The sequence below is a fragment of the Tachyglossus aculeatus genome, chromosome X1 (assembly GCF_015852505.1).
Source record: "Tachyglossus aculeatus isolate mTacAcu1 chromosome X1, mTacAcu1.pri, whole genome shotgun sequence".
Lineage (NCBI taxonomy): Eukaryota > Metazoa > Chordata > Mammalia > Monotremata > Tachyglossidae > Tachyglossus > Tachyglossus aculeatus.
This window is the reverse complement of record NC_052101.1, coordinates 18721582-18859623: the sequence shown is the minus strand read 5'-3', so window position 1 is coordinate 18859623 and position 138042 is coordinate 18721582. Positions and strand designations below refer to the sequence as shown.

At 47.9% G+C, this 138042-nt stretch overlaps 1 protein-coding gene across 1 annotated transcript; it reads left to right on the top strand.

The window, feature by feature from the left end:
• Positions 1 to 33052: 33052 nt before the first annotated feature.
• TRAM2 (translocation associated membrane protein 2) lies at positions 33053 to 135540 on the top strand. The gene is made up of 11 exons (XM_038740207.1): positions 33053 to 33202; positions 89194 to 89257; positions 108512 to 108621; positions 110604 to 110720; positions 123676 to 123734; positions 126360 to 126444; positions 128333 to 128403; positions 128574 to 128678; positions 129764 to 129907; positions 130731 to 130903; positions 132555 to 135540. Exons 1-11 carry the CDS (start codon positions 33083 to 33085, stop codon positions 132626 to 132628), a joined length of 1122 nt encoding a protein of 373 aa, XP_038596135.1. The 5' UTR covers positions 33053 to 33082; the 3' UTR covers positions 132629 to 135540.
• Positions 135541 to 138042: the final 2502 nt, after the last annotated feature.

Here is a 138042-nt window from a genome sequence, read left to right as displayed (position 1 = left end):
CCTGATTACCTTGTATCCCCTCAGCACTTAGAACAGCACTTGGCACATAGAAAATGTTTAACAAATGCCATCATGTTTTTTTTCAGCATTTAGTATAGTGCTTGGCACATAGTAAGCACTTAACAAATACCATAATTATTATTAGTATTACAATACAACAGAATTAGTGGACACGTTCCCTGCCCATAATGATCTTGCAGTCTAGGGAATAAAATACAGTAGTCGTTTGGCAAATAGGGATTTTTTGTTTGCAGGTTTCTTGGATCCATAGTCACAGGTGTGTTCACTGTGGGCAACAAATTTGTCTAACAACTCTGTTATATTGTAGTAATAATAATAATGACGGCATTTATTAAGCGCTTCCTATGTGCAAAGCACTGTTCTAAGCGCTGGGGAGGTTACAAGGTGATCAGGTTGTCCCACGGGAGGCTCACAGTCTTCATCCCCATTTTACAGATGAGGGAACTGAGACACAGAGAAGTGAAGTGACTTGCCCAAAGTCACACAGCTGGCAATTGGCAGAGTGGGGGTTTGAACCCATGACCTTTGATTCCAAAGCCTGTGCTCTTTCCCCTGAGCCATGCTGCTTCTCTACTCATCCAAGTACTTAGTACAGTGCTCTGCACATAGTTAGTGCTCAGTAAGTACAGTTGAGTGGCTGATTTGAGTGGCAGCAGTGGGCCCTGTCCCTATTTCCTGCTGCCGCCGGTCATTAGTAGCCACATCCTGGCTTCTTTAGTAGCTGGTTAGCAGCCCCAACCTCTCCACCCCCAGGAAAGCCCAGACAGCCAAATGTTGTTGAATAAACTTTCACCCTTGGGCGCAGATGGCTTTCATGGTTTCACCTCATTCATTCATTCAGTCCATCAATCGATGGTATTTATTGAGCGCTCACTATGTGCAGAGCACTATACTAATCGTTTGGGAGAGTACAATACCCCATTCGCAGGGGTTTCTCCAACCCATCACCTTGTATACTAAAGGACTATTGAACGTACATATATAATAATTTTGGTATTTGTTAAGCGCTTACTATGTGCAAGTATTCTAAGTATTGCTGTGGTCCTTCATATTTGAAGACCCCATTGATGATGCAGTTCAGCCATGGGTTCATGTGTGAACGTACATATAGAATAATTTTGGTATTTGTTAAGCGCTTACTATGTGCAAAGCACTAGTCCTCTGGTATTCCAAGTATTGCTGTGGTCCTTCATATTTGAAGACCCATTGATGATGCAGTTCAGCCGTGGGTTCATGTGTGAACGTGCATATATAATAATTTTGGTATTTGTTAAGCGCTTAGTATGTGCAAAGCACTAGTCCTCTGGTATTCTAACTATTGCTGTGGTCCTTCATATTTGAAGACCCCATTGATGATGCAGTTCAGCCATGGGTTCATGTGTGAACATACTTATATAATAATTTTGGTATTTGTTAAGCGCTTACTATGTGCAAAGCACTAGTCCTCTGGTATTCTAAGTATTGCTGTGGTCCTTCATATTTGAAGACCCCATTGTTGATGCAGTTCAGCCATGGGTTCATGTGTGAATGTACATGTATAATAATTTTGGTATTTGTTAAGCGCTTACTATGTGCAAAGCACTAGTCCTCTGGTATTCTGAGTATTGCTGCGGTCCTTCATATTTGAAGACCCCATTGATGATGCAGTTCAGCCATGGGTTCATGTGTGAACATACTTATATAATAATTTTGGTATTTGTTAAGCGCTTACTATGAGCAAAGCACTAGTCCTCTGGTATTCTAAGTATTGCTGTGGTCCTTCATATTTGACGACCTCATTGATGATGCAGTTCAGCCATGGGTTCATGTGTGAACGTACATGTATAATAATTTTGGTATTTGTTAAGCGCTTACTATGTGCAAAGCACTAGTCCTCTGGTATTCTAAATATTGCTGTGGTCCTTCATATTTGAAGACCCCATTGATGATGCAGTTCAGCCATGGGTTCATGTGTGAACGTACATGTATAATAATTTTGGTATTTGTTAAGCGCTTACTATGTGCAAAGCACTAGTCCTCTGGTATTCTAAGTATTGCTGTGGTCCTTCATATTTGAAGACCCCATTGCTGATGCAGTTCAGCCATGGGTTCATGTGTGAGCGTATATATATATAATAATTTTGGTATTTGTTAAGCGCTTACTATGAGCAAAGCACTAGTCCTCTGGTATTCTAAGTATTGCTGTGGTCCTTCATATTTGAAGACCCCATTGATGATGCAGTTCAGCCATGGGTTCATGGGTGATTATGATGAATGATACTCTTGGAATCAAAGCCTTCCCACCGCTCCCACAATTTGGACTACCTAGAGGATGTTGGAAACCTTAAAACACGCGCTTTTTATCGGCTTTTAGCCTGGGTGTTTCAGGATCACCTCCGTGATCTGATAACGGTTCCCTTCAACCGGTGGTATTTACGGAGACTCACTATGGGCGGAGCAGTGTACTAAGTCTTTCAGCCTTTCGATGGTATTTATTGAGCATTTACTGTGTGAAGAGCACTATACTGAGCGCTTGGGAGACTTCAATGCGGCAGAGTTGGTAGACATGTCCTCCGCCCACAAGGAGCTGACCGTCTAGAGGAGGAGCTTGGGAGAGCACGATACATTTAATACATTTAAATCCATGAGGATGTAAATTCTTCATAGGCGCTAGATGACTTCCTACTCTCCTCGCTGTTTATCCAAGAGGGATCCTTTCAATCCCCCAGCCTCTGGGAACAATGTTTTCATTCACCTAGATTCCCCATCGCTGTGGCAGGGAGGAGTTAGAATCTGACCTCTCTCTCAGAAAAGGCCTTTTTAAAGAGAAATCTGGCTCATGTTTAAGCAGGTAGGGAAGTAGATGGAAAAAAAAGCCTTTCAAAATACCACTCTCTCAGAATCGGCAGACTGTGTATGTCTCAGGAAAGCGGGATCCCGGTTCTAGGAAAACTTTGGTTGCTCGTCCTGGTGGTTTTCTGTTATTTAAAGTTGTCTGTGAAAAACTCAACAGAATTGTCTCCCCCTCCCCTGCCTTCCCCTCAATGAATGTAGAAACAGAGGGAATGGCTTCTTCTTTCTATTGAAATCAACACCACACTGCCTAATTTAGGGAGGGAGATAATAAGAATGGGGAGGAGACAGCTGGAGTGGAGGGAGGGAGGAAATAGAGATGGGGAACAAGCTTATTTTTTTTCTTTCAAACAAGAGAACATTGTATTTCCCCCGGCCTGATGGTAATGTCGGGCACTGTGTTCTGTCTCTTGAAATGACAGTGGTAAATGGGAGAGTCTTTCATACATGACGCTCCGTTGGAATTTACAGTTTATCAAGTCCGCTCGGAAGGTTCAGCAGGTCAAATTCTGACATTCCACCGCAATCGTTGGGAAAGCAGTTGTTTCCTGAGTGGAGTCAGAAGCTCCATCTTAGGCAGACTCTTTTCACAGTCCAGATGAGTAACTCGCATTTTTAGATTTCTTTTCCCCCTTTCCTACTTGGAGCAACCCCCTGTCATTCTTCAAAAGGCCAGTACTTAAATTTGCGGTGGCTTTTTTTTTTAATGGCAATATATTTTTGCGTCTTCATTTTTAAGGGGGCTTAGGTGCAGGTAGTTACGCTACCCCAGACCTAAAGTTGTCTAGATTTTAAAATAAAATCTTACAATAACCCTGGGCTTTAGAACTTCGGTTCTCCTGCAGCTTGACCCAGGACTCGGTCTTCGTGCTGGGGAGGTCTTTTATTAGCCAATTTCAGGTCAGAACAGGGATTCCATCTCTGCTCTGTTTGTCACTCAAGGTACTTTAAAAACGGGTCCGTAGCTCTCAAATTAATACCAGCTCCGAGGCCAGGCCCTGCCGTAACCAAATCATCTCCGCCAAGATAGTGCCCTTCCCCATCGGAGATGCCTGGAGTTTTTTGACTCTGCTTAAGAGTCTGAAGTTTTCTAGAGCCAAATACCACTCCCAGGGCCCTCGGATAAGGGCTATCAGAAAGGTCTTCTAATCCATGCCCCTGTTTCTGTGAAGAATTACAGCTCAATAATTCCAGACCACCAGAAAGGAGTCCACCTCCTTTAGTTATGTTGCTTAAGGATAATCCTTTCACTAAATCCTTCAAGGGCAAGCCTAGGGCATTTTCCAGGGCAGGGTATATGAGGTGTCCTTGACCTTTTTTAGCTGTTGCTTTTTCGCCTTAATGGTTTAGGACACCTCACTGATAATAATAATAATAATAATGGCATTTATTAAGCTCTTACTATGTGCAAAGCACCGTTCTAAGCACTGGGGAGGTTACAAGGTGATCAGGTTGTCGCACAGGGGACTCACATTTTACAGATGAGGGAATTGAGGCCCAGAGAAGTGAAGTGACCTGCCCAGAGTCACACAGCAGACAAGTGGCGGAGACGGGATTAGAACCCATGACCTCTGACTCCCAAGCCCAGCTCTCTCCACTGAGCCACGCTGCTGTTGTCGTAGGAGAGCAGTGAGTTGAGGTGGGAGGGGGTTAGGGTAGTGTTTAGTGCTTAGTACAGTGTTTTGCAGTCAATAAGCTCTGAATAGATATTATTATTATTATTAATAATAGTAACAATAATAATAATCTTGTGCTATGTGACCACATTAAGAGGGAACTGAGACTACAGAGTTACTTCTGATGTAACAGCACATCATTTATAATAATAATTAATACTTATGACATATGCTAAGTGCTTACTATGTGCCAAGCACTGTTCTAAGCACTGAAAATGATGGTATTTGTCAAGTGCTTACTATGTGCCAAGCACTGTTCTAAGCACTGGGATAATAATAATAATACTAATTTTGGTATTTGTTAAGTGTTTACTATGTGCAAAACACTGTTCTAAGAGCTGGGGAGGATACAAGGTAATCAGGCTGTTCCATGTGGGGCTCACAATCTTAATCCCCATTTTACAGATGGGGTAACTGAGGCCTAGAGAAGTTAAGTGACTTGCCCAAAGTCACACAGCTGACAAGTGAGAGCCCGGGCTTTGGAGTCAGAGGTCATGGGTTCAAATCCCGGCTCCGCCAACTGTCAGCTGGGTGACTTTGGGCAAGCCACTTCACTTCTCTGGGCTTCAGTTACCTCATCTGTAATATGGGGATTAAAACTGTGAGCCCCCCATGGGACAACCTGATCACCTTGTAACCTCCCCAGCGCTTAGAACAGTGCTTTGCACATAGTAAGCACTTAACAAATACCATCATTATTGTTATTAAGTGGCGGGGCCGGGATTAGAACCCACGACCTCTGACTCCCTCTGACACATCCCCAGAAACCCACCTCACGGTATCCATACCCAGATCAACATGAGCGTTTTTGTTCAGGGGAGCTCCAAACCTCCACCCTTGGACTCCATTACATGGGTTCAATCAATCTATGCTGAAGTAGACCGTAAGGCTCATTGTGGACAGGGACTGTCTACCAACTTTGCTTTGCACATAGTAAGCGCTTAATAAATGCCATTTTAAAAAAACTCTGCTGTACTGCACTCTCCCAGGTGCTCAGTACAGTGTTCCACATGCAGTGAGCACTCAGTAAATATCAGTGATTGAACTAAGGGCTGAGGAGAGTGCCGCAGTAAGGGGTGGGAGTCAGACTCCTTTGTCCTCACAGAGTTTACAATCTAACGGGGGAGACAGATAAAATATTTCACGCTAGTACAAGAAAGAGAATGGAAAGATGACTATGTGGATGCTTAACGTCTAATATGTCAGTCGCAGAAAGGTGGTCAATTACAGCCCCTTTCTCCTTCCAAACTTCTCAGACTCAGAGAGCTTGGAAATGTTCGAGAGAGGGAGAGAGTGCGTGTATATGTGTGGAGAGAACGAAAGAGGATATATACGTAAAAATATATACATACAAATATGTATGCTTTATATACACATATATGTACAAATGTATATACATATATAATATATATATATGCAAAGGTATCATTTTTAGTGTTAAATATTGAGAAAATAAAGCTAACAGCAGCAATGAAAACATCACCTTCCGGTTATTTGGTGTTACTCTGAAAACTGCGAGTTTAAATCACTTACAATGAGACGATAGTTGATGGTTTTTTTCTGTTGCAAGATGTAATTCCTGGGAACAACACAAGTCCATCGATTGTTGTTGTAGTGTTTCTTTTTGAACTATCTCATTGAAAGGTTTCTGCAGGAATCCAGTTCCCGCACACCCTAACGAACAAGTGCGTGAACTTGGGTGTGTTGGTGACCCTTGAAGTCTCCATATGGGCCTCCGTGGGGAGGTTTCCATTCTCTTCCTCAGCCATATCCAAGGGATTATTATTATTATTATTATTGTTATATTGAAGTGCTTACAATGTGTCAAGCACTGTTCCAAGTGCTGGGGTAATTAATTGCAAGACAATCAGGTTGGATAATAATAGTAATAATAATGATGACATTTGTTAAGCGCTTACTATGGGCAAAGCACTGTCCCACTTGGGGCTGACAGTCGAAGTAGGAGGGTGAACAGCTATTGGATCCCCATTTTAGAGATGAGGAAACTGAGGCACAGAGAAGTTAAGTGACTTGCCCAAGGCACCCAGCAACCAACCGGCAGAGCCAGGATGAGAACCCAGGTCTTCTGACTCTCAGGCCAAGGCTGTTTCCACTAGGCCACACTGCTTCTCTAGCTTTTTGCAACTGACCCATTTGTCTGTTTCCTGATTGAGGTGGACCTCAGGATATAGCCACCCCATAATACGTGCCACCGTAGGTTAAGATAGTAAATATTGGGTGATACCTTACCCTGGGTAACAACCACTCTGGGGATACAGTTATTATTTTTTTGTGATATTTGTTAAGCACTTACTATGCGCCAGTCACTGTTCTTAGCACTGGGGTAAATACAAACTGATCAGGTTGCATCCAGTCCGTGTCCCACACGGGTCTCACAGTCTTAATCCCCAATTTACAGTGGAGGTAACGAGGCCCAGAGAAGTGAAGTGACTGGCCCACGGTCGCATAGCAGACACATGGCAGAGCTGGGACTAGAACCCAGGTCCTTCTGACTCCCAGGACCACTGCTTCTCACTGCTTGATCCCACTGGTAATAATAATAATAATAATAATAATAATAATAATAATAATAATAATGGTATTTGGTAAGTGCTTACTATGTGCAAGGTATTGTTCAAAGCGCAGGGGTAGATATAAGGTGATGAGGTTGTCCCACCTGGGGCTCACAGTCTTAATTACCATTTTACAGATGGGTAACTGAGGCCCAGAGAAGTTAAGCGACTTGCCCAAAGTCACACAACTGACAAGTGGTGGAGCCGGGATTTGAACCCGTGACCTCTGATGCCAAAGCCCAAGCTCTTTCCACTGCGCCACACTGCTTCTCAATGGTTTGCACACAGCAAGCGCTCAATAAATCTGATCGATTGACTGATTCAAAACAATGAGTGTCAGCCCTCCTCCACTTTCTCATACCCCGGCATTACAAGCTGCCCATTCGGCTCTGGCACTCTGAAGGGTAGCTTTTAGCCAAGGTGGGCTAAGACTGCGTTTATTCATTCATTCAATCGTATTTATTGAGCGCTTACTGCATGCAGAGCACTGTACTAAGCACTCATTTAGTGCAGGGAAGTCTAGAGGCTCAGGGGTGGGGGCTGGAGGAAAGCTAAACTAGTGGGTTCTGAATTCACTTCTCTCGGCCAAGGGGACTTTGGATGGAAACTGTGAAAGGTAAACTTTCATATTCAATCGTACTTACTGAGCGCTTACTGTGCTCAGAACACTGTACTAAGCCCTTGGGAGACTACAGTACATTAAACAGACGGATTAGAGAAGCAGCGTGGCTCAGTGGAAAGAGCCCGGGCTTTGGAGTCAGATGTCATGGGTTCAAATCCTGCCTCCACCACTTGTCAGCTGGGTGACTTTGGGCAAGTCACTTCACTTCTCTGAGGCTCAGTTACCTTATCTGTAAAATGGGGATGAAGACTGTGAGCCCCCTGTGGGACAACCTCATCACCTTGTAACCTCTCCAGTGCTTAGAACAGTGATTTGCACATAGTAAGTGCTTAATAAATGTCATTATTATTATTATTATTATTATTATTATTATTATTATTATTATTATTATTATTATTATTATCACTATTATTCCCTGCCCAAAAGGAGCTTACGGTCTAGAGAGCTGTAAACTAGACTAAATCTGCACCAATCCACAAACACTAGCAATTACAGCCTCTACAGAGGCTACCCTATGGGAGAGGGGTGGTGTCTGCTTTGACAGTCTTGTGCCTATCAATCAATCGTATTTATTGAGCGCTTACTGTGTGCAGAGCACTGTACTAAGCGCTTGGGATCCCAGGGCTTTGCACAGTGCTTGTCATATAGTGAGTGCTTAACAAACACCACTATTATTATTATTCATTCAATCGCATTAATTTACTGTGTGTAGATCACTGTACTAAGCACTTGGAAGAGTACAATATTACAATAAACAGACACATTCCCTGCCTATAATGAGGTTACTACTACTACTAATAATACTACTACTAATAAACACCGTATCTATCTTGCTGGGGAAAAATTCAATTTTCAAACATTGCTGGGATAACATTAATGCCCACAGGGCTTAGAAGTAGAGCATTGTACGAAGCACTTGGAAGAGTACAATATTACAATAAACAGACACATTACCTGCCTGGAATGAGGTTACTACTACTACTACTACTACTACTAATACTACTACTAATAAAAACCGTATCTATCTTGCTAGGGAAAAATTCAATTTTCAAACATTGCTGGGATAACATTAATGCCCACAGGGCTTAGAAGTAGAGCATTGTACTAAGCATTTGGAAGAGTACAATATTACAATAAACAGACACATTCCCTGCCTAGAATGAGGTTACTACTACTACTAATAATACTACCACTAATAAAAACCGTATCTATCTTGCTGGGGAAAAATTCAATTTTCAAACATTGCTGGGATAACATTAGTGCCCACAGGGCTTAGAAGTAGAGCATTGTACTAAGCACTTGGAAGAGTACAATATTACAATAAACAGACACATTCCCTGCCTAGAATGAGGTTACTACTACTAATAATAATACTACCACTAATAAAAACCGTATCTATCTTGCTGGGGAAAAATTCAATTTTCAAACATTGCTGGGATAACATTAATGCCCACAGGGCTTAGAAGTAGAGCATTGTACTAAGCACTTGGAAGAGTACAATATTACAATAAATAGACACAATCCCTGCCTAGAATGAGGTTACTACTACTACTACTACTACTACTACTACTACTACTACTACTAAAATACTTATCTACCTTGCTGGGGAAAAATTCAATTTTCAAACATTGCTGGGATAACATTAATGCCCACAGGGCTTAGAGGTAGTAGCTCTGGAGTTGAGGAGTAGCAGTATAATAATAATAACATTAATAATGGCATTTATTTAGCGCTTACTATGTGCAAAGCACTAAGTAAAGCTTGTGTATTGGCCAAGCTCTGCTCTGGGGCCAGTGGGAAACAGGATACCTGGCTTCTAGTAATAATAATATTAATAATAATTGTGGTATTAAGCATTTACTTAATAAGAGAAGCAGTGTGGCTCAGTGGAAAGAGCACGGGCTTCGGAGTCAGAGGTCATGAGTTCAAATCCCAGCTCCGCCAATTGTCAGCTGTGTGACTTTGGGCAAGTCGCTTCACTTCTCTGGGCCTCAGTTACCTCATCTGTAAAATGGGGACTTCTAGACTGTGAGCCCGTTGTTGGGTAGGGACCGTCTCTATATGTTGCCAACTTGTACTTCCCAAGCGCTTAGTACAGTGTTCTGCACACTGTAAGCACTCAATAAATACGATTGAATGAATGAATGACTGTGAGCCCCCCGTGGGACAACCTTGTCACCTTGTAACCTCCCCAGCGTTTAGAACAGTGCTTTGCACATAGTAAGCGCTTAATAAATGCCATCATTATTTACTGTGTGCCAAGCACTGTACTAAGCACAGGGGTGGATGTCAGATATGTCCCACATGGGGCTCACAGTCAGAAGGAGGACAGGTATCGAATCCCCATTTGGCAGCTTCATTCACTCAGTCATATTTATTGAGCACTTACCGTGTGCAGAGCACTGTACTAAGTGCTTGGGAGAGTACAACACAGTAATAAACAGACAGTCCCCACCCAGAATGAGCATACAGCCTAGAGGAGGGGAGACAGACAATACAAATAAATGACAGATATGTACATAAGTGCTATGGGGCTGCAATAAATACGATTGAATGAATAAATGGGATGAGGGAACATAGGCACAGAGAAGTGAAGTGACTTGCCTTAGGTCACACAGCAGGTAAGTGGCGGAGCAGGATTAGAAGCCAGGTCTTCTGATTCCCAGGCCCGTGCTCTTTCCACTTGGCCACACTGCTTCAAGATTGTATTTATTAGTAATAATAATAATAATGGCATTTATTAAGCGCTTACTATGTGCAAAGCAATGTTCTGAGCGCTGGTAATAATGGCATTTATTAAGCGCTTATTATGTGCAAAGGACTGTTCTAAGTGCTGGTAATAATGGCATTTATTAAATGCTTACTATGTGCAAAGCACTGTTCTAAGTGCTGGGGAGGTTACAAGGTGATCAGGTTGTCTCAAGGGGGGCTCACAGTCTTAGTCCCAAGGTGAGGGAACTGAGGCACAGAGAAGTGAAGTGACTTGTCCAAAGTCACACAGCTGACAATTGGCGGAGCAGGGATTTGAACCCATGACCTCTGACACTAAAGCTGGGGCTCTTTCCACTGAGCAACGCTGCTACCAGAGGCTAGTCTCAGCTCTGCCTGCAGTGGCTGCGTTGCCAATGCTGGAGGGTTCCTGATTGAATCAATCAATCAATCAATTGTATTTATTGAGCGCTTACTGTGTGCAGAGCACTGTACTAAGCGCTTGGGAAGTACAAGTTGGCAACACATAGAGACAGTCCAGGGGGTTCTATGAGATCTGGGTAGACCCTTTAGGAACTCTGCAAATAGCTGGCTAACTTTTTTTTCAAATGGTATTTGTTAAGCACTAACTATGGGCCAGGCACTGTACTAAGCGCGGGGGTGGATCCAAGCAAATCGGGTTGGACACAGTCCCTGTCCCACGTGGGGCTCACAGTCTTCACCCCCATTTCACAGATGAGGGACTGAGGCACAGAGAAGTGAAGTGACTCGGGCAAGGCCACACAGAGAGCCAGGATTAGAACCCAGGTCAATCAATCAATCAATCGCATTTATTGAGCGCTTACTGTGGGCAGAGCACTGTACTAAGCGCTTGGGAAGTACAAGTTGGCAACATAGAGAGACAGTCCCTACCCAACAGTGGGCTCACAGTCTAAAAGGGGGAGACGGAGAACAAAACCAAACATACTAACAAAATAAAATAAATAGAATAGATATGTACAAGTAAAATAAATAAATAAATAGAGTAATAAATATGTACAAACATATATACATATATACAGGTGCTGTGGGGAAGGGAAGGAGGTAAGATGGGGGGGATGGAGAATAGATATGTGCAAGTAAAATAAATAGAGTAATAAATATGTACAAAATATGTACAAAATAAATATGTACAAAATAAATATGTACAAAATAAATAGGTCCAGGCCCGTGCTCCACCCATTAGGCCTTGCTGTTGATCCTCTGAATCCCAGGCCCATGTTCTTGCCATTAGTCTATGCTGCTTCTCAATTCCATGCCTCATCCTGGACAAACTACTTCACTCCTGTGAGTTTTCTGTCCCCAGGATTTCAAGCAGGAGAATAACATTCACCTCTGCCCACTGAAGGAGGAGATGATGAGTTCTAATAAGGCGGTTTCCTTCACGCTTTGAGAAATACAGAGATAGGCACTAAACTGTCCAGGGACAAGGCTCGGTTCTAAAAGAAAACAGATTCCGGCCAACTGAAAATGTTACAAGAACATATTCTGAACACGAATTGGAATCAATCAATCAATCAATCGTATTTATTGAGCGCTTACTGTGTGCAGAGCACTGTACTAAGTGCTTTGGAAGTCCAAGTTGGCAACATATAGAAACGGTCCCTACCCAACAGTGGGCTCAGAGTCTAGAAGGGGGAGACAGAGAACAAAACCAAACATATTAACAAAATAAAATAAATAGAATAGATATGTACAAGTAAAATAAATAAATAAATAGGGTAATAAATATGTACAAAATATGTACAAAATAAATAGGTCCAGGCCCGTGCTCCACTCACTAGGCCTTGCTGTTGGTCCTCTGAATCCCAGGCCCATGTTCTTGCCATTAGTCTATGCTGCTTCTCAATTCCATGTCTCATCCTGGACAAATTACTTCACTCCTGTGAGTTTTCTGTCCCCAGGATTTCAAACAGGAGGATAACATTCACCTCTGCCCACTGAAGGAGGAGATAATGAGTTTTAATAAGGCGGTTTCCTTCACGCTTTGAGAAATACAGAGATAGGCACTAAATTGTCCAGGGACAAGGCTCGGTTCTAAAAGAAAACAGACTCTGGCCAAGTGAAAATGTTACAAGTACTAATTCTGAACACGAATCGGAATCAATCAATCAACCAATCATATCTATTGAGCGCTTACCGTGTGCAGAGCACTGTACTAAGCGCTTGGGAAGTACAAATTGGCAACATATAGAGACAGTCCCTACCCAACAGTGGGCTCACGGTACCGCAAATTGAAAATGAACTACTATTGACATCTTCCTTCTAACAAGATATAATCAAAATCTTATAACTATTTGTCCATATCTATTCCATTTATTTTATATTGTTAATATGTTTTGTTTTGTTCTCTGTCTCCCCCTTCTAGACCGTGAGCCCACTGTCGGGTAGGGACTGTCTCTATATGTTGCCAACTCGTACTTCCCAAGCGCTTAGTACAGTGCTCTGCACACAGTAAGCGCTCAATAAATATGATTGATTGATTGATTGATTAATGACATCTAATTATAGGTTACTGGCATCAGATCAATTGTCTCTATGACCTTATTGAGCGTGGCCAGGGAGGGTAGCAATTTACCCGGTTAAAGATTTAGAATTTAGTTGTAGAATCTCTCTACAAAGCTGGGTGACGTACGGAGAGGATGTATTTGCTTCATTTTTAGGGATCTGCACTAGAAAATACTGTTTCCTACCACAATCTCCCTCCCTTCTCAGGCCTCTCAAACAATAGCGCCCTGGAAAAATGCCGTGAAAAATGAAGTTGAGGCTGCTGGGAAGATATGAACGATTCGCGATCATTTCAGGCTCCTTCCAGATGCTTGGCCGACGGCACTTTCTGTAGTCGTGGAAGAAAGCGGGATATTGGAGAGAGGTTGGGTTCAATCAATCAATCAATCAATCAATCAATCGTATTTATTGAGTGCTTACTGTGTGCAGAGCACTGTACTAAGCGCTTGGGAAGTACAAGTTGGCAACATATAGAGACAGTCCCTACCCAACACTGGAGGGAGAGTCAGTCTGGAGGTCTTGATCCTTGGCTGGAATGTCTCTATATGTTGCCAACTTGTACTTCCCAAGCGCTTAGTACAGTGCTCTGCACACAGTAAGCGCTCAATAAATACGATTGATTGATTGATTCCCAACGCTGAGGGACACTCGGCCCAAACTTTGGTTCAGGAGCAGTAATGCTCATTCGTCTCGCCCTCCCTCTGGGTGTCGACGCTGCCAGTTTTCTGGAATCTCACTCCGCCAGGAGCAGCCCAGCATTTGAGAAGCAGCGTGGCTCAGTGGAAAGAGCCCGGGCTTGGAAGTCAGAGGTCACGGGTTCGAATCCCGGCTCTGCCTCTTGTCAGCTGTGTGACTTCGGGCAAGTCACATCACTTCTCTGAGCCTCAGTTACCTCATCTGGGAAATGGGAATGAAGACTGTGAGCCCCACGTGGGACAACCTGATTACCTTGTATCCCCCCCAGCACTTAAAACAGTGCTTCGCACATAGTAAGCGCTTAACAAATGCCATCATTATTATTATTATTATTTGTTAGGCTTGCAGACTCCATTTATTCACTCATTCTTTCAGTCGTATTTATTGAGAGCTTACTGTGTGCAGAGCAACGTATTAAGCGCATGCAAGAGTACAATAAACAGACATATTCCTCACCCACAACAAGCAGAAGAATTCATTCATTCATTCATTCAATCATATTTATTGAGCACTTACTGTGTGCAGAGCACTGTACTAAGCGCTTGGGAAGTACAGGTTGGCAACATATAGAGACAGTCCCTACCCAACAGTGGGCTCACAGTCTAGAAGGGGGAGACAGAGAACAAAACAAAACATAGTAACAGAATAAAATAAATAGAATAAATGATAATAAATGATATTATATATTATATAAAATATATTTATATATTATATACAATACATATTATATATAATATTACATGTTATATATGATATATCATATAAAATAATATAAAATAATAAATGAATAAAAATAAATAAATAGAAGCAGTGTGGCCTAGTGGATAGAGCACAGACCCGGGAGTCAGAAGGACCAGGGTTCTAATCCTGGCTCTGCCACTTGTCTGCTGTGTGATCGCTTAACTTCTCTGTGCCTCACCTCCTAAAATTGGGATTAATGATAATAATAATGGTGGTATTTGTTAAGCGCTTACTATGTGGAAAATGGGAATTAACACTGTGAGCCCCATGTGGGACAACCTGATCACCTTGTATCCCCCCAGAGTTTAGAACAGTGCTTGGCACATAGTAAGAGCTTAACAAATGCTATTATTACTATTATTATTATTATTATCATGTGCCAATCAATCAATCAATCATATTTATTGAGCACTTACTGTGTGGAGAGCACTGTACTAAGCACTTGGGAAGTACAAGTTGGCAACATATAGAGACAGTCCCTACCCAACAGTGGGCTCACAGTCTAAAAGGCCAAGCACTGTTCTAATCACTGGGGTAGATTCAAGGTAATCGGGTTGTCCCACTTGGGGCTCACAGTCTTCACCCCCATTTTACAGATGAGGTAACTGAGGCACAGAGAAGTTAAGTGGATTGCCCAAGGTCACACAGCAGACAAGTGGCAGAGGTGGGATTAAGACCGTGAGCCCCATGTGGGACAGGAGCTGCATCCAACTTGATTTCCTTGCTTACTACGGTGCCAGATACCTGGTAAGCACTTAACAAATACGACAATCATTATTATTTTTTATTAATGATTATTATTACTAAAAGGCAAGTAAGTTTCTCAGGAAAGTTCCAGGCAGGGTAGAATCTTCTCATCCGTCCTCTGCTCTTCCTGACAGTGTGGGCCTGCTTCCAGATGGGTGGAGAGGTCAGGGTGTCCCTCCGGGAAGGAGGGGAAGGGGAGGGAGAGTCTGTGTGTGTCTCTAAGTGTGTGTCAGCTAACCTCTCCACAGCCACGTGCCCCTCACAAGGCCTTTGAGCCTTGGGCGAGCAGTGGGTGGGCGTTGGTGCGTCCGCTGGTCCCTCCGCAGCCCCTTCCAGTAAATCGTTTACCTGACGAGGGGATGCAGGGGAGGCCTAGGGACGGTGGGGAGGAGGAGGGAGGCTGATTTCCCAACCTAAGTTTAAAGCTCACTTCCCAAGACAGTGCGGCTGCTGTTCAGTTGGGAAAAACAAGTCCACCCCTGCTCCCCTGGGCCACCCCCGGCTCTTCATTTCCTGCCAGAGATGGCTCACGTCTCCTTGGCTCCATCCGCCAGAGGAAGCCTGGAGAGAATAATTAAATAATAATTATAATAATAATAGTATTTAAGTGCTTACTATGTGCCAAGCACTGTTCTAAGAGCCGCCAGCTGGGCCGGAAGGCCGGGGGCTGCACCTGGGTGGGGAGGCCTGGGGGAGATCGGATAGCCATTCGGTAAGAAATAGAGTGGTTTAGTGGAAAGAGCACAGGATTAGGAGGCAGAGGTCATGGGTTCTAATCTCAGCTCCGCCACTTTCATTCATCCATTCATTCAATCGTATTTATTGGGCGCTTACTGTGTGCAGAGCACTGTACTAAGCACTTGGGAGGTACACTTGTCCGCTGTGTGACTTTGGGCAAGTCACATCACTTCTCTGTGCCTTGGTTACCTCATCTGCGGCACCTAGTTCAGTACCTCGCACATAGTAAGCGCTTAACAAATACTGTAATTATTAAAATGGGGATTTAGGCTGTGAGCCCCACCTGGGACAACCTGATAATCTTGTACCTCCCCCATCATCATCAATCGTATTTATTGAGCGCCTACTGTGTGCAGAGCACTGTACTAAGAGCTTGGGAAGTACAAATTGGCAACATATACAGTCCCTACCCAACAGTGGGCTCACAGTCTAAAAGGGGGAGACAGAGAACAAAACCAAACATACTAGCAAAATAAAATAAATAGAATAGATATGTACAAGTAAAATAAATAAATAAATAAATAGAGTTACAAATATGTACAAACATATATACATATATACAGGTGCTGTGGGGAAGGGAAGGAGGTAAGATGGGGGGGATGGAGAGGGGAACGAGGGGGAGAGGAAGGAAGGGGCTCAGTCTGGGAAGGCCTCCTGGAAGAGGTGAGCTCTTAGTAGGGCCTTGAAGGGAGGAAGAGAGCTAGCTTGGTGGATCGGCAGAGGGAGGGCATTCCAGGCCCGGGGGATGACGTGGGCCGGGGGTCGATGGTGGGACAGGGGAGAACGAGGCACGGTGAGGAGATTAGCAGCAGAGGAGCGGAGGGTGCGGGCTGGGCTGGAGAAGGAGAGAAGGGAGGTGAGGAAGGAGGGGGCAAGGTGATGGACAGCCTTGAAGCCCAGGGTGAGGAGTTTCTGCCTGATGCGCAGATTGATTGGTAGCCACTGGAGATTTTTGAGGAGGGGAGTAACAGGCCCAGAGTGTTTCTGGACAAAGACAATCCGGGGAGCAGCATGAAGTATGGATTGAAGTGGGGAGAGACACGAGGATGGGAGATCAGAGAGAAGGCTGATGCAGTAGTCCAGACGGGATAGGATGAGAGCTTGAATGAGAAGGGTAGCGATGTGGATGGAGAGGAAAGGGCGGATCTTTCCCAGCCCTTAGAACAGCACTTGGCACATAGTAAGCTCTTAACAAATACTATCATTATTATTATTATTACGGAGTAGTCTGTTTTTCAACAGCCTGGTGGCCACAGGCCACCTGAACCACCTTCAGATGCACCAGATGCCCCCCTATCTAGTGTTGTGCTCTGAGGCCTTTTGGTCCTCCAGAACATCGCAAAAACATCTGGCCTCCACTCTCCCCTGCCCCTGGCCATTTGGGACGGGAATGCCTGCGGTGATCTGTTTTCAGAACTTTAAAGCACTCAATCCCCTCCTACCGACCTTACCTCGGGCTGCTCTTCTACTTACCTCCTTCTAATCCCGGCGCTTCTGCTTGTCTGCTGTGTGACCTCTGGCAAGTCACTTCACTTCTCCGTGCCTCAGTTCCCTCATCTGCAAAATGGGGATTGAGACTGTAAGCCCCACGTGGGACAGGGACTGTGTCCAACCCGATTTGCTCGTATCCACCCCAGCGCTAAGTACAGTGCCCGCTCCTTCCTCTCCCCCTCCTCTCCCTCTCCATCCAGGCACTGAACTAAGCACTGGGGTAGATACAAGCTAATCGGGTTGGACACAGTTCCTGTCCCACATGAGGCTCATTCATTCATTCATTCAATAGTATTTACTGAGCGCTTACTGTGTGCAGAGCACTGTACTAAGCGCTTAGCACTGTACTAAGCCCTCAGTCTTCACCTCCATTTTACAGATGAGGTTAACTGAGGCACAGAGTAGTGAAGTGACTTACCCAAGGTCACACAGCAATCAATCAATCGTATTTATTGAGCACTTACTGGGTACAGAGCACTGTACTAAGTGCTTGGGAAGTACAAGTTGGCAACATATAGAGACGGTCCCTACCCAACAGCAGACAAGTGGGCGGGCTGATATTATTATTATTATTATTATTATTATTGCTATTATTATTATTATTATTATTATGGCATTTGTAGAGAAGCAGCATAGCTGAGTGTAAAGAGCACAGGCTTGGGAATCAGAGGTCATGGGTTCTAATCCTGGCTCCTCCAATTGTCCGCTGTGTGATGTTGGGCAAGTCACTGAACTTCGCGTGGCTCAATGGAAAGAGCCCGGGCTTTGGAGTCAGAGGTCATGGGTTCAAATCCCGGCTCCGCCAATTGTCAGCTGTGTGACTTCGGGCAAGTCACTTCACTTCTCTGGGCCTCAGTTACCTCATCTGTCAAATGGCGATTAAGACTGTGAGCCCCATGTGGGACAACCTGATCACCTTGTAACCTCCCTAGCGCTTAGAACAGTGATTTGCACATAGTAAGCACTTAATAAATGTCATTATTATTATTATTATTCTCTGGGCCTCAGTTACTTCATCTGTAAAATGGGGATTAAAACTGGGAGCCCCACGTGGGACAACCTGATTACCTTGTTTCTCCCCCCAAGCTTGGCACATAGTAAGCGCTTAACAAATACCGTCCTTATTATTAAGTAACTACTATGTGCCAAGCACTGTTCTCAGCGCTGGCGTAGATACAAGATTATCAGGTTGTCCCACGTGGGGCTTACAGTCTCGATCCTCATTTTATGGAGGAGGCCAACTGAGGCACTGAGAAGTGAAGTGATTTGCCCAAGGTCACACAGCAGACAAGCAGGCCCCTGCAAGGCTGGGCCCGTCTTTCTCCTGGAGATTCCCAGCTGGGGCTCCGGCCGGCCGTGGCATCCAATACGGGAAGCAGCGTGGCTCAGTGGAAAGAGCCCGGGCTTTGGAGTCAGAGGTCATGGGTTCAAATCCCAGCTCCACCAACTATCAGCTATGTGATGTTGGGCAAGTCACTTGACTTCTCTGTGCCTCAGTTCCCTCATCTGTAAAATGGGGATGAAGACTGTGAGCCCGCCATGGGACAACCTGATCAGCTTGTAACCTCCCCAGCGCTTAGAACAGTGCTTTGCACATAGTAAGCGCTTAATAAATGCTATTAAAAAAAAACACGGGCTTTGCCCAATGGCTGGGGCCGAGAGCCGACTGTCCGAAATATGGGAACGACATCTGGATTGGGCAGGTTCTGGGTTCAGGGCTCTCAGCGGTCCCTCCAGGAGTCAGCACTTCACAGGGAAAAAACGGCCCAAGGCCCAGCTTAGCTGGGGGGCAGGCGGCCAGGTGCACGGACGGCTCTGCATCCAAGCATCCAAATACTATCCTATTTATTTTATTTTCTTCATATGTTTTGTTTTATCGTCTGTCTCCCCCCTTCTAGACTGTGAGCCCGTTGTTGGGTAGGGACCGTCCCTATATGTTGCCAACTTGGACTTCCCAAGCGCTTAGTAGAAGCAGCGTGGCTCAGTGGAAAGAGCCCGGGCTTTGGAGTCAGAGGTCGTGGGTTCAAATCCCGCCTCCGCCAATGGTCAGCTGGGCGACTTTGGGCAAGTCACTTCACTTCTCTGGGCCTCAGTTCCCTCATCTGGAAAACGGGGATGAAGACTGTGAGCCCCCTGTGGGACAACCTGATCACCTTGTAACCTTCCCAGCACTTAGAACAGTGCTTTGCACATACTAAGCGCAGGGAATGTGTCTGTTTATTGTTGTATTGTAATAATAATACAATAATACAATCCTTCCCTTCCCCACAGCACCTGTATATATGTATATATGGCTGTACATATTTATTACTCTATTTATTTATTTTACTTGTACATTTCTATTCTATTTTATTTTGTTAGTATGTTTGGTTTTGTTCTCCGTCTCCCCCTTTTAGACTGTGAGCCCACTGTTGGGTAGGGACTGTCTCTATATGTTGCCAACTTGTACTTCCCAAGCGCTTAGTACAATGCTCAGCACACAGTAAGCGCTCAATAAATACGATTGATTGATTGATCGATTAACAAATCCCATCATTATTATTAGTAGTAGTACAGTGCTCTGCACACAGTAAGCACTCAATAAATAAGAGTGAATGAATGAAAGTGGCGGAGCTGGGATTAGAACCCAGGTCTTTCTGATTGCCAAGCCCTTGCTTTAGTCACCAGGCCATGCCGCGCTTTCAATCAATCAATCAATCATATTTCTTGAGCGCTTAATGTGTGCAGAGCACTGGACTAAGCGCTTGGGAAGTCCAAGTTGGCAACATATAGAGACGGTCCCTACGCAACAGTGGGCTCACAGTGAGCCGGGGCCGGGGGGATGATGACGGGGGGGCGGGAGGGGGACACAATATCTGCAGCAGCAGTCGCCGGCTCCCGAACCAGTGACCTTGTCCGGACCGCCCCCGCCACCCTGCCGAAATTCAGCGCCCATCTGAGAAGCAGGATAAAATCCAGGGCTACACAGGCCCCCACCCGCCTGGGCCCAGTCATAATCTGTAATAATTACCGTCTTCGTTAAGCCCTTCCTAGGTGCCAAGCATTAGGCCAGAGACACCATAAATCAGGTCGGACACTGGCCGGGTCCCACACAGGGCTTAGTCTAAGCAGGAACGAAAACGGGTATCAAATCTGTATATATGTATATATATATATATATACACACACACATATATATATATATATATATACATATATACATACATATATATATGTATATATATACACATATACATACATATATATATGTATGTATATATACATATATACATATATATGTATGTGTATATATATATACATATATATGTATGTGTATATATATATACATATATATATATATATATATATATATGTTTGTGCGTATTTATTACTTCCCCCCCCCCTTTTAGACTGTGAGCCCACTGTTGGGTAGGGACTGTCTCTATATGTTGCCAATTTGTACTTCCCAAGCGCTTAGTACAGTGCTCTGCACATAGTAAGCGCTCAATAAATACGATTGATGATGATGATGATGATTACTCTATTTTACTTGTACATAGTCTATTTATTTTATTTTGTTAATATGTTTTGTTGTGTTCTCTGTCTCCCCCTTCTAGACTGTGAGCCCGTTGTTGGGTAGGGACCGTCTCTATCTGTTGCCAACTTGGACTTCCCAAGAGCTTAGTCCAGTGCTCTGCACACAGTAAGCGCTAAATAAATATGATTGATTGATTGACTTCCCAAGCGCTTAGTCCAGTGCTCTGCACACAGTAAGCGCTCAATAAATACGATTGAATGAATGAATGAATGAATGAATGAATGAGAAATGAACTCCTATTTCCAGTGCCTCCGAGCCGCTAATTTTTATCTTCTAATGCCCCGGGTCCCCGCTCTGACAGACCGCTCCAACCCAGCTTGGAGAAATATCGATTGGGCTGCGTCTCTGAGAGCGTGGCCTCCACCGCAAATCTTTATTCAGCTTCCCTCTGGGCAGAGCGTCACTGGGACTGAGGTCGTGCCAGGTAGACTCCGTGACCTCCGGGAGAGAAATGTCACGTCTATTCTCCAGGACGCATAATAATAATAATAATAATAATAATAATAATAATAATAATGGCATTTGTTAAGCGCTTACTATGTGCAAAGCACTGTTCTAAGCGCTGGGGGGGGGGGGACACAAGGTGAACAGGTTGCCCCGAGTGGGGCTTACAATCATCATCCCCATTTTACAGATAAGGTAACTGAGGCTCCGAGAAGTTAAGTGACTTGCCCAAGGTTACACAGCAGACATGTGGCCAAGCCATACCTTCTCCTTTAGTTTCTGAGCCCTGCAACTCTCCAGATCCCCCCAGGCTGAATGTACATTTGCCTCAGGGGCCAACAATAATAATAATAATAATAATAATAATGGCATTCATTAAGCGCTTACTATGTGCAAAGCACTGTTCTAAGCACCGGGGAGGTTACAAGGTAATCAGGATATCCCACTGGGGGCTCACAGTCTTAATCCCCATTTTACAGACGAGGTAACTGAGGCCCAGAGAAGTGAAGCGACTTGCCCAAGGTCACACAGCTGACAATTGGTTTAGCCGGGATTTGATCCCATGACCTATGACTCCAAAGCCCAGGCTCTTTCCATTGAGCCACACTGCTTCTCTAGTAACATTAATAGTAATAATAATAATAATGGTACTTGTTAAGTGCTCACTATGAACCAGGAACTGTACTAAGCGCTGGGGTGGACACAAGCAAATCCTGTTGGACACAGTCCATGTCCCACACAAGGCTCACGTTCTTCTTCCCCATTTTACAGAGGAGGTAACTGAGGCGCAGAGAAGTGAAATGGTTTGCCCAGGGCCACACAGCAGACAAGTGGTGGAGCTGGGATTAGAACCCATGACCTTCTTCTGACTCCCAAACCGGTGGTCTATTCACTAGGCCATGCTGCTTTCCTAAATCCAGGGCCCCAGGATCCAGGCAACCCCTGGAAGGGAGTGATTAATCCAGAATGAGCTGGTCAGTGGGCAAATGTCAAGGGCAGGATGGGAGAGGATGGAAGCCACCCCTTCCCAACTAAGCAAGGTGGAGATCTGGAAGAGAAGCAGCGGGGCTCAGTGGAAAGAGCCCGGACTTTGGAGTCAGAGATCATGGGTTCAAATCCCAGCTCCGCCAATTGTCTGCTGTGTGGCTTTGGGCAAGTCGCTTCACTTCTCTGGGCCTCAGTTACCTTGTCTGTAAAATGGGGATGAAGACTGTGAGCCCCCAGTGGGATATCCTGATTATCTTGTAACCTCCCCGGCGCTTAGAACAGTGCTTTGCACATAGTAAGCGCTTAATAAATGCCATGATTATTATTATTACTACTACTACTACTACTAAAGTATATTATATAATAATAATGATGATGATAATAATAGTGATGATGATAATAATAATAATAATGGCAGTAGGGTGCTCCTAGAATCCTGAGGAGAATCACCCGGGAGGCCTCTTCGGCAAACTCTGCTCGAGTCCTTATATGGTACGATCCAACAGAATACCGTGGAAATAGTGCTGACGCCAACTCAACACAGCTGATTCACCAGCTGTTGCTCTGTTCTCTGTTTCTGCCCAATTTGTTTCCCAGCCAGATGCCAGATGCCAGCAGGCATTCCAAAAGTCTAAACCCAAGGCATCTCCGCCCTTTCTGGGACTCCAGGAACCTTCTCTTCTGGTCCCTCCTCCTCTTCCTCCTCCAGGGCATGGCTGGAAGGCTCCTTCTGTGGAGCTGGAAAATCATTTCTCATGTTTTCTTCTGTATTCTCCTGGAAGAGAGGCCGGGGAAGCCCAGTCGCCTGTCTGCTGTTTGATATGTTTGATAGTCTTTCTCTCCACCCTTCTGTCCTTCCCCTGAAGAGGCCTGTTCTCACCCAGAGAAGTGGTGGGGCCTAATGGAAAGAGCATACAGTGCTCTGCACACTGTTAGCGCTCAATAAATACGATTGATTGATAGATTGATTGATTTCACCTTCCACCAGTCCTGCAGCTGGAACTTTTGCTTCTAGGCAAAAGCATTCCTGCAGAGACTATTCTCCCAGAAACTCTATGGCAATAAATCTTTCTTCCAAGGAGCCATACGCTCAGATAAAGATGGAAAACTGATAAAAAATAGACTTCTAACCATTTGTGCCTAGATGAGCAAGTTGCTGGGATTCTCTAATACACAAGGAGGAGAATTAATCTATGTCCAAATAAAACAACTCCACTGCACTAACTGATGCCGTGACTAAAACAAAACCATTAGGTCTGTTAATGCAATTAGAATTTGCTAGTATTCCACATTTGGATCCTAATTTAAAGACATCAGCTTAATTTTAAACAATATATTTGCCTGAAATTTCCTTGATTATTTGTTTATTAGCTGATCACACTTATGTACATTTGTATTTGTATTATATCTATAATTTTATCAATTTGTATTGTTGTCTGTCTTTGCCCCCACCCCCAGACTCTAAGCTTGCTGTGGTCGGGGAATATCACTGCTTATTTTTGTATTGTATTCTCTCAAGCACTTAGTACAGTGCTGTGCACACAGTAAGTGCTCAGTAAATATGATTGATTAAGACAGGAGTGACCTTGGGCAAGTCGTCTAAATTATCTGCGCTCAGTTTCCTCAACTGTAAAATGGGATTCAATATCTCTTCTCCCTCCTTCCTTGCGCTGTGATCCCCATGCACAACGGGGACTGTATCTGATCTGATTGTACCGTTTCTACCCCAGGGCTTAGCCCAGTGCTTGGCACATAGTGCGTGCTTCACAAATTACCACTATTATTATTAATAATAATAATAATAATGGTATTTTTAAGTGCTTACTATGTGCCAGGCACTGTGCTAAGCGCTGGGGCGAATACAAGTAAATTAGGTTGGACACATTCCCTGTCCCATGTGGGGCTCACAGTCTCAATCCCCATTTTACAGATGAGGTGACTGAGGCCCAGAGAAGGGGAAGTGACTTGCCCCAGGTCACACAGCAGACAGGATTAGAACCCATGACCTTCTGGCTCCCAAGCCCGTGCTCTATCCACTATACCATGCTGCCTCTCTGTTTTGATTCTATTTTGATGCCAACTAATGGGCAGACAGAGGCCGGAGGTGGGATTTTAATGGAGGGGATCAGCTGACTTCCCACCTGTGAGAAGGGGTGAAAAGCGCCTAGTACAGTGCTCTGCACACAGTAAGCGCTCAGTAAATACGACTGAATGAAACGGTCATCTGTGTCCATCTGTGGGGAGCAACAATCCTAAAGGGACTGAAAGAAGGGACTTGAAGAGAGGGAGGTTGGGATGGGCTTGGGCGATGTTGCCGAGAAAATCATGGCTCATGATTTTATAGTAATAATGCGATTATTATTATTATTATTAAAATCAATCTGTCAGAGTTATTGAGCACTAACTGTCTGCAGAGCACCGTATTAAGCGCTTGTGAGAGTACAGTATAACAGAATCGGTAGTTACGGTCCCTGCCCATAAGGAGACTACAGTCTGGAGATGGAGACAGATATTAAAAGAAGTAAAGAAATTACAGATATACACATAAGTGCTGTCAAGCTGAGGGAGGGGTGAATAAAGACATAGGACAATACATAAGACAACACATGAGACAAGGCAAAATGTCTTTTTGCTCAAGCACTGGTTCTCAGTGGCTTTAAAGGGAAGAAGGTTTCGGGTGAAAACAGTGGGCAGGGAAAAGAAGTACTAAAAGAATGGTAGCACTGAAGAGCAAAATCACGGGGAGGTGAGAGTTAAAATGGAAAAGAGAGAATTTCCCTTAAGAAGGCTATGTGGATCATTTAAGCTGAATCCACCTGAATCCGAGAGCCACTCAGCAGTTAGTCTGAAATGTCAGGCTGTATAGAATTTACATGGTACAAGATTTTTATTGATGACCAAAACCGGTAAATTGCCCCCAAAAAAGACAATTGAAAAGTCATTTCTCAGTATATTCTTGTAGCATCTGCTAAGATTTTGGATGTTTGATGAAATCACATTCTATTTTGATTCAAGTAATGGGCAGGCAGGACTCCAGACAACGGTCTGCTCTGTCAAGAGGATGAAGTTATGGTATTATAATAATTATTATTATTATTTCAGAGTTTTATTGTGCCTGTCCTCCAAAGATGCACAAGAGAAACGATAAAGGCCTCACTGAGAAAACGAGTGGAATTTCTAACTCGTGTCAAAACAGCATCAGAGATAGGAAATCGCTTGAGTGAAAAAAATTTCCAGTTGACCCCTCCTCATTAATGGTCACTTTAATCACATCAGAAGCATAGGCTTTGACGAAGAAGGAGGGAGGAAGGAAAAGGCAGGGGAGAGAACCTGCTGGCTCCATCTTTTTCCATTCCAAGGACACACATCCATCCCAGGGACAGCTGATATAGTATCACGTAACAGCGATCTATCTCCAGCAAAATAAAAATGGCCAAAAAATCAAATTAAAAAGAGGAAGTTCAGTCCAGTGGCTGGATCACTGGACAGAAAGTCAGCAGTCTTGGCTTCGGTTTCCAGTTCTGATCCTGACTGGCTTTTTGACCTTTGACAAGTGTCTTCACCCTCCTGGATTTCGGTTTCCCTATCGATCAGATGAGATGAATAGAGCAATAATAATAATGTGATAATTTTGGTATTTGTTAGGCGTTTACTGTGCGCTTAGCTTAAGCGCTGGGGGAGATACAAGGTCATCAGGTTGTCCCACATGGGGCTCACAGTCCAGATGAGGTAACTGAGGCACAGAGAAGTGAAGTGGCATTCCCAAATTCACACAGCTGACAAGTGGCAGAGCCGGGATTTGAACCCATGACCTCTGACTCCAAAGCCCGGCCTCTTTCCACTGATCCACGCTGCTTCCAATAATGAGTGGTGGTTAAAGAGTTCTGTCTGCAAAAGCTCTGGGTGATTTTTCTTTTAATAGAAAGGTACCAGCTGAACACGATGAGATGTTATTATTAAAAGGTATGATCCCTCTTGGCCCATTCATCCTGCTCTCACAACTTCCCAGAGGAGAGCCTTGAGGGCGGCGTAGTTATTATTGACTGTCGAGAAACCGCAGCATCAGACAGGCCAACCTTGGTTGCCACAGTTCTGATGTAGGTTGTCATTTTGATCAACGGCACCTGGCAGTTCATGACAGGGAAAAGATAAGGGTCACAAACCATGACCAATGCTTCAGGGAAAACCTAAGTTGTGGCGGATATCACACAAAACCCTCATTTCCTAAGCCCTCCTTTCCTCTTCTCCCACTCCCATCTGCAAGGCCCATGAACTTGGATTTGCACTCTTATTCACCTCTCCCTCAGCCCCGTAGTACTTGCGTTCATATCCATAATTTATTAATTTCTACTGATGTCTGTCTTCCCCTCTAGACCCTCAGCTCATTATAAGCAGGGGGTGGATCTACCAGCTCTGAAATGCTGTACTCTCCCAAGCGCTTCGGACGGTGCTCTGCACACAGTAACACTCAATGAGGTCATGGGTTCAAATCCCGGCTCTGCCAGTTGTCAGCTGTGTGACTTTGGGCAAGTCAGTTAACTTCTCTGGGCCTCAGTTACCTCATCTGTAAAATGGGACATGTCAAATGAGCCCCCATGGGACAATCTGATCACCTTGTAACCTCCCCAGTGCTTAGAACAGTGCTTTGCACCTAGTAAGCGCTTAATCAATCAATCAATCAATCGTATTTATTGAGCACTTACTGTGTGCAGAGCACTGTGCTAAGTGCTTGGGAAGTACAAGTTGGCAACATATAGAGAGAGTCCCTACCCAACAGTGGGCTCACAGTCTGGAAGGGGGAGACAGAGAACAAAACCAAACATATTAACAAAATAAAATAAATAGAATAGATATGTACAAGTAAAATAAATAAATAAATAGAGTAATAAATATGTATAAACATACATACATATATACAGGTGCTGTGGGGAAGGGAAGGAGGTAAGACGGGCTTAATAAATGCCATCATTATTATTAAATACGATGGATGGATTGAAATTCAGTTCAGAAAGCTCTCAGTCGTATGTCGTGGATTTTATCTCTTCCCTTACACCCTTGGAGGGAAACAGAGTCATCTCTCGATACGGAGCCAGATGTTCTTCACCGTGGAGAGAACGGAAATTGTTTACTCTGGGAATCCTGACCGTTAAGTCGACTGGGAACTGTTAATTGACTTAACCGCCCAAAAGGGCCGGGAGGTCCCCAGCCATTCTCCAAGCCTCCCCGTTGCTACTTAACACGGTGAGAGGTTCAATTCAAAGTCAGTCACTTCAATGCCAACTTTATTAGACAGCTGTTTCCCTCCATCCAAAAGTAAAGCTAGGGAGTTAAAGGCTGCAAGGTCAAGGTTACCTGCTTGACACAGAAACACAAGAAATCAAAATTTCTCCCAAATCACCTACGATGAAAATATAACCCACCAACTGCATATTTCCCAAGAAGTAAAAATCGTAGCTTTGTGTCTCTCACACCTTTTTCTAGGGTGTTTTACGTGGGTAATCGAAAGTTCTTCCTAATCACCTATGATTCAACGACAACCAGTTGTGTATTTCCCAAGAAGTAAAAAGAGGAGATTTAAAAAATAAACAGACATGGTATTTGTTAAAAGTGCTCACTCTGTGCCAGGCATTGTACTAAGTGCTGGAGTAGATACAAGCTAATCAGGTTGGTCATAGTCCATTTCCCATATGGGGCTCACAGTCTTCATCCCCATTTTACAGATGAGGAAACGGAGACACAGACAAGTCAAGTGATTTGCCCAAGATCACCCAGCAGATACATGGCAGATCCGGGATTAGAACCCAGGTCCTTCTGACTTTTAGGCCCAAACTCAATCCACTAGGCCACACTACTTCTCTACATTTACGTCTCTCACACCTTTCTCTCAGGTGCATTAATTCTTTCTGGTTAGTAGCAGAGCACCCGTAAACCAATAGTCTCCCCGGAGAAGTCAGTTTATCTCAATCCAACTTGAACCTTAGTCTAGGCCATAGAAAATGACAGATTTTGAAAAGCCTTCTATTTAGTTCCCTGGTTGAACAGTGGTACCAAGCCGTACAAGGCTAAAAATAGAAGATTTCCTCTTCGGGTTAACGCAGTGGCTGTCATTTTTTCATGGTACCAAGTTAGGTTCCACCAAAAAAAAAAAAAATAAAATAAAAAATTTTCACATCTGGCCATGCCCGGTCGCTTTATTAGAAATGCCTCCTGGTTCAGGAACTAAAATTTCAGTGCATAAAAACATCTATCTCAGTGACCTCTAGGATGTGATCCGTCTGTTCAGTTATCGTGGCTAGGATCAGAGCTCAATACGTGCAGAGTTTGAGTTAAAATGCTTTATGAAATCTAAAAGTTCATGACTTCATGGAAAAGGATGGTTCGTCAACTACAAATCTGTTGTATTAACAAAAAGGTTTTTTTTTCCATAAGTATCGTGGTTTTTGCTGTTTTGGGAAGTATAACAAACATGCTGAAAGCTCTTAATAGTCGCTAAATGTTGACTAATGATGAAGATTATGTTAGAGAATTTAAAAACTGCAAAATTAATTCACCATGCAAGTTTCTTTCAGTTTGGCAATAATACAGTATGTAAATATTCTCTTTGATGTACATTACAAGTCTTGGGTGACGACCTCCTTATGTTATCACCATCTTCATCACCACGTTATTAAAGTCAGTCAAGCAGGTCCGATCAATGAATAGTATTTATTGAGCACTTACTATGTGCAGAGCACTGCACTAAGCACTTGGGAGAGTAAAATACAACAGTTGGTAGACATATTTTTTTGCCCATCACGAGTTTATTCTGTCCAACAAGGAGCCTAGACCCTAGCATGAACCTGAAGAGAGGGAGAGACCAGCCCATTTTGTGGCTAGGCTCTTAATCAATCAGTGGTATTTATTGAGCACTTCCGATGTGCAGAACACTGTACTGAGCACTTGGGAGAGTACAATGCAACAGAATTAGCAGCCACGTCCCCTCTAATGATAGATAGTAATAAAAATAATTAATTACAGTATTTGTTAAACGCTTACTCAGTGGAAAGAGCGCGGACTTTGGAGTCAGTGGTCAGGGGTTCGAATCCCAGCTCTGCCACATGTCTGCTGTGTGACCTTGGGCAAGTCTCTTAACTTCTCTGAGCCTCAGTTACCTCATCTGTAAAACGGGGATTGACTGTGAGCCCCACACGGGACAACTTAATCACCTTGTATCCGCCCCAGTGCTTAGAACAGTGCTTTGCACATAGTAAGCACTTAACAAATGCCATTATTATTATTATTATTATTATTATTATCATCATTACTATGTGTCAGGCGCTGTACTGAGCGCTGAGGTGGATACAAGCAACTCGGGTTAGACACAGTCCCTGTCCCAGGTGGGACTCACAGTCTCAACCCCCACTTTTTAGATGAGGTAACTGAGGTCCAGAGAAGTGACGTGATTTGCCCAAGGTCACACAGCAGACAAGAGGCAGAGCTGGGATTAGAACCCATGACCTTCTGATTCCCAGGCCCGTGCTCTAGCCACTACGCCTCAATAAATACTGTTCATTGATCGGACCTGCTTAACTGACTTTGATTGGCAACTGAGGCTCTTCTAAACATTTTATTTGATGAGGATGGCGATAACATGGTGATGAAGATGGTGATATCTCTTCTCTCATCTTTCACCTCTCACCTCTTCATCCCTTCCCCCTCCATCTTTCCTCTCTCTCTCTCTGTCTGTCTTCTGTCTTCTGTTTCACCTCTCTCTTCCCTCTTTGTCTCTCTCCATCTATCTGCTCTCTATCTCTCATCATTCTTCTCTCATCTTTCACCTCTCTCTCACTTCATCTCTTCCCCCTCCATCTATCCTCTCTGTCTCTCTTCTCTCTTCTGTTTCATCTCTCTCTTCCCTTTTTGTCTCTCTCCATCTCTCTGTCTCTCATCTTTCTTCGCTCACCTTTCACCTCTCTCTCACTTCTTCATCTCTTCCCCCTCCATCTGTTCTCTCTGTCTCTCTTCTCTCTTCTGTTTCATCCCTCTCTTCCCTCTTTGTCTCTCTCCATCTCTCTGCTCTCTATCTCTCATCTCTCTTCTCTCTTCTGTTTCATCTCTCATGTTTCATGTATATATGTTTGTACATATTTATTTACATATTTATTACTCTATTTATTCTGTTTCATCTCTCATGTTTCATGTATATATGTTTGTACATATTTATTTACATATTTATTACTCTATTTATTTATTTATTTTACTTGTACATATCTATTCTATTTATTTTATTTAGTTAGTATGTTTGGTTTTGTTCTCTGTCTCCCCCTTCTAGACTGTGAGCCCGCTGTTGGGTAGGGACTGTCTCTATGTGTTGCCAACTTGTACTTCCCAAGCGCTTAGTATAGTGCTCTGCACACAGTAAGCGCTCAATAAATACGATTGATTGATCTCTCCCTTCCCTCTTTGTCTCTCTCCATCTCTCTGCTCCTTATCTCTCTTCTCTCTTCTGTTTCATCTCCCTCTTCCCTCTTTGTCTCTCTCCATCTCTCTGCTCCCTATCTCTCTTCTCTCATCTTTCATCTCTCTCTTCCCTCTTTGTCTCTCTCCATCTCTCTGCTCTCTATCTTTCATCTCTCTTCTGTTTCATCTCTCATGTTTCATGTATATATGTTTGTACATATTTATTTACATATTTATTACTCTATTTATTTATCTTGTACATATCTATTTATTTTATTTTGTTAGTATGTTTGATTTTGTTCTCTGTCTCCCCCTTCTAGACTGTGAGCCCGCTGTTGGGTAGGGACTGTCTCTATGTGTTGCCGACTTGGACTTCCCAAGCGCTTAGTACAGTGCTCTGCACACAGTAAGCGCTCAATAAATACAATTGATTGATCTCTCTCTTCCCTCTTTGTCTCTCCATCTCTCTGCTCCCTATCTCTCATCTCTCTTCTCTCTTCTGTTTCATCTCTCTCTTCCCTCTTTGTCTCTCTCCATCTCTCTGCTCCCTATCTCTCTTCTCTCATCTTTCATCTCTCTCTTCCCTCTTTGTCTCTCTCCATCTCTCTGCTCCCTATCTCTCATCTCTCTTCTCTCATCTTTCAGCTGTCTCTCACCTCTTTATCCCAGACTGAGCCCCCTCCTTCCTCTCCCCCTCCTCCCCCTCCCCATCCCCCCCCCGCCTTACCCCCTTCCCCTCCCCACCGCACCTGTATATATGCATACATGTTTGTACTTATTGATTACTCTATTTATTTATTCATTTTACTTGTACATATTTCTTCTACTTATTTTATTTTGTTAATACGGTTTGTTTCGTTGTCTGTCTCCCCCTTCTAGACTGTGAGCCCGCTGTTGGGTAGGGGCCGTCTCTAGATGCTGCCGACTTGTCCTTCCCAAGCGCTTAGTCCAGTGCTCTGCACACAGGAAGCGCTCAATAAATACGATCGAATGAATGAATGAATGAATGAATGAATGAATGAATGAATGATGCTGATGCAGTAGGCGTGGCCTGCGGGACGATGGGGACGGTGGGCGTGGCCTGAGGGACGGTGGGCGGGGTTTGAGAGTTTGTGGGCGGGGCCTGAGTGTTATGGGCGGGGCCTGAGGAGGGACGGTGGGCGGGGCCTGGGGCCGATAGGCGGGGCCTGCGGGCCAATGGACGGTCGGTGGGCGGGGCCTTCGGGCCAATGGACGGTCGGTGGGAGGGGCCTGAGGAGGGGCGGTGGGAGGTGCCCGCGGCTCGGTGGGCGGGGCCTGCGGGGCGATGGACGGTCGGTGGGCGGGGCCGGAGGAGGGGCGGTGGGCCGGGCCTGGGTTGTGGCCAATGGACGGTCGATGGGCGGGGCCTGTGGGACGGTGGGCGTGGCCTGAGGGTCGATGGGCGGGGCCTGCGGGCCAATGGACGGTCGGTGGGCGGGACCTGAGGAGGGGCGGTGGGCGGGGCCTGCGGGCCAACAGGCCGGGCGCTGGGAGGGGCCTGAGGGACGGTGGGCGGGGCCTGAGGGTCGATAGGCGTGGCCAGCGGGGCCAATGGACGGTCGGTGGGCGGGGCCGGAGGATGGGCGGAGGGCGGGGCCTGGGTCGTGGCCAATGGCCGATCGGTGGGCGGGGCCTGAGGGTCGATAGGCGGGGGCCTGCGGGCCAGTAGACGGGCGGTGGGCGGGGCCTGAGGGACGATGGGCGTGGCCATCGGGGGGACACTGGACGATCGGTGGGCGGGGCCGGAGAATGGGCGGTGGGCGGGGCCTAGGTCGTGGCCAATGGACGGTCTGTGGGCGGGGCCTGAGGGTCGATAGGCGGGGCCTGCGGGCCGATGGCCGGTCGGTGGGCGGGGCCTGAGGGGCCGACGGACGGTCGGTGGGCGGGGCGGGATAGAAGTTGTGTGTGTGTGGTTGTGTGTGTGTGTGTGTGTGTGTGTGTGGACGGCGGCGGCGGCGGCGGCGTGTTGGGGCCGCGGTGGGCGGGGCCGGGGGGGGCGGTGTCCGGGGAAGTTTTGTCCGCTGGGAGGCGGAGGGGGCGCGGGCGGCCCGGCGACACTCTGTGTGTGTGTGTGTGTGTGTGTGTGTGTGTGTGTGTGTGTGTGTGTGTCCGTCCGTCCGTCCGTCCGTCCGTGTCCGCCCGCCCGTGCCCGCCCGTGCCCGTGCCCGTCCCCGTCCCCGGTTTGGTCCGTCCCGTCCCGTCCCGTCCCGTCCCGGGGGCCATGGCGTTCCGGCGGCGGACGAAAAGTTACCCGCTGTTCAGCCAGGAGTTCGTCATCCACAACCACGCCGACATCGGCTTCTGCCTCGTCCTCTGCGTCCTCATCGGGCTCATGTTCGAGGTCAGCTAAAGCCCCGCGCCGTCCCCAGGCCTCCCCTTCCCTCCGGACCCCCTCCCCCCCCCGACTTCTCAACACCCCCTACCCTCTACTTCCCATCCCCCTCCCCCATAATCCAGCCTCTCCGCCAGTAATCTCCTCCCCTTCCCCCCAATTATCTCATCCCCTTCCCCCCAATAATCTCATCCCCTTCCCCCCAATAATCTCATCCCCTTCCCCCCCCCCAGTAATTTCATCCCCTTCCCCCCCCAGTAATTTCATCCCCTTCCCCCCCAGTAATTTCACACCCTTCCCCCCAGTAATTTCATCCCCTTTCCTCCAACAATCTCATCCTCTTCCCCCCAACAATCTCATCCCCTTCCCCCAATAATCTCATCCCCTTCCCCCCAACACTCACCCCCTTTCCCCCAATAATATCCTCCCCTTCACCCCAATAATCTCCTCCCCTTTCCCCCAGTAATCTGATCCCCTTCCCCCAATAATATCATCCTGTTCCCCCCAGTAATCTCATCCCCTTCCCCCAGTAATTTTATCACCATCCCCTCAGTAATTTATTCCCTTCCCCCAATAATCTCATCCCCTTCCCCCCAGTAATTTCATCCCCTTCCCCCCAGTAATTTCATCCCCTTTCTCCCTAGTAATTTCATCCCCTTTCCCCCAATAATCTCATCCTCTTCCCCCCAATAATCTCATCCCCTTCCCCCAATAATCTCCTCCCCTTCACCCCAGTAATCTCATCCCCCTTCCCCCCAATAATTTCATCCCCTTTCCCCAGCGTGACTCAGTGGAAAGAGCCCGGGCTTTGGAGTCAGAGGTCATGGGTTCAAATCCCAGCTCCGCCAATTGTCAGCTATGTGACTTTGGGCATGTCACTTAACTTCTCTGGGCCTCAGTTACCTCATCTGTAAAATGGGGATTAAGGCTGTCAGCCCCTCGTGGGACAACCTTGTAACCTCCCCAGTGCTTAGAACAGTGTTTTGCACATAGTAAGCGCTTAATAAATGCCATTATTATTATTATTATTATCCCCTTTCCCCCAATAATCTCATCCCCTTCCCCCCAGTAATATGATCCCCTTTCCCTCCAACAATCTCATCCCCTTTCCCCCCAATACTGTCATCCCCTTCACCCCAATAATCTCCTCCCCTTCCCCCAGCAATCTGATCCCCTTTCCCCCAGTAATTTCATCCCCTTTCCCCCAGTAATTTCATCCCCTTCCCCCCAGTAATCTCACCCCCTTCCCCCCAGTAATCTCACCCCCCAATAACCATCGTAGCCACCCCAGTGCTTAGTACCTTGCCTGGCATCTAGTAAGCGTTCAGCAAATACCACAATGATCTCATCCTCTCTCCACCCCCTGCCCCCCAATTCCATCCTCCTCCTCCACCACCATCTCCCCACTGTTTCCTTCTCTCCCACTTGCCCTGCCACAATCTTCACCCTGTTTTCTCTTGAAATGCATTTCTCCCGTCCCATCTCCTCCACCGTCTGCTAATAAGGATAATAATGAATGATTATGGTATTTGTTAAGCACGTACCACGGGCCAAGCAGTCTTCTGAGCGCTGGGGTAGCTACAAGATAATCAGGTTGTCCCGCGTGGGGCTCACAGTCCCATTTTACGGATGAGGGAACTGAAGCACAGAGAAGTGAAGCCACAGGCCGAGGTCGCACTCAGACAAGCGGCGGAGTCAGGATTAATAATAATGATGGTATTTGTTGAGCGCTTACTATGTGCAGAGCATTGTTCTAAGCGCTGGATTGGAACCCACGTCCTCCGAATCCCAAGCCCGTGCTCTTTCCACTGGGCCACGCTGCTTCTCCCGGGGATGTGGAAGGATTAGCATGTATATTATATGTATATATGGTTGTACATATTTATTACTCTATTTATTTATTTATTTTACTTGTACATTTCTATCCTATTTATTTTATTTTGTTGGTATGTTTGGTTCTGTTCTCCGTCTCCCCCTTTTAGACTGTGAGCCCACTGTTGGGTAGGGACTGTCTCTATGTGTTGCCAATTTGTACTTCCCAAGCGCTTAGTACAGTGCTCTGCACATAGTAAGCGCTCAATAAATACGATTGATTGATTGATTGATTAGCACCCCACTGCATGGGTTTGCCAAACAGCAATCCCACCCTCGCCTACACCTTTCTAGATGATGCTACTTCAGGCTTCGGCCGTGAGCCCACTGTTGGGTAGGGACCGTCTCTATATGTTACCAACTTGTACTTCCCAAGCACTTAGTACAGTGCTCTGCACACAGTAAGCGCTCAATAAATACCATTGATTGATTGATTCCGGCTTCTCCTCTGTGCCCGAATTGGAGGGAGGGTGCATCTGGAGGGGAGAGGGCTGCCCGTGCTTGGGCTGTTTGCTAGAAAGTCAGGGGGGAGGGTGGGGAGAGGAGCGAGGAAAAGACAGCAGCATCGGGAACCTGGAGGAAGTGGAAAAAGTGGGGTGCTGCCCCTCCCCACCACCCTCCTAGGACAGACGATGCCGTCTCATCTCCTCTCCGGACTGGGATTGAGAGGTGTGACCCCTGGCACCAGTTTCCAATGATTGGGGTTTTCCCTTTGGAGAGGTGGAAAGTTTTCCAAGCCTCTTCCCCCTCCTTTTACTTCCTCCACCTATGGTCTGCCACTTGGTCCCATCGGGTGATGGAGCTGACCGGCGTTTAGGGGTGTTCGCCGAGTGGTACTCTCCCTTCTCCCAATGTGAGCCCATTGTGGGCAGGGGATTGTCCCAACTGGTTGCTGAATTGTACTTTCCAAGCGCTTAGTACCGTGTGCTCTGCACAGAGTAAGCGCTCAGTAAATGTGATTGAACGAATGAACCCAGGCCCGATAGTACAGTAGAGCCCTGTGCTCCTGGGGGTGCCGTCTTCCAAACTAGATGGGGAAGTAGGGTTGGAAGTAGAGCAGAAATTTTCGTGAGAAAAGAGGTTTCGGTTCCAGTTTAAGGGTAATTAATTACTTTTTACTTCAGCCTCCCTTTTGCCCCTCTAGACTCCGTCGTTAGAATAGTCACACCAATCAGAAGAGCATCAACAGGCTTAGTCTCCATGGTGGAGGTGTTTGGTGTATATAGTAATAATAATTACGGTATTTGTTAAGTGCTTACTATGTGCCAAGCACTGTTCCAAGCGCCGGGGTAGATCCAAGGTAATCAGGTGGTCCCACCTGGGGCTCCCAGTCTTAATCCCCGTTTTAGAGATGAGGTTACTGAGGCATAGAGAACTTAAGTGACTTGCGTGTGTGGTTTCATATATTTTAGGGTTTTGTCTCATGGATTGACTGTTGAACTGCAGCAGTCAACCAAAATTTTCCAGTCAAACTTAAGACGAGGCCCGGTCCTTAGCTTATTAAGAAGCATTCCGTCTGCGGCACACAGCTGCGAACAATGTTTGCAAATGTGGGTCTGTGCCTGTGTGGTGAAGAGATATCAGGTTCCGAGGTGCTGCCCCGTTTGTCGTATCCCTGGGGCAGGAAACACTCACTCACTCAATCATATTTATTGAGCGCTTATTGTGTGCAGAGCACTGTACTAAGCGCCTGGGAAGTACAAGTTGGCAACATATAGAGACAGTCCCTACCCAACAGTGGGCTCACAGTCTAGAAGGGGGAGACAGAGAACGAAACCATATTAACAAAATGGAATAGATATATGTACAAGTAGGACTTGATGTAGGATGTAGGACTTCCAGCCGGAGCCCGCGTGAACATCGCCCCGTGGTTTGCAGCTTCAGTTGCTTTCTGTAGAGCCCGTCTGGGTTTCTGGTACCGACATTCACCTCCTAGGTTGTACGAACCCTTGGGTGAAACACGGGGCGGCTGGGTGGCTGGGGTGGGGCCAAAGCTGGAAACCGCCATCCTACGGAGATGATATTTTCGGATGGTGTTCGGGAGCCGCGGAGGGAAAACGACTGGCGGGTGGTTGTACGCTATTGCCGTTGGGTATTTCTCCAGGGCGGGATGAGGTGTGGCCTCGGTTGGGCCGATGGCTAAAAACTGCACTGGCATTTGTCCTGGAAGGCTCCCCTCCTACGTAGACGGCTCCCAGGCTACCCCGGAGAAGAAGCCCAACGGAAATCGTGTCCAGGGAGGGAAGGAACTTTCAATCGTCATTTTTTTTTCCCGCGTCCACCTGGTGCAGGGAAGTCGGCGGCGGCCGCGGAAATGATTTTTCACATGGGACTCAAAGGATCATCAGGAACTTTTCTGCCTTTCTCTAGAGAGAGGGATCACAGATGTTTGGATTTCCTGTCCGCATTCAGACCTTCGGAGACAAAATCGGGCTTAGGGTGCTTGATGCGGTTTTGACTTGGGAGAAAAGCCGTGTCTTGGCTCTTACCTTCGTCAGACACGGACTGCGCCACGTGTCTCTTTGGGTGAACGGGTCTGAGCTACGTGGACCCCCGGGACCACAGTGCTGTGCCGGAGGCTGTGCCGAAGACCGGGATGAGCTGGGAGGGCCCCCCCCCGCCCCAGCCTCATCTCCCAGTCTAGACATTGTGGCTTGGAAGGGAAGGGTAGAGAGGTGAGAGAGGCAGAGGAGGAAAGCCAAGTCCCAGCCTTTTTCATTTTCTCTTGGAAATGAGAGAAAAGGGTACGTGGGTGGGCGAGGCGGATGTCACTCTCTCAAATTTCTGACTTGGTGCCAGATTGAGATTCTTTCATTGAGAAAAAGGAACGTGAAAACTGGATTATTCTTCTTCCCACAAAGGACCTTGCCCCCGTCCTCCCTCTCCCCTCCAGGAGGCAGGTGCAGTCTTGCATAGTAATCCCCTCCTCTTTATCTTACTCGGCCTCGTCTCCCACCCCACTTTCCTCCTTGCTGGCCACACTCCAGTTCTCAGATAAATGCCCTTTCCATCCCGCTCTCCCCAACCTTCCCGACACCCCTAGAGACTCCAGCTCTCAGTCTACCCGAGAGCAAGGATTGATTACCGGGGGAAAGGCCCTTTTTGGTGGGTGGGGGCAGAGAGGGGTGAGTCTGTTTCCCCTGAGACCCTGAAAATCCTTTTGGTCTTTGGTTACTCCTTGCTAACTGAGGTAGGGGGCCTGTGGAGGGGCGAGAGTGGAGTTTTCCCCCAGAAACCGGGACTTTTTTCCTCCTCTCTAACCGTCTGGAGTAAGAGTGGGATCTTTCCGACACAGCACTTAGCTAAAAAAAAAAAAATGCTAGGAATGTGGAGCTTTTTTTTTTTCCTCCTTTCTAGCTTTCTCTTTCTTTACTCTGCTTTCCGGGGAGGCGGAGGAGATTTCTGCCGAACAACTTGGCCTTATAGACGGGTCCCTTTCTGCGGAGTCTGGGCTTGCAACTGTGTGTGTGTGTTTGTGTGTGTGTGTGTGTGTGTGTGTGTGTGTGTTTTCATGTCTGTGGTCAGCAATTTGGGGTGGGCGTGTAATTTGAAAACAGGCTCCCCCCTTTCCTTTTCAGCTATCCTGCTCACTGCCACGTTTCAAACTGAGGCAGACAGGGGAGAGGCAGGCAAGAACACACAGAAGGAGAGAGAGAGAGAGTATAAATGAATATGAGTATGAACCCCACCTCCCAAAAACCCCACCCGTTTTGCTCCATGAATGGCAGGGAAGCATCTCGGCCCCCTCCGTCCTAACACTGTCCTTTTCAGGGGGCAGGAGCTTTTTTTTTTTTTCTTTTACAAAAGTCATTTTCTCTTAAGTCCTAAACCCCAGCTGGCTCGCTTACACATTCTGGAAATAGCAGGCAACTTTGCTCAAATTGTGTACTCCTTGGGTGCTCCTTTCTCGACCCCTTTACTTGCGGGTTTTATGCCTTGGTGAGTTAGGGGGTGGTGGTTAAGCTCTTAGTACAGTGCTCTGCACACAGTAAGTACTCAGTAAATATGACTGAATGAATGAATGGTTGTTTTTTCGTCCTCCTAACTGATTGTTTTAGAGGAGAGGGGTGGAGAGAGGAGGGAATTAGAGTTTCTTTTCTTCCCTGGGGCTGACAGCAAGATGGCTTTGACTCCTGACAATGAAATATTTAAGTCAATGGAGTACATGGTGGTGTATATCTGTATGTATATAATTCACACGCGCATGTAAGTACTCAATACAAAGTTCCTCATCTGAAGTCGTTGGGCCTGAGAGCCAGTTTAGATGATCATACACAATTTTTTTTATGGTATTTAAGTGCTTACTATGTGCCAGACATATTTGTAAAGTGCTTACTATGTGCCAGACAATGTTGTATGTGCTGGGGTGGACACAAGCTGATCGGGTTGAACACAGTCCCTATCCCACATGGGGCTCAAAGCCTTAATCCCCATTTTACCGATGAGATAACTGAATCCCAGAGAAGTTAAATGACTTTCTCACAGCAGGCAAGTGGTGGAGCCAGTATTAGAACACAGGTCCTTCTGACACCCAGGGCTGTGCCGTAACCACTGGGCAACGCTGCTTTTCTAGGACCAAAACCCTTCCCTAGCCATTTTCTAACCCTTTTTCCCCGCAAAAGATCAATAAATACCACTGACTGATTGATTTTGGAGTTAGTCCCAGTTTGGATCATTGGCTTTCTCCCGAGTCTGCCCCTTCTTTCTCAGTAAACCTCTCCCGACTCCTTTCAAGAACACCCAGCCTCGCACCGCCCCAGAGATGGGAAGGCAGGAGGCCTGGCCGCGCTTCCAGACGCGGAGCTTGGGCGTCCAGGGGTCAGGCTGGGAAGGCCAGCCTTAATTCTTGTGGTTAAAGTCTGCTTCTGTCTCTGGTTAAGAGGGGTGGGTGGGTTCCCCCCGGTTAGTGAATCTTGAAGCTTGGAAGCAGGAGGTTGATGCTTCAGCTGTCTGACTGGATTCGTTAGGCCAGAATTTGAGGTGGAAGATCCCAGCTTCTCCAAACCATTCCCCCTTCCTGCCCCTACTCTTCAGGGTAAGCCGACTTAAGCAGCTGATACAATCGAGACTCATTCATTCAGTCGTATTTGCTGAGCGCTTACCGTGTGCAGAACACTGTACTAAGCGCTTGGAAAGTACGATTCGGCAACAGATAGAGACAATCCCCACCGAACAACAGGCTCACAGACTCAGATGTGGCGTGACTACTCTGAAGAGAACATCAGAACACCCACCTCGTGAGTGGGCCGGAGAAAAAATAGCCCAGCCCTGCCACCGCCTCGTTACTTGGGTAATGGGAATAGCCCAGCGGGGCTATCCAGAGGTACGACATCTCTGCTCCTCCTGCTTCCCGGAACTCCATCTTTCCCGACCCTCACCCCGCGGGGAGCCCGTTGAGGCCGGGCCATCAAATGGGAGCAGCCGGAGCCGCAGCCCTTGCTGCTTCCAGAAAGGGACCGGTAGCCATGGTGAAAACCTCCCTCCTTCAGGCATGAATTCACGGTCGGTCCGTTTCCCGCCGAGCTGGGGTGACGATGTTTCTCATGCTCCTGGCCCGATAAGCCTCGGCCCCCGAGGAGGGAGCTAACCCTCCCAACCCGAGAGGATCGGCGTTCTTTCCAGACAGCAGCCAGGGATGATGATAATAGCATTTATTAAGCGCTTACTATGTGCAAAGCACTGTTCTAAGCGCTGGAGGTTACAAGGTGATCAAGTTGTCCCACGTGGGGCTCACAGTCTTCATCCCCATTTTACAGATGAGGGAACTGAGAAGTGAAGTGACCTGCCCAAAGCCACAGCTGACAAGTGGCGGAGCCGGGATTTGAACCATGGTCTCTGACTCCAAAGCCCGGGCTCTTTATGTACATGTACATATGTACAGCCGTAGAGAAGCAGTGTGGCTCAGTGGAAAGAGCCCGGGCTTTGGAGGCAGAGGTCAGGGGTTCGAATCCTGGCTCCGCCAATTGTCAGCTGTGTGACTTTGGGCAAGTCACTTCACTTCTCTGGGCCTCAGTTACCTCAGCTGTAAAATGGGGATTAAGACTGTGAGCCCCCCGTGGGACAACCTGATCACCTTGTAACCTCCCCCAGTGCTTAGAACAGTGCTTTGCACATAGTAAGCGCTTAATAAATGCCATTATTATTATTATTATTATTATTATTATTATAAAGTGCTTATGTACATATCCTTATACTCTTATTTTCCCCTGATACTTATTTTAAATGTCTGTCTCCCCCAGTAAACTGCAAACTCTTGGAAGGCAGGGAGCATGTCTACCAATGCTACTGTTTCACTCTCCCAAGCATTGAGTACAGTGCTCTGCAGAGAGTAAGAGCTCAATAAATACCACTGCTTGACTGATTTCTAAGGAGGTTGATAACGTTGTTGGGTAGGGACCATCTCTATATGTTGCCGACTTGTACTTCCCAAGCGCTTAGTACAGTGCTCTGCACACAGTAAGCGCTCAATAAATACAGTTGAATGAATGAGTGAATAACATGTTGCTTTCAGGTCACCAGTGTGACCTGAGATGTTATGCCTGTAATGACAGGCAGTGATTAAGAGCTGGAGCTGTTGGGGGGTGTGTGCTCTTGGGAAAATCTGGCCTAAAGTCACCAGGGAAACTTCCCCCGTCTCTGAGCTCCATCGGCTCCAGTGGCCTAGAAGTCCTTCGGGACCGCTAATTAGCAAAGGAAGCGGCACGCCTCCTCATTAATAATGATAATGATAGCATTTATTAAGCACTTACTATGTGCAAAGCACTGTTCTAAGCGCTGGGGAGGTTACAAGGGGATCAGATTGTCCCACAGGGGGCTCACAGTCTTCATCCCCCCATCTTACCTCCTTCCCTTCCCCACAGCACCTGTATATATGTATATATGGTTGTACATATTTATTACTCTATTTATTTATTTATTTATTTATTTTACTTGTACATTCCTATCCTATTTATTTTATTTTGTTGGTATGTTTGGTTCTGTTCTCTGTCTCCCCCTTTTAGACTGTGAGCCCACTGTTGGGTAGGGACTGTCTCTATGTGTTGCCAATTTGTACTTCCCAAGCGCTTAGTACAGTGCTCTGCACATAGTAAGCGCTCAATAAATACGATTGATTGATTGATTCATCCCCATTTTACAGCGGAGGTAACTGAGGCCCAGAGAAGTTAAGTGAGTTGCCCAAAGTCACACAGCTGGCAATTGGCAGAGCCGGGATTTGAACCCATGACCTCGGACTCCAAAGCCCGGGCTCTTTCCACTGAGCCACGCTGCTTCTCATTGGATTGCTCTTTTTTGTTTTTGAGGGTTTTCCCCTCTTATTTCCCTCCCTAGAGTCCAGAGAGTGAACACAACTCCGAACCTGGCGGCCTTCCTTTTTCCTTTACGCACTTTCCCCAGCCCACCTCCCGAGGAGAGCTCTAATCCTCCTTGAAGGGGTGGGTGGGTTCAGCCTTGTTTGCGGGCTGGACAGTGGGGTCATTTTGGGAGGGTTTCCGCTCCCTTTGCGGCTGGATTTTCACAAAGCTCTTTGCAGTCATTATTGTTAATAATTCTCCAAAGCCAGCCCCAGGTTCAGATAATTAGTCATGTTTTTCAGTTCAAAAACCTACATCAGGGAGGGGGAAGGGATTGAACGAACCCCGGGCCCAACGGAGCCGGGATCTGCGTAGGTCAGGGTGTATTTTTTATATGATTTTTCTACTGGAAAGTTCCCAGTCCGCAGGAGGAAACTTAGCTCTCGACACCAAATCTGGGTCTGTGGGGAGACCCGGGGTAGAACGGAGTCTGCCTTTTGGGGTAACTCGAAACACTAGTCCCCCTCCAGAAACAGCCTGGGAGCTGTGATATCTGTATGTATTAACCGCTTACTCTGACAAGCACTGTACTAAGCGCTAGAGTATCATCATCATCAATCGTATTTATTGAGCGCTTACTATGTGCAGAGCACTGTACGAAGCGCTTGGGAAGTGCAAATTGGCAACATATAGAGACAGTCCCTACCCAACAGTGGGCTCACAGTCTACAGTATTATCAAATGGGCCGTAGTCCCTGGCCCACCTGGGGCTCACGGTCTAAGGGGGATGGAGAATGGGTACTGCACCCCCATTTTATAGATGAGCAGGCTGAGGCCCTGAGAATCAATCAATCGTATTTGTTCAGCGCTTACTGTGTGCAGAGCACTGTACTAAGTGCTTGGGAAGTCCAAGTTGGCAACATATAGAGATGGTCCCTCCCCAACAGTGGGCTCACAGTCTAGGGAGGGGAAAAATGAAGTAGCAGGATCACCTTAGGCTCTGGTGAGATTCGAATTCATGACCCCTGCTTTACAAGACCAGTGCTGTAACCCCTGAGCTCCAGAGCTTCACCTCTGAGCTCCAGAGCCTCACCTGAGAAGTGAAGTGACTTTGTCTAAGGTCACACAGCCGGCGCAGGGTGGAGCCGGGATTAGAACTCAGAGCCTCCGGCTCCCGGGCCCGCGCTCTTTCCACTGAGTTATGCCGATTCCCCGCAAATCGCCCTCTGAGCTTTCCCGCCCCTGCCCGTCCCACCCAGCTGCTCTCTGCCGGCCTCCAAGAACCCCCCAGAGTCTTGGGAGCAGAACAGAGACAAAACACCTGCAACAGCACGACAGATCAAGAGACGTGCCCAGGAAGGAGCTCAGTCACGTGGCCGAAAAAACCCTCCACATCCAGGGGGGTGACCCCAGCATCTTTGAACTAATGCCAAATTCTCCTGCCTCGGCGAAAAAACCTTCCACATCCAGGGGTTGACCCCAGCATCTTTGAATTAATACCAAATTCTCCTGCCTCAGTGTACTTTCTGCCAGCGCGTCCCCTCCCCCTCCCCCAACCCTGTAACTCTATCTCATCTATCTCACCCGCCGACCCCTCGCCCACATCCTGGTCTGGACGTGGTCCCTCCCCAGATCGGACAGACAGTTACTCCCCACCTTCTTCAAAGCCTTATTGAAGGCCCACCTCCTCCAAGAGGCCTTCCCAGACCAAGCCCCACCTTTCCTCATCTCCCACGCCCTTCTGCATCTCCCTGACTTGCTCCCTTCGCTCTTCCCCCCCTCCCAGCCCCACAGCACTTATAATAATAATAATAATAATAATGGCATTTATTAAGCGCTTACTATGTGCAGAGCGCTTGTTCTAAGCGCTGGGGAATTTACAAGGTGATCAGGTTGTCCCACGTGGGGCTCACAGTCTTCACCCCCATTTTACAGATGAGGGAACTGAGGCCCAGAGAAGTTAAGTGACTTGCCCAAAGTCACACAGTTGACAAGTGGTGGAGTCGGGATTTGAACCCGTGACCTCTGACTCCAAAGCCCGGGCTTTTTCCACTGAGCCACGCTGCTTCTCTGAATGGGTCTGTTTATTGTTGTATTGCACTCTCCCAAGCGCTTAGTACAGTGCTCTGCACACAGTAAGCACTCAATAAATGCAATTGAATGAAAGAGTGAATGAGTGAAGGCACATCTTCTCCAAGAGGCCTTCCCTGACTAAGCCCTCCTTTCCCCTTCTCCCATTTCCTTCTGCGTCGCCCTGACTTGCTCCCTTTATCCATCCCCCCCTCCCAGCCCCACGGCCCTATAATTGATTTATTTATATGAATGTCTATCTCCCCCTCTGGACTGTAAGCTCTCTGTGGGCAGGGAATGTGTCTTTGTATTGTTCTGTTGTACTCTCCCAAGCGGTTAGTACAGTGTTCTGCACACAGTAAGCGCTCAATAAATGCAATCGAACGAATGAAAGAATGGAGTGGAAAGCTTGTGGGATCTGATTGTTCCATGGAGATAAGTGGAGAGGAGATTTATCTTGGAAAGGAGTCTGGCTTTGCCCCGTTGACTCAACGGGAGAGCCCTGGGGGAGATACCTTCAGAGTCTGTGTCTCCCCCCAGGCTCGTCCCCATCCCGCCCCCCACACGTACACAACCCCCTTCTAGACTGTGAGCCCGCTGTTGGGTAGGGACCCTCTCTATAAATTGCCAACATGTACTTCCCAAGCGCTTAGTACAGTGCTCTGCACACAGTAAGCGCTCAATAAATACGAATGGATGGATGGATGAGTCCTCCCACCTTAGGGAACCAGTCTAATGTCTCCCTCTGTTTCCTCTTTGCCTTTCTGAATTCCTTTGTCCTTGCTCACTTTAGCCCTCCACATTGGCAAAATGTCTGGTCAGACTTTAGAGAAGCAGCGTGGCTCGGTGGAAAAGAGCCCGGGCTTTGGAGGCAGAGGTCACGGGTTCAAATCCCGACTCCGCCAACTGCCAGCTGTGTGACTTTGGGCAAGTCACTCAACTTCTCTGGGCCCCATCCCTCATCTGTAAAATGGGGATGAAGACTGTGAGCCCTCCGTGGGACAACCTGATCACCTTGTAACCTCCCCAGTGCTTAGAACAGTGCTTTGCTCACAGTAAGCGCTTAATTGCAGATGAGGAAACTGAGGCATGGAGAAGGTGAGTGACTTTACCAAGGTCACCCAGCAGGCAAGGGGCAGTGCTGAGATTAGAACCCAGGTCCACCCACTAGGCAATGGTGCTTCTGCCTTTGCTTTACCGGTCGGGCAGAAAGACTGTGTTGGTGAAATTTTCTTTTCTGTTGAGTGAATGGAAAGTAATTCTAAACATGGGATGTGTGATTCTATTTATTTTATTTTGTTAGTATGTTTGGTTTTGTTCTCTGTCTCCCCCTTTTAGACTGTGAGCCCACTGTTGGGTAGGGACTGTCTCTATATGTTGCCAACTTGTACTTCCCAAGCGCTTAGTACAGTGCTCTGCACACAGTAAGTGCTCAATAAATACGATTGATTGATTATTATTATAGCTGGAGGATATTGCGCTGATGAATACAGCCAAGCCTCTTAAACGAAGTCAGGGGGAGAGGTCTTGCCCAGGATCCTGCTTCCGAAAAGTCCACACGATCGTTAGGGAAGGAGGGATGAGATCCTAAGATGGGCTGAGCAGTGTCTTCTGCTGCCAGTACCAGTAGGCCCAAGCCCACTTACCTAAGTGCTTAGTACAGTGTTCTGCACACAGTTAAGTGCTCAATAAATAAGATGCAATGAATGACTCGCTTGGAGAGTCCCTGAAACCTTTAGGATGTGGTCGTATTGTCTTCTCTTTTCTGCCCTGCCAGATACTCGCCTTCAGCCCGTCAGTCCTTAGAGCTAGAGAAGCAGTGTGGCCTGGTGGCTAGAGCCTGGGAATCAGAAGGGCCTGGGTTCTAATCCCAGACCGGCCACATGTCTACCCTGTAAGTCACTTAGCTTCTCTGTGCCTCAGTTCCCTCATCTGTAAAACGGGGGTGAAGACTGTGAGCCCCCCGTGGGACAGCCTGATCACCTTGTATCCTTTCCAGCGCTTAGAACAGTGCTTTGCACATAGTAAGTGCTTAATAAATGCCATCATTATTATTATTATTATTATTATTATCATTATCTTGGGCAAGTCACTTCACTTTTCTGTGCCTGTTACTTCATAATAATAATAATAATAATGGTGTTTATTAAGCACTTACTATGTGCAAAGCACTGTTCTAAGCACTGGGGAGGTTACAAGGTGATCAGGTTGTCCCACGGGGGGCTCACAGTCTTCATCCCCATTTTACAGACGAGGTAACTGAGGCACAGAGAAGTGAAGTGACTTGCCTAAAGTCACACAGCTGACAGTTGGCAGAGCCGGGATTTGAATCCATGACCTCTGACTTGAAAGGCCGGGCTTTTTCCACTGAGCCACGCTGCTTCTCCAAAGTGGGGATTAAGACTGTGAGCCCCATGTGGGAAATGGACTGTGATGAACCTGATTAGCTTGTATCTACCCCAGCACTTAGTACAGGGTCTGTTGCATAGTAACCACTTAATGAATACCATTAAAAAAGAAAAGGTTATAGTTGAGAGGAATCACCAGAGGAGAGATCCTTTATGCAAGCCTCTCTTCCCTCCTTGAATCATCAATCATCATCCTCAATGGTATGCATTAATAATAATCATAATATAATGACATTTATTAAGCACTTACTATCATCATCATCATCAATCGTATTTATTGAGTGCTTACTATGTGCAGAGCACTGTACTAAGCACTTGGGAAGTACAAATTGGCAACATATAGAGACAGTCCCTACCCAACATGTGCAAAGCACTGTTCTAAGCACTGGGGAGGTTACAAGGTGATCAGGTTGTCCTACGGGGGGCTCACAGTCTTCATCCCCGTTTTACAGATGAGGGAACTGAGGCACAGAGAAGTGAAGTGACTTGCCCAAAGTCACCCAGCTGACTGTTGGCGGAGCCGGGATTTGAACCCATGACCTCTGACTCCAAAGCCCGGGCTCTTTCCACTGAGCCACGCTGCTTCTCATATTGAGCGCTTACTGCGTACAGAGTGCTGTACTAAGCGCTTGGGAGAGTTCACGGCAGCGGAGTTGGCAGACACGTTCCCTGCCCTCCACGAGCTTACGGCCTAGAGGGGGAGACTGACATGGATATAAGTAAATCAATACTATATAATATATAAATCTGTGGAAATCTGCTCTCTCCAAGCCAAAGGCTTGAGAGTGTCCGGCTGTCAAAGATGTAACTGCTCTGTTGTTCCTTCTCATGAGGTTCGGTGCTCCGCTGAGAAGCTGGGGAAGCTGAGTCAGAGGTCATGGGTTCAAATCCCCGCTCCGCCACCTGTCAGCTGTGTGACTTTGGGCAAGTCACTTAACTTCTCTATGCCTCAGTTACCTCATCTGTAACATGGGGATCAAGACTGTGAGCCCCACGTGGGACAACCTGATCACCCTGTAAATGCCCCAGCGCCTAGAACAGTGCTCTGCACATAGTAAGCGCTTAATAAATGCCATTATTATTATTATTATTAAGCTGCACGCAGAACTCTGGGTTAGACCCACCCTTCGTGCAGCCACTCAGGAAATCACCGAGACCCGATCACAATGCCCCAGTTCCTGCCAAGAAGAATTCCTCTGGCCAGTCTTGGAGAAGAATCCCACTTCTCAGGCCCGCCACTTACGAGCTGAAGCACAGTCAGTCTCCAGTCTGAATCCGTAGGTGCTGAACTTTCGACCTGGTTAGGCGATGAAAACTGGTCCGGTTTTGTTGTTTTTTTTTTAATATGGCATTTGTTAAGCGCTTACTATGCGCCAGGCACCGTACTGAGCTCTGGGGTAGATGATAATAATAATAATGACATTTATTAAGCGCTTACTATGTGCAAAGCACTGTTCTAAGCAGCGTGGCTCAGTGGAAAAGAGCCCGGGCTTTGGAGTCAGAGGTCAATTTTTAGACTGTGAGCCCAATGTTGGGTAGGGACTGTCTCTATATGTTGCCAATTTGTACTTCCCAATGTGCTGTGCACATAGTAAGCGCTCAATAAATATGATTGATTGATTGATTGAATCCCGGCTCTGCCACATGTCTGCTGTGTGACCTTGGGCAAGTCACTTAACTTCTCTGAGCCTCAGTTACCTCATCTGTAAAATGGGGATTAAGACTGTGAGCCCCATGTGGGACAACTTGATCACCTTGTATCCACCCCCAGCGCGTAGAACAGTGCCCTGCACATAGTAAGTGCTTAACAAATGCCATTATTATTATTATTATTATTATTATTATTACAAGGTGATCAGGTTGGCCCATGGGGGGCTCACAGTTTTAATCCCCATTTTACAGATGAGGTAACTGAGGCACAGAGAAGTGAAGTGACTTGCCCAAAGTCACACAGCTGACAAGTGGCGGAGCCGGGATTTGAACCCATGACCTCTGACTCCAAAGCCCGTGCTCTTTCCACTGAGCCACGCTGCTTCTTTACAAGGTACAAGGTAATCAGGTTAAACACAGTCCAGGTGCCACGTGGGGCTCACAGTCTTAATCCCCCCCCATTTTACAGCTGTGGTAACTGAGGCCCGGAGAAGTTAAGTGACTTGCCCAAGGTCCTACAGCTCACGAGTGGCAGAGCTGGAATTATCATCATCATCAATCGTATTTATTGAGCGCTTACTATGTGCAGAGCACTGTACTAAGCACTTGGGAAGTACAAATTGGCAACATATAGAGACAGTCCCTACCCAACAGTGGGCTCACAGTCTAAAAGGGGGAGACAGAGAACAAAACCAAACATACTAACAAAATAAAATAAATAGAATAGATATGTACAAATAAAATAAATAAATAAATAGAGTAAAAAATATGTACAAGCATATATACATATATACAGGTGCTGTGGGGAAGGGAAGGAGGTAAGATGGGGGGGATGGAGAGGGGGACGAGGGGGACAGGAAGGAAGGGGCTCAGTCTGGGAAGGCCTCCTGGAGGAGGAATTAGAACCAGTTACTCCGTATCCCAGGTCCATGCTCTTTCCAGTAGCCCCACTGCTTTCCCAGCGTGTACTGTGTGGGTTTTGTGTCCCGGGGCTGGAGGGGAAGGCTTCTCGGAAGAACTGGAAATAATTGAACTGGAGAACGGTCTGTGCCCATCTACTTGGGCATCTCTTTTCCGTGGCTGTGCAAATTTTCCAAGAGAGGCAGCAGAGTCAGAGGCAGCGAGCACCTTGTCGGCCTTCCTACCTGGAGCTGCCGAGTCCTAATAACAATAATAACAATAGCATTTATTAAGCGCTTACTATGTGCAAAGAACTGTTCTAAGCGCTGGGGAGGTTCCGAGGTGATCAGGTTGTCCCACGGGGGGCTCCCAATCTTAATCCCCACTTTCCAGATGAGGTAACTGAGGCGCAGAGAAGTGAAGTGCCTTGCCCAAAGTCACGCAGCTGACAGGTGGCGGAGCCGGGATTTGAACCCATGACCTCTGACTCCAAAGCCCGGGCTCTTTCCACGGAGCCACGCTGCTTCTCCTGTGCTGAGTGGGGTTCGGTGCTCAGGGAAGAACTGTCCTCAGTTGCTCCCGTCACCCTCCGCTTGCCCCCCAACCCTGATAATGCTGAGCCTACTAGAAAGTGCAGCTCCTGCTTCATTTCAGTGTGGCTCGCCGCAGAGTTTGATGTGGCTGGCTCACTCCGTTCAAGCAGTCTAAGTGGTTTACCGCCGAAGGAAAAAGAAAAATACAAACCAAAAACGGTGGGGAACCCATGTTCTGATGGATAGAACTCTGGAAGAAGACCCAGGGGGTCTGGGTCTCTGTTTCCCATCCTGTTCTCCACCTCCCCTCGCCCCCCACACACTTATTTGCTCTTGGCTCCAGGCTAAATCATTTCATCTCTCCACCTTAATTTCCTTACCTATCAAATAATAATGATACTAATAATGGCATTTATTAAGCGCTTACTACGTGCAAAGCACTGTTCTAATCGCCGGGGAGGTTACAAGGTGATCGGGTTGTCCCACGTGGGGCTCACAGTCTTAATCCCCATTTTACAGATGAGGGAACTGAGGCCCGGAGAAGTTAAGTGACTCGCCCAAAGTCACACAGCTGACAAGTGGCGGAGCCGGGATTTGAACCCGTGACCTCCGACTCCAAAGCCCCTGCTCCTTCCACTGAGCCACGCTGTTTCTCGGGGGTCCGAAAATCACGCCCTAATGCAGACATTGGTCGTGAATATCCGGTCTCGTCGTTTTGAAATTGTGGTTTCGTCAGCCGGGCTCGCTCGGGGCCCTTCGAAAATCGTTTATGCGCCTCGGGTTTGGTCTCCGGGTTTGTGAAACCGAGACCCCAGGTGAAAAAACCAAAGGGTTGTTTATTTTCAACTCTTCTCACCAATGAGCACGCTGCAGCGGAGGAGGATGCTGGCTAAGCGTTTGTCCAGAAGCCAGGATGCCGATGTCCGACTCGGGATGGAAAGCAGAGGAGAGGTGTGGGGCTTGATGAATTCTCTCTTCCGGTGGATGTGTTTTCTTGCCCAGTCTGGGGCCTTGGGAGGAGACGTTTGGGTTTCTTTATGACCAGTAGAGAGGAAGACCTACGGTCACCGGCCTGTCTAGCCGCGTTTATCTTGGAAATTGACCCCACAGGCAACGTCAGAGAGTCATTCGAGAACCTCGGAAAAAGAGAGACGCGATGGGGGAATTTCTGAGCCTCTTTTCACCAGCTGGGCTGGCTATTTTGATTCTCTACTGCTGTGGTGTTTAAAGGATGTTTCTTGCAGAACAACTGGGCGAAGAACACGTTATTATTGTGTTATATGGAAGTGAGGCCTTAAAAATTATGGACCTTAAAGGGCTGCGTGGGCTGGGCCTGTTCTAGAGACCTCGGCCCACATGAGCTCAATCCTTGGAGAAGTGGGTCTGTCTCAGGCTGGGAGGGGATAATAGTTTGGGCCTCTCCTTCCCACCTACCAGATTGCTGAGGGGATTTGGGAAGCTCCCACTGGGATATTGGTCTGCTTGTGAGGTTCACGTCTGCCTGATTCGGGTTGAGCCATTCCCAGAAGGGAGGGAACGACCGTGTCTCGGATTCCGGCCCTACTCGTCGTTTTTCTGGAACCTTCCCTCAAGTAGAGGGACCAGTTCCCCGGAGCTGGAGGGAGCCATCGCTCCCGTGGAATTGGCCGTTGGGAAGCAAAGCTGTGCGTCTCGACCCTGTGGATTTTGGGGCTGGTCAGGTGGCCGTAGAGCCAGAAGGGGCAGGAGGTAGACCAAGATGGCCATTGCACTTAGCTGACAACCCGTTGGCTGCCTGTCGCTCCCCAGTTCTGTTGTTTTGCATCCCTCGAGCTCCTGGACGGGACTAGAAGGTCCTCTCCTTCCCACCTACCAAACTGCTGAGGGAATTTGGGAAGCTCCCACTGGGCAGCGGGGGAGTCAGTGGACCGAATATTGGTCTGCTTAGGTTTGTTGTTTTGCATCCCTCGAGCTCCTGGACGGGACTAGAAGGTCCTCCTGGTTTCCGGCCCAGCCTAGTGGAGAGAGCCCAGAACTGGGAATCAGAAGGAATCCCAGCTCCCCACTTGTCTGCTATGTGACTTTGGACAAGTCAGCGTGGCTCAGTGGAAAGAGCCCGGGCTTTGGAGTCAGAAGTCAGGGGTTCAAATCCCGGCTCCGCCAATTGTCAGCTGTGTGACTTTGAGCAAGTCGCTTCACTTCTCTGGGCCTCAGTTCCCTCATCTGGAAAATGGGGATTAAGACTGTGAACCCCGTGTGGGACAACCTGATCACCTTATATCTCCCCAGCACTTAGAACAGTGCTTTGCACATAGTAAGCGCTTAACAAATACCATCATTATTGTTATTATTCAGTCACTTCTTTGTGCCTCAGTTACCTCATCTGTAAAATGGAGATTAAAGCTGGGAGCCCCATGTGGGGCAGGGACTGTGTCCAACCCAATGTCCTTGTAGCTAATACAGTGCCTGGCACATAGGAAGCGCTTTACAAGTACCACAATTATTATTATTATTATTGGTGGGTGTTGCTCTCACATCCAGGCCAGCCTAGGAGCCCTGGGGACAAACCAGCAGCTCCCTTTAGCTTAGAAGTTCAGATAGAGGCTCTTTGGCCTCGTCCCCTTCCTCCCCCAAACTGCGTCCTACCAACGAGTGGTATTTATTGAGTGCCTACCACGTGCAGAACTTAGTGGTTGGGAGTGTACAGTACAGCATTACAAGTTTCCCGTAATAAGCGCACAGTCTAAAAACAAACCGTCCGGGCTTGGTGGTGGATAGGGGGTGGGGGGTGCAAAGTATTTCTTCTTTCATTCTCTGTATTCCGGGGCCAAATTCTCAAAATCCCCCTACTGTCTCCGGCCCTACCTGGGATGTGAATTCAGAGTCAGGTCACCATCAGCATCAGTCATATTTATTGAGCGCTTACTGTGTGCAGAGCACTGTATTAAGCGCTTGGGAAGTACAAGTTGGTAACATATAGAGGACTGTCCCTACCCAGCAGTGGCTCACAGTCTAAAATGGGGGAGACAGAGAACAAAACCAAACATCCCTAACAAAATAAAATAAAGTAGAATAGATATGTACAAGTAAAATAAATAAATAAATAGAGTAATTAAATATGTACAAACATATATACATATATACGAGGGTGCTGTGGGGGAAGGTAAGGAGGTAAGATGTGGGGGATGGAGAGGGGGACGAGGGGGAGAGGAAGGAAGGGGCTCACCCTTCTGCTGCCTTTGTTTTTTTTTCCACCATCTTCTCTTCTGAGTGGGTTTTCAGTTCAGTTAATGAACATTTCCCACCCCCCACCCCCACTTACCTGCTCCCAAAAATGCTGTGTCCTCTCCCTGGGGCTCGTGGGCTTGCTTGACTTCCCGTTCCCGTTGTTTTTCTGGATAATTTTCTATTTTGGGTCCCCATCCTTCTCCCACAGTGTGCAAAGCACTGTTCTAAGCGCGCGGGGAGATACGAGGTTAATCAGGTTAGATGAAGCAGTGTGACTCTGTGAAAGAGCCCGGGCTTTGGGAGTCAGAGGTCATGGGTTCAAAACTCTCCGCTCCTGCCCAGTTGTCAGCTGGTGTGACTTTGGGGCCAAGTCACTTAACTTCTCTAGGGCCTCAGTTCCCTCTATTCGTAAAATGGGGATTAAGACTGTGAGCCCCCCCGAGGGACAACCTGATCGCCTGTAACCTCCCCAGCGCTTAGAACAGTGCTTTGCACATAGTAAGCACTTAATAAATGCCATCATAAAAAATAGGTTGTCCCACGTGGGGCTCACAGTCTTAATCCCCATTTTACAAATGAGGTCCCTGAGGCACAGAGAAGTCAAGTGAGTTGCCCAAAGTCATACAGCTGGTCAGTGGCAGAGTTGGGATTAGAACCCACAACCTCTGACTGCCAAACCCGGGCTCTTTCCACTATGCCACGCTGCTTCTCCATGGGCAAGGAGTGTCAGCTTCATTCTTAGGGTTGTGGGGAAGGCAGTGAATGTATAATGAAACAGGCAGAAGAGGGCTGTTTCATGGGTTTACGAGGTAATCCTTCGATGAATACGTTTGGAAGAAGGTGTCGCCAGGGTCTGTGAAGCACATTTAATGCCTCTTTGGAGCTTTTTTGTGTCACGCAACCATAAACCAAGCCTCTGAGGGCCAGAGAAGGGGATCTGGGGGCTGCTTTTGCTACCGTGTACTGCTCCTCTAGGCCATGGGAATTTTTTCTCAGAGCATTCTGCAGGGAACTGAGTATTTTGTTTTCTTAATGGTATTTGTTAAGTGCTTACTAGGGTCCAGGCACTGTCTAGGTGCTGGGGTAGATACAAGGTAATCAGGTTGGACACGGTCCCTGTCCTACATAGGGCTCACAGTCTTAATCCACATTTTAGATGAGGTAACTGAGGCACAGAGAAGTGAAGTAACTGGCCCAAGGTCACACAGCAGGTACATACCTGCATATCCTTCTGACTCCCAGTGCTGTGCTCTCTCCACTCGACCAGGCTGCTTGGCAGATCAGACTCTTGTCCTCAAGGTCTGAGATTGTCACTTTTCCCCTTCCAATCTCACTTTTGTCGCTCTCCTACTACAGTCCAGCCCGCACACTGTGCTCTTCTGGCGTCAACCCACTCACTGTACCTCGATCTCACCTGTTTCGCTGCCGACCCCTCGCCCGCATCCTGCTTCTGGCCTGGAATGCCCTCCCTCTTCACATCCAACAGACCATCATCCTTCAAAGCCTTATTGAAAACACACCTCCTCCAAGAGGCCTGCCCTGACTAAGCCTTCATTTCCTCTTCTTCCACTCCCTTCTGCGTTGTCCTTGCACTTGGATTTGTTCCCTAAATTCGCCCCTCCCTCAGCCCCACAGCATTTATGTATATATCTGTCATTTCTATATTTCTATTAATGTCCATCTCCCCCTCTAGATTGTAAGCTCATTGTAGGCAGGGAGTGTGTCTGTTTATTGTTATATTCATTCATTCATTCAATTGTATTTATTGAGCGCTTACTGTGTGCAGAGCACTGGACTAAGTGCTTGGGAAGTACAAGTCGGCAACATATAGAGACGGTCCCTACCCAACAACGGGCTCACAGTCTAGAAGAGGGAGACAGACAACAAAACAAAACATGTAGACTTCTTCTTCTAGACTGTGAGCCCACTGTTGGGTAGGGACCGTCACTATATGTTGCCAACTTGTACTTCCCAAGCGTTTAGTACAGTGCTCTGCACACAGTAAGTGCTCAATAAATATGTTTGATTGATGTAGACAGGTGTCAAAATAGTCAGAACAAATAGACTTAAAGCTATATGCATGCCCACTGTTGGGTAGGGACTGTCTCTATATGTTGCCAACTTGTACTTCCCAAGCGCTTAGTACAGTGCTCTGCACACAGTAAGTGCTCAATAAATACGATTGATTGATTGATTGATTAACAAAATAAATAGTAAATATGTACAAGTAAAATAAATAGAGTAATCTGTACAAATATATATACATGTTTTGTGGGGCGGGGAAGGAGGTAGGGCAGCAGGGATGGGGAGGAGGAGAAAAAGGGGGCTCAGTCTGGGAAGACCTCCTGGAGGAGATGAGCTCTATATTTTACTCTCCCAAATGCTTAGTACAGTGCTGTGCACACAGTGAGCTTAGAACGGTGCTTGGCACATAGTAAGTGCTTAACAAATGCCATCATCATTATTATTATTAGTGAGCACTCAATAAATACAATTGATTGGTAGATTGACTCCGTGACCTTCAAAGGGATGTCCAAATCCAATTCCGTCTACTAGGGCACATTTGGGGGATTTGACAATGTGAGTGCAAGAAGCTCCTGAACTCCTGGGACTGTGCCACGTTTTAGCCCTAGCAGCCCAAGAGTCAATCAATCAGTGGTATTTATTGAGCACATATTGTGTGCAAAGCACTGTTCTAAACTCTTGGGAGACTGTGTTCGCTGAGTGGTATTCTCACTTCTCCGAGTCAGTGTGAGACCGTGGTGGGCAGGGATTGCCCCTATTTGTTGCTGAATTATACTTTCCAAGTGCTTAGTACAGTGCTTTGCACACAGTAAGCGCTCAACAAATACAATTGAATGAATAAATGACTATAACAGAGTTGGTCGACACGTTCCCTGCACACAAGGGAAGCAGTGTGGCCTAGTGGATAGAGGCCGGACCTGGGAGACAGAATTACCTGGGTTCCAATCCCCACTCTGCCACTTGTCTGCTGTGTGACTCTGGGCAAGTAACTTCACTTCTCTGTGCCTCAGTTACCTCATCTGTAAAATGGGGTTTAATACTGTGAGCCCCATGCGGGGCAGGGACTGTGTCCAACTTGATCATTTTGTATCTACCCCAGCAGTTGGTACAGTGCCTGGCATATTCGTTCATTCATCATCATCATCATCATCAATCGTATTTATTGAGCGCTTACTATGTGCAGAGCACTGTACCAAGCGCTTGGGAAGTACAAATTGGCAACACATAGAGACAGTCCCTACCCAACAGTGGGCTTATTCATTCAGAGAAGCAGCGTGGCTCAGTGGAAAGAGCCTGGGCTTGGGAGTCAGAGGTCATGGGTTCAAATCCCAGCTCTGCCAGTTGTCAGCTGTGTGACTTTGGGCAAGTCACTTCACTTCTCTGGGCCTCAGTTACCTCATCTGTAAAAGGGGGATGAAGACTGGGAGCCCCACGTGGGACAACCTGATCGCCTTGTATCCTCCCCAGTGCTTAGAACAGTGCTTTGCACATAGTAAGTGCTTAACAAATGCCATCATCATTCAGTAGTATTTATTGAGCGCTCACTGTGTGCAGACCACTGTACTAAGCACTTAGAAAGTACAATTAGGCAACAGTTAGAGACAGCCCCTACCCAACAACGGGCTCCCAGTCTAGAAGGGAGAGACAAACAACAAAACAAAACAAGTAGACAGGTGTCAGTACCATCAAAATAGATAAATAGAATCATAGCTCTTAGATTCATTCAATCGAATTTATTGAGCACTTACTGTGTGCAGAGCACTGTTCTAAGCGCTTGGGAAGTGCAAGTTGGCAACATATCGAGGCGGTCCCTACCCAACAATGGGCTCACATATAGTAAGAGCTTAACAAATACTACTTTTTTTTTTCTTTAAAAAAAAGGAACTTGCCTTTTAGAGGAGAAGACTTTGCATGGACATAATAATAATAATAATAATAATAATAATAATAATAATGTTGGTATTTGTGAAGCGCTTACTATGTGCCAAGCACTGTTCTAAGCGCTGGGGTAGATACAAGGTAATCAGGTTGTCCCACGTGGGGCTCACAGTCTTCATCCTCATTTTACTGATGAGGGGACTGAGGCCCAGAGAAGTTAAGTGACTTGCCCATGGTCACACAGCTGACAAGTGGCGGAACCGGGATTTGAACCCACGACCTCTGACTCCAAAGCCCGGGCTCTTTCCACTGAGCCACACTGCTCTCCGCCAAGCTAGCTCTCTTCCTCCCTTCAAAGCCCTACTGAGAGCTCACTTCCTCCAGGAGGCCTTCCCAAACTGAGCCCCCCTTTTTCCTCTCCTCCTCCCCATCCCCACGGCACCTGTATATACGTTTGTACAGATTTATTACTCGATTTTACTTGTACGTATTGACTGTTCTATTTATTTTCTTAATGATGTGTGTCCAGCTTTATTTCTGTTTATTCTGATGACTTGACACCTGTCCCCATGTTTTGTTTTGTGGTCCGTCTCCCCCTTCTAGGCTGTGAGCCCGTTGTTGGGTAGGGACCGCCTCTATATGTTGCCGAATTGTACTTCCCCAGCGCTTAGTACAGTGCTCGGCACACAGTAAGCGCTCAATAAATACGATTGGATGAATGAATGCCACAAAGGACAGTAGCAACTCCTGTCAGAAATTCCGAAAATGGGGTGTGCGGGAGGCTTTGGGGTGGGGCTACCAGGTGTGTTTAGTGCTGTCTATGCTTAGCAAATTTGGTCTGGGACTAGTCCATGCCGAACTCTTCTCAAGCCGTTTACGCTTTTGGTTTCTTTTCCTTATAAATGAAAGCACTGCTCTCCACAGGCCTTTCCAAAAGGACCATCGGACGGGGGTGGGTGGGGGGGAATTAAAACCACTTTGTGAATTAACCCAGAGAGCACAACCCAAGGCTAGAGAAACTGGCATCAGAAGCGACCCAAATTGGAAATGAAACCGCTCTGTTTTGTGGTCTGAAAGGAGCAAGAGCCCCAAAGAGAACAGGGGACTTGAAAAAGTTCATAAAAAAGAAAAACGCAGCACACACAAGTTACAATTAAGGCTTTAAATGGCTTACGGGAATCACGCAGAACCGAAACACCACTGCTGCCAGGAGGTGAGAGGGGAAGCCACGTACTGCATGGCTGACAGTCCCTAACACACACACACGTACACAAACACATACACACGCACACCCCTCTCCCCCCAATCTGTGTACTCATTTGTGTGGCAACGCACAAAAAGGTCAGTACTTGGTATTAAACTGATTTGTACTTTAAACAAATAAAAAACCGAGCAAACAGATCCTGTGGAACTTGGGTTTGTAGCCCAGTGAGACACAAATCCCTGTGTCATAGAACAACTGCTTTTTGTGGCAAAGGACTATATTTTACAAAGTCCTACATATTTGAAGACAATTTTATTTGCTATTACTTGGAAGCCTGACTGGTGAACTGGCCATGTTTGTGCCTTTTAACCCATGAATCAGTCGGTGGTGTGTATTGAGCGTTGACTGTGTGCAGAGCATTCATTCATTCATATTGAGCGCTCACTGTGTGCAGAGCACTGTACTAATCAATCAATCAATCATATTTATTGAGCGCTTACTTTGTGCAGAGCACTGTACTAAGCGCTTGGGAAGTACAAGTTGGCAACATGTAGAGACAGTCCCTACCCAACAGTGGGCTCACAGTCTAAAAGGGGGAGACAGAGAACAAAACCAAGCATACTAACATAATAAAATAAATAGAATAGATATGTACAAGTAAAATAAATAGAGTAATAAATATGTACAAACATATATACAGGTGCTGTGGGGAGGGGAAGGAGGTAAGATGGGGGGATGGAGAGGGGGACGAGGGGGAGAGGAAGGAAGGGGCTCAGTCTACTAAAGCGCTTGGAAAGTACAATTCGGCAACAGAGACAATCCCTACCCAACAACGGGCTCTGTACTAAGCAGTTGGGAGAGTATAATACAACAGAATTAGCAGACACATTCCCTGCCCATATCAAGCTTACAGTCTAGAGGACTGTAAGGACCCAAGGCTGGGGGTCTACTTCACTGGAATATTTAATGATAACTGTATAGACTCCCATCCGTCTTTTCGGCAGTCCTCTCACACGAAGGCCGGGAAATGACAAACACCCCTCCCTTAACCTACATCCTAAAAGAAGAGAACGAAAGAGCTTTCGTCGACAGCGGGACAGGCGAGAACGAGGTACAGTGAGGCTTCAGTCGGTCAATCAATCAATCAGTTGTTTTTATTGAGCACTTTGTGCAGAGCACTGTACTAAGCACTTGGGAAGTACAAGTTGGCAACATATAGAGACAGTCATGCTGCCAACCTATGCTGTGTCCAAAAAAAAGCTAGTTTGGCAGCGGGAAAGGGAGAAAAGTTGGGAGACGGTAGCAGTTCTGATGTAATAATCAATCAATCAATCAATCGTATTTATTGAGCGCTTACTATGTGCAGAGCACTGTACTAAGCGCTTGGGAAGTACAAATTGGCAACATATAGAGACAGTCCCTACCCAGCAGTAAGCCTGGCATCGCAAGCCTGGCAACTTCAAGGTGGGCAGGCTGGGGGGTTATTCCGAGTATCGAAGTGGAAAAATAACCTTGGGTCCGCTTCAAGCACAATCCCCTCGGTGGCTTCTGGGCCTGCACGAGCCAGGAAGATTATTCCGGTTGTTATTCATTCATTCAACTGTATTTATTGAGCGCTTACTGTGTGCAGAGCACTGTACTAAGTGCTTGGGAAAGTATAATACAGCAATAAGGAGAGACAATCAATCAATCGTATTTATTGAGCGCTTACTATGTGCAGAGCAATCCCTGCCCACAATGAGTTCACCGTCTAGAGGCGGGGAGACAGACATAAATACAAGTAAACAGACATGAGTATAAATAAATAAAATATCAGATCAATACATAAGTGTTGTATGTGCAATCCAGTTAGATATATCATTCCCTCTGGACCATAAACTCCATGTGGGCAGAAAACCCGTCTATCAAATCTGTTGTATTATACTCCCCCCGAGTGCTTAATACTGTGCTCCGCACACAGTAAATGCTCAATAGATTGGATCAATTGATATCATGCAGCAGCCCCCAAGTCTTTGGGGATTGAATGTACGTTTGTCAACTGAACCACGCTCAGGTAGCCGGAGACCAAAGCCCAACGTGGCGGTCAACTTTCACGTAGATTATAGTATTGTGTATAGTATAGTAAACTTTTAGACTGTGAGCCCAATGTTGGGTAGGGACTGTCTCTATATGTTGCCAATTTGTACTTCCCAAGCGCTTAGTACAGTGCTCTGCACATAGTAAGCACTCAATAAATACGATTGATGATGATATTGTGCCAAATGCGTGATAATTATAAACCATTTGCAGAACTATAATAATGCAAGATGTAATAATAACTGTGGCATTTAGGGAACATTCATTCATTCAGTCGTATTTATTGAGTGCTTACTGTGTGCAGAGCACTGGACTAAGTGCTTGGAAAATACAACTCAGCAACAGAGACAATCCCTGCCCACAATGGGCTCACAGTCTAGAAGGCGGGGAGACAGGCATCAAAACAAGTAAACAGGCATCAATTGCATCACTCATATTTATTGAGTGCTTGCTATGATGATGATGACATTTATTAAGCGCTTACTATTTGCAAAGCACTGTTCTAAGCGCTGGGGAGGTTACAAGGTGATCAGGTTGTCTCATGGAGGGCTCACAGTCTTAATCCCCATTTTACAGATGAGGTAACTGAGGCACGGTGTGCAGAGCACTGTACTAAGTGCTTGGACAATATAACAATAAACAGAAGTATTCCCTGCCCACAACGATCTTACAGTCTAGAAGAGGAGATATTAATATAAATACATGCATCACGAATATGTACTTAAGTGCTGTAGGGCTGGGAGGGGGGATCATCATCATCAATCGCATTTATTGAGCGCTTACTATGTGCAGAGCACTGTGCTAAGTGCTTGGGAAGTACAAATTGGCAACATATAGAGACAGTCCCTACCCAACAGTGGGCTCACAGTCTAAAAGGGGGAGACAGAGAACAAAACCAAACATACTAACAAAATAAAATAAATAGAATAGGTATGTACAAATAAAATAAATAGAGTAAAATAAATAGAGTAAAATAAATAAATAAATAGAGTAAAATAAATAAATAAATAGAGTAATGAATAGGGATGAATAAAGGGAGCAAGTCAGGGCGACGCAGAAGGCAAGTCACTTCTCTTCTCTGTGCCTCAGTGACCTCATCTGTAAAATGGGGTCGAAGACTGTGAGCCCCACGTGTGGATGTCGGGCATTGGGATGGGTACAAGATACGCAGCGTGGCCTAGTGGAAAGAGCACCTGGGAGACGGAGGACCTGGGTTCTGATCCCGGCCCCGCCACTTGTCGGCTTTAAGATATTGGGCAAGTCCCTTCATTTCTCTGTGCCTCCATTTCCTCGTCTGTAAAATAGGGATTCAATTCTTCCCCTTCTTAAACCACAAACACCTCCCTCCCACCGCCCCCGGGACAGGGACTGAGAGCAACCCGATTAACTTGCGTCTACTTCAGCGTTTAGAACAGTGCTTGACACATAATAAGTGCTTAACTAATACCATTCTTATGAAGATAATCACATCAGAAGCAGCGTGGCCCAGTGGAAGGAGCAGGGGCCTCAGTTCCCTCATCTGTAAAATGGGGATTGAGACTGTGAGCCCCCCGTGGGACAACCTGATCACCTTGTAACCTCCCCAGTGCTTAGAACAGTGCTTTGCACATAGCACTTAACAAATGCCATCATCATCATCATCAACAACGGACGCATTCCTGTCTACAACAATCTCACAGTCTAGAGGCGGACACAGACATTAACATAAATAATAATAATATTAATAATGATGGTATTTGTTAAGTGCTTACGATGTGCAAGGCACTGTTCTAAGCGCTGGGGTGGATACAAGCAAATCGGGATGGACACAGTCCCTGTCCCACATGGGGCTCCCAGTCTCAATCCCCATTTTACAGATGAGGTAACTGGGGCCCAGAGAAGTAAATCTAATCCCGGCTCCGCCGTCTGTCAGCTGTGTGACCTTGGGCAAGCCGCTTCACTTCTCTGGGCCTCAGTTACCTCATCTGGAAAATGGGGATGAAAACTATGAGCCCCACCTGGGACAACCTGATTACCTTGTATCTAGAGAAGCAGTGTGGCTCAGTGGAAATAGCCCGGGCTTTGGAGTCAGAGGTCATGGGTTCAAATCCCGGCTCCACCACTTGTCATCTGTGTGACTTTGGTCAAATCACTTAACTTCTCCGGGGCTCAGTTACCTCACCTGTAAAATGGGGATTAAGACTGTGAGCCCCACTTGGGACAACCTGATCACCTTGTAACCTACCCAGTGCTTAGAACAGTGCTTTGCACATAGTAAGTGCTCAATAAATGCCATCATTATTATTATTATCATATGCAGTCCCTGCCTCACAAAGGGCTCACAGTCTATGAGGGAGAGGGAGAAAGGTATCTTCTCCCCATTTTAAAAATGAAGAAACTGAGGCACAGGACTTGCCCAAAGTCATACAGCAGGCAGCAGCATAGGTAAGATGGGACCCTGAGTGTCTTGACTCCCAATCCCATTCTCTTCCCACTAGGCCGTACTGCCTCCCTTTTTCAATACAGAGTTGTAATGTATATTGTCTAATTTTAAAATTAGATTTAACTAGATTTGGATATTAGATTTAAATTCACTATCAGGAATCCAATGGCCACAATAATAATAGTAATTAATTATTGTAGTATTTGTTAAGTGCTACTGTGTGTCAAGCACTGAACTAAATGTTGGCAGTAGGTACAAGATAATCACATCAGACGCAGTCTCCGTCCCACATGGGGCATACAGTCTAAGCAGGGGGGAGGATAGGTGTTGAATCCCAATTTTAAGGTGAGGAAATCGAGACCTAGAGAAGCTAAGTGAATTGCCCAAGATCTCACAGCAGAGGAGTGGAGGAGCCGGAATTGGAATCAAGGTCCCCTGATTCCCATAATAATAATAATGATGGTATTTATTAAGCGCTTACTATGTGCAAGGCACTGTTCTAAGCGCTGGGGAGGTTACAAGGTGATCAGGTTGTCCCACGGGGGGCTCCCAGCCTTCAACCCCATTTTCCGGATGAGGTCACTGAGGCCCAGAGAGTGAAGTGACTTGCTCAAAGTCACCCAGCTGACAAGTGGAGGGGCCGGGATTTGAACCCATGACCTCTGACTCTTTCCACTGAGCCACGCTGTAGTTCCCAAGCGCTTGGTGCAGTGCTCCGCACACGGGAAGCGCTCAATAGATACGACTGAATGAATGAATGAATGGTATCTGTTAAGCGCTGACTCTGTGCCGAACGCTGTTAATAATAATAATGGCATTTGTTAAGCGCTTACTACGTGCAAAGCACTGTTCTAAGCGCTGGGGGGGATACAAGGTGATCAGGTTGTCCCCCGTGGGGCTCACAGTCTTAATCCCCATTTGACAGATGAGGGAACTGAGGCTCCGAGAAGTTTTGCCCCAGGTCACACAGCAGGCATGTGGCGGACCCGGGATTCGAACCCATGACCTCTGACTCCAAAGCCCGGGCTCTTTCCACTGAGCCACGCTGCTTCCCTCCTTGCCAACTCGTCCTTCCCAAGCGCTCAGCCCAGTGCTCCGCACACAGTAAGCGCTCAATAAATGCGACTGAATGAATGTTGCCAATTTGTCCTTCCCAAGCGCTTAGTACGGTGCTCTGCACATAGTAAGTGCTCAATAGATACGATCGATGATGATGATGATGAATGAATGAATGTTCTAAGCGCTGGGGGTAGACAGTGCGATCAGGTTGTCCCACGGGGGGCTCCCAGGCTTCATCCCCGTTTTCCGGACGAGGAAACTGAGGGCCAGGGCGGTGAAGGGACTGGCCCAAGGTGACCCAACTATCAGCCGTGTGACCTGGGGCAAGTCGCTTACCTTCTCTGGGCCTCAGTCGCCTCATCCGGAAAATGGGGATGAAGGCTGTGAGCCCCCGGTGGGCCCACCCGATCGCCCTGTAGCCTCCCCAGCGCTTAGGACGGCGGCCTGCACAGAGTGAGCGCTCAGCAGCAAACAGCATCACCAAGCGTGGCCGCCGGGGGCCCGGGTCCCTGTGTGTCCCGTGTACTGTCCATATACCCTACCTCCAGAGTCACACTGCCCTTACTAGCAGGTGAGACATACTACACAAGTGCCTGTGTCTTCCTTCGTGTCTTCCTATAGAAAAACAGTGTGGCCTAGTGGATAGAGCACGGGGCTGGGAGTCAGAGGACCTGGGTTCTAATCCCCTCTTCTGTTGTGTGACCTTGGGCAAATCACTTCACTTCTCTGGACCTCAGTTATCTTTAAAATGAGGGTGAAGACTGTGAACCCCATGTTGGGCAGGGAATGTGTCCAACCCAATTTGCTTATATGATGATAACGGCATTTGTTAAGTGCTTACTATCTGCGAAGCACTGTTCTAAGCACTGGGGATCAGGTTGTCCCATGTGGGGCTCACGGTCTTAATCCCCGTTTTACAGATGAGGTAACTGAGGCCCAGAGAAGTGAAGTGACTTGTCCAGAGTCACGCAGCTGACAATTGGCAGAGTTGGGATTTGAACCCATGACCTCCGACTCCCAAGCCCGGGCTCTTTCCACTGAGCCACGCTGCTTAGTACAGTGCCTGACACATAGTAAGCACTCAACAAATACCACAATTATTATTCCAACACTACCCTAGGGCAGGTACAGCCTCTTGCGGGTCGTAATTCTTATATTGCTTCGTGGTTGTGTTTCCCAAGATTTCTTGCTCTGTAGGCCAGTGTTGCCGCCAGTACCTCGAGCAGTCCATGATGGCCATGGTCGCCTCCTTTCCATCCAGTGACTTTGGGGGCCGGAGGGCGAGCCCGGTTCAGCAGGTGGTTTGACCTGATGTGGGTCTGCCTCGTTCTGTGGCTAAGTGCCCATTGCTGACGGGCGGTGGGGTTGGCCGTCCGCACGGGGCTTGGATTTGCACACGAGGAGCCCCGATTTAGGCCCGCCAAGATCATCAATCGTATTTATTGAGCGCTTACTGTGTGCAGAGCACTGTACTAAGATGGGACGTCCAGAGGCTCCTGAGTTGAGGCAAGCCACGGACTGAAATCTTTCAGAGGCCTGTGTGGAACTGGTTTGGGAAGTGACGAGGGGAGGGTGATTTGGACCACGGCTTTGATTTAAAAAGCGGAAAAACAGAAACGAAGCAAACAGCCTTTGGCTGTGCAAAGTCCATCCTATCCAAGGACTTTTGAGAGGTCCCCCTTGCCAGTGTTTTCCTGACCCTGGCAAAAAAAAACCCAAACCCTCAGCCTGACCCCTCCCCAGGTTGCCAGCTGGCACAGTTGGCATCCAGAGCTACAGATCGCAAGCCCCAGCTGGTGCAGAGTGTTTACACGGGCAAGGGGTTTCAGCAAAGGCCTAGCGAGATAGATAAGAAGCCAAATCCTGGAGATGTGGCCTGTTTTGTTTGCATACGACACCCCCAGGTGTCCTCTCTCCCAGGGAGGGGGAAGGAGGAAACCACAGTCCTTTAGTTCTTTGACTCCGCTGACGGTGAGATCCTTTTTAACCCCGATTCTTGGAGCAAAGCACAAATGAAAACAGGCGTCATCTCCCAGAACCAGTGGAGGAAAACCATGTCACTCAGTAATAATGCTAATGATGATGGTATTTGTTAAGCACTTACTATGTGCCAGGCACAAAACCTGTGGGGTTGCTTTCCTGCCCACTCTAGCTTCACAGGTAAAATGTGGTGGTAATAATAATACTTCTGGTATTTGTTAAGCGCTTACTATGTGCCAGGCACTGTTCTGAACCCTAGGGTAGATACAAGCTCATCAGGTTGGACACAGTCCCTGTCCCACAGTGGGTCTCACAGTCTCACTCCCCATTTTACAGATGATGTAACTGAGGCACAGAGAAGTGTGCTCTGCACACATTAAGCGCTCAATAAATACGATTGAATGAATGAAGTGATTTGCCCGAGGCCACACAGCCAGCAAGTGGCGGAGCTCGGATTGGAACTCATTCATTCATTCAATTGTATTTATTGAGTGCTTACTGTGTGCAGAGCACTGTACTAAGCGTTTGGGAAGTACAAGTTGGCAACATAGAGATAGTCCCTACCCAACAGTGGGCTCACAGTCTAGAAGGGGGAGACAGAGAACAAAACAAAACATATTAACAAAATAAAATAAATAGCATATGTACAAGTAAAATAAATAGAGTAATAAATACGTACAAACATATATACATATATACAGGTGCTGTGGGGAAGGGAAGGAGGTAAGGCGGGGGAATGGAGAGGGGGAGGAGGGGGAGAGGAAGGAGGGAGTTCAGTCTGGGAAGGCCTCTTGGAGGAGGTGAGCTCTCAGTAGGGCCTTGAAAGGAGGAAGAGAGCTAGCTTGGTGAATGTGCAGAGGGAGGGCATTCCAGGCCAGGGGGATGACGTGGGCTGGGGGTCGATGGCGGGACAGGCGAGAATGAGGTACGGTGAGGAGATTAGCGGCAGAGGAGCGGAGGGTGCGGGCTGGGCTGGAGAAGGAGAGAAGGGAGGTGAGGGAGGAGGGGGCGAGGGGATGGACAGCCTTGAAGCCCAGGGTGAGAAGTTTCTGTCTGATGCGTAGGTTGATTAGTAGCCACTGGAGATTTTTGAGGAGGGGAGTAACATGCCCAGAGCATTGCTGGACAAAGACAATCCAGGCAGCGGCATGAAGTATGGATTGAAGAGGGGAGAGACAGGAGGATGGGGATCGGAGAGGAGGCTGATACAGTAGTCCAGACGGGATAGGATGAGAGCTTGAGCAAGTAGGGTAGCGGTTTGGATGGAGAGGAAAGGGTGGATCTTGGCAATGTTGCGGAGGTGAGACGAGGAGGTTTTGGTGATGGCTTGGATGTGAGGGGTGAGTCGAGGATGACACCAAGGTTGCGGGCTTGTGAGACGGGAAGGATGGTAGTGCCATCAACAGTGATGGGAAAGTCAGGGAGAGGTCAGGGTTTGGGAGGTAAGAGAAGGAGTTCAGTCTTGGACATGTTGAGTTTTATATGGCGGGTAGACATCCAGATGGAGATATCCTGAAGGCAGGAGGAGATGTGAGCCTGGAGGGAGGGAGAGAGAGCAGGGGCAGAGCGCAGTTTAGTGGAAAGAGCATGGGCTTGAGAGTCACAGGACTTGGATAGGGGAAAATAAAGGGCTTAGTCTGGGATAGATACAAACAACACAAGTAGCATGGCCTGCGGAAAGAGCACGGGCCTGGGAATCAAGGGGACCTGGGTTTAGAAGCCTTCCCTGACTAAGTCCTCCTTTCCTCTTCTCCCTCTCCCGTCTGCATTAACCTGGCATGCTGCCTTCATTCCCTCCTCCCCCAGCCCCACAGCACTTACAAACATATCTGTCATTTATTTTATTTATATTAATGTCTGTCTCCCCCTGCAGACTGGAATCTCATTGTGGGCAGGGAATATGCCTATTTATTGTTATATTGTCCTCTCCCAAGCGCTTAGCAAGGTAGTCTGCACGCAGTAAGTGCTTAGTAAATGCGATTGAATCAAAATGAATTGAATCCCGGCTCTGCCACTTGTCTGCTGTGTGATCCTGGGCAAGTCTATTCACTTCTCTGTGCCTCTGTTTTCTCATCCGTGAAATGGGGATTCAGTTCCTCTTTCGTCCTCCTCTCCCATCCCTCCCAACCCGGGACAGGGATTGAGTCAGTGTGGTGTCCACCAGAGAACTCATCGCTAAGGCTTCAATGAGGAGCTTAACTAATAATAATAATAATAATAATGATGACCGTGGGATGGGTTTAGCACTTGGTATGTGCCAAGCACTGTACTAAGCTCTGGGGCAGGTGCAAGATAATCAGGTCGGACACATCCCTGTCCCACAGAGGGCTCACGGTCTAAGTGGGTGGGTGAACAGGCATCGAATCCTCATTTCACAGATGGGGAAACTGAGGCACCGAGCAGCAAAGCGATTTTCCCCAGGTCCCGCAACAGGCAAGCGGTGGAGCCGGGATCAGAACCCAGGTCCTCTGACACCCAGGCCCAAGCTCTTTCCACCAGGACACGACGCTTCTCTAATCCCAAGTGATTGTGTTTCATTTGGTAAATGGGCTCTGAAAAGTTTCTCAGTCCATAGCGTTACGACAGGGCAACCCTCCCCCTCAATTCTATTTAGCCCTCGTGATTTTTCTTGGAGACTTTAAATGTCTTTTAATAATAATTGGGGTATTTGCTAAGCGCTTATTCCGTGCCAGGCACTGTTCTAAGCACTAGGGTGGATACTAGCCAGTTGGGTTAAACACGGTCCCTGTCCCACACGGGACTCACAATTTTTCACCCTGTTGACAAAGTCATTTAGGCTCTCCCCATATCTGGTTCTTTTTTCTGGGTTCCCCTCTCAGTACTGGCTGGCAGAGGGAGAGGGTGGGGAGACCACACCCCCGAAGTAGCACAGATCCGGTGATGGGTATTCTTTGGCCTCGCCGTAGTTTTTGAGAGCCGTGTGACTTTTGGCCACCTGCCATAAGTGGCTTAGGCCCTGATTCTCGAAACCCCCCCTTTCTCCCCCCTCCCCACACTTTGCTCCTCAAAAGGACCCTATAGTGAGGGGTCATGACTTATTCACACAATATTCAAGGACCACTTCAAACTCCCTTCCTCTCCCAGGGCTGTAGTTTTACCCGTCTCCCAGCACTTAGGGAATGCAGGAGGATCCCGTGGGGCATAAATCGAACTCTTGATCAGCACCTCTAATTACACCGTGTCTGTCGCTAGCCCAGTCAACAGGAAATTGCCGTCTGGACAATTTCACCTTGAAGAGCTCAATCAGGTCCCTCCCTCCCACTTATCTACTCTCTTCTCCCAGTACACTCCAGCTCGCAATCTTTGTTCCTCTCAAGCCGACTTACTCACTGGGCCTCGTTTTTGTCTCTCCTTCCACCAAGCTTTTGCTCCTGCCCTGCCCCCGCTTCAGATCTGACTGTCCTCCGCTCTCCCCACCTTCAGAGGCCTCCTGAAAGCCCCTCTCCTCTAGGAAGACTTCCGTGATTAGTTTCTGATCTCCCCCAAATTATATTTTCCCAAACCACAGCTTCAATATTTTCTGCCACTCACAATTTCCTGAATGCTTTGTGTTCCAATTTTTCCTACTTTCATTCAGTCTGTCGTATTTACTGAGCGCTTACTGTGTTCAAAGCACTGTCCTAAGCACTTGGCTGAGTACAATATAACAATAAACAGATACAGTCCCTGCCCACAGCTAGCTACAGTGTAGAGACCCTATTACTTAAGCTGCGACTCATACACACATCCCCATTTCGTTCTTCCACCTATCTGTAAATTTCTTGAATGACTCTCCCCCAGCTAGATTGCAAACTCCTTGAGGCAGGGATCAGGCCCACTCACTGGATTGTAATGATGATGCTGGCATTTATTAAGCGCTTACTATGTGCAAAGCACTGTTCTAAGCGCTGGGGAGGTGACGAGTTGATCGGGGGCTCACAGTCTTCATCCCCATTTTACAGATGAGGTAACTGAGGCACGGGGAAATTAAGTGACTTGCCCAAAGTCACACAGCTGACAGTTGAGGGAGCCGGGATTTGAACCCATGACCTCTGACTCCAAAGCCCGGGCTCTTTCCACTGAGCCACGCTCTCCCGAGCGCTTAGTACAGTGCTGTGCACAGAGTGGACCAGCATCAATCCTATTGATTAGAGATCAGAGTTGGGGAAAAATTGACTGACTTCTCTGTTAGAGAGTATGTATGGTGGTTGAATTGCGAAGAGTGGAAGACTTTTGAGTTTTGTGGCGTGGGCAGGACGAATGGAAGAATCCTGACCAGTTGTGCAATTGATGTAGCTTAGGTCTCTCAGAGGAAAAATCAATTAATCAGTGATACATATTGAGAACATACTTGTGTGCAGAACACTGTACTAAGTGCCTGGGAGAGTACAATACTACAGACTGTGTAGACATGATTCCTCCTCACAAGGAGCTTATGGACTAGAGGAGGAGCTTAAAGCCAGCTGAGTTCTCCTCCTCCTTCCTCTTTCTTTTTCCTCCCTCCTCTTCCTCCTTCCTTTTCCTTCCTTCTTCTTTCCTCCTTCCTCCTCCTTTCTCCTTTCTTTTTCCTCCTTCTTTTTCTTCATTTATTGAGCTTTCACTATGTGCAGGGCACTGTACTAAGCACTTGGGAGGGTACACTATAACAATAAGCAGACCTGGTCCCTGCCCACAGTGAGCTTCCCCATCAGGCAGGACTCTTGCCAAATCGGATCGCAGTGCAGTCTCTTGTGGAAAGGATGGCAACCCTGCTGATGGAGCTGAGACTCTGAGGTCTCTGGTGTAAATATCGATTAAGTTGACCCTGAATACTGGCCTTTGATCACTTTGTTAGAGGGAAAGCAGAAATGAGTTCAGAAGGAGTTAGCTTGCTCACTGTGCTCTGATATCACTCCTTTTCCACGTCCTCCCTCTGTCCCCCTCCATATATGCCCGACCGCTGCTCTTCCCACTTCACAGCCTGATTGAGATCATATTTATATTAATGTTTGTCTCCCCCTCTAGACTGCAAGCTCGTTGCGGGCAGGGAATGTGCCTGTTTCTCGTTGTACCATACTCTCCCAAGCACTTAGTACAGTGCTCTGCCCACAGAAAGCACTCAATAAATGCTATTGACGGGCTTCTGAGAGGTCTTCCCTGATTAAGCCTTCTCTTCCTCATCTCTCTCTCTCTTCTGCATCATCTCTGCACTTGAATCTGGGACCTTTGGGCATTTGGTATTCACCCCACCCTCAATCCCACAGCACTTATGTACATATCTATAAATTATATATTATAAAATATTCATCTCCTTAATGTCTCCCCCCTCTAAACTGTAAGGTCCTTGTGGGGAGGGAATGCGCCTACTAACTCTGTTGCGTTGTACCAAGCACTAGTACAGCGTTCTGCGCACGGTAAATGCTCAGTAAATAACACAATGATCGATTAAGAAGTAAATGCTTTTTGCTTTGTGAATGAGAACCAAGGCTCGATGAGTTCCTCAAGGGCAGGGTCTCTTCTTTTATCGTTTTCCCCCAAGTGTCTCCTCTTTTGTCGTTTTCCCCCAAGTGCCCAGAATAGTGCTTGGCACTAAGTAGATTCTCGATAAATTTGATTTCGTGAAACAATAAGCTACGCAGAATGGGCTCTGTTAACAGCAAATTGGAAGCAGCGTGGCTCAGTAGAAAGAGCACGGGCTTGGGAGTCAGAGGTCGTGGGTTCTAATCCCGGCTCTGCCACTTAACAGCTGTGTGACTGTGGGTAAGTCACTTCACTTCTCTGTGCCCCAGTTACCTCATCTGGAAAATGGGGATGAGGACTGTGAGCCCCATGTGGGACCACCTGATTACCTTGTATCTACCCAGCGCTTAGAACAGTGCTTGGCACATAGAAAGCGCTTAATAAATACCAAAATTATTATGAGAAGCAGCATGGTGTAGTGGATAGAGAATGGGCTTGGGAGTCAGAAGGTCATGGGTTCTAATGCCGGCTTGGCCACTTGTCTGCTGTGTGACCTTGGGCAAGTCACTTCACTTCTCTGGGCCTCAGTTACCTCATCTGTAAAATTTATTCATTCATTGTCGTATTTATTGAGTGCTTACTCTGTGCAGAGCACTGTACTAAGCACTTGGGAAGTACAAGTTGGCAACCTATGGAGATTGTCCCTACCCAACAATGGGCTCACAGTCTAGAAGGGGGAGACAGACAATAAAACAAAACGTGTGGACAGGTGTCAAGTCGTCAGAATAAATAGAATTAAAGCTAAATGCACATCATTAACAAAATAAATAGAACAGTAAATATATACAAGTAAAATAAATAGAGTAATACATCTGTACAAACATATATCCAGGTGCTGTGGGGAGGGGAAGGAGGAAGGGCTGGTGGGATGAGGAGGAGGAGAGGAAAAAGGGGGCTCATTGAGACTGTGAGCCCCACATGGGACAGGGACTGTGACCAACCCGGTTTGCGTGTATCAACCCCAGCACTTAGTACAGTGCCTGGCACATAGTTAAGCGCTTAACAAATACCATCATCATCATTATTATTATTATTATTATTGGCCAGGTAAAGCTTTACGAACTATGGCTTGGCTAGAGGTGAATACCTGGTGCTGTTTAGAAGTTAGGAGTCATTCTTTCCTGTCTCCTTAGGGCATCTTTTTCTTTGGCTAGTTCACTGGTTCCAGGCCGTGATTGCCTCCCGCCACACCTGTGTTAGTCATACAGTTCCTTTGATTTAGAAAAGCTCAGCCGCTCAGAATAATTGGGCTGGAGAGATAACAATTTCCGCTGTCCCGTGTAAGGGTCCCTCAAGGGCTTGGGACTCAGTGGGATGGTTGGAGTCAGGGAGGAATCTGTTATTTATTTCATCTATTTATTAGGTCATGGGTTCTAATCCCGGCTCTGCCACTTATCTGCTGTGTGACCTTGTGCAAGTCACTTTAATAATAATAATAATGTTGGTATTTGTTAAGCGCTTACTAGGTGCCAAGCACTGTTCTAAGCACTGGGATAATAATAATAATAATAATAATGGCATTTGTTAAGCACTTACTATGTGCAAAGCACTGTTCTAAGCGCTGGGGAGGATACAAGGTGATCGGGTTGTCCCACGTGGGGCTCACTGTCTTAATCCCCATTTTGCAGATGAGGTAACTGAGGCCCAGAGAAGTGAAGTGCCTTGCCCAAAGTCACACAGCCGACAATTGGCGGAGCCGGGATTTGAACCCATGGCCTCTGACTCCAAAGCCTGGGCTCTTTCCATTGAGCCACACTGCTTCTTGCTGTTGTTCTATTGTACTCTCCCAAGTGCTTAGTACAGTGCTTTTGTTATAGCAGGAATGTGTCTGTTATGTGGCATTCTCCCAAGCATTTAGTACAGTGTTTTGCACTCAGTAAGCGCTCAATAAATACAATTGATTGAATGAATGGATGAAAGGAGAATGGAGGCAGTGGGGAAATCTGCAGCTGATTCTCTGTCCCTGATTAAGCGCTTAGTACAGTGCTCTGCACACAGTAAGCGCTCAATAAATATGATTGATTGATTGATTCTCTTGTGATATTCGACCTGAGCCAGGGGACCCAGGACAGGAGAAGAGGCCTGCAGAACCGAGGTGTTCAGGCAGTGAGGCTCCCAGCCAGTCAATCCTATTTCATTCATTCTTTCAATTGTATTTATTGAGCACCTACTGTGTACAGAGCACTGTACTAAGCGCTTGGGAAGTACAAGTTGGCAACATATAGAGATGGTCCCTACCCAACAACGGGCTCACAGTCTAGAAGGGGGAGACAGACAACAAAACAAAACGTGTGGACAGGTGTCAAGTCATCAGAATAAATAGAAGTAAAGCTAGATGCACATCATTAACAAAATAAATAGAATAGTAAATATGGACAAGTAAAATAAATAGAGTAATAAATCTGTACAAACATATATACAGGTGCTGTGGGGAGGGGAAGGAGGTAGGGCGGGGGAGACAGGGAGGAGGAGAGGAAAAAGGGGGCTCAGTCTGGGAAGGCCTCCCGGAGGAGGTGAGTTCTCAGGAGGGCTTTGAAGGGAGGAAGAGAGCTAGCTTGGCGGATGGGCAGAGGGAGGGCATTCCAGGCTTGCTGTCTGTTTGCTGTGTGAACGGCACTGTACTAAGCACTATATTGTACAATATAACAATATAACGGACCCATTCACTGCCCACAGTGAGCTTACAGTCTAGGGGTTACAGTCTCTTGTGACCCCTGAAATGGGGGTCCCACAAAGTGGAGGGTCTCACCAGTAACCATATATGCTTGGTTCGGAGGGGATATTGCATGAAGGGAGACGATGGGAAGCAGAGTGGCCTAGTGGATAGAGATCGGGTCTGGAAGCCAGAAAGACCTGACTTCTAATCCTGGCATCTCAGAGTGGCTCAGTGGAAAGAGCCCGGGCTTTGGAGTCAAGAGGTCAGGGGTTCAAATCCCGGCTCCACCAGTTGTCAGCTGTGTGACTTTGGGCAAGTCACTTCACTTCTCTGGGCCTCAATTACCTCATCTGTAAAGTGGGGATTAAGATTGTGAGCCCCCCGTGGGACAACCTGATCACCTTGTAACCTCCCCAGCACTTAGAACTGTGCTTTGCACATAGTAAGTGCTTAATAAATGCCGCCATCATCATTATTATAATTATTATTATTACCTCACTTGTATGTTGTGTGACCTTGGGCCAGTCACCTAACTTCTTTGGGTCGCAATTACCTCTCCTGTGAAATGGGGATGTAGACTGCGAGCCCCATGTGGAATAATGTCCAATGTCCAACCTGACAATCTTATATCTACCCTACCGCTTAGTACAGGGCCTGGCACTTAGTAAGTGCTTAACAAGTACCTTAAAAAATAAAAGGGCAAAACCAGATTTCCCATTTCTCTTGAACTGCTTTCCTGTTCTCTTCATTCTCCTCTTTTCCTATGTTATTGTGCATGTATGATAATGATGATGGCATTTGTGAAGTGCTTACTATGTGCAATAATAATAATAATAAGGGCATTTATTAAGCGCTTACTATGTGCAAAGCACCGTTCTGAGCGCTGGGGAGGTTATAAGGTGATCAGGTTGTCCCACGGGGGGCTCACAATCTTCATCCCCATTTTACAGATGAGGTAACTGAGGTACAGAGAAGTTAAGTGACTTGCCCAAAGTCACACAGCTGACAATTGGCAGAGCCGGGATTCGAACCCATGAACTCTGACTCCAAAGCCCGGGCCCTTTCCACTGAGCCACACTGCTTCTGAAGGAAGCTCTAAGCGCTGGGGAGGATACAGGGTGATCCCCTTTTAGACTGTGAGCCCACTGTTGGGTAGGGACCGTCTCTATATGTTGCCATCTTGTACTTCCCAAGCGCTTAGTACAGTGCTCTGCACACAGTAAGCACTCAATAAATACGATTGATTGATTGATCAGGTTGTCCCACATAGGGCTCACGGTCTTAATCCCCATTTTACAGATGAGGTAACGAGGCACAGAGAAGTTAAGTGACTTGCCCAAAGTCACACAGTATGACACGTGTGTGCGCATACGTGCGCACACACACACAAACATACATACACTCTACCCCTTTAGCCTTGCTCTGCCACAGGACCCTTTAACCACTCCAATCTGACTCGCAGTATATCCTAAAGGGGGGGGGTAAGAGAGTAGCAATGGTACTAAGTGCCCTGCACACAGTAAGCGCTCAATAAATACGAGGAGGCCTTCCCAGACTGAGCCCCTTCCTTCCTCTCCCCCTTGTCCCCCTCTCCATCCCCCCCATCTTACCTCCTTCCCTTCCCCATAGCACCTGTATATATGTTTGTACAGATTTATTACTCTATTTATTTTACTTGTACATATCTATTCTATTTAATTTATTTTGTTAGTATGTTTGGTTTTGTTCTCTGTCTCCCCCTTTTAGACTGTGAGCCCACTGTTGGGTAGGGACCGTCTCTCTATGTTGCCAATTTGTACTTCCCAAGCGCTTAGTACAGTGCTCCGCACACAGTAAGCGCTCAATAAATACGATTGATGATGATGATGATGATGAATGAATGAATGAATGAAAGTGCTTACTGTGTGCCGAGTACTGCACTAAGCACTGGGAACACGGATGGGTATGAGACGTGATCTCTGTCCCTCAAGGAGGTCACTAGCCACAAATAAAAAAGGGGGCAAGGGGACTGATGACAGACAAAAAAGCAGAGATGAAACAAAACACTAAGACAACAGAAAGTTACAGGGAGACAGACAAAAAAGCAAGTAGATAGGGGTCAATACTATCAGAATAAATAGAATTATCAATCAATCAATCAATCAATCGTATTTATTGAGCGCTTACTATGTGCAGAGCACTGTACTAAGCGCTTGGGAAGTACAAATTGGCAACACATAGAGACAGTCCCTACCCAACAGTGGGCTCACAGTCTAAAAGGGGGAGACAGAGAACAGAACCAAACATACCAACAAAATAAAATAAATAGGATAGAAATGTACAAGTAAAATAAATAAATAAATAAATAGAGTAATAAATATGTTAAATAGAGTAATAAATAGAGTAATAAATAAATAAATAGAATTATAGCTATATTCACTCTCCCGGGCCCTTAGACTCTGAGCCACGTGTGGGACAGGGACTGTGTCCGATCCGATTAGCTTGGATCTTCCCCTCCGCTTAGCACAATGCTTGGCACACCGAGTAAGTGCTCAATAAATGCCTTTCGTTTTTTAGTTCTGTTTTGTTTTCTGTGGCATTGAAGTGCTCACTATGTGCCACAAGTAAGTGCCAAGGTAGAGACAAGCGAATCAGGTTGGATCCAGCCCATGACCCACGGGGGGTTCACAGTCTGAATCCCCATTTTACAGATGAGGTAACCGAGGCACTGAGAAGGTAAGTAACTTGCCCAGGGTCACACAGCAGACAGTGGTGGAGCCAGGATTAGAACCCAGGTCCTTCCGACTCCCGGGCTCGTGCTCTATCCACTAGGCAACACTGCTTATTAGTCTCATGAGAGTCAGGGATCTCATTATCTTGTATCTGCCTTTTTTTACTCTATTTATTTATTTATTTAATTTATTTGTACATATCTATTCTATTTATTTTATTTTGTTAGTATGTTTAGTTTTGTTCTCTGTCTCCCCCTTTTAGACTGTGAGCCCACTGTTGGGTAGGGACTGTCTCTACATGTTGCCAATTTGTACTTCCCAAGCACTTAGTACAGTGCTCTGCACATAGTAAGCGCTCAATAAATACGATTGATGATGATGATGATGATGATCTGCCCTAGTGCTTAGTACGGTGCTCGGCGCAGAGCTTGTCCCTAGACTGTAAGCTAGTTGTGGACAGGGAACATGCCTACCAACTCTGGTGTTTTGTACTCTCCCAAGCTCTTAGTATAGTGCTGCGCACATAGTAAGTGCTCAGTAATTGTGATATTTTTAAGCGCTTACTATGTGCCAGGCACTGTACTAAGCGTCGGGGTAGATACAAACAGATCAAGTTGGACACAGTCCCTGTCCCCTGAGGAGTTCACAGTCTCAATCTCCATTTTACAGATGAGGTAACTGAGGCAGCATGGCTCAGTGGAAGAGCACAGGCTTTGGAGTCAGAGGTCATGGGTTCGAATCCTACCTCCGCCAATGGTCAGCTGTGTGACTTTGGGCAAGTCACTTAACTTCTCTGGGCCTCAGTTCCCTCATCTGTAAAATGGGGATTAAGACTGTGAGCCCCCCGTGGGACAAACTGATCACCTTGCAACCTCCCTGGCACTTAGAACAGTGCTCTGCACATAGTAAGCGCTTCATAAATGCCATTATTAGACTGTGAGCCCACTGTTGGGTAGGGACTGTCTCTATATGTTGCCAACTTGTACTTTCCAAGCGCTTAGTACAGTGCTCTGCACAAGTAAGCGCTCAATAAATACGATTGATTGATTATTATTATTATTATTATAAGGGAAGTAATAATAATAATGAAGATGGTATTTGTTAAGTTGCTTACTATGTACCAAGCACTATTCTAAGCGCTGGGGTAGATACAAGGTAATCAGATTGTCCCACGGGGGGCTCACAGTCTTAATCCCCATTTTACAGATGAGGGAACTGAGGCACAGAGAAGTTAAGTGACGTGCCCAAGGTCACACAGCAGACAAGTGGTGGAGCCAGGATTAGAACCCATGACCTTCTGGCTCCCAGGCCCAGGCTCCATCCGCCACTACACCGTGCTGCTTCTCCAGAAATACAGTTGATTGATTTAACAATCAGTTTTATCGTCATCATTGTTCTTATCATCATTATTGGCCTCCCTCCTATTTCTTAATAGCCCTCATAAAAAATAATAGAGTTTAAGTTTTGATAGGGGCCAATATGCCAAGGACACCGGATGGTGTTTTGTCTCGGCTCTAATCCCTGTGATTTATTTTATTTTATTTTATTTTATTTTGTTAGTATGTTTAGTTTTGTTCTCTGTCTCCCCCTCCTAGACTGTGAGCCCACTGTTGGGTAGGGACCGTCTCTATATGTTGCCGATTTGTACTTCCCAAGCGCTTAGTACGGTGCTCTGCACATAGTAAGCGCTCAATAAATACGATTGATGATGATGATGTGATTTAACAGAGTAAACAGTGAGAATGGGGCACATTTTCCTGGAAACTCTGCCCCTCGATGTTGCCAGAGCAAGAAGTTTTCTTCTCGACTCGCGGGAGGATTCTGAATTTCTTCACGCAGTCTTCTGTTTTCCGCCTGGAAACTGGGAGGCGTGAGTGGTTTTTTTTTTTTACTAACCTCCTCCGCTCCCTTCACCCCACTGAATCAGATGGTCATCCTCACGTCCTAGCGCTTAGTACAGTGCTCTGCACATAGTAATCAATCAATCAATCAATCGTATTTATTGAGCGCTTACTATGTGCAGAGCACTGTACTAAGCGCTTGGGAAGTACAAATTGGCAACAGTAATAGAAATACAAATACAAAATACAAATAGAAATACAAATACAAATAGAAATACAAATAGAAATACAAATTGGCAATAGTAAGCGCTCAATAAATACGATTGATGATGAGCTAGACTCTCAAGGGCAGAAAAGAGGCTGGCCAAACAAATGTGGCCCCTGCCAGTCTAGGAATTCACACACATGGGGTTCTAATCCTGGCTCTGCCACTTGTCTGCTGTGTCACCTTGGGCAAGTCACTTCACTTCTCTGGGCCTCAGTTCCCTCATCTGTAAAATAATAATAATAATGGCATTTGTTAAGCCCTTACTATGTGCAAAGCACTGTTCTAAGTGCTTGGGGTATACGAGGTGATCAGGTTGTCCCACTGGGGCTCACCGTCTTCATCCCCATTTTACAGATGAGGTAACTGAGGCTCCCGGCTCCGCCACATGTCTGCTGTGTGACACTGGGCAAGTCACTTAACTTCTCTGAGCCTCAGTTCCCTCATCTGTAAAATGGGGATTAAGACTGTGAGCCCCACTGGGACAACCTGATCACCTTGTATCCCCCCACCGCTTAGAACAGTGCTTTGCACATAGTAAGTGCTTAACAAATGCCATTATTATTATTATTATTTTATTATTATTATGTGACTTGCCCGAAGTCACACAGCAGACATGTGGCGGAGTCGGGATTAGAACCCATGACCTCTGACTCCCAAGCCTGTGCTCTTTCCACTGAGCCACGCTGCTTCACAAGGGGATTGAGACTGTGAGTCCCATGTGGGTCAGGGATGTGTCCAACCTGATTTGCTTGGATCCACCCCAGCACTTAGTATAGTGCCTGGCACATAGGAAGCGTTTAACAAATACCACAATTATTGCTATTATTAAATGGCTAGTGTGTTAGGCTCTTAGGGGTGCTGACAAACGTTTTCAATGTTTCTGGAGCTTTAAAAGTGCCTAGTACAGTGCTCTGCACACAGTAAGCGCTCAGTAAATACGATTGATTGATTAAAAGCTAAGTCAAGACACTGTTGGAGTCGTTAAGAAATAATGAAGTCAAAATCCCAGCTGGCCAAATTAAGGTTCTTATCGACAATCCCCCTCTCCATCCCCCCATCTTACCTCCTTCCCTTCCCCACAGCACCTGTATATATGTATATATGTTTGTACATATTTATTACTCTATTTATTTATTTTATTTGTACATATCTATTCTATTTATTTTATTTTGTTAGTATGTTTGGTTTTGTTCTCTGTCTCCCCCGTTTAGACTGTGAGCCCACTGTTGGGTAGGGACTGTCTCTATATGTTGCCAATTTGTACTTCCCAAGCGCTTAGTACAGTGTTCTGCACATAGTAAGCGCTCAATAAATACGATTGATGATGATGATGATGATGACAATCTAACCCCGGGTATGTCTCCAAAGTATATATTCTCATCCACCATCTTCAGGATCCCCCTCCTATACTGTCATCTAAATAGGGGATGTACAGAAAAAATAAATCGAAAAGGCATTTTTAATTAGCATTTACCATCTTGTTTATAGTGGAGGGACTGTACTACTCTCAGGAGAGGAGTAGGATGGAGTAATAATAATAATAATAATAATAATGCTATTTAGAGAACTCCCACCCGGCAGTGCAAGGTACTGGGCATTTGAAAAGTACAACAGAAGCCCATATCATGTTATCATGTTCCCTGCCTGTAAGGAGTTTACACTCTAACGGAGGAGACAAATGTACAAGTATATGCAGAATAAATAGTGAAATGAACCATTGAATATACATGTATACACAAGCACAGGAGATGGGTAGAAATAAATACCTGTGAACACCCTCAGGGTGTTTAATAAAATGACATAGCTGTCTTGGAGGGTTGAAAAACAGCTTTGGCATTGTGAACACTTCCTACCAGATGAGTGTGACTTGGACATTTGCTGACGGAACTGAAACTTCCCCGATCGAGGCCTCAGCTAAGAGTTGCAAAACAGTTTTGTAGGGGGATGGTTTTAGTCAAACCAATAATAGTATTTAATGAGGCCTGACTCAGGGCAGAGCTCTGTACTAAGCACTTGGGCGAGGAAAATAGAATTAGTAGATATGATCCCTGCCCTTAAGGAGCTTATCAAGCGGCGGACACAGACACCAAAATAGAGTTTGAGAATAGAATAGAATATTATGAGAAGAGCACAGGCTTGGGAGTCAAAGGTCATGGGTTCAAATCCCGGCTCCGCCACTTATCAGCTGTGTGACTTTGGGCAAGTCACTTCACTTCTCTGGGCCTCAGTTCCCTCATCTGGAAAATGGGATGAAGATTGTGAGCCCCATGTGGGACAACCTCACCTCATCACCTTGTATCCTTCCCAGCGCTTAGAACAGCGCTTTGCACGTAATAAGCGCTTAACAAATGCCATCATCATCATCATCAATACAGGTAGCGAGATGCAACGGAGTATTGAGTGTAAGTTTTCTGTGGGCAGAGGGTGTGCCTACCAACTCTGTTATATCGTACACTCCCAAGCGCTTAGTACAGTGCTCTGCACCCAGGCACTCAGTAAATATAATAATAATAATAATAATAATAATGGCGTTTGTTAAGCGCTTACTATGTGCAAAGCACTGTTCTAAGCGCTTGATGACTGATTAAGTATGAAGATGTGTTTATGAATGCTGTGGATGGGTGGGATATGATGAGGGCTTTAGAGGGTGAAGAATTGAGGGCATAGGTGATACAGGAGGGAGGGAAATCATGTTATGGCTATTTGGCTGATTAGAAATAAAGTGAAAGAAGAGGAAACTACCGTCCTCAGTAAGGGCTCTCTACAGCATGCATAGCTTGCTGCCACATGTGAGAGTGATGAGGAAAATGGATTCCTTAATTGTTAGTCACGATAGCCATAGGGATTCCACGTCCCACCCTGTTCATCGAGTGTCTCTGAAGAAGGAAATGGGACAGAAGCAGTGTAGCCTTGTGGAAAGAACAGAGGCCTCGAAGTCAAAGGACCACTTGTCTGCTGGGTGACCTTGCGCAAGTCATTTACCTTCTCTTCACCTCATCTGGAAAATGGGGATTAAATTCTTCTCCCTTCGAGTTTACATCCATCCCCTCGCCCCCTCCTACCTCACCTCCCTTCTCTCCTTCTCCAGCCCAGCCCGCACCCTCCACTCCTCTGCCTCTAATCTCCTCACCGTACCTCGTTCTCGCCCATCCCACCATCGACCCCCGGCCCACGTCATCCCCCGGGCCCGGAATGCCCTCCCTCTCCCCACCCGCCAAGTTAGCTCTCTTCCTCCCTTCAAGGCCCTACTGAGAGCTCACCTCCTCCAGGAGGCCTTCCCACACTGAGCCCCTTCCTTCCTCTTCCCCTCATCCCCCTCTCCTTCCCCCCCATCTTACCTCCTTCCCTTCCCCACAGCACCTGTATATATGTATATATGTTTCTACATATTTATTACTCTATTTATTTATTTTACTTGTACATATCTATTCAATTTATTTTATTTTGTTAGTATGTTTGGTTTTGTTCTCTGTCTCCCCCCTTTTAGACTGTGAGCCCACTGTTGGGTAGGGACTGTCTCTATATGTTGCCAACTTGTACTTGCCAAGCTCTTAGTACAGTGCTCTGCACACAGTAAGCGCTCAATAAATACGATTGATTGAGTGATTGATTGATTACACTGTAAGCACTAGGTGGGACAGGGACGTGTCCAAACAGATTATCTCTGGCTCAGTGGAAAGAGCCCGGGCTGGGGAGCCTGAGGTCATGGGTTCTAATCCCGGCCCTGCCACTTACCAGCTGTGTGACTTTGGGCAAGTCACTTCACTTCTCTGGGCCTCAGTTACCTCATCTGTAAAATGGGGATTGAGACTGTGAGCCCCACGTGGGACAACCTGATTACCTTGCATCCTCCCCAGCGCTTAGAACAGTGTTTTGCACATAGTAATCGCTTAACAAATGCCATCATTATTATCATTACTCCAGTGTTTAAAACAGTGCTTGACACGGAATAAGCTTTTAGCAGATAGCATTAAAAAAAAACAAAGTTGTTGTGGGGTAAAATTAGGAAGGGCTGCAGTGAGCCCCCACAAGTGAGAGAGACCATGTCTAATTCTTCTCAGTGTATTATCTCCCAAGCACTTAGTAAAGCGCTCTGCACACAGTAAGAGCTCAGTAAATACTATGACCACTCTACCTTCCCAGGAGTGAGCCCATTGACTGGACACTGGCCTGTTGTTCTTCACGTTCCCATGCCTCTGTTGGCACAGGTGTCTCTGTCAGCAATCATCATCATCAATCGTATTTATTGAGCGCTTACTGTGTGCAGAGCACTGTACTAAGCGCTTGGGAAGTACAAGTTGGCAACATATAGAGACAGTCCCTACCCAACAGTGGGCTCACAGTCTAAAAGGGGGAGTTTACGTAGCTCAGTGGGTCATGCCGGAAAGAAAAATGGTCATTTTGATTTCCTCCATTTCCCTCCTGGGTCCTCTTGACTTTCTGCCGAGGAATGATGGAGTGGGTCAGGGTAAGTGAATGGGAGCAGCTGTTTGAGAATTTTTAGCTGAGCCATTTGCTCTTTCTGGGCTTGATGATAATTGTATATAAGCCCTTACCGTGGGCCAAAAATTGTAATAATAATAGTGGTACTTGTTAAGCATTTACTATGTGCCAAGCACTGTTCTAAGCATTGGGGTAGATACAAGTTAGGCTGGACACAGTCCCTGTCCTACGTGGGGCTTACACTCTTAACCCCCATTTTACAGATGAGGGACTTGAGTCCCAGAGAAGTTCATCCCATTCATTCATTGTCGTATTTATTGAGCGCTTACTGTGTGCAGAGTACTGTACTAAGAGCTTGGGAGAGTACACAATTACAACAAATAGACGCATTCCCTGCCCACAATGAGTTCAGAGTCTAGAGGGGGAGACAGGCATTAATATAAATATATTACAGATATATATCATCATCAATCATATTTATATATATATGAATATAGTGTATATATATAATAATATATATAATATATATAAATATATATATGTAGTATATATATATATATATATGTAGTGTATATATATATATATATATACACATATATATATATATAGTGATTTTCCCAAGGTCGCACAGCAGACATGAGGCAGAGCTGGGATTAGAACTCAGGTCTTTGTTAGCTCCAGGCCTGTACCCTATCCACTAATCACACTGCTTCTCACAAGTACTAAGCACTGGGCTTCATTTTCTCTGTCTGGAAGACAGATGACAGTACCTTATCCCTATCCCTCAGCGGGGTGTGGGGAAGGGTTATGATTCATCCAGGGATTCCTGCCTCACTCTTCTGGACTGAGGGGTGGCTGTCTTTAAAAATCTGAAAAAAATTCCACCCCTGCTGCCTGTGGACCGACCATTAGAGAATGGAGTGAGTGAGTTCGGCGGGCAGCGTCGATAGCGGCGTCCTCTCCCTCTGCAGTAGTGAGGCGATGGTTAGCTGCTTTGAGGTGGGCACATCTGATCAGAATGTCTGATTTCAGGCTCTGCCTAGCAAATCCAGTCCTCCTTATTTGGCTAAAAGGGGAGATGCCTACGAAGGCAGAGAATGCATTTTAAAGCCGTTTGATATCTGACCTAAAAAATGCAAGACAATTAGAGCGTCTGGGGAGGCGGCGGCCAAGAGGGGTGCTCACAGAGGGCAAAGGAGGTAGAAAGAGTCCGGCTTTTCGAAGCCTGTCGCTGTCAAAGGGTCAAACGGGGAGGAGAGAGGCAAAAAATTGAAACTTGAAACCCGCTTCCAGCCATGGAAACGTTTCTGCAAGGGACAGCAAATGCAGAAGTCTGTGGAGAACAGAACACCTCACCTTCCCTTCAAAATCCTGGCCTCTGCCTGACTTTCCCGTCACTGTAGACAACATCCTTGCAAGCTCTTCACCTCGGCATCATCCTCGACTCATCTCTCTCTCGTTCAGCCCACAGAATCCTTCCAAATCCTGTCCGTTCAACCTTCAGGACATCTCTAGAATCCCCCCTTTTCTCTCCATCCAGGCTGATCCAAGCACTCTTTGCCCACCTCGATTACTGCGTCAGCCTTCTCACTGATCTCACTGCACCCTCTCTCTTCCCTTCTCCAGTCCACACTATACTCAGCTTCCAGGTTAATATTTCTGAAAAGCCATTTCATCCGGATCTCTCCAACAGATTCCATGGGCTTGAAGGCATCCAGGCAGTTCTTCCCCTCCTACGGAACCTGACTCATCTCCTGCTTCAACCGAAACCTGCACATTCCTCTCCTAACACCAACTTACTTGCTGTACTTCAATCTCATCTGTCCCACCACCAACACCCTTACCTACGTTCTCCCTAGGGACTGGAATTCCCTCCTCCACCACATCTGACAGTCCTCCACTTCAAACCTTCAAAACCCTCCTAAAATCACATCTCTTCATAGAGGCCTTCCTTTCCTAAACCACGTATTTTCCCCCTCTCTGCCCTCCGCTCTGCATCAGCTATGCACTTGACTCTGCAGCCAATCAGTCAGTGGTATTTATTGAGCGCTTACTATGTGCAGAACACTGTACTGAGCTTCTGGGAGAGTACAACAGAATAAACAGGCATGTTTTCTTAAGCACTTTATTACTCACCCCAGCCCCATCAGTCAATCAGTGGTACTTATTGAGCGCTTTCTCACTCAATGGGGAAGCAGCGTGGCTCAGTGGAAAGAGACCGGGCTTTGGAGTCAGAGGGCAGGGGTTCAAATCCCGGCTCCGCCAACTGTCAGCTGTGTGACTTTGGGCGAGTCACTTAACTTCTCTGTGCCTCAGTGACCTCATCTGTAAAATGGGGATGAAGACTGTGAGCCCCCCGTGGGACAACCTGATCACCTCGTAACCTCCCCAGCGCTCAGAACAGTGCTTTGCACATTGTAAGCACGTAATAAATGCCATCATTATTATTATTATTATTTCTGTGTGCAGAGCATTGTATTAAGCACTTGGGAGAGTAGAGCAGCATGGCTTAGTGGAAAGGGCAGGGGCTTGGGAGGTCAGAGGTTGTGGGTTCTAATCCCGGCTCTGCCACATGTCTGTTGTGTGACTTTGGCCAGTCACTTAACTTCTCTGTGCCTCAGTTACCTCATCTGGAAAATGAGGATTGAGACTGTGAGCCCCACGTGGGACAAACTGATTACCTTGTACCTACCCCAGTGCTTAGAACAATGCTTGGCACATAGTAAGCACTTGATAAATACCATTATCATTATTATTATTACTTAGGCAGTGAGCCATGTGATGTGGGCCCCGGGGACCAGCTTCTGAATCCACGGCTCACACTGTCCCCCCCCGACTCCCGGACACCTCCTGCGACCCTATCTCCCCAGCCCCCACCCCAGTAGGGCTCAGGGTCACCAGAGGAAGATTGATGGGATGAAGGCGTGGAGCGAAGCCAACCTATCAGGAAAGCCGGGTTTCAAGAAAAGTCTCTAACAGAGAGATCAGTTGTGTTCTGGAAGCCTCCCAAATGAAATCGTGGAAGCCCCATTGTTTGGGATGAATACCGTTGGACAGAGCCCCAGAGATCAAAGCCTGTTTAGTGTCACTGGCTCTGTTGGCGTAAGAAAGCTGGCAAGGGTTTCCAGAGCGAAGACCTCAAATGTCCTGGGGATGAAATTTCCTTTTTTTTTTTTCCTTTTTTTAGTGTATCAAGTCTCCAGGTCTGAGACCAAGGGACTGTTTCTGCCAATTTTCCAAACCTCCCCCCACCCCAGTCCATCCCTCCCCCAAATTGGGCCACATTTAGATTGAAGCAGGCTCGCAGATGGGGTTGCAGTCTTCCAGCTGGGGTATTTGTGGGTGGGTTACGCGCAGCCCAACTCGGAACGTCGATGGGGTTTTCCTTTAATGAAGAATGGCACATCAGTGTCCCAGATGTTTGGGGAGGAGATCCAGAATCCGAAGAGGGTCACCACAAGGGCCAGATTATGTTTTGGGGTTTTATTAAGGTCTTTCATTTGGCCTGCAGCCTGACTTTTTTGTTCCTGAAGAGCTCCTGGCCTGGCCACCCATGGGAGCCTGCTGTTGTTTGATTCATTCATTCAATCATATTTATTGAGCGCTTACTGTGTGCAGAGCACTGTACTAAGCGCTTGGGAAGTACAAGTTAGCAACATATAGAGACAGTCCTTACCCAACAATGGACTCACTGGCCAGGCTCCTTGGGGTGGCATTCCTCAGGAGAGGTTGGCTTCCTAGGAAGGTGGGGTTCATTGGAGTGGCAGAGTTGAGGGGGGTTCTTCCTGGATTTGGCACCTTTTCCTCTCTCCCTTTGGGTCTTGTTGTTGTTGTTCTTGTTTATGGTATTTGTTAAGCGCTTACTATGTGCCAGGCACTGTTCTAAGCGCTGGGGTAGGAACAAACTAATCAGGTTGGATACCCCCCTACCCTACCTGGGGTTCACAGTCTTAATCCCCATTTTACAGGTAAGGAAACGGAGAAATGAAGTGACTTGCCCAAGGTCACACAGCAGACAAGTGGCAGAGTCGGGATTAGAACTCAGGTCCTTCTGACTCTCCAGCCCGTGCTCTATCCATTTTGCCACGCTGCTTCTTTTCCTTCCATCTCCCCCAGCCCCCATCCTGGGGTAACAGAGTTTTCCACCCCTTGGGGCGGAGGGGTGGGGGGTTAATGGGGGGAGACCCATTTGGAGGTCTTCGCTCCCTTCTCTTCCTTGGTAAGAGAGGGAGTTTTCACTGTGGTCCTTGTTTTCAATCATAATTATCCATGGTATGATGCACTAAGTTTAGCGTATTATCCACCATCTCAACCACCAGGGTCTGAGCTGCGCGCTTGGAAATGGCTAACAGGGTGGCAGACAGTTGAGTTTTTTTCATTCCACATGGGCTTTTTCTCTTCCATTCTCCTCCTCCCCGACACCGAGACCCTAGATTAGCAGCTGGACCGCTGGGTTTTGGGTGGTTAAAGTTTGTGCTCTGAGGGTCCCTGCAGTGGTCAGGTGTTGCATTCAGGCCCCTTCTCATTCCCCAGAGTTCATGGGAGAATTCAAGACTGGGTTGTTTTCTCCTCCCCCGCCTCTTTGCTTCCCACCCTATTCCTCCCCCATTCCCTTCAGGGCATGCCTTGGGGGGCTAGCAGGGAGTCCCCAGTAAGAGTGTTCACCGGGATTTTGGGGATGAGACGGAAAGTGGATAGAGATGATGATTCAAGCTTGTGGATTCATTCATTCAATCGTATTTATTGAGTGTTTACTATGTGCAAAGCACTGTACTAAGCGCTTGGGAAGTACAGGTTGGCAGCATTTAGAGACGGTCCCTACCCAACAAGGGGCTCACAGTCTAGAAGCGGGAGACAGACAATCAATCAATCAATCAACCAATCAATCGTATTGAGCGCTTACTGTGTGCAGAGCACTGTACTAAGTGCTTGGGAAGTACAAGTTGGCAACATATAGAGACAGTCCCTACCAACAGTGGGCTCACAGTCTTGAAGTCTAGAAGAATAACAGTAATAACGAGACAGCAAAACAAAACAATGAGACAGGTGGATGGGGATGAGTCCTCCCTCTGCCCTACCCACTTCCCCTCCCCACAGCACTTGTGGATATTTGTACATATTTATTGCTCTATTTTATTAATGATGTGTATAGAGCTATAATTCTGTTTATTCTGATGGTATTGACACCTGTCTACTTGTTTTGTTGTCTGTCTCCCCCTTCTAGACTGTGAGTCCATTGTTGGGTAGGGACCGTTTCTGTATGTTGCGGACTTGTACTTCCCAAGCACTTAGTACAGTGCTCTGCACACAGCAAGTGCTCAATAAATACGATTGAGTGAATGACGAGGAAGGGAAAGGACTGGTATCTCAAATAGTCAGGGGAAGGCACTTTGACACCATCAATTCTGATTTATTGAACTCTCGGCCTGCATTAGGCCCGGTCCTCTGAGTCAGGACAGGCCTAGGAGGCCCAGTCTAGACTCACCCTTTTCCCAGAGGGGTTCTAGGGGGCTTGCATTGCACCTGGAGCACTGATCATGACCCAGTTTTCCTGGGCATCACCAAGGTCTGGCCCTGATCCGAGGTGTAGGAAGATGGCAGATCTAAGAAACATAAACTTGGGGAAACTAAGCCCTCGGGTACTTGAGCAAGAAGCATCATCGACTGGCAGAGAGTGAAAGCTTAGCCCTTAGGGGATGCCAGGGGCACGTGAACCCAGGCCTGGGTGATCTCTCACCCCTTCTGGCAGGTTCAGATCCCCGAACACGAGAGTAGGGGTGCTTGGATGCCGTGGGCTTCAAGTGCCTTTCTGCTCAGAGAGCGGGATTTGGACGGGTGACGCTGGCCTGGGTTGCTTCTTAGCAGGTGGGGCTGGAGCCTGAGAAAAGTGGCCACCTGGGCAGCGGGGCAAGGCTGGAAACTCAGGAGGAGTCTCCCCCTGCTTCGTGTTTGCTGTGACCAAGGTGAATTCAAAAGTTAAGCTTTCTTCTGTTGTTCCTTTCCACAGGTCACGGCGAAGACTGCCTTCCTATTTATTTTACCTCAGTATAATATTAGCATGCCCACTACAGGTAAGAAAAGACGTCACCTCTCACTACCTATTAACCTTGGCTGACCCCGTGTCACCCCTCTCTCCCTTTCTTTCTGTCCCTCTCTTTCTCTCTCCTTCCCCTCCCTTGCTTTTTTTTTTAACATTTATTAAGCGCTTACTATGTGCAAAGCACTGTTCTAAGCGCTGGGGAGGTTACAAGGTGATCAGGTTGTCCCACGGGGGGCTCACAGTCTTCATCCCCATTTTCCAGATGAGGTAACTGAGGCCCAGAGAAGTTAAGTGACTTGCCCAAAGTCACACAGCTGACAACTGGCAGAGCCGGGATTTGAACCCATGACCTCTGACTCCAAAGCCCGGGCTCTTTCCACTGAGCCACGCTGCTTCCCATTCTTCCCATGCTTCCCATATGAGAATACTTCTCATTCCCTCCCTTTCTCCCTCCTTCCCTTTCTCCTTCTCCCTCCTTCCCATCTTCCCTTCTTCCCTCCTCCCTCTTTCCCTCCCTCACCAACCCCATTTAATAGTCGCAGCCCCATGGTTCTCCTGGATATTTGAACTCCTTTTCTATGATATTTGTTAAACGCCTACTATGTGCCAGGCACTGTACTGAGTGCTGGGGTGGATACAAGGTAATCAGGTTGATGGCAGTCCATGTCCCACATGAGGCTTATAGTCTTAATCCCCTTTTATAAGGGAGGGAACTGAGGCACGGGAAAGTGAAGCGACTTGCCCAAAGTCACACAGCAGACAAGTGGAGAATGGGATTAGAGCCCAGGTCCTCCTGACTCCTAAGCCTGTGCTCAATCCACTAGGCCACACTGCTTCTCAAAGAAAAGACGGCGTGCATACACATATGATAGCCGGGGTGCCCCAAAGCCCCTGCCGTTAAGCAGACCACCAACTCAGAGTCATTCAAGCCAGGGCCAGCACCTTTAGGGGCTTTCTGTGGCTTTCCGGTCCTTCCCCTGAAGCATCTTTTATTGACCAATGTTAGAGACAGGAAAGTGGACCAGAAGGGTATCAATCAATCAATCAATCAATCAATCGTATTTATTGAGCACTTACTGTGTGCAGAGCACTGTACTAAGTGCTTGGGAAGTACAAGTTGGCAACATATAGAGACAGTCCCTACCCAACAGTGGGCTCACAGTCTAGAAGGGGGAGACAGAGAACAAAACCAAACATATTAACAAAATAAAATAAATAGAATAGATATGTACAAGTAAAATAAATAAATAAATAGAGTAATAAATATGTACAAACATATATACATATATACAGGTGCTGTGGGGAAGGGAAGGAGGTAAGACGGTGGGGATGGAGAGGGGACAAGGGGGAGAGGAAGGAAGGGGCTCAGTGTGGGAAGGCCTCCTGGAGGAGGTGAGCTCTCAGTAGGGCCTTGAAGGGAGGAAGAGAGCTAGCTTGGCGGATGGGCTGAGGGAGGGCATTCCAGGCCCGGGGGATGACGTGGGCCAGGGGTCGACGGTGGGACAGGCGAGAACGAGGCACGGGGAGGAGATTAGCGGCGGAGGAGCGGAGGGTGCGGGCTGGGCTGGAGAAGGACAGAAGGGAGGTGAGGTAGGAGGGGGCGAGGTGATGGACAGCCTGGAAGCCCAGGGTGAGGAGTTTCTGCCTGATGCGCAGATTGATTGGTAGCCACTGGAGATTTTTGAGGAGGGGAGTAACATGCCCAGAGCGTTTCTGGACAAAGACAATCCGGGCAGCGGTGTGAAGTATGGATTGAAGTGGGGAGAGACACGAGGATGGGAGATCAGAGAGAAGGCTGATAGTCCAGACGGGATAGGATGAGAGCTTGAACGAGCAGGGTAGCGGTTTGGATGGAGAGGAAAGGGCGGATCTTGGCAATGTTGCGGAGCTGAGACCGGCAGGTTTTGGTGACGGCTTGGATGTGACGGCTGAACGATAGAGCGGAGTCGAGGATGACACCAAGGTTGCGGGCTTGTGAGACGGGAAGGATGGTAGTGCCGTCAATAGAGATGGGAAAGTCAGGGAGAGGGCAGGGCCTGGAAGGGAAGACAAGGAGTTCAGTCTTGGACATATTGAGTTTTAGGTGGCGGGCAGACATCCAGATGGAGATGTCCTGAAGGCAGGAGGAGATGCAAGCCTGAAGGGAGGGGGAGAGAGCAGGGGCAGAGATGTAGATCTGGGTGTCATCAGTGTAGAGATGATAGTTGAAGCCGTGGGAGCGAATGAGGTCACCAAGGGAGTGCGTGTAGATCGAGAACAGAAGGGGACCAAGCACTGAACCTTGGGGAACCCCCACAGTAAGGGGATGGGAGGGGGAGGGGGAGGAGGAGCCTGCAAAAGAGCCTGAGAATGAACGACCGGAGAGATAAGAGGAGAACCAGGAGAGGTCGGAGTCTGTGAAGCCAAGGTTGGATAGCGTGTTGAGGAGAAGGGGGTGGTCCACAGTGTCGAAGGCAGTATCAACTTGTAGCCGAGTGTTGTCGCCTGCCTTCCAGTAGCAGTGACAAAAGTGGAAGGTTTGTGTCTTTTCTCTCGCTCCCTTAGTAATAATAATAATAATGATGGCATTTATTAAGTGTTTACTATGTGCAAAGCACTGTTCTAAGCGCTGGGGAGGTAACAAGGTGATCAGTTTGTCCCACGGGGGGCTCACAGTCTTAATCCCTATTTTCCAGATGAGGTAACTGAGGCCCAGACAAGTGAAGTGACTTGCCCAAAGTCACACAGCTGACAATTGGCGGAGGCAGGATTTGAACCCATGACTCCATCATCGTAACTTGCTCCCTTTATTCACCGTCGCCTCAGCCCCACCGCAACTATGTACCTACCCGTAATTTATTTATTTATGTTAATGTATGTCCCCCCCTCTGAACTGTAAGCTTGTTGTGGACAGTGGATGTTTCCGTTAAATTGTTGTGCCGAATTCGCCCAAGCGCTTAGTACGGTTCTATGCACACAGTAAATGCTCAGTAAATATGATTGATTGATTGGTGATTTGAGGAAGGCAGTTTGGGCCAGGGGGAAGGGCCCTGTTACAGTACCAGGCTGGGACTCAGGAGCGAACCCCTCCTTCTGACACCCTTGTGAGGGCTTTCAGCACCCTTAGCGCCTGAAAGTCAGAAGGACCTGGGTTCTAATCCCAGCTCCACCAGACGTCTGCTGCGGGCAAGTCACTTAACTTCTCTGGGCCTCAGTTACCTCATCTGTCACACAATAATAATAATAATAATGTTGGTATTTGTTGAGCGCTTACTATGTGCAAAGCACTGCTCTAAGCGCTGGGGAGGCTACAAGGTGATCAGGTTGTCCCACGTGGGGCTCACAGTCTTAATCCCCATTTTCCAGATGAGGGAACTGAGGCACAGAGAAGCTAAGTGGCTTGCCCAAGATCACACAGCTGACAAGTGGCTGAGTGGGGATTCATTCATTCATTTATTCAAATCCCGGCTCTGCCGCATGTCTGCTGTGTGACCTTGGGCAAGTCACTTAACTTCTCTGAGCCTCAGCTACCTCATCTGTAAATGGGGATTGACTGTGAGCCCCACGGGGGACAACCTGATAATCAGTTACCTCATCTGTAACTGGGGATTGACTGTGAGCCCCACGTGGGACAACCTGATCATGTTATATCCCCCCAGCGCTTAGAACAGTGCTTTGCACATAGTAAGCGCTTAACAAATGCCATCAGTATTATTATTATTTATTGAGTGCTTACTGTGTGCAGAGCACTGTACTAAGCGCTTGGGAAGTCCAAGTTGGCAACATATAGAGACGGTCCCTACCCAACAGTGGGCTCACAGTCTGGAAGGGGGAGACAGAGAACAACATATGAACAAAATAAAATAAATAGAATAAATATGTACAAATACAATAAATAAATAAAGTAATAATCGATCCCATGACCTCTGTCACCCAAGCCCACGCTCTTTACACTGAGCCACGCTGCGTCTCCGATGGGGATTAAGAGTCTGACTCTGAGCCCCCATTTACAAAAGGGGGTTGCAGGGTGTTACCTGGAACTGTGGTTCTTAAAAACCTCTTGTTGTGGGCCAATGGCATTGGAACACTTAATCAATCAGTGGGAATTAACGTTTCAAAGATACTTCGGGAAGGAACAGGGAAGGAAGTACATTGCCATTTTTTTTTACTTACCTCTAAGGCTTCTTTTTTCTTTTCTCTGAACTTTAATTATAGCAACAGTTGCTACTGCAGATGTGAGCGCAGGTGCCAGCTCTGTCGTCCTGTTCCCCTTCCCCTTTCCCTTTGCCTTCATCATCAATCGTATTTATTGAGCGCTTACTATGTGCAGAGCACTGTACTAAGCGCTTGGGAAGTACAAATTGGCAACATATAGAGACAGTCCCTACCCAACAGTGGGCTCACAGTCTAAAAATAGACTGCCAGGGTGTAGCCTCACCTTCTCACCCCGGCCGGCCATAACGAGCCAGAAGGGGAAATTGTGAGCTTCATGTTGGTAGGGTGACATTCACCCAGTTTTACATTGTTATGGCTGATTTTCAGCCCGTCTATTCCCTATCTGGTCTTCGTACCGACCTGGATGCTTATATGCCCGTTAAAAAAAAAAAGTCGTTGCCCTGCCTCCCTTAGTTAGGGCTTTTTCTTCTGGTTTCCATAGTTTGTGGCACCAGAGTTGATACAAACTTCAGCAGAAAACTTTTAAAGATCCCATTTGGGTGTAATGGTAGGTTAGGCGATTTTCTCAGAGAAACATTCTAGGCTAAATGGTTTGTGTAATGTCCCCTCCCCACAGCACCTGTATATATGTATGTATATATGTTTGTACATATTTATTACTTTATTTTACTTGTACACATTTATTCTATTTATTTTATTTTGTTCGTATGTTTTGTTGTCTGTCTCCCCGTTCTAGACGGTGAGCCCGCTGTTGGGTAGGGACCGTCTCTATATGTTGCCAATTTGTACTTACCAAGCGCTTAGTACAGTGCTCTGCACACAGTAAGCGCTCAGTAAATATGATTGAATGAATGAATGAAATGGGGGAGGGCACAGAGCATACGTGGCTCAGTGGAAAGAGCCCGGGCTTTGGAGTCAGAGGTCATGGGTTCAAATCCCGGCTCCACCAATTGTCAGCTGGGTGACTTTGGGCAAGTCACTTCACTTCTCTGGGCCTCAGTTCCCTCACCTGTAAAATGGGGATTAAGACTGTGAGCCCCCATGGGACAACCTGATCAGCTTGTAACCTCCCCAACACTTAGAACAGTGCTTTGCACATAGTAAGCACTTAATAAATGCTATCGTTATTATTATTATTACTGGCTTCCACAGCCGTCCCCGTGACCTCCGTCTTTCCCCAGCCTGCCTCTATTGCCGTATAATAATAATAATTGTAGCATTCGTTAAGTGCTTACTATGTACCAGGTGCTGTACTAAGGCCTGGGGTGGATTCAAGGTAATTGGGTTGGACTCACTGGGCTCACTGTCTTCATCCCCATTTTACAGATGAGGAAACTGAGGCACTTACCCAACGTCACATAGCGGACAAGTGGAAGAATGGGGATTAGAACCCAGATCCTTCTGAATCCCAGGCCCGTGCTCTAGCCACTAGGCCACGCTGCTTCCTAGCCATTTCCGTAGCAGGGATTGGAGGGGATGGGGGGACCCTCAGCGGGAAGAGGGGCAGGGTGAACGGCATTCATGGCGAGGACCACTGGAAAGAGGAAGTGTGGGACTGCTGTGGGTCAGGGGAGCGACAAGATCAAAGGAGGGCTGAGTCTAGGGAACAGGAAAACAACTGGGAAGAGGGTAGGAGGAAATGGTATTTGTTCAAACACTGTTCTAAGCACTAGGCTAGATACAAATTATTCAGTTTGGACACAGTCCCCGTCCCACATGGGACTCGCACTCTTAATCCCCATCGGAGAAGCAGCGTGGCTCAGTGTAAAGAGCGTGGGCTTGGGTGTCAGAGGTCATGGATTCGAATATTACTCTATTTATTTTATTTGTACATATTTATTCTATTTATTTCATTTTGTTAATATGTTTTGTTTTGTTGTCTGTCTTCCCCTTCTAGACTGTGAGCCCACTGTTGGGTAGGGACCGTCTCTGTATGTTGCCAACTCGGACTTCCCAAGCGCTTAGTACAGTGCTCTGCACACAGTAAGCGCTCAATAAATACGATTGAATGAATGAATCCCCGCTCAGCCATTTGTCAGCTCTGTGATCTTGGGCAAGCCACTTAGCTTCTCTGTGCCTCAGTTCCCTCATCTGGAAAATGGGGATTAAGACTGTGAGCCCCACGTGGGACAACCTGATCACCTTGTAGCCTCCCCAGTGCTTAGAACAGTGCTTTGCTGCGCTTAACAAATAGTAACATTGTTGTTATTATTATTATTATTGTTATTATTATTATGTGACAGGTAACTGAGGCCCAGAGAAGTCAAGTGACTTGCCCACAGCAGACATCTGGTGGAGCTGGGATTAGAACCCAGGTCCTTCTGACTTTCAGGCTGTGCTCTATCCACAAAGGGATGCCGCTTCTTTCACTGCTTCAGGGGGAAGAGAGGGGGGAATTGACTTCCTGCAGGGATTAGTCATAGTAGGGGAAGTCAGCAAGTAGCCCAGGATGTATCCCCAGGAGGCATATGCTGTGAGTAGGGTAACCCCGGTCATGCTTGCACAATCATTTTATATTTCATTATTATGATATTTGTTAAGCCTTTACTATGTGAGCTGTGTGCTAAGCCCTGGGGTGGTAATAATAATAATAATAATAATAATAATAATAATAATGGCATTTATTAAGCGCTTACTACATGCAAATCACTCTTCTAAGCCCTGGGGAGGTTACACGGTGATCCGGTTGTCCCACATGGGGCTCACAGTCTTCATCCCCATTGGACAAGATGAGGTAACTGAGGCACAGAGAAGCGAAGTGACTTGCCCAAAGTCACACAGCTGACAATTGGCAGAGCCGGGATTTGAACCCATGACCTCTGACTCCAAAGCCCGGGCTCTTTCCACTTAGTTCAGCATAGGTACAACTTAGTTGGACACAGTCCCTGTCCCACATGGGGCTCCCGGTCTCAGTCCCCATTTTACAGATGAGACAAGTGAGGCACAGAGAAGGGAAGTGATTTGCCCAAGGTTACACAGCAGAGAAAGTGGTGGAGCCAGGACTAGAACCCATCAATCAATCAATCAATCGTATTTATTGAGCGCTTACTATGTGCAGAGCACTGTACTAAGCGCTTGGGAAGTACAAATTGGCAACACATAGAGACAGTCCCTACCCAACAGTGGGCTCACAGTCTAGAAGGGGGAGACAGAGAACAGAACCAAACATACCAACAAAATAAAATAAATAGGATAGAAATGTGCAAGTAAAATAAATAAATAAATAAATAGAGTAATAAATATGTACAACCATATATACATATATACAGGTGCTGTGGGGAAGGGAAGGAGGTAAGATGGGGGGATGGAGAGGGAGACGAGGGGGAGAGGAAGGAAGGGGCTCAGTCTGGGAAGGCCTCCTGGAGGAGGTGAGCTCTCAGCAGGGCCTTGAAGGGCCATGACCTTCTGAATCCCAGGCTCATGTTCTTTCCACTACATCATGCTGCTTCTCACGTCCTTTTTGTTGAAGAAGAAAAGTCTGTCACCTCCCTCAGTCAGACATATTTACTGAGTGTTTACAGGGTGCAGGGCACTGAACTAAGCTCTTGGGAGAGTTCAGTATAATAATAATAATGATGGCATTTATTAAGCGCTTACTTTGTGCCAAGCACTGTTCTAAGCGCTGCTTAGACAATATAACAGCTTATAACAATGTAATGGGCACAATCCCTGCCCACAGTGAGTTTATAGTCTAGCTTACAGCTGTAGGCCGGTTGCAGGGCCAGCCCTGAAGTGGAGATCCATCAGTCAGTCAATCAGTCCTATTTATTGAGCACTTACTATGTGCAGAGCACTGAATCAAGCGCTTGGGAAAGTACCATAACAGAGGGGTTTTTTGACTTGTTTTTACGGGATTCATTAAGCCCTTGCTATAATAATAATAATAATAATAATAATAATAATAATAATAATAATGGCATTTATTAAGCACTTACTATGTGCAAAGCACTGTTCTAAGCGCTGGGGAGATTACAAGGTGATCAGGTTGTCCCACGGGGGGCTCACAGTCTTCATCCCTATTTTACAGATGGGGTAACTGGGGCACAGAGAAGTTGTGAGCTGCCCAAAGTCACACAGCTGACAAGTGGCGGAGCCAGGATTTGAACCCATGACCTCTGACTCCAAAGCCCGGGCTCTTTCCACTGAGCCACGCTACTATGTGTCAAGCACTGTCCTATGTGCTGGGGAAGGTACGAGATAATCAGATGGACATAGTCCCTGTCCCCCAAGAAGCTCACGGTTTAAATTGGTAAGATTTAATCCCTACTTTAGAGATGAGGAAACTGAGGCACAGAGAAGTGAAGTGATTTACCCAAATTCACCCAGCAGAAAAATGGCGGAGCCAGGATTAGAACCCAGGTCCTTCTGACTCCCAAACCCCTGTTCTATCCACTAGGCCGTGCTGCTTCTCCTCCCTCCCCTGAGCTCCTTCCTGCATTTAAAAAATGGTAATTCTGTTTGCCCGGCAAGTGTCCCAAATAGTTCAGGTTTTGTCTTTTGCAAAGAAGCAGCGTGGCTCAGTGGAAAAGAGCCCGGGCTTTGGAGTCAGAGGTCATGGGTTCAAATCCTGGCTCTGCCAATTGTCAGCTGTGTGACTTTGGGCAAGTCACTTCGCTTCTCTGTGCCTCAGTTCCCTCATCTGTAAAATAGGGATGAAGACTGTGAGCCCCCCTGGGACAACCTGATCATCTTGTAACCTCCCCAGTGCTTAGAACAGTGATTTGCACATAGTAAGCGCTTAATAAATGCCATTATTATTATTATTATTTTGGCTGTACTTTATAGTTATGTGTTAAACACTTACTGTGTGCCAGTCACTGTGTAAGTATTGGGGTAGATACAAGTTAATCAGGTCAGATACAGTCCGTGTCTCACATGGGGCTTCACAGTCTTAATTCCCATTTTACGGATGAGGTAAACGAGGCAGAGAGAAGTTAAATGACTCACCCAAGGTCACAGAGCAGAACCCTGACCTGCCCTGGACCGTTTCGGCTGCTAGTCTCCCGTCCACTCACTCCATTTCTCTTCACTGGGTGTTTCCGGAGTTATTCCGCTTGGACCGACTTAATTCCATTCCCGCAATCTTTCCCACCACACCTTTGGCACGGCCTGATTTGACCAATGTCTCGACTCTTGATCCTCCAGCAGCGGCAAGATCAGTCAGACAATCACGGGTATTTATTGAGCGTTTAACGTGTGCTAAGCGCTGGGGAAAGTACACTATAACGGAGTTGGTAGACCTCCGTTATAGAACAAGCTTACTAGAGAGGACATCTCCCCTTTATTTATTTATTTTACTTGTACATTTCTATCCTATTTATTTTATTTTGTTGGTATGTTTGGTTTTGTTCTCTGTCTCCCCCTTTTAGACTGTGAGCCCCCTGTTGGGTAGGGACTGTCTCTATGTGTTGCCAATTTGTACTTCCCAAGCGCTTAGTACAGTGCTCTGCACATAGTAAGTGCTCAATAAATACGATTGATTGATTGATTGATTGATAAAGAAGATGCCTGGGCCCCTCAGAAAAACTGCCTAGAGAACCAAGATCCCCTTTACCCACCACCACGTGAACCAGGGCCCAGATATAATAATAATAATAATAATAATAATGATAATAATAATAATGATGGCATTAAGTGCTTACTATGTGCAAAGCCCTGTTCTAAGTGGTGGGGAGGTTACAAGACAATCAGGTTGTCCCACGGGGGGCTCACAGTCTTAATCCCCATTTTACAGATGAGGTAACTGAGGCCCAGAGAAGTTAAGGGACTTGCCCAAAGTCACACAGCTGACAATTGGTGGGGCCGGGATTTGAACCCAAGACCTCTGACTCCAAACCCCGGGCTCCTTCCACTGAGCCACGCTGGTATTTGTTAAGCGCTTACTATATGCCAAGGCTTAGAGCCAAGCGATCTGACACCAGATTCAGACTCACCACTTCCGAGTTGCCTTGGGTACCCACTTTTCTTTAATATCCAAGAGGTTATTTTTGTTTTTCTTCTCCCCGCCCCGCCCCACCCCGAAGCACACAGTTTGTCTGCGAAGGGTAAACACGAAGGGGACAATGGCAGCAGACTGGCCCTTTTCATTTTGGACCCCTTCAACGAGAGCCCAAGGCCCCAATGTTTGCGTTGTAAATACCGTACTGTACTGCGGGGGAAAATAAGCTTCTCATGGGAAACTTTCCATCACAATAACAGCTCTGTTAATCTTGGGTTTTTAAAACACTTAAAAGTAATCAACTGTTCAGGGACTGAACGGCATGGGGGACCCAGCAGAGAGGGAAGATTGGGGTTCTCATTCCGGCTCCGCTGTGTGACCTTGGGCATTTAACGTCTCCGAGCCTCAGTTCCCTCATCTGTAAACTGGGGAGAAAGGCCATGAGTCCTATGTTATTCTATTTATTTTACTGTGTTAATATGTTTTGTTTTGTTCTCTGTCTCCCCCTTCTAGACTGTGAGCCCACTGTTGGGTGGGACCGTCTCTATATGTTGCCAACTTGGACTTCCCAAGCGCTTAGTATGGTGCTCCGCACACAGTAAGTGCTCAATAAAGCAGCGTAAGGAGAAGCAGCGTGGCTCAGTGGAAAGAGCCCGGGCTTTGGAGTCAGAAGTCAGGGGTTCAAATTCCAGCTGTGTGACTTTGGGCAAGTCACTTCACTTCTCTGGGCCTCAGTTCCCTCATCTGTAAAATGGGGATGAAGACTGTGAGCCCCCCGTGGGGCAACCTGATCACCTTGTAACCTCCCCAGCGCTTAGAACAGTGCTTTGCACATAGTAAGCGCTTAATAAATGCCATTATTATTATTATTATTATTATTATTATTATTATTATTAATAAATATGATTGAATGAATGAATGAATGTGAGACAGGGGCCATGACCAACGTCATCACCTTGTATTTACCCCAGCAGTGCTTGACACATCGTAAGCGTTTTAATGAATACTGTAATGATGATGATGATTCTGGCTCCTGCTAGTAGCTTGCTCCCCTTTCTGTTTTATTGGGATTCAATGTTCCTCTCACAGATATCTTCTCTCACCCCTGGGGCCGCCTCCCTATATTCCCCAGTCCCCAAAGAATAATAATAATAAGTAATCATGGTACTTGTTAAACACTTACTATGTGCCAAGCACTATTCTAAGTGCTGGGGTAGATACAAGTTAATCAGGTTGGACACAGTCCCACAGTGAGCTCACACTTTTAATCCGTATTTTACAGGTGAGGTAATTGAGGCCCAGAGAAAGGAAGTGACTCTATGCAGTAAATCACATTGCTTCTCTGGGCAGTTCATCCCTTATGCAGGAAATAATAATGGCATTTTATTAAGCTCTTACTATGTGCAAAGCACTGTTCTAAGCGCTGGGGAGGTTACAACGTGATCAGGTTGTCCCACGGGGGGCTCCTAGTCTTAATCCCCATTTTACAGATGAGGGAACTGAGGCCCAGAGAAGTGAAGTCACACAGCTGACAATTGCCGGAGCCGCGATTTGAACCCATGACCTCTGACTCCAGAGCCCGGGCTCTTTCCACTGAGCCACGCTGCTTCTCCATTTGGTTGGAGAGGAAGAAGGATATTCTGGAAATGTTGTGAAGAAAGAATTGACAGAGTTGGGTGACCTGTTCATTATATGGGTAGAAGGGGAGCAAGGCAACATGGATGATGCCAAGGTTACAGGCTTGAGAGACGGGGAGGATAGTAAGGTCAATGACTATGATGGAAAACTTAGGAAGGGAAAAGGCTTAGGAGGGATGGAAAACTTAGGAAGGGAAAAGGCTTAGGAGGGATGGAAGTGACTCTATGCACTAAATCACATTGCTTCTCTGGGCAGTTCATCCCTTATGCAGGAAATAATAATGGCATTTTATTAAGCTCTTACCATGTGCAAAGCACTGTTCTAAGTGTTGGGGAGGTTACAAGGTGATCAGGTTGTCCCACGGGGGGCTCATAGCCTTAATCCCCATTTTACAGATGAGGTAACTGAGGCACAGAGAAGTGAAGTGACCTGCCCAAAGTCACGCAGCTGAAAATTGTCAGAGCTGCGATTTGAACCCAGGACCTCTGACTCCAAAGCCCGTGCTCTTTCCACTGAGCCATGCTGAAATGCCCCTGGGGGAACTGTGGATTGGTTGGTTGAGGGCTGGGTTTTTTTCTCCTCCACCTGGAGCTGTGAATCTGGGACTTGGCAGACTTGGGTGGGAAAAGCAAACCCAGACTGCTGGGAAGGGAGGCCGGGAGGAGACGGAGGGAAGAGGGAGGGTAAGTGATTAGGGAAAACTTGGAAGTCTGAAACAACAGGCTAAAAAATGGACCTTGAAAGTCTTTATCTCCTGAAGGGGTTTTAGTCTGTCGGAGGGGAAGGAAGGAGGGAAAGAGAGGGGACGAGTGGAGGGGGGGTGTATGTGTGTGAGGCGGGGGCAGTATTTAATTTCTGGTCACCAATATTGAAGTTCTTACCCCGGCTGCCTCAGCCCTCTACTACTATTCATTCTTCTCGCTTAGTACTAAGTGCAAGCGCTTAGTACAGTGCTCTGCACACAGTAAGCGCTCAATAAATACGATTGATGATGATTCTTCTCGACTGTGAGCCCGTTGTTGGGTAGGGACCGTCTCTATATGTTGCCGATTTGCACTTCCCAAGTGCTTAGTACAGTGCTCTGCACACAGGAAGCGCTCAGTCAATACGATTGAGTGAATGAATCAATGAATTCTGTTTCTGGCAGACGTGGCGGGCTTTGGTCTCCTTACCCCTTCATACCCCTACAGCCAAAGGAAATTACCAATGAAACTTAGTAAATTCCCTATTTAATGTTACGTCTGAAGAAGAGTTGAACTCAACAGTCACAGAAGTTTGGAATTTGGATCCTTTAACAATTCTCCTCCAGTCCAACCACTCTTCCTTGGTTGTTTGTGGTGTCTGTAAGCATTTCAGATGTTAAAGTGTCTGCTTTTACTTGGGCCACTTTTCGAGGAATCTTGGACAGGAGCAGCCTGGAAAGATCACAGAACCTGGGTTCGAATCCCAGTTCCGCCACTTGCCCACTGTGTCACCTCGGGCAAGTCATTTAACCTCTCTGTGCCTCAGTTTCCTCACCTGCAAAATAAGGATTAAGACTGTGAGCCCCATGTGGGACATGGACTGTGTCCATGCTGATTAGCTTGTATCTACCCCAGTGCTTAGTACAGTGTCACCTCGGGCAAGTCATTTAACCTCTCTGTGCCTCAGTTTCCTCACCTGCAAAATAAGGATTAAGACTGTGAGCCCCATGTGGGACATGGACTGTGTCCATGCTGATTAGCTTGTATCTACCCCAGTGCTTAGTACAGTGCCTGGCTCATAGTAAGCACTTCACAAATAGCTTAGGAAAAAGGAAAAAAAAATGTGCCTGTCCCACTGAGACCGTGCACTTTTTGTGGGCCGGGAACTGTGTCCTCTCTGTATTGTAGCTACCACAGGGGTTAGTTAGTACAGTGCTTAGCAAATAGTAGGCGTTTAATAGATACCACTATCATTATTATTATTTAAAGATTGAAACATCAAACTAAAGGACTCGTGGTGTTTGTCAAAGGAAGGGGATGAGTAGCCAGTGGAAACGGCAGCCCCTTCTCTCCTCCTGAGGAGAAATCCGGGGCCTGTTCCCGGACCTTCAACTTTCAGACAGCCTTGTCCCTACAGCATGAATGAACACCAGAAGTATCGAAGAGGCGGCTAAGTGAGCTTTTCCAGGGGTTGTTTTTTATACACAGTCATCAAAAGGCTGTTTTCTCCTTGAGAGCAGCAGGAAACTTGGCCAAATGGAAAGGTTCAGGCCACCGTCTTCATCTGAACCCTGTCCTGGCTGCTTGTGAACATACCACAGACCCCAGCCCCGCTGCCCCCGAGGAGCTGGCGGGCTAATGGATATCCGGGGGACGGAGCTTCCGTGTCAGCACAGGTTAGGGAGCATGTGCTTAGCACACAGCACCGCCTTCTTGGTTTTTCTTGGCTTAGAGAGCACGACTGACGTAGAAAAAGAGGCCGCCCGGAAGGCTGGGAAATGATACTGCCACACTTCGTCTGGCTTGTTGTACTTCCGATACTTCATTTTTTTTTCTTAATACAGTGGTGGTGTCCCGACCTCGCTCTCGCCTGTCCCGCCATCGACCCCCGGCCCACGTCCTCCCCCGGGCCTGGAATGCCCTCCCTCTGCCCATCCGCCAAGCTAGCTCTCTTCCTCCCTTCAAGGCCCTGCTGAGAGCTCACCTCCTCCAGGAGGCCTTCCCAGATTGAGCCCCTTCCTTCCTCTCCCCCTCGTCCCCCCTCCACCCGCCCATCTTACCTCCTTCCCTTCCCCACAGCACCTGTATATATGTATATATGTTTGTACGTTTTATTTGTACATATCTATTCTATTTTATTTTGTTAGTATGTTTGGTTTTGTTCTCTGTCTCCCCCTTTTAGACTGTGAGCCCACTGTTGGGTAGGGACTGTCTCTATATGTTGCCAATTTGTACTTCCCAAGCACTTAGTACAGTGCTCTGCACATAGCGCTCAATAAATACGATTGATGATAGAATGGGTGGTAAAAGGGTTAACATTACCCTTCCTAGTAGGGCACCAGACCTTATTCCTCAGGCCTCTGAGGGACACACTGTAAACTAGTTGTGGGCAGGGAATGTGTCTGTTCATTGCTGTATTGTACTCTCCCAAGAACTTAGTATAAATAATAATAATAATAATAATAATAATAATAACAATAATAATAATAGACTGTGAGCCCACTGTTGGGTAGGGACTGTCTCTATATGTTGCCAACTTGTACTTCCCAAGCGCTTAGTACAGTGCTCTGCACACAGTAAGCGCTCAATAAATACGATTGATGATGATGATGATGATAATAATAATAATCATAGCATTTGTTAAGCACTTACTATGAGCCAAGCATTTTTCTAAGCCCTGGGGGAGATACAAGGTAATCAGGTTGTCCCACGTGGGGCTCTCAATCTTAATCCCCGTTTTACAGATCAGGTCACTGAGGCCCAGAGAAGTTAAGTGACTTGCCCAAAATCACACAGCTGACAAGTGGCGGAGCCGGGATTAGAACCCATGACCTCTGACTCCCAAGCCCGGGCTCTTTCCATTGAGCCACGCTGCTTCTCTAGTGCTTTGCACACAGTAAGGGCTCAATAAGTACAGCTGAATGAATGAATGATTGGAAAATGAAGGCCCCTCCCAACTTGTTGTGGAGAAGCAGCGTGGCTCAGTGGAAAGAGCCCGGGTTTTGGAGTCAGAGGTCATGGGTTCAAATCCCGGCTCCGCCGCTTGTCAGCTGTGTGACTTTGGGCAAGTCACTTCACTTCTCTGGGCTTCAGTTACCTCATTTGTAAAATGGGGATTAAGATTGTGAGCCCCAAATGGGACAACCTGATTACCTTGTATCCTCCCCGGTGCTTAGAACAGTGATTTGCATATAGTAAGCACTTAACAAATACCAAAATTATTATTATTATTATTGTTATCGTGTCTATTGCTATATTGTACTCTCCCAAACATAATAATGTAATAAGCATAATAATGTTATTTGCTAAGCACTTACAGTGTGCCAGGCACTGTACTAAGCGCTGGGGTGGTTATAAGCAAATCGGGTTGTGAACACAGTCCCTTGTTCCACGTGGGGCTCACAGTCTCAATCCCCATTTTACAAATGAGGGAACTGAAGCCCAGAGAAGTGAAGTGACTTGCCCAAGGTCACACAGCAGGCAAGTGGCGGAGTCGCGATTAGAACCCATGACCTTCTGACTCCCGGGCTCTATCTACTACGCCAAATTGTACTTCCCGAGCGCTTAGTCCAGTGCTCTGCACGCAGTAAGCGCTCAATAAACTTCTCTGAGCCTCAGTTCCCTCATCTGTAAAATGGGGATGAAGACTGTGAGCCCCCCGTGGGACAACCTGATCACTTTGTAACCTCCCCAGTGCTTAGAACACATAGTAAGTGCTTAATAAATGCTATTATTATTAATAATAATAATAATAATAAATACGATTGAATGAATGAGAAGTGAAGTGACTCGCCTGAGGTCACAGAGCAGACAGGTGGCAGTGGCAGGATTAGAACCCAGGTCCTCCTGATTCTCAGGCCCATGCTCTATCCATTAGACCGCACTGCTTCCCTTCTCAACCCTCTTCACATTAGGGAAGGAGAAAGTATAGACTGTGAGCCTGCTGTTGGGTAGGGACCATCTCTATATGTTGCCAACCTGTACTTCCCAAGCGCTTAGCACACAGTAAGCACTCAATAAATACAACTGAATGAATGAATGAACTATAGAATTCCATTTTTGCAGAAGCCCTGGCCGGAAGGCAACCACGAGATGATTGAAGAACCTAAGGGAAGGAAGGCGAGAAGCCAATCAGATAAAGAAAGTGAACTTGAGGAAAGGCAGATTTCAACACATGAAGGGGCTGGGGAGGGAAGATCTCGTAAGAAGGACGCCTATTACTGCCGTCTCCAAAAGCCCCAGCGTGGAATAAACAGTTCAGACACCGCGGGGACGTGGCAGTGCATAGGAAGCTCAAAAAGACCAGCAAGATGCCAAGTTGGCCAAATCCAGAACTTTAAAGGCCTGAAAGGCTAGGGGGCAAACCACAAAAAAGTGGGAATGGGGCCAACTCCCTGAGGAGGAGGAGAAGGAGACAAAGCACGCTTATGTAGGGCCAAAATCAGGAAAGCAGAAGTGAGGGAGGAGGAACTGATTGCAAGAGAGAGGCGGAAACAGGCAGAGGAGGAGGAGCAAAAAGACCAAAATGCCCTTCCCGCCCCCACCCCGACACACGCACGCACCTAAGAGGACGGGCAGGATGGTGGAAAGATGACCAACGATCGGTCACCTGTGTCTCCTTGACCAGCCGAACCAGAGCTATTTGATGGTGGGAGAGTGGGAAACCAGACTAGAAGAAGACAACGGAGAAGCAGCGTGGCTCAGTGGAAAGAACCCGGGCTTTGGAGTCAGAAGTCGTGGGTTCAAATCCCAGCTCTGCCAATTGTCAGCTGTGACTTTGGGCAAGTCGCTTCACTTCTCTGTGCCTCAATTCCCTCATCTGTCAAATGGGGATTAAGACTGTGAGCCCCCCGTGGGACAACCTGATCACCTTGTAACCTCCCCAGCGCTTAGAACAGTGCTTTGCACATAGTAAGCGCTTGACAAATGCCATGAGTATTATTAAAATGGCTGAAGTGTGTTTGTGAAAGTTGCATGAAGTCAAGGAGCAGAGTTGTGCGTTCGGCGGTACTTACAGAATTGACTGTTACTTGGGGAACTGGGGAAAAATAGGGGAAATCCCTGTAAAGTGGAGGTCACGGCTGGGGTGACCCTGGCAATTCTAGGCCTGTCAGTTTACCGTCCTATTGATCAATCAGTGGTATTTATTGAGCGCTTACTATATGCACAGCATTATACAACAGAATTAACAGACACTTCCCCAGCCCATAAGGAGCTTACGGTCTGGAGGGGAGAAGTATTTGAGAAGACCCTTGGGACAAGTCAGCAAGCATCTTATTTTCAGGCAGCTAGGTGAGCCAGACATGTTCAGTCTGGCTCTTTGAAGAGCACCATTAGCTCCTCCCATCAGGTAATAAAGACATCTAGATGCCAGTAAGCCTTTCGATCATGACCCTCGTGATAGTCCCATCAAGCTAAGAAGACTCACACGATATTCCCATCAAGCTAAGAAAACTGGAGAGTCAAATCCCGGTCAAACACCTAATTTATCTCGGTCTCAGTTTCCTCATCTGTAAAATGGGGTTTCAGTACCTGTTCTCTAGACTGTAAGCTCCCTGGGCAGGGAACGTCTACCCATTCTGTTGTATTGTCCCAAGCGCTTGGTACAGTGTCGTGCATACAATAAGCGCTCAGTTAATATGATTGACTGGTACTTGGACTGTGAGCATTTACTTGTGTGCAGAGCACTGTACTAAGTGCTTAGGACAGGGACTGTGTACACTCTGCATGTACTGTGTCTACCCCAGTGCTTGGCACAGAGTGCTTAACAAATACCACAGTTATTAGTAATTATCATTATTATTAGTCTGGACAGTGCCATACAGTTCTCAGTCCTATGGAGTGACGTGATTGGCGAGTTGGAAAATGGAACTGAGGGTATGTGATCATTAGGTTTGCCTTCAGTGCCTTGGTGAAGCACCACAGAGGCAGCGGGGCCTAGTGGAAAAAGCACGGGTCTGGATCATAATCGTCCCCCTCTCCATCCCCGCATCTTACCTCCTTCCCTTCCCCACAGCACCTGTATATATGGATATATGTTTGTACATATTTATTACTCTATTTATTTATTTATTTATTTATTTTACTTGTACATTTCTATCCTATTTATTTTATTTTGTTAGTATGTTTGGTTTTGTTCTCTGTCTCCCCCTTTTAGACTGTGAGCCCACTGTTGGGTAGGGACTGTCTCTATATGTTGCCAATTTGTACTTCCCAAACGCTTAGCACAGTGCTCTGCACATAGTAAGTGCTCAATAAATATGGTTGATGATGATGATGATGATGTTTGGTGATCAATCCATCAGTGGTATTTATTGGTCGCTCACTGTGTGAAAAGCACTATACTAAGCGCTTAGGAGAGTACACCATAACAGAGTTGGTAGACATGTTCCCTGCCCACAGTGAGCTGACAGTCTAGAGGGGGCACATAGTAAGCGCTTAACAGTCCTCTAGCCTGTCAGCTCACTGCGGGCAGGGAATGTGTCCATTGTGCTGTTGTATTGTACACTCCCAAGTGCTTAGTACAGTGCTGTGCACACAGTAAGTGCTTAATAAATATGACTGACTTAATGAATAATAACAACAATGATGGTATTTGTTAAGCGCTTACTATGTGTGAAGCACTGTTCTAAGCGCTGGGGGATACAAGGTGATGAGGTTGTCCCGCGTGGGGCTCACAGTCTTAATCCCCATTTTACAGATGAGGTAGCTGAGGCACAGAGAAGTTAAGTGGCTTGCCCAAGGTCACACAGCTGGGATTCGAACCCATGACCTCTGACTCCCAAGCCCAGGCTCTTTCCACTGGGCCACGCTGCTTCTCTAACATCCTAATTATTATTCATTATCATTATTATTATTCTTCCCTCCCCAGACAGTGAGACGGTTCAGTATCACTACGGGCTGAAGGACCTGGTCACCATCCTTTTCTACATCTTCATCGCCGTCATCCTGCACGCTGTGGTCCAGGAATACATCCTGGATGTGAGTGGCACCCCAAGGGCCCTGAACTGGGGGGATGCGGGGGTCGGGGGGATGCCGGAACCTCGTGGCTCTCTTCAGCTCCGAGCTGGGTCTCGCTTTGGGCTTCCCGCATACAACAGAAACAATCTGCGCATGAGGCAGAAACTCCTCACCCTGGGCTTCAAGGCTGTCCATCCATCCCCTCGCCCCCTCCTACCTCACCTCCCTTCTCTCCTTCTCCAGCCCAGCCCGCACCCTCCGCTCCTCTGCCACTAATCTCCTCACCGTTAGGCCTCGTTCTCGCCTGTCCCGCCGTCGACCCCCGGCCCACGTCATCCCCCGGGCCTGGAATGCCCCCAGTCCCTCTGCCCATCCGCCAAACTAGCTCTCTTCCTCCCTTCAAGGCCCTACTGAGAGCTCACCTCCTCCAGGAGGCCTTCCCAGACCGAGCCCCTTCCTTCCTCTCCCCCTCTTCCCCCTCTCCATCCCCCCCATCTTACCTCCTTCCCTTCCCCACAGCACCTGTATATATGTATATATGTTTGTACATATTTATTACTCTATTTATCTTGTACATATCTATTCTATTTATTTTATTTTGTTAGTATGTTTGGTTTTGTTGTCTGTCTCCCCCTTTTAGACTGTGAGCCCACTGTTGGGTAGGGATTGTCTCTATATGTTGCCGACTTGTACTTCCCAAGCACTTAGTACAGTGCTCTGCACACAGTAAGTGCTCAATAAATGCTTGATTGATTGATGGATTGATTTTGATTGATTGATTGATTTTAAAGCCCTCAATCCCCTTGCCCCCTCCTGCCTCACCTCGCTGCTTTCTAACTACAGTCCAGCAGGCACACTTTGCTCCTCTAATGCTCACATTGCACCTCAATCTCGTCTATCTCACCGCCGACCCCTCGCCCACATCCTTCCTCTGGCCTGGAGTGCCCTCCTTCTTCATAGCCAACAGACAATTACTCTCCCCACCTTCAAAGCCTCAGACTGAGCCCCCTCCTTCCTCTCCCCCTCCTCCCCCTCCCCACCCCCTCCGCCTTACCTCCTTCCCCTCCCCACAGCACCTGTTTATATGTTTTTATGTATTTATTACTCTATTTTATTTGTACATATTCAATTTATTTTATTTTGTCAATATGTTTTGTTTTGTTCTCTGTCTCCCCCTTCTAGACTGTGAGCCCGCCGTTGGGTAGGGACTGTCTCTATATATTGTCACCTTGTACTTCCCAAGTGCTTAGTACAGTGCTCTGCACACAGTAAGCGCTCAATAAATACGATTGAATGAATGAATGAATGAATTGAAGGCACATCTCCTCCAAGTGGCCTTCCCCGACTTAAACCCTCATTTCCTCTTCTCCCACTCCCTTCTGCGTCACCCTTGCTCCTTGAATTCACCCCTCCCTCAGCCCCACAGCGCCTATGTTTGTATCCATAATTTATTTATTTCTATTAATGCATGTCTCCCCCTCCCACCCCCTGCCCACTGTGAGCTCACTGTGGGCAAGGAATGTGTCTACTGACTTGGTAATTTTGTACTCTCCCAAGCGCTTTGATACAGTGCTCTGCACACAGTAAGCGCTCAATAAATACGATTGATTGATTCCCCCTTCCCCTCCTTCAACTCTTTTTTGAATCGTGTCCCACAGAGTCAACTGGAGTCACGCGTCATTGTCCCCGAGTTGAGGACTTAAGTTCGACTTCTGGTCCCTTGCTTTTTCTTTCCAAACGTCCCGAAGTCCCCACCCTCAGTTGCTCTGAAAGGCTCAATGGAGTCTGAAAGAGAGAGTGGCGAGACAACACGTTTCAGCCTCTTGGCTGCCTCCGCTTAGCTTCTCTTGAGGCTGGCATAGTGCGGAAGCTGGCCACAGAGCCGTCCCCTGGGGCAGCGACCGTGGGGGAAATTAATTGGGATTTCCTCTTTGAAATGGGATGTGCGAGTGGGTGGGCGGTGAGTAAATTCTGTTTTTGTTTTCGTTTCTTCCTTGCTGTAGAAAATCAACAGGCGGCTTCATCTCTCCAAGATCAAACACAGCAAGTTCAATGAATCTGGGCAGCTGGTAGCCTTTCATCTCAGCTCCTCAATCTGGTGCTTCTACATAATTGTGATGGTGAGACCGTCGGTGGCTCTTTATCGGGGTAGGAAGGTGGCCTTTCCCATGTTGTGGGGCCTTAACTTGGCTGAGCCGTGCTGGCTTGCCTGGGGGCCAGGACTGGATCAAAAGGTGCCTTGGGGGCCACTGGACCGGAGCATTTGGTGCCCCCTTTCCTGGGGACAATTTATTCTTTCATTCAGTCGTATTTATTGAGCGCTTCCTACTACTAATAATAATGATGGTATTTTGTTAAGCGCTTACTATGTGCCAAGCACTGTTCTAAGCGCTGGGGTCGTTACAAGCTAATCAGGTTATCCCATGTGGGGCTCATAGTCTTCATCCCCATTTTACAGATGAGGGAACTGAGGCCCAGAGAAGTGAAGTGACTTGCCCAAAGTCACACAGCTGACAAGTGGCGGAGCCGGGATTAGAACCCACGACCTCTGACTCTTAAGCCCGGGCTCTTTTCTCTAAGCCACTCTGCTTCTCGTGGCTTACTATGTGCAGAGCACTGTATTAAGCGCTTGGAAAGTACAATTCAGCAATAAAGAGAGACAGTCCCCACCCACATCGGGCTTACAGTCTAGAAGGGGGGAGACAGACATCAAAACAAGTGAACAGACATCAATATAAATAAACAGGATTATAGATAGAAACACGTCAAAACAAGTAAGCAGGCACTAATATAAATACTTAGAATTATAGATATGTACATATATATACACAAGTGCTGTGGCGGGGTGTGGGGATGGAGCAAAGTGAGCGATTCAGGGTGATGCGGAGGGGAGAGGGAGCTGAGGAAACGGGGGGCTTAGTCTGGGAAGGCCTCCTGGAGGAGAAGAACCTTCAGTAGGTCTTTGAAGGGGAAAGGGTGATTGTTTGGCGCATTTGAGGACGGAGGGTATTCCAGGCCAGAGGTAGGATGTGGTCCAGGGGTCGACGGCAGGACACGTGAGAACGAGGTCCAGTGAGGAGGATAACGGCAGAGGAGCGGAGTGTGTGGGCTGGGCTGGAGAAGGAGAGAAGGGAAGTGAGGTAGCAGGGGCCGAGGTGATGGAGAGCTTTGAAACCAATAGTGAGGAGTTTTTGCTTGATTCAGAGGTTGACAGGCAACCACTGGAGATTTTTGAGGAGGGGTATGACACGCCCAGATCGTTTCTGTAGAAAGATAATCTGGCCAGCAGAGTGAAGTATGGACTGAAGTGGGGAGAGACAGGAGGTTGGGAGGTCAGAAAGGCGGCTGATGCAGTAATCCAGTTGGGGTATGATGAGTGATTGTATTAACATGGTAGCAGTTTGGATGGAGAGGAAAGGGTGGATCTTGGCGATGTTGTGAAGGTGAGACTGGCAGGATTTGGCGATGGTTTGGATATGTGGGGAGCAGAGTCGAGAATGACACCAAGGTTGTGGGCTTGTGAGATGGGAAGGATGGTCGTGTCATCCACAGTGAAGGGAAAGTCAGGGAGAGGACAGGGTTTGGGAGGGAAGATAAGGAGCTCTCTCTTGGACACCTCAACGTTGAGAGAAAGTTAAGGATCCAAGCACTGCTTCTTCTCCAATCTGGACAACAGCTCAGAGAGCTGAGCCAGGCCCTGAAACCTCAGCGCTCAAAATCGGCCCCTCCCTTGCTCAGTGACCCTAAGGAAGTCACTCAGCCTCTCCGAGCCTTGTTGCTCCGGACCGGTGAAATGGGGAGAGTCGTTCCAAACCACCTCCCACCCAAATAGGTGGACAGCCCTGCAAAATGACTGGTAGAAATGATCAGGGAGGAGAAAAAGCCCCAAACCACTGGGAGTCAGCCGGTCAGTCACTGTGTGCAGAGCACTGTACTAAGTGCTTGGGAATCCAGTGTATAGGGCTGCTAAGGGCCCTGTGATGTGCCCAGGAGCTAGAAGCTTCCTTGAGAGACCTCCAGACATTAGGCTTTACAAGTTTAATGAAACTGACATCTTTCCTTTCCCCTCCCCTTGAACAGAGCGTGTGTCGTCCCCTCCCTAGCTGCTCCTTTCCCTTGGCTCACTTTCGTTGATTCATTTATTCGATCATATTTATTGAGCACTTACTGAGTGCAAAGCTCTGTACTAAGTACTTAGGAGAGTACAGTATAACAACAACGAGCTCACAGTCTAGAGGGGAAGACAGACATTAATATAAATAAATAAATAAATTACGGATATATGCATATGTGCTGTGAGGATGGGAGGGAGGATGAATGAAGGAGCAAGTAAGAGCGGCGCAGAAGGGACTGGGAGAAGAGGAGAGGAGGGCTTAGTCACGGAAGGCTTCTTGGAAGAGACCAGGGAGAGCCAGGAGATCATCATCATCAATCATCATCAATCGTCTTTATTGAGCGCTTACTATGTGCAGAGCACTGTACTAAGCGCGTGGGAAGTACAAGTTGGCAACATATAGAGACAGTCCCTACCCAACAGTGGGCTCACAGTCTAAAAGGGGGAGACAGAGAACAAAACCAAACATATTAACAAAATAAAATAAATAGAATAGATATGTACAAGTAAAATAAGATCACTGCACTGAGCACTTGAGAGAGTACAATAGAAGAACAGAGTTGGTAGATATGTTCCCTCCCCCCGACAAACTTATATTCTAGAGAAAGCAGTCCCTGGGTGAGGACAGCTTTCACTGCTGAGCTTCCTCCCTGAGGTCAGATCTGAGAACGAGGGGCCGGTTTCCCCCTAAATGATTATGATGGTACTTGTTAAGCGCTTACTATGTGCCAAGCACTGTTTTAAGCACTGCGGGAGATACAAGGTAATCAGGTTGTCCCACGTGGGGCTCACAGTCTTAATCCCCTTTTACAGATGAGGTAACTGAGGCCCAGAGAAGTTGAGTGACTTGCCCAAAGTCACACAGCTGCCAAGTGGTGGAGCCAGGATTAAAACCCACGACCTCTGACTCCCAAACCCGCGCTCTTTTCACTAAGCCACGCTGGTTATTATTACTCTATTTATTTATTTATTTTATTTGTACATATCTATTCGATTTATTTTATTTTGTTAGTATGTTTGGTTTTGTTCTCTGTCTCCCCCTTTTAGACTGTGAGCCCACTGTTGGGTAGGGACTGTCTCTACGTGTTGCCAATTTGTACTTCCCAAGCGCTTAGTACAGTGCTGTGCACATAGTAAGCGCTCAATAAATACGATTGATGATGATGATGATGATGGTTCTCTAATGCAGGTGCTGCCCTTCGGCTGCAGGCCGGAGCGGAAGCAGATAGTTGCCGTATTTGCTTCTCGGCCCTGGGAATAGCCATCCTGTTCTGGGGCCGAACAGAGAGAGGCAGAACAGCTGGCTCCTTTGTGGGATGTCTCCATTAGGAGCCTGAATGCTTCAGGAAGTCAAGTGATTCTACCACCAGCCCCGTGACAACAGGACCCGGAGTCTATCCCTTGGACTTCCTGCTTCCCCGGAGAGATGGTGGGGAGGGCTGCTATACCGGGTGAAAGCTCCCACTTTTTTTTTTTCTTAGTGGTATTTGTTAAGCGTTTACTATGTGCCAAGCACTGTACTGAAGCGCTGGGGTAGATAACATGCTAATCGAGTTGGACACAACTCGTGTCCCACGTGGGGCTCCCGGTCTTAATCCCCTTTTTACAGATGAAGTACCTGAGGCACAGAATATTTAAGGAATTTTCCCAAGGTCTCAGCAGACAAGCGTTGGGGCGAGAATTAGAACCCAGGTCCCCTACCTCACAGCCCCATGCTCTCTCCACTGGGCCACACTGCTTCTCACTCACCTCTGGAGTGTACTCAGCTCTCAAAACTTGTCCCCATGCTTCCTGCATGACCTGACATGTTTGTCAATCAATCAGTTGAATTTATTTAGCGCTTATTATGTGCAGAGCACTTGGGAGAGAACAGTACAAGAGAGCAGAGTTCCTTATTCCCATCATTCCCTGTCCTTGTAGGGAAGGACTAAGGCTTTTATCTTAATGAGAGTGAAGATAATTAAGGGACAGATGTTGCAGGGAGAGAGGCGGGCGGCCTCCTGGCTTGTCTCCTGATAGGACAGACCCCATGGTTCATAGGAGACCCCCTTTTAGACTCCCCCTTTTAGACTGTGAACCCACTGTTGGGTAGGGGCTGTCTCTATATGTTGCCAATTTGTACTTCCCAAGCGCTTAGTACAGTGCTCTGCACATAGTAAGTGCTCAATAAATGCGATTGACGATGATGATGATAGGAGACAAAGCTCCGGATCTCGAGGAGCCGCAGCGCGCCTTGGGTCGTGCCGTGGTGACTCGCTCCCTACAATGACCGGCACTTTAGAAAACTTGCTCTGGTCCACTTAGCCAGACCCTCCGCTAAAGAGGAGGGAGGATGTCCGTCACAGCGATGCCCCTCCAGAGTCCCCTTCCCCCTTTCAAATCGCTTTTCCCCCTTGAGATCCCAGCAGAGTTCATTCATTCAGTCGTATATAGAGAAGCAGCGTGGCTCAGTGGAAAGAGCCCGGGCTTGGGAGTCAGAGGATGGGTTCTAATCCTTTGCTCCGCCACTTGTCAGCTGTGTGACTTTGGGCAAGACACTTAACTTCTCTGGGCCTCAGTTACCTCATCTGATGAAGACTGTGAGCCCCACGTGGGACAACTTTATTACCTTGTATCCCCCCAGTGCTTAGAACAGTCCTTGGCACATAGTAAGCACTTAACAAAAGCCATTATTATTATTATTGTTATATATTGAGTGCTCACTGTGTGCAGAGCACTGTACTAAGCACTTGGAAAAGTACAATACAATAATTAACAGACAGTCCCTGCCCGCAGTGAGTTTACGGTCTAGCTTAGAGCTTTGGGTTTTGTGTTTCTGTTTATTGAAAGGGGCTTCTCAGGTGTCTGTTTCTTTTTTTTTTTTTTAAGGTATTTGTTAAGCGCTTGCCATGTGTCAAAACTGTTCTAAGCTCTGGGGTAGATATGAGGTAATCAGGTTGGACAAAGTTCCTGTCCCACATGGGACTCACAGTCCCCTGCTGAAAGCTCACCTCCTCCAGGACGCCTTCCCAGACTAAGCCCCCCTTCTCCTCTGCTCCTCCTTCCCTCCCCATCAGTCATTCATTCATTCAATCATATTTATTGAGCACTTACTGTGTGCAGAGCACTGTACTAAGCACTTGGGAAGTACAAATCGGTAAAATATAGAGACGGTCCCTACCCAACAGTGGACTCTCTCCCTCTGCTCTACCCCCCTCCCTGCCCCACAGCACTTGTGTATATACGTACATATTTATTATTCTATTTATTTTATTAATGATGTGTATATATCTATAATGCTATTTATATTGATGCTATTGATGCCTCTTTGCTTGTTTTGAAGCCTGCCCCCCTCCTTCTAGACTGCGAGCCCAGGGCAGGGATTGTCTCTATTTGTTGCTGAACTGTACTTTCCAAGCGCTTAGTACAGTGCTCTGCACACAGTAAGCACTCAGTATATACGATTGAATGAATGAATGAATTGGAGGGAGGAAGATTTCCATTTTAGAGATAGGGGAACTGAGGCACCAAGCAGTGAAAGTGATTTGTACAAGGTCACACAGCAGACACATTGTCTCCCCCTTCTAGACTGTGAGCCCACTGTTGGGTAGGGACCGTCTCTATATGTTGCCAACTTGTACTTCCCAAGCGCTTAGTACAGTGCTCTGCACACAGTAAGCTCTCAATAAATAGGATTGAATGAATGAATGAATGGTGGAGCCAGGATTATTCATTCAATCATTCAATCGTATTTATTGAGCGCTTACTGTGTGCAGAGCACTATACCAAGTGCTTGGGAGAGTAAAATGCAACAGTAAACCCACACATTCTCTGCCCAAAGTGAGCTTACAGTCTAGAGGGGGAGACAGACATTAATATAAATAAATAAATTACGGATATGTACATAAGTGCTGAGGAGCTGGGAGGGAGAGATGAACAAAGGGAGCAAGTCAGGGTGATACAGAAGGGTGTAGGAGAAGGGGAAAGGGGAGCCTAGTCAGGGAAGGCCTCTTGGAAGAGGTGTCTTCAATAAGGCTTTGAACGGGGAGAGAGTAATTGTCTGTCAGATTTGAGGAGGGAGGGCAGAGGCAAGATGTGGGCAAGGGATCGGCAGCCAAATAGACGAGATCGAGGCACAGTGAGAAGGTTAGAATTGGAGGAGCAAAGTGTGTGGGCTGGGTTGTAGTAGGAGCCTAGGGAGGTGAGGTAGGAGGGGGCAAGATGATTGAGTGCTTTAAAGCTAGTGGTGAGGAGTTTGATGCAGAGGTAGATGGGCAACCACTGGAGTTTCTCAAAGAGTGGGAAAACATGGCCTGAACATTTTTGTAAAAGAATGATCCGGGCAGTAAAGTGGAGTATGGACTGGAGTGGGGAGAGACAGGAGGCTAGGAGGTCAGCAAGGAGGCTGATGAAGTGATCCAGGAGGGATAGGATGAGTGATTATATTAACATGGTAACAGTTTGGAGGGAGAGGAGAGGGTGGATTTTAGCGATGTTGTGAAGGTAGGACCGACAGGATTTAGTGATGGATTGAATATGTGGGTTGAAGGAGAGAGAGAGTCAAGGTTAACAGCAAGGTTATGGGCTTGTGAGATGGGAAGGATGGTGGTGCCATCTAAAGTGATGGGAAAATCAGGGGAAGGACAGGGTTTGAGATGGGAACGATAAGGAGTTCTGTTTTGGACATGGTAAGCTTGAGGTGACGAGAGGACATCCAAGTAGCAATGTCTTGATGGCAGGAAGAAATGTGAGACTGCAGAGAGGGAGAGAGGTCAGGGCTGGAGATGGAGATTTGAGTATCATCCTCATAGATTAGAACCCCTGTCCTCTGACTCTCAGGCCGAGGCTCTTTCCAGTAGAACACGCTGCTTCCTGTGTGCTTTTTACCACACTGCCTCCAGCCCGCCTGATTCCCATGAAGACCCCCTGCTAAATTCAAGTCAGGTTGTTATTTTTCCCGTCAAGATGAACCAGTGGTGGTCAGGGGTCGGAGAGGGAAGGGCATTAGGAGCAAGGAAGGGTGTGGCTCGAGAAGTTCCCACTGGGCATGCCAGTGGCTAGCCAGGTGGATTGCCCCTTTACGGGTCAGAGGGAGAGAAGTCTCCTCAGGAGCACCGGACAAGATCGAGCCAGGTTTGTGGACCAAGTTCTCCACCCCAGGTTGAGTGGGAAGGTGGCAGCGTTAAGGAGGGAAGTGCAGGACTGGCCCCTGTGTGTTGACTGTATCTGAGAGGACCGTCAACTGTGGGAACAACCCTTTAGGATCAGTGGACGCACAAACACCCCCACTGAGGCAGGGACCCGGCCAGCCGTCTGGAAAAGACTGCTCAGTAACAAACGAGTGAGTCATTTTTCCTCCTCGTTCCATCTCCCGCCTCCAGGCCCCAGGCTCGGGCCCGCTGCCCCTCAACGTCCCGGAGGCCCGCCGTGGTGCCAAGGGCTCGGAGGACTGGGGGCAGAGAGCTGGACCGCCCTTCTCTCTGCCGAAAATTCCTTTCCCACGAAAGGGCGTGTGGTCTCTTGAGTCAGCAAATGCTGAGGTCAGGAGTCCTGTCAGGAGAGAGGCCCTTGTGGGCTTTAGATTTCATTTTTGAGTTTCCTCATCCTCCCAGTTTTGCGGCCTCTGGATTTGCCCAGCATGCCAAGGAGGGCCTGTTTTCTGGGTAAATGGAGTGTTGTGGCAGTTAGGAAGGGTGTCTCCCCTCACTTACCGAACTTCTGGCTCTGAAACTCTGGCAAGGAGGGTGAGGGCTGGCCCCCAGTTGACACGTGCCATTCCTGGGCGATGTCCCATCAAGGCTCATCTGGGGCTAGTGAAGAGGGTGGAGATGCCAGTCATTTGGGTGGCTGGGGGGTGTAGGGCAACCCAGAGGATGAGCCTGTGTATTTGTGGGTCCTCCCTTCTCTTTCACCACAAACATACACACGCTCACACACACACATTCCCTCTCAGTCATACACACACACAAACACACACACACACTGGACTTGGGTCAGGAACAGGAGGGGAGACACTGTCATCCTGTTCAACAGAATGGAACACCATACGAAGCAGCGTGGCTTAGTGGATAGAGCAGGGGCCCATAATAATAATAATAATAATGGCAATTTTTAAGCACTTACTATGTGCGAAGCACTGTTCTAAACGGTGAATATTAATGGATATTAAGCGCTCTGCACACAGCGCTCTGGTCTGTGTGCTCTGCACACAGTAAGCGCTCAATAAATATGACTGAATGAATGAATGATGGCATTTGTTACGCTTTTACTATGTGCCAAGCACTGTTCTAAGCGCTGGGGTAGATACAAGGTAATCAAGTTGTCCCACGTGGGGCTCACAGTCTTCATCCCCATTTTCCAGATAAGGTAACTGAGGCCCAGAGAAGTTAAGTGACATGCCGAAGTGGCGGAGTTAAGTGACAGCAGACAAGTGGTGGAGGTGGGTTTAGAACCCATGACCTCTGACTCCCAAGCCCATGCTCTTGCCACTGAGCCACGCTGCTGGATTCTAATCCCACCTCCACCACATGTCTGCTGTGTGACCTTGGGCAAGTCACTTAACCGCTCTGGGCCCCAGCTACCTCATCTGTAAAATGAGGATCAAGAGTATGAGCCCCATGCGAGACAGGGACTGTGTCCAACCTGATTACCTTGTATCTACTCCAATGCATAGAACAGTGCTTGGCACAAAGTAAGCGCTTAACAAGTACCATTATTATTATTATTATTATTATTTTATCAACACCTCTCTGTGAAGTGGGGTCTTGGGGGAACCCCTGGAAGAACTTCAGGGGACATGATTGAAGTTTGCCAAACCATGAAGGGAGTAGTTAGAGGCTGTTCACCAAATCCCTCAATGCCTGGGTGAGAGGGTTAAAGGTTTGAAACCAACAGATGGAAACAAATAATAATAATAATGATGGCATTTATTAAGTGCTTACTATGTGCAAAGCACTGTTCTAAGCGCTGTGGAGGTTACAAGGTGATCAGGTTGTCCCAAATAGTCTTCACATAGTGTTTGGGGAGCCTGTGGAACTTGGTACCACGGAAGTTGTTTGGGCCAAAAACAGCAGTAGGTTCAAGAAGAGTTTGGGTAGATCCGGGGTGAGGTGTTAGAGGGAAAAGGAAGGCCGGCATGCAACCGTCATCCTGTTTCTCCAAGATTTTTGGGGGTGGCGGGGTTGTTTCTTTTTAATAGTACTTGGTAAGCATTTTGTGTAAGCGCTCTTCTAAGTGCTGGGTAAGATATAGGTCAGTCAGGCCTTGTATCTGCCCCAGTGCTTAATGCAGTGCCTGGCCCGTAGTAAGAGCTTAACAAATACCATTAGAATAAAAAAAATCAGGCCAGATACAGTCGCTGCCCCTCATGAGATTCACAGACTAAGTAGGAAGGAGAATGGGGTTTGAATTTCCCTTTTACAGATGAAGGGACTGAAGGGTAGAGAAGTTGTTACAGATAGCAGAGCAGGGACTAGAACCCAGGTCCATTGGCTCCCAGGAGGAAGAGCTTTCCGCTAGGCCAGGGTGCTTCCCAAATGTGTCCTAAACGGCGTCCTAATGATGACAGTAAGAGCTCAATAAATACGATTGAATGAGCGAACGAATGAATGACGAGCGGCCACTGTGCGGTGGTCCAGAGGGTGCCTGATTGTGCTTGCCTTCTCACTGCCCTAATGGCCACTGCAACAGAGCCCTCCGCGGGCCCCGTTTCAGAGCTCGACACACCCCAGCCCAGAGGTGTTGCCAACCCAATGCCAATTTCGGTATCCTAAAACAAGATCCAACTTCCTCCCCCTCAACGGGATTCCCCTGCTCTCCCCAAATCTTCCAGGTGGGGTGGGGCCGCTTGGGTGTCTAACTCTATAATAATAATCATAATTATGGTATTAAGTGCTTACTATGCATCAAGCACTGTTCTGGGGTACACACAATTGCTGGCGTACAGTCCCTGTCCCACATGGGGCTCCCAGTCTTAATCCCCATTTTACAGATGAAGTAACTGAAGCACGGAGAAGTTAAGCAATGTGCCCAAGGTCATATAGCAGGCAGGTAGCAGAGCCGGGATTAGAACCCACATCCTCTGACTCCCAAGCCCACGATCTTGCCACGAGGCCATGTTTCACATTTTGTTCTGCTGTGTCTTAGGTCAGAAGGCTGTGGCATTGTGGCCTAGTGGAAAGATCTGAGGATTAGGAAGTCGGGAGACTTGGGTCACAAGACCAGCTCTGCCACTTTTAAAAATGATATTTTAATAATAAAATATAATAATGTGATATATAACGATATAATATACCGTATTATATTATGCATAATATATTATATTGTGCTATATTATATTATAATGATAATAATAGTATTTGTTAAGCACTTACTATGTGCCAAGCACTGTTCTAAGAGTTGGGGTAAATACAAGATCATCAGGTTGTCCCATGTGGGGCTCCCAGTCTCAATCACCATTTTACAGATGAGGAAACTGAGGTCCAGAGAAGTTAAGTGACTTTCCCAAGGTCACACAGCAGACAGGTGGAGGAGCCGGGATTAGAACCCACAACCTCCATGCCAAGCACCGTTCTAAGAGTTGGGGTAAATACAAGATCATCAGGTTGTCCCACTTGGGGCTCACAGTCTCAATCCCCATTTTACAGATGAGGAAACTGAGGTCCAGAGAAGTTAAGTGACTTTCCCAAGGTCACACAGCAGACAGGTGGAGGAGCTGGAATTAGAACCCACAACCTCCGTGCCAAGCATTGTTCTAAGAGTTGGGGCAAATACAAGATCATCAGGTTGTCCCACGTGGGGCTCACAGTCTCAATCCCCGTTTTACAGATGAGGAAACTGAGGTCCAGAGAAGTTAAGTGACTTTCCCAAGGTCACACAGCAGACAGGTGGAGGAGCCGGGATTAGAACCCACAACCTCTGACTGTTTACTCTGTGCCAGGCACTGCACTAAGTGCTGGAATAGATATGACAATTAGGTTGGACGCAGTCCATGTCCCACGTGGAGGCCCACAGTCAATCCCCATTTTATAGATGAGGCAAATGACTTGCCGAAGGTCTCACAGCAGCATCATCATCATCATCAATCGTATTTATTGAATGCTTACTGTGTGCAGAGCACTGTACTAAGCACTTGGGAAGTACAAGTTGGCAACATATAGAGACAGTCCCTACCCAACAGTGGGCTCACAGTCTAAAAGGGGGAGACAGAGAACAAAACCAAACATACTAGCAAAATAAAATAAATAGAATAGATATGTACAAGTAAAATAAATAAATAGAGTAATAAATATGTACAAACATATATACATATATACAGGTGCTGTGGGGAAGGGAAGGAGGTAAGATGGGGGGATGGAGAGGGGGAGAGGAAGGAAGACAGGTGGCAGACCCAGGATTAGAACCCAGATCCTTCTGACTGCCAGTCCTGTGCTCTCTCCACTGGGCCCTACTGCTTCTCTGCTGTGTGACCTGAGGCTTGTCGCTTAACTTCTCTGGACCTCAGTTTCCTCGTCTGTAAAATACTTGCCCTCTCACCCACTTCGGCTGGGAGCCCCACGTGGGACAGGGATTGTTTCTGATCTGATTGTATGTAGCATATCTACCTAAGTGCTTTGCCTGGTGCTTAGCACAGAGGAAGCACATAACAAATTCATTCATTCGGTCGTATTTATGGAGCGCTTACTGTGTGCAGAGCACTCTACTAAGCGCTTAGGAAGTACAAGTCGGCAACATATAGAGACGGTCCCTACCCAACAACGGGCTCACAGTCTAGAAGGGGGAGACAGACAATAAAACAAAACATGTGGACGGGTGTCAAGTCATCAGAATAAATAGAAATAAAGCTAGATGCACATCATTAACAAAATAAATAGAATAGTAAATATGTACAAGTAAAATAAATAGAGTAATAAATCTGTACAGGTGCTGTGGGGAGGGGAAGGAGGTAGGATGGGGGGGATGGGGAGGAGGAGAGGAAAAAGGGGGCAAATACAATTACTGTTATGGCTATTATGATGGCCACGTGGCATTCTCCCTCACAGGGTCCAGGGGATGCCCTTGGCCTAGATGGGAAAGGAACTGGAGGATGCAGCCTTCTCTCTGATCTCCCAACCTCGTGTCTCTCCCCACTTCAATCCATACTTCATGCTGCTGCCCGGATTGTCTTTGTCCAGAAACGCTCTGGGCATGTTACTCCCCTCCTCAAAAATCTCCAGTGGCTACCAATCAATCTGCGCATCAGGCAGAAACTCCTCACTCTGGGCTTCAAGGCTGTCCATCCATCCCCTCGCCCCTTCCTACCTCACCTCCCTTCTCTCCTTCTCCATCCCAGCCCACACCCTCCACTCCTCCGCCGCTAATCTCCTCACCGTGCCTCGTTCTCGCCTGTCCCACCATCGACCCCCGGCCCACGTCATCCCCCGGACCTGGAATGCCCTCCCTCTGCCCATCCGCCAAGCTAGCTCTCTTCCTCCCTTCAAGGCCCTACTGAGAGCTCACCTCCTCCAGGAGGCCTTCCCACACTGAGCCCCTTCCTTCCTCTCCCCCTCATCCCCCTCTCCATCCCCCTCATCTTACCTCCTTCCCTTCCCCACAGCACCTGTATATATGTATATATGTTTGTACATATTTATTACTCTATTTATTTATTTTACGTGTACATATCTATTCTATTTTATTTTGTTAGTATGTTTGGTTTTGTTCTCTGTCTCCCTCTTTTAGACTGTGAGCCCACTGTTGGGTAGGGACTGTCTCTATATGTTGCCAACTTGTACTTCCCAAGCGCTTAGTACAGTGCTGTGTGCACAGTAAGTGCTCAATAAATATGATTGATTGATTGATCTGAAGGTCCAATCCCCTCCCCGAATTTGGCTTGCATTAGCCCCTTTCCGCCCGCTCCCACCTGCCCCTGGACTGGATCCAGGGTCCTGTCAGCATCCCAGCAAGAATGTTCTCAAAAAGTTGTCTTCTCTCTTCTGCCGCAGGAGGGATATTTATCCAACCCGAGAAGCCTCTGGGAAAACTACCCTCACATCTATCTCCCGTAAGTATTCGCCCGGTTCGGTCCCAGGTGGCTTGTTTGCCAGCCAGCAGGCCTCTCCCCGCAGTGCATTCGCCCCTGGGGATTGTCAGAGTTTGATCCGGGGGCCCTGTCTTCTCCAAAGGCTTTGGGGAAGGAAGCCCATGCTTTGGAGTCAGAGGTCATGGGTTCAAATCCTGGCTCCGCCAGTTGTCAGCTGTGTGACTTTGGGCAAGTCACTTAACTTTTCTGGACCTCATTTACCTCATCTGTAAAATGGGGATGAAGACTGTGAGCCCACCGTGGTACAACCTCATCACCTGTAACCTCCCCAGCGCTTAGAACAGTGCTTTGCACATAGTAAGCGCTTAATAAATGCCATTATTATTATTATTATTATTATTTGGGAATCCCCTGGCAGGAAGGAAACTAGAGGGGCATTCGGCCCACACCCCAGGCTGCACTGCAGCTAAACCTAAGCTCTCAGTGAGCCCACTGTTGGGCAGGGACTGTCTCTATATGTTGCCAATTTGTACTTCCCAAGCGCTTAGTACAGTGCTCTGCACACAGTAAGCGCTCAATAAATACGATTGATGATGATGATGATGATGATATCGACGGCAACTTTCCTTCTGGGGAAAATGGAAGGAGGCCGAGGTGCTAAAATGGAGCCCACCGTTGTCTGCCAGGAGGCCCACCGGGGCTGACTCAGACTGAGCCCCTTCCTTCCTCTCCCCCTTGTCCCCCTCTCCATCCCCCCCATCTTACCTCCTTCCCTTCCCCTCAGCACCTGTATATATGTATATATGTTTGTACATAATTATTACTCTATTTATTTATTTTATTTGTACATATCTATTCTATTTATTTTATTTTGTTAGTATGTTTGGTTTTGTTCTCTGTCTCCCCCTTTTAGACTGTGAGCCCACTGTTGGGTAGGGACTGTCTCTATATGTTGCCAATTTGTACTTCCCAAGCACTTAATACAGTGCTCTGCACATAGTAAGCGCTCAATAAATACGATTGATGATGATGATGATGATGACTCAGCAGGCCTGTCCTCTCTTCCACCCCTCCGGCCACTGAGTCACAGCCAGCCGATAAGAACATTACTAATAATTATGGTATTTAAGCGCTTACCATATGCCAGGCACCGTACTAAGTCCTGGGGTGGATACAAGCAAATCGGGTTGGACACAGTCCCTGTCCCACGTGGGGCTCACAGTCTCCATGCCCATTTTGCAGATGAGGTGAGGCACAGAGAAGTGAAGTGACTTGCCCAAGGTCATGCAGCGGACAAGTGGCCGAGACAGGATTAGAACTCATGACTCACAGGCCTGAGCTCTATCCACTCATCATCATCAATCGTATTTATTGAGCGCTTACGGTGTGCAGAGCACTGTACTAAGCGCTTGGGAAGTACAAGTTGGCAACATATAGAGACAGTCCCTACCCAACAGTGGGCTCACAGTCTAAAAAATAATAATGATGATTGCATTTGTTAAGCGCTTACTATGTGCAAAGCACTGTTCTAAGCACTGGGGGGATACAAGGTGATCAAGTTGTCCCACATGGGGCTCACAGTCTTAATCCCCATTTTACAGATGAGGTGACTAAGGCTCAGAGAAGTTAAGTGACTTGCCCAAGGTCACACAGCAGACATGTGGAAGAGGCGGCATTCAAACCCGTGACCTCTGACTCCAAAGCCTGTGCTTTTTCCACTGAGCCACGCTGCTTCTCTACGACATGCTACTTCTCCTAGGTGTGGCAGATCATCATCATCATCATCAATCGTATTTATTGAGCGCTTACTATGTGCAGAGCACTGTACTAAGCGCTTGGGAAGTACAAATTGGCAACATATAGAGACAGTCCCTACCCAACAGTGGGCTCACAGTCTAAAAGTTAGGCAGATGAGCCCAGGGTGAGGGCCTTTTGGGGGGCTTTGAGGAGGGGCGGACCTGAGCCCAACAGGAATACCACCTTGCCCTGAAAGGGGATGCCCACCATCTTGTCAGTCCATTGCTCCACTCACACTTCTTCTGTGTCTGTGCCCGTTCCAAGCATCTGCGGGCGATCACCATGGCCTAGAGAAGCAGCATGGCCTAGTGGAAGGACCTAGATTCTAATTCCTGCTCCACCATTCGTGTGCTGTATGACCTTGGGCAAGTCACTTCACTTCTCTGGGCCTCAGTTACCTCATCTGGAAAATGGGGATGAAGACTGTGAGCCCCATGTGGGACTTGTGTCTACCTAAGTGTTTAGTACAGGGCCTGGCACAGAGTAAGCACTTAGCCGGTACTATTTAAAAAAAAAAAAGCACCTAAGCAGGAGTTGATTTATCTGAGGATGTCAGAGAGGGGGCTTGACACCCCAAGACCAGCCAGCAGGTCTCTCCCCACAGTGCAATCGCCCCTGGGGATTGTCAAATTTCCATCCGGGGGCCTTGTCCTCTCCAAAGGCTTTGGGGAAGGAAGTCCGTGCTTTGGGAATCCCCATGCAGGAAGGAAATTAGAGGGGCATTCGGCCTGCATCCCAGGCTGCCCTGCAGCCAAACCTAAGCTCTCAGTGCCGGATCGGGACGGCAACTTTCCCTGTGGGGAAAACGGAAGGAGGCCGAGGTGCTAAAATGGAGCTTTTGTCTTCCAGCTTCCAGGTGAAGTTTTTCTACCTTTGTCAGATGGCATACTGGCTGCATGCCCTGCCCGAGCTTTACTTCCAGAAGGTGCGCAAGGTGAGTGATTTGAGCACTTCTTCTACCCGCTCACCTGGGGAGGGAGAGAGAGGGGACAGAAGGAGCCCAAGCCCCCACGGTCTCCATCCTTTGGTGGGAGGGGTGTGCAGGAGAGAGAGGCTTACCACCAGGGAAGCCCGGTAGAAGCTGCCCGTCTCCTGTAAATCAGTCAGTCAGTGGTATTTATTGAGTAATTCCTAGGTGCCGAGCACTGTACTGAGCTCTTGGGAGAGTATAACACAACAGAATTCACCACGTATACCCTGCCCATAACGAGGCCCTATCCTGTGGCTTCCAAACCTGCCCTTCCAGTCTCCCTAGGGGCACAGTACGGGTCATGGCACTGCCATGTTCCTGTCCTAGTGTGTTGTTTTTTTTTTTAAGGCGGGTGATAAAATTGGGGATGCCCAGGAGCTAGGGTTGGCGCCTCCCGGGATCATTCATTCTTTCAATTGTATTTATTGAGCGCTTAGTGTGCAGAGCACTGTACTAAGTCCTTGGGAGGATGCAATGCAACAATAAACAGACACATTCCCTGCCCACAAGGAGCTTACAGTCTAGAGGGGGGCAGACAGACATCAATGCAAATAAATAAATTACTGAAGTGTACATAAGTGCTGTGGGGCTGGAAAAGGGGAAGAACAGAGGAAGCAATTCAGGGAGACACGGAAGGGAGTGGGAGAAGAGGAAATGGGGGCTTAGGGAAGGCCTCTTGGAGGAGATGTACCTTCAATAAGGCTTTGAAGCCGGGGAGAGAAATTGTCAGATTTGAGAAAGGAGGGCGTTCCGGGCCAGGGCAGGATTCATTCCATCGTATTTATTAATAATCAATTTATTAATCAATCAATCAATAAATTCATTCATTCATTCAATCGCATTTATTGAGCGCTTACTGTGTGCAGAGCACTGTACTAAGCGCTTGGGAAGTACAAGTCGGCAACATATAGGGACAGTCCCTACCCAACAATGGGCTCACAGGCTAGAAGAGGGAGACAGACAACAAAACACTTACGAGAGCGCTCAGTAAATAGGAAGATTTGACGGATTTATGAAAGCGTTCAGTAAATAGGCTGATTTTAGGGATTTACAAGACCGCTGAGTAAATGGGCTGATTTTAAAAAGTTACAAAAGTGTTCAGTCATTACGGTTTTAGGGATTTACGAGCGCTCAGTAAATAGGATGATTTGACAGATTTCCGAAAGCGGTCAGTAAACAGGAGGATCTTACGGATTTAGGCGCGCTCAGTAAATAGCTGACTTTACAGATTTACGAAAGCGCTCAGGAAATAGGCTGATTTTAAGGAGTTCAGTCATGACGATTTCTCAGCGCTTACAACAATGCTCGGCACCTAGTAAGCGCTTAACAAATACCACCATTGACAAATTGCCGAAAGCGCTCAGTAAATAGGAGGATCTGTCGGATTTAGATACAATAAATACAATTGATTGGTCGATTGAGCGCTTACTGTGTGCAGAGCACTATACTAAGTGCTTGGGAAATACAAGTTGGCAACATATAGAGACGGTCCCTACCCAACAGTGGGCTCACAGCCTAGAAGATGTGGGCTAGGGGTCGGCGAGATTGTGGGAAGTGAAGTTTGCCGGCTGGGTTGTAGAAGAACAGCGAGGTAAGGTGGTAGTGGGCAAGGAGATAGACTGCTTTAAAGGCACTGGTGAGGAGTCCCTGCTTGTTGCGCCGGGCTGTTTCTGGTTTCGGTTCAGACGAGGACCGTGTCCGGGCCCCATCCCTTTCCCTCCGCGGCCCTCGGGCTCCTCTCAGCCTTACCTCGGGGGACGGTGCCGGAGCCAACTGGGGGGCTCCACCCCCGAACTCTGGGACACCTGACCCCGGGGGGCGAAGGTGACGCGTGGTGGTTTTCTTCTTCCAGGAGGAGATCCCCCGCCAGCTCCAGTATATCTGCCTCTACCTGGTCCACATAGCGGGCGCGTACCTCTTGAAGTAAGTGGCGCCGTGAGGGCCAGGCCCCCGCTCCTGCGTAGCGGCTCAGGGACCGGCCCCGGCAGGTGCCGTGAAGGAGGCGGGCGCCTGTGGGGGCCGGGGGAGGAGGGTGCGAGGGCCCGGGCCAGGAGGTCCCCGGCCTGCCGTGACGTCCCCGTCCCTCCCTGCAGCCTGACCCGCCTGGCCCTGATCCTGCTGCTGCTGCAGTACGTGGCCGAGTTCTTCTTCCACACCGCCCGGCTCTTCCACTTCGCCGACGAGAACAACGAGAAGCTGTAAGTGGTTCCAGCAGGGCCCTCCCCCCTCCACAACACACACACACCTCGCTGGTTCTTTGGCAGCGGGAGCGGGGCCATCCATTGGGATCCCCGGGAGACCCCTTCCCTTGGGAGCGATTTGTCGCCTCGAGCAGCCTCCTCCCTGGTGATAATAATGGTATTTGTTGATGATGATGGCATTTATTAAGCGCTTACTATGTGCTGGGGAGGTTACAAGGTGATTAGTTTGTCCCACGTGGGGCTCACAGTCTTAATCCCCATTTTCCAGATGAGGTAACTGAGGCCCAGAGAAGTTAAGTGACTTGCCCAAGGTCACACAGCTGACAATTGGCAGAGCTGGGATTTGAACCCATGACCCTTGACTCCAAAGCCCATGCTCTTTCCAATGAGCCATGCTGCTTCTCTACTTACTCTGTGCCGAGCACTGGGGTAGGTACAGGGTAATCAGGTTGTCCCTTGTGAGGCTCACAGTCTTAATCCCTTCTCTGCCGCTTATCTGCTGTGTGGCCTTGGGCAAGTCACCTCACTTCTCTGTGTTATTGTTATTACTATTAATCCTCATGTTACAGATGAGGTAACTGAAGCACAGAGAAGCTAAGCGGCTCGCACCAGGTCACACAGCAGACCAGTGGAGGAGTCGGGATTAGAACCCATGACCTCTGACTCCCAAGCCCAGGCTCTTGCCACTAAGTCCCACCTATTGTACTTTCCCATCGTAGCCTGGACCGTCCTGTGGCTTTCCCGGGATACGAGAAGCAGCGTGGCTCAGTGGAAAAGAGCCCGGGCTTTGGAGTCAGAGATCATGGGTTCAAATCCCGGCTCCGCCACTTGTCAGCTGTGTGACTTTGGGCAAGTCACTTCACTTCTCTGGGCCTCAGTTACCTCATCTGTAAAATGGGGGTTAAGACTCTGTGAGCCCCACATGGGACAGCCTGATCACCTTGTATCCCCCCCAGCGCTTTGAATGGTGCTTTGCACATAGTAAGCGCTTAACAAATACCATCATTACTATTATTATAGTGGGAGGGGCTGCTCGGGGGTCCGGGCTCTTCTGGGACCTCTTCTCCTTCCTCTTCGGACAGGTTTAACGCGTGGGCGGTGGTGTTCGTGGTCACCCGCCTCTTCACCCTCACCCTCACGGTGCTGACCGTCGGCTTCGGCCTGGCTCGGGCGGAAGACCAGACCTTTGACCCTGAGAGAGGAAATTTCAACACCTTGCTCTTCAGGTGAGCCCCTTGATGTGGATACCCCGCCTCACCACCACCCAAGAGGCTACCAGGGTCCGTGCCCACCCAACCTTCAATCAATCAATCAATCAATCATATTTATTGAGCACTTACTGTGTGCAGAGCACTGTACTAAGCGCTTGGGAAGTACAAGTTCGTATCCCTCCCGTCCCTGATACCCACATACCACCCGGTATTGACGGTTTCCTCTGTTCCAAGGCAGTTGTGCCCTGCTAGGAATAAAACCAGAAATGGTTTCTGTCTGTTAATGGTTGAATATCAGGGGAGTCATTCATTCATTCATTGTCATATTTATTGAGCGCTTACTGTGTGCAGAGCACTGTACTAAGCACTTGGGAAGTACAAGTTGGGCCTTTTAAGGGCCCTGCGTGGAGGCAGGGCTAGGTCCAGGGGGATAAGGGAGTGGTGGGTGGACCTGAAGATCCTTGCCTTGGGCTTTTTTAAAACAGAAATGGTATTTGTTAAGAGCTTACTATGTGCCAGGCACTGTACTAAGCCCAGGGGAAGATAGAGAGTAAATCGGGTTGGACACAGTCCCTGACCCATATGGGCTCACGGTCTTAATCCCCACTTTACAGATGAGGTAACTGAGGCCCAGAGAAGTGAAGTGACTTGCCCCAGGTCACACAGCGGTCGAGTGGCGGAGCCAGGATTAGAACCCAGGTCCTTCCGGCTCCCAAGCCTGTGCTGTATCCACTAGGCCACACTGTTTCTCAGGCTGGGCTGTAGCCCTGAGCCCTGGCTCCCTCCCGTCTCCGTCTCCTTCTCCCTTTCCCTGCGTCCCTCCCACTGTCGGCCCCAGGCTCTGCGTGCTGCTGCTGGTGTGTCTCTCCCAGGCCTGGATGATGTGGCGGTTCATCCACTCCCAGCTGCGCCGCTGGCGGGAATACTGGAATGAGCAGAGCGCCAGGAAAAAAGCCGCTGCCCCCACCGTGCCCCCCCGACAGCAGGCCAAGTTCCTCAGGAGGGAGGCCGGTGAGTGCCATTCATTCATTCATTCATTCAATCGTATTTATTGAGCGCTTACCGTGTGCAGAGCACTGTACTAAGCGCCTGGGAAGTACAAGTTGGCAACATATAGAGACGGTCCCTACCCACCAACGGGCTCACAGTCTAGGTGAGCTCGACCACAGTAGGCAGAGGTTGACCTCATCCAGAACGGATGCAGAAAACATCGTGCCTCTGCCGGCTCTCCTGAGCCCCGAACTCCCACGTCCTTGCCGGGTCCCAGATGGCACGGGCCTGGGTGAGTGGCCGGTCTGTGGGCGGTAGCAATGCCGACTCATCTGGGCATCCTTTTGGCAAGTCGGGGCAGGGTGGAGGCTGCTGGACCCAGGCTCATCCCCCCGGCTCTCCCCACCGCCCAGCCGACTCTGCCGTGCCAACCCCACCCCGGGGGACCCTGCGTGGCTTCCCTGCCCATCGCCTGTCCTTGTTGGCGCCTGCCAGGGGGAGAGCAGCGCTATCCTCATCCTCTTCTGGAGTGAAATGTGGCTCGCAGTTTGCCGGGCGGGAAGGGGAAAGAGGAAAGGCTTCTGCCGAGTTTTAACGTCCCGGCGTGTCCTGTCCTTCCACAGTAGCTGGTCAGCAGTGCCATCTGTCCAGCCTGGCAGAGCCCGACATTGGGGTCACGGGGCCGTTGCCCGCTGCTTGGATCTGGGACACAGTACTGGGGGACGAAGCTCAGTCTGCCGCTTTGGCTTTAAACCTTTATGGGGGGGGTAAAAAAAATGAAGTGCCCACAAGGGATTCCAGATATCTGATCCCTCTTCTCTGCCTCCCTCCAGGTCTCTGCCCCACCAGCGTGGCCTAGGCATCCTGGGAGGAGACGTAGGAAACCTCCTGGCTCCCAGAGAGTATTCTGGAAAAATCGGATAGCAGTGTGAGGGGTTTCCTTTGCTTTGATTGGGGTGGGTGGAGTTGGAGCTCCTGATACCCTGGAATCAGCTCCCAACCCTATACTGGGTTTGGAATATATCCTCACATGTAATAATAATAATAATAATGGCATTTATTAAGTGCTTACTATGTGCAAATCACTGTTCTAAGCACTAGAGAGGTTACAAGGTGATCAGGTTGTCCCACAGGGGGCTCACAGTTTTTTAATCCCCATTTTACCGATGAGGTAACTGAGGCCCAGAGAAGTGAAGTGACTTGCCCCAAGTCACACAGCTAACAATTGGCAGAGCTGAGATTTGAACCCATGACCTCTGACTCCAAAGCCCGTGCTCTTTCAACTGAGCCATGCTGCTTCTCACCTCAGATGAGATTAGGCTGACAGGATCTGGGCCAGCCCCAGTGCCCGGCTGGCACCCTCGGGGCAGCTAGAGGTAGGTGGCAGTGCGGGCAGGGACCCCAGAGGCCTGCCGTGGCCACCACCCGAACAGGAACCCATTAGGGCTGGCAAGGAGGCCGTGTTCTGTCTCATCCTGCTCAGCTTGGGCCAGTGAAGTGTCCACCTGGGGTAGGGGACCGGCCACGGATGGTGTTCAGCCCCCTGCCGGGATCTGCCGCCCACCCCTGCCATCCGCACGCTGACCCTGAGCTGGTTGACCCAGACAGGGCCCCTCTTTCCTTTGGTTAACCCACCGTGGGGGCGGGGGGTGGGGTGCTGTCCCCTTCTCAGGCTACCATGAAAACGGAGTGATGAAAGCAGAGAACGGAACATCCCTCCGAACCAAGAAGCTCAAGTCCCCTTAAAGCCAAAGCCCCGTGAGTGGAAGCGGGCACCAGGAAGGAGTCCTGGGGCTAAGCCACCACACCCTCCTCCTCCTCCTCCAACAGCTGAAATGTGTCTTCGACAGGTTTCGGGTTTTCCTCCCCCTCCTTTTCTCTGTCCCCTCTTTTTTATAAACCATTTTCAATAAAACCAAAAATCTCCTTTCCTTTTCCTTCTCACTGAGCCTCCTTCCTGCCATTCCTCCAGGCTGGGTCACAGAGAAGCCCAGGATCTCCCGCTCCCTCTCCTCTGGCCTCTGCTCCTATTCTGTCCCGGCCCCTCCACCCCCTTTCTTCCGTTTCTTTTCCCCTCTCTCTCCCCTTCTCTCCACAGGTGTGTTTTTATCACTGTGCAATCTTTTCTCTGTGTAACGTTTGGCCGGGCGGGGAGGGGCCCTCACTCGAAGGAACCTGGATGCCTCCGGCTCCGGCCCCCATCTGCTCTCCGGTCGCCCTCATGGGCATGGCAGGGAGAGGCTCCAGGCCCACTTCCTGTCAGACCAGGATAACCCCCTTGGGCCCCGTGGACTACCAGCCATGCTGCGGCAAGCAATTGATGAATCCTCAACAAATCGGACAGCTTGGGAGACCACCTGGCCCGTAGGACCACAGGGCGTCCTCCCAGAACAGCCTCCGCCATCCTCGGCCGTGACCGCTGCAGGCGGCCGACGGGGTGGGGCAGGGCTTCTGAAGCCCTGAGAAGCCGCTCTTCCATGCAACTAAGTTTCTCCAGCGTCGGACCTGGGGACCCATCAGGACCGCCCGGTATTCCTGCCCGTCCGGGCCACGTCGATGCCTTTCCGGGGCTCGGGGCCTTCTCTGCATGCTGGCTCGGTCCCGAGGCCTCGGAGAGCCCCGTTTCCGAGCAGCCACATCTGACCAGAAGCCGAGAGGCACGGCTCCCTGGAAAAGCCCCGGCCCGTTCCTGGAATTGACATCGGCCGGCCCTCTGGCCACCCCGGCTGGCCTCTTGGAAGGTACTTCAAGGAAGAGACCTTACAGGAGGATCCGAGCTGCCAAATCGGATGTGGCTGTCTCTGGGACACCAGCGTTTGCTTCACTTCAGACTGGCGCTTTGACGCCCTTTGACCGAGGGAAGGAGGGAGTGGGGGAGGAAGGGAAGGAAGGGAAGGAAGGAAAGAGGGAACGCCTCCCTCCTCTCTGCCTTCCTGTTTCCCGCTGGGGAAGGAGGCGGAGGTAGAGGGGCCGGGATCGGCTTCCGAAGCGGGAGCGGAGTGGGAGGGAGAGAAGAGACGTATCGTCGGTCATCTCCTCCCCGACACCCCGCTTGGGCTCGTCCGCAGGGCCGAAGCGGGAACTGGCCGGTCTCAGGGAAGGACGAGGGCCATTTCTGCCTCCTGACTAGTTTGAGCCACACCCCGGGGCGACGTCAACAGCTGGCTCCCTGGACTCTCTCCAGAAGAGATAGTGGCCACCGCTTGCCAGACGGCCCCCAGATGAGCCAGCTGTTTGTCCCACCTCCCCACCGGCCTCCGGCCTCACGGCTGCAGCCTTTCCGTCCCCCCCACCCTGCCTTTCCGGCCCTGCGGCCAGCAGAGAATCCTGTTTCCTACCAAAGGCTTTAGCAGCTGGGGTGAGGGTGCCGAGGTAGAGTGAAGCTTTTTCCCTGATTCCAGGTCCACGAGGGCCCCGGGTTTCATCCCCTCCCCAAAGTTCCCAGGATAGCTCTGTGTTGTCCCCATTCCCAGGAGAATGACTTTGACTTGGTTTTCTCCAGAGAAAGAGTAGGCAGAAACTGGGTCAGTGTGGTGTCGGGATCTGGGCAGAAAGTGTAGGAATGAGGGCCCAGCCTGGTGAGATTGAGGTTGGGGTGTTAGCCATTTGGCTAGAGAGAGCTTAGCCCGAGCCCACAGCTTCAGGTCTGCTTCTGGGCTGCTTCATTTCAGCCGCCGCAACCCAAGTGGAATGGGCGAGTATTCAGGAGGGCATCCCCTCTTCCCTGGCTTTCAGGAGGGTATTCCCTCGGCCTGGCTTCCAGGAAGGCAACCCGCTCTGCTCCAGCTACCAGGAGAGCACCCTCTCTGTCCTGCTGGCATTTGATCTCTTGGCCACAACCGATGCCAGGTGGCCCTGATTTGCGGAGGCCGGGTTAGACTCCCTGTATCCCGTGCGTTCACCCCATGTCCCAAACCCAAGAGCCGAGCCACCTGCCACGTACCAATGGTACACACCTGGCTTCTGCCCTCCTCCACCTCCCAACACCCACTCGCTGGGGCGGGAGCGTAAGGGTTGAATCTACCTCAGAAACCACCGCCTCTCGCAACGCCACCCTGGGTTCTCATGCCTTACTCTGCGTTGGCCGATGGCGATTTGGGAAGAGGGAGAGCGGAGTAGGTGGATTTGGGAAGGGCAGTTGGACGTCACTTTGGCAGGCGGGGATGGGCATCTCTGGGGCATCGGGAGTCCCTCTTGTGGGAGTGTCACTTTGGCACTTCGATGGGGCATCTTCGGCTCGGCCCCGGGCTTGGCTGTGGCAGGTTGGTGGGACCTCTGTGAGCTGCTGAGGAGGGCACTGGACAGGGAGAGGAAGGATCCGGCTTTGCTGGTAGCTACAGAGAGAGCAGGGATGGAGCTGAGGGCAGAGAGGAGATTCTTCTCATCGTTTACAGTGGCACCTGTGCCCGCAGTGAGAACTCTCTGTGTTTCCTGGCCCGAGAAATGGCATCACTGACAAAGGAGGCCCCAGACCCCATCCTGACAGATTTTCCTCTGGGACTAGCATCTCTCCAGTGGGCTGCTTTAGTCAGAGGGAGAAGAACCTCTTCCCGACACAGTGCCCGCTGACCTTCCCCCGGTCTGGCCAAGAGGATCACCCCCAGGTGCCCGGTAGAAAGCAGCTTGGCCCAGTGGAAAGAGAGGACCTAGGTTCGAATCCCGGCTTTGCCACTTGTCTGCTGGGAGACCTTGGGCAAGTCGCTTCTCTGAGCTTCAGTTTCCTCTGCTGGAAAATGGGGATTCAAAACCTAGTCAATTCTCCCTCTCATTTGGACTGGGAGCCCCACATGGGATGGGTATTGGTTCCATCTTGATGATCTTCTATCTCTACCCCAGCACTTAGTATGGCGCTTGGCACACAGTAAGCACTTAACAGATACCATTTAAAAACAACCCCAACAACAACAAAAAAGTTACCCTTTGTGGCCCGGCAGTGATTGGTTCAGGCCAGAAGATGAATAATCTCAGGCTTGAAGCAGGCTCTCTGCCAAGCCCTCCCCCATGGATCTAGCTGTCTGTCTATCTCTCCCCTCCCCTCCTCCCTCTGCTTTCCTGGATTACTGCCTTCCCCCCAACATTCCCACAATAGAAGCCAGTGGTCACCAGCAAAAATGGAATATTCTCGTCTCCCCTCCCATCAATCAATCAATCAATCGACCAATGGTATTTATTGAGTGCTTACTGTGGACAGAGGTTGGGAGAATACAAAAGAGTATGTAGACACAACCACTGTCCTCAAGGAGTTGCCATCTAGCAGATTGTTAACGGAGTGTAACCGTCTCCCGCGCCCCTCCCTACCTTCCCAAACCTTCCAGCCGCCTCATCTACGAGGGTGACACCCGGAACCAAAGGGCTACCGGAAAAAGCAATTCAGAATCCCCCGAACCCTGCGGCCTGGGGAGACGGCCCCTCTCCCCAGCTTCTTCACAGCGGTTTTGTGACTCCCACCAGTAGATCGTTACCCTTTTTGTATCCGAAGTGCCTTACATTGCCATATATCTTTGTATTCTTACATATGTACTGTACAGATGGCTCGTCCGGTGCCGGAGAGTCCGGCTGTGGGCCCCGGCAGCCTTGAGCGTCACACCCGAGCGGGGTGATTTGTCGACGGGTCAGGCTGTCTTGGGGGGGGGCCTCATCGGTTCCTCTGTCCTCGTTTTAGTTTTGGCATTTTAGCCCGTAGAGTTTTGTGTTTTCCTTGACCCTCGTTTCGGCGGCCAGACTCGGCTGTCCCCAGTCACGGCCCGGTTGGGAGGTGGAAAAGGGTGGTCGACGGGTTCAGCTGGCGTCCTCCATCTTCTCTGCCTCCCCTCGGCTTCTGGTCCAGAGCCGCAGCCCAGGCTCCCCCACACCCCCCGGGCCCTCTCCGAACTGTAGTACTGTACCTCTTGCCGAACCCCCTCTCCCTCCTGAATCGATTGCCTCAATTCAACCCAAAGTGCCGGCTTTTACGCTTTGCCTTCTTCCAGACCCGAGGGTTGACACTCATGAACACAGCTGCCCGTTGCAGAGAGAGCCAAGCCTTGGTGCTGTACAACTCTGCTCTGGAAGTTCTCAATTCAGTGTTGTCTATGTTATCTCCCCCCAACCCACACACCCGGGGTGTGCAATAGCCCTCCCAGGGCCCGTTCTCGTCGTGGGCCTGTCCACAACGAAACCCTGGAAATTGGAGGGAGATTGGGGTCGATGGGAGGGGACCCCTGGGAGACTCCAAACCCTTTCTCTCTCTGGTTGGACTCTCCAGGCTCTGGAGGGGTCTCGTCAGCAGTCTGGCGGAACCAGGAGCGTTTTGTAGAAAACGTTTTTATTTTTACTTTTTGGGGACTTGTTGAATTCATCCTCGCAACAGGGCATTAATAAGGCATTTCTGAATCTGAACCAAGCCCCTGAAGGGAAGGGAGGTGGGGAAAAGAGATAAGATTCGGGTCAGGGGGCTTAGGGATGTTGAGACTTTGTGGGCTTCCCTCTTCTGTCCATAGGAGGGGCGGAGAGAAGGTTTTATCAGAAATCTCAGCCCAAGCGATAACTCGAATTTGAACCCGGGCAAGCTCGAGTAATTGGGTGAAGAGGGGTCAACGATGGTGCCCGGTCATTCTCCTCCGGGGCCCCAAGCCACCCTCTTTACTATACGATGGGCTCCCGTCATCTTCCTTTTCCCCCTTCATCCCATTCGTCTTGCGGACCAAATTTCAACAAGGATCTCAAGGAAAATTTATACCTGCCGTATTTATGCTTTAGTGTTAAAGGGTTTGTGTTGTTTTTGTCCTCGTTTTCGGTGAGCAGTTTTCAAATTCCTCTCCATGTATTTTGTTCCCCTGTCCGGTTTAAAAACAAGCTACCATTTTGTATGGAATTTTTGTTAGTGTGCATTTCGAAAGCAAACGACCCACAAAAATATTTTCTCAAATAACTGCATAAAAAGCATAGAATTATCACTCAGTCATCTGGTTTTCCGGAGTATCATTCCTTGATTTGTGTTGGCCGAAGTCTTTGAGCGTTCGTATTTAATTTTTCTTGGGGGGAATTGGCGGAGGTTACCGCAGTCCAGCCCGTGATCTTCACTAGCTCCCCTTTGTATTTTTCTCCAGTGGTTCCCGTGATTTACACACGGACACACCCATGTCCCGCAAATGTCTACATGGTTGTGAGCAAATGGGTTC

Excerpts from the sequence above, each read along its gene's own strand:
- TRAM2 (XM_038740207.1), top strand. The coding sequence starts at position 33,083 with ATGGCGTTCCGGCGGCGGACGAAAAGTTACCCGCTGTTCAGCCAGGAG. Across the intron at positions 110,721-123,675 it reads GCTTCTACATAATTGTGATG|GAGGGATATTTATCCAACCC; the intron begins GTGAGACCGTCG and ends CTTCTGCCGCAG. Across the intron at positions 128,679-129,763 it reads GACGAGAACAACGAGAAGCT|GTTTAACGCGTGGGCGGTGG; the intron begins GTAAGTGGTTCC and ends CTCTTCGGACAG.